The 144179-nt window shown below is 46.2% G+C and overlaps 1 protein-coding gene across 2 annotated transcripts; it reads right to left on the reverse strand.

The window, feature by feature from the left end:
• Nucleotides 1-22480: 22480 nt before the first annotated feature.
• Nucleotides 22481-87792, reverse strand: LOC144094950 (uncharacterized). Of its 2 annotated transcripts, XM_077628817.1 has the most exons (8): nucleotides 87651-87792; nucleotides 80555-80652; nucleotides 51164-51368; nucleotides 44234-44282; nucleotides 37244-37344; nucleotides 34483-34562; nucleotides 29780-29993; nucleotides 22481-22546 (listed from the first exon to the last, which is right to left on the reverse strand). In XM_077628817.1, the coding sequence occupies exons 1-8, from the start codon at nucleotides 87735-87737 to the stop codon at nucleotides 22523-22525; spliced, it is 858 nt and encodes a 285-aa protein (XP_077484943.1). In that variant the 5' UTR covers nucleotides 87738-87792; the 3' UTR covers nucleotides 22481-22522. The 2 variants fall into 2 exon arrangements, with proteins under 2 accessions (XP_077484943.1, XP_077484944.1); XM_077628818.1 differs by lacking the exon at nucleotides 29780-29993.
• Between the last annotated feature and the right edge of the window lie 56387 nt (nucleotides 87793-144179).

A 144179-nucleotide genomic window follows, 5' to 3' on the forward strand; every position in this document is an offset into this window, starting at 1 on the left:
TTTACAATTTTTTTTTACTTTGTAAAAAATGTTTTCTTGGAGGCATTGGTGAGCGCTATCAAAATACTAAAATGGACGAACACACAGGATGAACCGCTTTCTGTTTATTTTCTGAATAAACGCGACTATATACACATAATAACGTCATATCATACACAGAAGAGGGAAGAACGCCCGGTGCTGACAAGAAAGGTATGAAGAAAAAAATAATAAATAAAAATAAAAAACGATCAACACGATCCACTACAACTGCCGAAGATTACTATTCTTCAGGTAATTTAATTCAGTTCTGCCTAGCATCACCGAAGGGGAGTTAACGCATTGCTTATCTGGAGCAACATGCATAGCGTAAGCTTCGATAATTTCGCGTTCCCGCATAATCTTATCTTCGCATAATCTTTCATGCTCTCTAAGCCTCTTGTTCAGGCACCTACCCGTTTGCCCTATGTAGGTTCGTTTACAGCTAAGCGGAATGCTATAAATGACGTTTTCGTCACACTCTACATAGGCAAGAAGGTTAACGAAAATGATGACCACAAAAAGAAACCTCGATGCAACGTCAAACACGAAATCACCTATGTATAGTGTGACTAAAACGTCATTTATAGTATTCCGCTTAGGTGTCAATGAACCTTCGTAGGGCAAACGGGAAGGTGCCTGAACAAGAGGCTTAGAGAGCATGAAAGATTATGCGAACAAGTTGCAAATTCCGGCTATCTGGCACCACATTGCGCACACTGCAAATGCACCCCGATGCTAAAAAAACACCAAGGTAATAGGTCGGGCCAGAAGCAGGCGGGAAGGCGAAACTATCGAAGCTTACGCATGTTGCTTCAGATAAGCAATGCGTTGATGGTAGGGAGAACTGAATTAAACGACCTCAAGAATAGTAATCTTCGGCTTTTGTAGTGGCACGTGTTGATCTTTTTATTTTTATTTATTATTTTCCTTCCTTCATATCACTCTTGTCAGCGTCGGGTGTTCTTCCCTCTTCTGTCGATGATGTGACGGTATTACGTGTATAGTCATGTTTGTTCAGAAAATAAACAGTTGTTAGAAAGCGCTTCGTCCTGTGTGTTCGTCCCTTTCCGTATTTTGATAGCGCTCACCAATACCTTCAAGAATGCATTTCCAACTATCCGCAGTAGTTGCTTTTTCGAGAATAATGTTTTATTTTATGCTTATCTTTCTCGCGATCTTGTTCTCTTCATTATGTGGTTATCATTGCCACTTTGTGATTTTCACAGCCCATTGTTTTGTGTATCTGTCGGTTTTGTAGTGATAGCTATATTACGGTAGCATTTAGAGTCTTCAGCGGGGCGGCTCCACCCCCCTCCCTGTGACTGCGCCGCCACGCCGTGGCTGCGCCCGTACGCTGTCACGCGGTTGGTCACGTGGTGCGGAGCAGCTGCCGGCAGCGTGGCGCCGTGGCTGATCACGTGGTTGGTCATGTACTTGGTCCCGTGGCCAAGTTCCACTCGGCCGGCTGTAGCTATCGAGTCACTCCAGGCTGAACCAAAGCTAAACCACCGCCAATTTTGTAGCGACAGCTACATTACGGCAGCGTTTCGAGCCTTCAGTGTGGCGGCGCTGGCACCCTGTGGCGGCGCCGCCACCCGGTGGCATGCGCCGCCGCGCTGTCACGTAATTGATCAGGTGGTGCGGAGCAGCTGCCGGCGGCATGGCGCCGTGGCTGATCACATGGTTCGTCACTTGGTTGGTCACGTGACCAAGTTCCACTCGGCCAGCTGTAGCTATCGCGTCACTCCAGGTTTATGCAAAGCTAAACCACCGCCAATTTTTTCTTACCTTTATCGTTATCATAACTTTGTTCATTTTTTTATTCCATGTAGCAAATGTGTAGAACTTGTGATCCCCTCGGTATATCGAAAATAAATACCTCTCTAGATTCAAAAATAGGACACTTAGGTTCGCTTCAAGAATTGACGCGATAGGGCATATGGCCATTTTCTTGCTTTTTACGTTTTTATTCCTTTCCTTTTAATTTCTCACCGACTACCAATCCACAGTCACATTGCCAATCCCGATCATCGATTACAATCACAATTGCCGTTCACATTAACGATTACCGATCACCAATTAAAGTTATGAATTACCAATCACTGCCTAGGTTACACTATACGATATACTACGCCAGTACATACTCATACACATAACACAATTTGCTTCACTACACTCAAGCACCATAACACAGCCTTTTCATTCAACGCAATTTCTTATTCTTAATTAATGTATTTATATTTTGCTGTATTTTTAGTTACTGTGGCATTAGCACACATCCCAAACACACGTAACTAAGTCATAATCTCCACAACGCAGTCACTAGGTGTCCCTCCAACACAATTCAACCAACGACCCTCGCATGTGAGTTGCGTGCCCGCCTGGCGCGCTGGGTGACTGAGTTTGTATCCCAATGCTGGCAAATTTCTTTACTCATTTCAAACTTCTCAAAGTTTTTCTGACTGCTGCAGGACGACGACTGACACCAGGTTTTCAGAAGAAGGAGCTCCTTACGCTATCACTTGAAAAGCGCACGAATCTGCGCACTGCACACATTCCTCATGCTGCATTCATATTATTCAATGTACATTTGTGTATACTGCCACATGCTTGCATCGAATCCTGGTACCGATAAAGACAAAGTGGCCTATTCTCGCTCGAGCTTCTCTGTGCCTGCGCCACAGTTTGATTTCAGCTCCAAATTTAAAGACCAGGGGAAACGCCTTGACCCCAGCTAACATTGTCCCTGAGCCCACGATATCTCGTGGAGTGCTAAGTACACGCCCAAACTCCTTACGCCCTCTGGACGACGTGAGCGTAACCCTTCCCTTTCCGCCTCTACAGACATCAAGACGGTTCACGGCGTCACTTCCGGGCTACTAACCCTCAATGCTGAGTTCGGGCTTTTATCGGAAAACAGTTTAGACGAACCAGACGAGTTGCCGATATTGCAGCCTGTACCGTTTGATACTCCGGTGGTGCTTCAGAATATACGGCAGCCTCACTTAATTAATGACACAATAAGGCGTGCTTCCTCACAAGGGGCGTGAAGGAAGAACTCTTCACCAGCCTTGTGTGCGACACTCCGACCACTCTTGCCCAGTTCGCCCCCAAAGCTGCTAACATATACAAAGCTCTGATAACGCAATTTTGGTAGCGTGACTGTCCATGCCAGGTCTCCGCGATTTGCATCGGCGTAGCGTGCCTGACCAAGGCCTCACTTTGTGCAACTATACAGGCCGTACTCTGGGAAGAACTACGCTAGCTTTTTTCGTCACTGCTGCAGCCAAAACCTCCTACTTTCGCTGATGTCATTCGCGAAGAGTCCAGCAGGCACTAGAATCCCCCCTGCAGACGCAATCTCCTCCTACGACGGGCTACGACACCACCATTTGTCGCCAGGTGCGACGCTTGGGCCCCTTCGCGACGAATTCGTTACGCACCTGACCATCAACCTCCGCCTACTCGCCTCACACAAATGTAATCTCCTGTCCCACGGAAGTCCAAGAGGAGAGCACCAGATCGACGGCCCCAGTGCTATCACTGTGGCGAAGCTGGTCATATCCGTATCTATTGTATATTGCGACAGGTTGGTCTTTCGTGGTTCCGGTATCGACGCCCCCTGACCGCTGCCTGCCGACCTTCCTCATGATACCGACTACTACCTCGCCGGCACTGAACCCCGGAACAAATCCTTCCGGTCGCCGTCAGCTTTAAACCCCCATGCCACCCATATACCCTTGTCACTCGGGGTTGGTCCTCGAGTTCTAGTCGGTGAAACTAGAGCGTGCCACTTCTGAAGGTTAAGTTGCTAATCTGCGAGACATTCCAGATCCCCCAGCGACTGTTCGCCGACCGATGTAGCCAACTCGGTGTGGTAAGAGAACGAGCACACCTATAACGACGACAACCGTGGGATGCGCGTAGAGAATGGGCAGAGCGACGACAGCCGGCTGGTGCGACAGACAAGTACAGTACGACAGAACGCCGACCTCGCGCCTAAGACTAATGGGGCCCTGCAAGCCACCGAGGTCGTGATCACCTTCCATCTCGCCGCAGACCTATGCGCCCATCATTGCCGATTTGGAAATCGCTCTTGACGGCACTTCCGTCATTGCTCTCGTCGACTGCTGCACTGACTACCCCATGCTTGGTGGGCGATATCCTGCATTACTGAAGAAAGTAAGTACATCATGGGACGGTCCTCGTATTTGCACTTTCAGCAGGCACTTGGTCGCACGATATGGAATGTGCGCATCGAGAGTAAATTTAAAGTTCGACGCCGCACGTACCTCAATATTTTTGTCATCTCGCACAAGGTCCTTAGCGAGGTGATTCTAGAGATCGACGTATCAACTATAATGAAGCGATTATCGACCTGCGCTCGAGATCAATTATTTTGTCGACGGAAAACGCTATCCATATCTGCGGCTCAGAACGCCCGTCAGACTTAAGGTTCTTGAAGAACACGTATTTATTCCACCGAGATATCTTTTGATGCTACGGCTCTCAACGAGTTAGGCAGCATTTTCGAAAATAGCAATTTTGTTGTTTCAGTGAGGTACCGCGTCAGCAGAGCAGTTCATTTGCATTGTTTTATTAACTGCAGCAACGCATATCAGCACCTCCATCAAGAAACCGCCGTCGCTTAAACCCACGCTATTGACGATTTCCTTGAGGCATCTAGCCTTGTGTGTGCCTCGCTCATGAATTTTGAGGTTGGAGGCCCACCCTAACCATTGAACGTGAACCTCGCCCTTTCAGAATGGTTGTCAGAATGAGGTTAGCCACTTGATGCAGCGCTATAGCGGCACCTTTTCATCGTCCTCACGTGTCGTACAGACGCATCTTGCGAGGTACTGCATTATTGCCGACGAGGGAGCGCCATCTTTGAGGTAGTCCCAGTATTGTGTCTTTCTGAATTAATGGAATGTCATTCGCCGACAAGTAAAATACATGGTCGGGGACGACGTCATTCAAACATCCCCGCAGTCCACGGGCAACGCCTGTCGTGTTAGTGAACAAGAAAGACTGAACGTTACACTTCTGCGTGGGCTTCCGCCGGCTAAACACACTAACAAAGAAGGACGTTTTCGCGCTTCTGAAAATAGATGACGCACGTCCATTCCCAGCACTTTTCGTCGATCGACTTGAAACCTGGTTAGTGGAAGACTGAAACTGACGACAGGGGTCGAGCAAAAACGGTATTCATCACCCATGGTGGATTGAAAGCATTTAAATTTATGCCGTTAGGTCTCTGCTCTACTACAACAATCCAGATGCTTGTGAACATCGTACTCACAGACTTGTGGGAAACCTATCAAGTCTCTCTTGATAACGTCGTCATTATGGGCGACCTTCAACGAACACCTCCGACGCCATCAGCCGACGAAAGCAAACTCGGTTGTTCTCATTTGCGCTCTTTGCCTGCACAGCCGTCTGATTTCAGCTCCCGGTTTCAAGATCATAGCCAGCGTCCTGTCCCGAGCTCACGCTGTCCGCGAGAAATGAAAAAAAAATGAAATGAGGTTTTTTGCGGAAATAAACAGGCGCAATATCTATCTGTCTCACATTCCTCGGCGGACACCTGAACCGCATCGGAAGGGCAGGGATACAGGATGGACTAAGCGAAGAAAGGAAGAAATAGGTGCCGTAGGGAAGGACTCCGGAATAATTCCGACCACCTGCGGATCTTTAACGTGCACTGACATCGCACAGCTCACGGGCGCCATTGCGTTTCTTCTCCATCAAAACGCGGCCGCCGCGGTCGGGTTCTGTCCGTGAGACCGCGACAATACTTTCCTAATCACTCATATTTGTAATTTTAAATGTTTATATTATTCCAGATTTGTATACACGTCCTAGTTCTATCTTCCCAGAGAAATACTTCTTTTCGCGGGACACATAAACGGTACAACGTTCGCGCTAAAAGAAAGGAATTTCCATTGGAAGAAACATGAACCAACTAGCTCCCAAGAAAACGCTGCTGAGGTCCCATTTGTAGCAAACATTTACACGTACATATCAGACCTTGTGTTTTATACTTTTATGCACTTTTAGGTTTATGTTTTCAACGGCATGTATATTATCACCTGCCTGATGAACTCTTGAGCCATGGGTCTCGTCAAGATGAGAATAGCAGCTTTTAGCCGAGGGGATTCAGCAGATAATTTCTGGAAAATGTAAGAATTGAAATTGAGTTATTGCTTTTATGCCCTCCTGAGACCAAACTGTCACAACACTGAATTCAACGCTCTGCAGCCGGCTTATGCTTGTGCTCCCCGATAGCTAACATTCACCTATCAGCCATACATTTAGAATAAAGTGGTACTGCAGCTCTAGTGTATGTACGTATGAGCCGTGGTACCATTCGGGAATTGAATAAAAAATGGCGGGGTTTCAACTTAGTTAAACCGAGCATGTGTTTAGTCAAATTGGCGCGTAGTTTTGGTTTTCTGTATCATCGACACGTCTGTCAACGATACTAGACTCATGTTAAGCTCTTATCGAGGTTAAGCTGATACGATCCGTTGGCGCCGCAGATGGAAATTGCTGAAGACGACGGTAGTCCAGTGCTCTCGCGCAGCGACCAGTGAAACTGACCTGTTCGCGCCGCCGCTAGCTGGATTCCCAGCCGTGGATATTTATTTGATTCATTTTTATTTACGTTCATACATGCACATACGTACGTACCGCCGACAGCACGCTTAACACAAACGTTGGAGTGTGCGTCCTGCATTGACATTACAGCAGCTGAGCGCTGTGCACTGGTTCCGTGACCTTATTGCACGGAGTGTTTGTGGCGGCTGGTGACAGCTGGAACCATGCTTCCAATTTGACATTGCCTCAGGCCAAGCAGTCGACGACCGGCGGCTCTAATCTGAGTGTAAGATACGCGCTCGGTGGTACGTACGTAGGTGACACCATTCTTGGTCGGTGTTGGTGAGGGTACGAGTGCTTTGGCACTAGAAGGCACAGCAAGAAGATGATATATTTGATGTGAATTTATAAATCGCGTTAACCAGGAAAAAAGAGAAATTACTCTTTGTGCATGCCCACTAACCGGAAATATTATTTGTGTCGTTTTGGTATGAAGGCAGCTGCTTCTACGTATCCCCATTCTAGAGCCATCCTGTGGCCCGATGAGTGAGTCATCCCGGAAAAGTAGATACACAGAGGTTTTTACAAGGGCAACAGAAGAACTTTCAAATGCACGTTGTAGCTGTCAAAAGCACAGGATCTTGAGCACTCGAATGTGACGTTAAAATCAGCTCACCGTTAAACGGTGCTGAAGTTTCTAGCGCCCGCTTGCAAGTAAAGTGCAGGGTTCGTTGTTTTGAGATTCACAGTCATTAATATTGACATTCGATGCAATTCTTACTATTATCGTAATTATTAGTGATCGCTTGCATGCTCTAACTGAGCAAATTTACAGTTCCCCCCCATAGGGGCGTCTGCTTCATGCCGACGTTGGCGAGTTGCGACACCACGGGTTTCTGATGATCCGCAGGGACATCCGCGCAGGAGGATGATGGGTAACAGTGCGTCACCACGGACCCGAGCACCCGCGCCTTGCCGTGTGGGGCATCGCCGTGTTCGGGGAAAAAGGGTTCCTGGTGGTTGAGCCGATGCCGGGCGTCCGGACTTTTAAGGCCCCTCCGCAGAGGCAACACACCACTTTGTCCCCAGCTCCCTATAGACGACACCTCCGGCCTGACCCGACCGGGCGAAATCGGCAGTCGCCTTCTCCTATCCTCCCCTCTACCTTTTACTTTCCTGTCTCTTTCTTACAACTCTCCTTTCTACTCCCGTCTTCTCGGTTTCTTTTTCACTTTTCATTGGCGGCTAGGGCTAACCTTTTGTGTCCAACCACTCTGAGTTGCGTCCTATTTGGTTGTAGTTGTGGTGCACAGCTGGCGTGGGCAGGACTTGCTTACCAGTGGCTTTACTGTGAAGGAGATAGTGTTGGTAAGAGCAAAACGCCTCCTCGCTTCATGTACAAAAGTTGAGCAACTGAGGAAAAAATATATTAAACTATTCTACAATGAATGCATCCCATTACACCCGATGTTGCTTTTAGGTGATCGAGCACTGGTTGATTTTTCAGGTATTTTTAAGTTTCTCAGACAAGCCAATGCTTTAAACAAACTCTAAGTATAAAAATGCCCACTTTTAACAAAAGCTCTAACTTGTGTTTGGTGCATCATAGGCTTAGTGGCTTTTGCGCCATTAAAATCAGCGTAACCAACTAAACAAAAATGTATAATGCGTAGGCATCATACAGTGGAAGGACTCTTAAAATGTTTGCAAACAAGCTAACATAGTCTTCGAAGCCACGGGAGACATGAAGAAGTGTTACATTTGTATTCTTGTTTTCACTGCTTTTAACTGATAGGACGGAATGTAATTGGGAAAATTTCAAGCTGAATGTTTTCGTCGGATGTTTTATTTTAGTATTTCAAAGAAGTAATAACAACAACAAAAAGACAACATTTCCAGTGTCTGCTGTGACCTCAAATTCTTTTTGCTTGCTTGTAATATGATGTGTTACAACAGGCTTCGCCGAATTTAAGGTTCAGGACTGCTTCCTGGGTGGGCAATTTTGTCTTGATCCGTGTAAGCAATTCCTTGTGCTCAACATGTAGGCGGTCAGAACAGGAACGCCGCAGTTGATGCAAGAAAACATTGTCAACAAATTTTCTGCTCACTTCCGCGCATTTGAAAATCCTCAACAATTTTTACAGGTAAAGTTTAATGTCAATAAGGCTTCAAGTCATCGGCTGTGGGTAGTCAGTGCGTTGTGGTAGTCAGCTAAGTGTTTCTCAATGCGTGGCTTGGTGAAATGTTTCCTTCTTTACTATCACGTTTGTAGAACTCAGCGAATTTCACTTGAAAACAAGTTTCCATGCCGTTTTGGAGCATGCGAACAGATTGCCATCAATGAAACGACAAAAGTTATATTCACTGATTGTTAGGGAAGGCTTGTGCAGAGCACGTCTCGCTTACAATAAAAATGATGGTACTGATCTGCAGCTATTGGGCGAGGCACCCACTACTGTGCAATTCATTAGTTGTACTTTCGGCACTCTGAACAGAATATAAAAACAGTATTGTTCTCTCAAAAACAATACCGAAATCGTTCTCAACGGGAGCCACAGATCTATTGATATCTTACCCGCTTCGTACGCTCTGGACGTAAATGAAAAAGTGTGGCACGCGACATCTTGCCAGATGTCATTTACCACCCAGTGATGGTCAATGTGCTACACATAGCATGTGACTTCTATAAATGCCCCGACAAACTATATTCTGTTCATGATCCTTTTGAACTTACAAGGTTAACAGTTGGTGATCGTATATGAATGTGAAAATTGCGCTACATAAAAAGCCTAATTTGTGCCGGTAGCATGACACCCGAGCAGTGCAGATTGTACCGGGATCCCTGGAGTGAGGATTACGCCAACATACGCTTCAGTGTAACCCCGCTGCTGGTCGTTTGCTTAAGTGACATTGCTATCACATCCTTCATGCGGGTCAAGTCAGAAACTTTGCGTAGTCATCCGTGATATTTACACGGTTTGTCCGGAAGCGAAAAGGATGTTACTTAGTTAAAATACTCCGAACAATGCGCCAGTGTACAGACGATTACAACTGTTCAGGCTACATGCGATGAAAATTTTTTTAATACAGTCTCAAAAGCAAGTCATTTTCAGAATCTCAAAAGTGCTCAAGCTTTTTAAAGCTGGTAACTCCCTGTGTCTATATATTAGCCGCACTACAGGGTGGCCGCTTAAGAGCCTTCACAAGCTAAGCAACGGTTTTTTGTGGATATATGTGTGGTGTAATACAGACAAGAATAACGCTGCAAACACACAGGCAGGCAAAAACAAGGCAGAAAAGTGTTGCCCATCTGGCAAGGGACCTCCGGGATCGATGCACATATTTCCAATTTTTTGCAGTTTTCAAGCGGAATTTTCTTACCCTCTGGTTGTCTGCCGTATTAAAGGGCTGCGCCACTGAACGATGGCGCACAAACTTTGCAAAAATTGATTTATCTTTATTTTCACGCTTATTGTTCTGCTTATAATGTTATTCCTCTGTAAAAATTTTTCTCTAACATTCCTGTGCTCCCTTCTGCGAGAATGCATTCTATTGCGTCATTCTTTATATGCATACATTCGTTATAACTGCAGTTTTCTCCTGCTGTTGTTGGAGCTGCTCTTCCTTAGATGTTCCTGAAGTCTTCATTTTATGCGGGCCAAGAGCTGTGAAAAGCCTGTTTGCCTTCTGCACAATAAAAATAAATGCCTACGCTCAGATCCACTCTATGACCACGAATCCGCATTGCTTTGTTCTATGTCTACAAAGCAAACTGCAACAGAGTTAACAAAAATCTCCTGACAGCACTAAACTCACTGCCGTAGATCCCGGAATGCGCAGTTAAACTTAGTGCATAGTTAAGGTTCCAACACTGGTTTAATATAAGTTGTTCCTGCAGCCTTGCACATTTACTCTTGAAGCGCGATAAACAGCATAGTAGATCAGAAAGTAAAAAAAAAAAACAACTTTGCCTACTGTGCCTGAAAGCCAGCCGAAAATATTACTGTTCCAACTTTGCCAATTAGCCTCCATTTGTGCGATTTCTTTCTACTATATGATTAGTGCTGTGGAGAGAATACCGAGCGCTGACGCAGCCAAGTGACATCAGAGGTCATGTCACAGCGTTATTACAAAAACATGATTGTTACTTGCTAAGAGATGCGCACAATAAGACAATTAATATCAACTATTTCAACTTTTCTGTTTACCCTTTGCTGTTTCTTTTTCGGGAGATATACGGAATATAAAGACACATGTATTCACTTTCCGAGCTATGTGAAGGATGTTTTAATTAGTGTCTTTATCTGCCATTTTGGCGTCTTCCAGGACAAAATGTAGGGGCGGAATGCGCTTATGGGTTCATGTGCTCACGATACTTCTTAAGTGCTGCTCTGCCTTCACTTCTTTGCAAACCTGCTCGCCGTCGACAGAAAGGGAGAAGCACACATACGAGAATTTTCGGTGAAAAAAAATGCTAACCCTAAAAACGGAGTTCTGCCAGAAGACGTGTCATAATGCGCTGGAAGAAATAATATGTAGATGCAAGCAGAGACTTGCTGAAAAAGTAAGTGTTTAGACTAATTACAGTTTTAATTACTTGTTTAATTACGATGGGTGTGTTATTAGCGACACTAAGTCACAGAGCGTTTATTTTAAATAAACAGCCCAAACGATTAGGCTCCAAACCTTTTACTGCTTCTCTATTCGAAACCCAGCAAATCTGAAGGTTCGAAGGATGGAGATGAGATTACCTGTCAGCATCAACTGACTTAAAACTTACTTTGTAGATCGAGATAGAAGGCGTAGCCTAGTAGCGAATCTCATGGGATGCACTTTTTATATAAATGTAGGTTATCCATGAATTAATACTGTGACGAAGCTTAAGAAGCGTGTGTTCAATGGATCTATCGGACAACGATTTCGTGCTGATCAGCTAGATACAGGCGCACATACGTCGTTGCATTATTTTGAAAGGTTTGCGCATTACGTTTACTTCAGCTTGAGTTATTGTTCAGAGCGTTTAGTGTTCGCCACCACTCTAGAACAGTAACCATCACCAACATTCCACATTTAGTATCGCGTCGCAAATAATGGGTTCACGCAGAATAAACCCAGTGTGTGACAAGAAATTCTCAAACGTTTAGGACACACAGTTATTTCAACTTGAAGCTCGCCTATCTGCACTGGTGGGATGTCGCGGATCAACTGCCGCAGAAAACGTTGAGAAGAAGCTTAACAAGATGTCTGAATGTGCAAAGACAAGATTTCACGAAGTCAGGGCACAAACACAAATAACGACATCTTCACATTGAGGAGCGCCACTATTAACTGCCCTATTTGGATGTCGTGCACAGTTTTTCAGATAATTTACGAGATGCCTATCAGATATAAGGGTCCGCATTTCTATGGTGTCTCTGTTTAACTTAACCCCCCCCCTCTCCTCCTCCAGTAACGCGATGTGAGTCTTTCATATGGAAATGGATGATGTGCTCGTGCGGGTGTCGTGTCTCACGGTGATATCGAAAACCTCCTAGATATCCCTGGTTGTCTTGTTCTTAAAAAGGGCCAAAGTTTTGTTACGCTCAGACATGCTTAAATCAGTATGTTTTTCACATCGATATAGAACTTAAGTGTGCTTTCCTCATCATTTACAGTCGACAACAGAGTAATCGACAACGCTTGAGCATGCAAGCAGCAAACTTTTCAATATCCGCTGCACAAGGCGACAGATTAGTTCGAACGTCGCAGCTTAGTGCATATTATTTCACCAAAGAACGTACATGATGTCATATCGAAATTTTATATATTCCTGTCATCCAGTATGTGAGGTGCGTGTAGTTTTATAGATTCAACTTTAACATGTTATTTTTATGCGAGCATCGAAGAATATTCGTAGCAATTGCAAAATCGTTTCACTAGACGCGCTTATAAGCAACAAAACAGTGTATTCTTCTCTTGACCATGGGAAACTGCAGCAGAGATCGCCTACGATGTTCCGAGCTTATTATTTATTCCGAATTCTGAGACTACTCTGCAATTAGCGGCGAAACTAACTGAGTGTACTGGTGGACGCAAGTGTGCATTAGTATATATATTGTATCCAAAAAGAGATAATTGGCAAACTTGCTTTGTAGTTGAGGCGGGTGCGCTAATGTTTGCCATATAGTTGAACATTATCACGATTTCTATTAACTCCAAGTGTCGCGTAGAGTATTCGCAAGGAAACCTGCCTGACCTGCGGAAAATTGGATGTACGGTAATGTTATCAAGAAAAGCCACATGTGAGTCAAAGGAAAAGCAAGAAAGCTAACTTAACTGGCAGCCGCCTCTGAAGGTAGTTCAAGAGACCAGAAATGCGAGGAGATAGCATGCGGTACTCTACACCAGATCATGGACGCCGAGTTGAATGGCGACAGTCGGACCCATTTGCGGCAATCGGCTATATGATGCTTTGTCATCTCCGACAGTTCACCACGCACGTAGAGCTTGATTTCGCCTGGCAATGCGGTGATGCACGCTTTACTGCGACTAGAAAAAAATGGTACAGTTTCAGCGCAGTTCAAAAGAGTAGACGTGCAAAAGAATCTGTTTAGCCCATGATATTGCTCTACTGGGTCGTCCTCACGTCTTGTGATGATATTAAACTAAAGTTAAGCTCTGACAGAGGTTAAGTAGAAAAGTGAAATTTTTGAAGTTGTAGAACAAGTGTGGCTACGAAGGAGCGCACTGGAAGCCGCATGCAACGTGAGGAGAAGATGTCACCTCTTCCCAGGAAGCGATATGTATCCCATGTGAATCCTCATTACAGACCGTGCATGCAGGACTCCACGGTGCCAGAATTTAGAGACGAACATTAACACATGTTTCTGAGAAAAATGGGAGGGTGGATCCAAGCGCCCTGTTTTATAGATACAATTACTGGTACACACACCGCTTAGGTACAGAGCTTCGATCTCTGCACCTCCTGAACGCTTCCTGAGCTACACACTCCATGCGGCCTGTCTCGTGTTAGGGTGGGACACGTGATGGTAAGATCACCAAACGCTCCTAAACGCCCCTCGGACATTCCATGTAGGCGGCGGTCGAGAGCCAGCAAATGTGCAGCGCGGTTGCTCGCAGCGACCAGGCGCTATGCGCGCTCATCCGCAAAGCGCTGGGCGATTCGCTGGTCCGAATTCACACACTCCACTGACAGAAATGACGGAGGCCACTTAAGACTACTAACGTGCTACTAACGTACTACTATCGCACATCACCCCTGGCATACAAGCGACTGGTCACATTCAGCCCACAAAAAGAGGATCCATGGATAGGGTGTAGGCTATGTTGTCACTTATAGCCGTAGACGTAGGCGGTGTTAATCCACATTACTGCAGTCCACTGCAAATCGAAGTTGTTTGGCCGCTGAAAATCAATGCCTAGTCCTGCAGAAGCTTTGTCCGTGTTTTTGTCATTCTGCATTAGGAGCTACACTGTTAGCGGTTATTCGTGAATATTTCTTACATAACTTTATTCCAGGCCAAAACTTGTCTGTGCAATTCTGTCACCGAATACTACTCAACCCAACAAACTGATGCTCAGCAAATGCTGCATATTTCTCGGGATGAAGCATCTGAGGCCGCTAGCTTTTTCCTTCTGTGCATTGAAACATATTTATGAGTAGCCTATAGCATAAAAATAAGGTTTTACTCGGCCAGCATATTCGATCAGCATTTGGGCTCTCACTATACTTAGCCGCCCTTAGACACGGTGTACTAATCTTATTCTAGTCGTCGCTTGAATCCTCTACTTCATGCCAAGCTCACGTCTACACCATTTTGTGGATGGTGTAGAACGACAGAGCCTTAAAACGGCGCGCTTGCATTAAGGGTTGATTCACTGGTTAATATTGGACAAATCAGTTTTCCAAATGACAAAGAGTGGTTTATTGTCCTATAGTTTGCCAAAAAATTTATCGCCAAGGTTGTCAGCCAAAGTAAACATTTGTGCATTTGGAGCCCCCCCGTCCATTCTTTCTGCTAGAGCGGCTGGAAGAGAATGCGCAATATTGCATGTTACGGGAAAGTACATTTACAGAATATTGAAGATGACAGAAGTTACTATAAAAAATTTTGCTCATTATGATTTGATGTAACTATTCTGTGAATCAACAACTAGAGCATACACAAACACGTTCCTCAGCAAAACTTCCACACGCGTTCCATCTGAGACTCTTAGTATAACAGCTGTCTATATCGCTCATTTGCCGGGGAGGGAATTCAAAACAAACATATTACAGAACGGTCGCGCGGGAGACACGGTTATGCTGCGAAAGAATAAACGGCCTCGATGACTACTCGGCGGTTTTACTGGAATGAATGCATTAATTAGACTCGTGGGAACCGAGGCTTGACAAAGGTTGCACATTGTTGATCGAGGGTAGGGTGGGCGGAGGTCGGTTGAGGGTGAGCTTGGATGGGTGGACAACCCCGTAGCTATCAGTGTGGGTGAGGAGGTGGATGGCGCTTCCGGAGGGTGATGGGTTAAGGCTCCCTCTGTGCTGATATACACACAAATACGCTGGCTTGTAGTGCAGAAGCACTACTAAGCGCATTTTCTGATTTTGGGCATACGTACACCTTTTGTGACAAGTTTAGAGCCCAAAGGGCATTGTTTGTGAGCCACACCGTGTGACTTGTAACGTATCCTTAGTGATCAAAACCTGGTGAAAGTAACATTTTTCGTCCTGTTTCCTCCAGTGGGCAGGACTTGCTCGAATGCTACTGGAGCGCCACTACACAGCTTATAAGAGAACCCCTTAGGATCCGAACTTTTGACAAAAGCTCTACATACGCACTATCGGGGAAAAAAGTGGTTTACTCCACGCAGCGGTAGCAGGAGGAATGAAAAACTGCACCATAACGCCATCTACGGGCGGCATCTGAGATTGAGACAGTCATTGGGAGCCCTTCATTATCTGCAGGCATGTCGCTTGACAAGTTTCAATGTTTCGTGCTTCATCTCGCCAAAATGCTGAGCGGCGCGGCTGCAGCGCACGGGCTCTCGAGCCATATCTCGAACGCGCGTGGAGAAAAAAAAACACAAAATGAAAAGGGGGCCACCACATTGCTACTGCTGCGGCGCCGCTCGGCATTTTGGCGAGCTGAAACACGAAACATTGAAACGAGTCAAGCGACATGCCTGCAGATAATTAAGGGCTCCCATTAGATGTCTCGATCCCAGATGCCGCCTGTAGATGGCGTTACGAGGCAGTTTTCTGTTGTCCCGGCTCACGTTGCGTGGAGTATATCACTTTTGTCCCCGGTAGTACATCAAGCCTCCTTGTGGCAGGCGGCCCGCCGGCCCACTGTGTTCTGGGCAGCCTACACCTGGCAGCCAAGGCCTAGCTTTCTCAAGGCCTGCGTAATAGGGTACACCTGAGGAAAGGCCTTAAATGGAAATGTCGTCAGGTTAAAGGCGTTTGTAGCAAAGGCCTCTAGGTCAAATGCTTTAGATGAAAGGCATTTCGGTATGAAGGCATTCATGGTAAATGTCTTCCGGGTAAAGGCCTTTAGGTGTGAGGTCGTTAGAGCAGTGGCCCTCATTGTAAAGTCTTTTAGGTGCAATGCCTTTAACACGTAAGGACCTTAAGCCCATTTTAACTAGTGCCACTGCACGATATCCCACACTTAGCCATGGTGACACTGGTACTGGTTTCACAGTAAAATGCACTGGTCAAGGATGGAAAATGAGACTGCTGTGTTCTGGATTTCTTTTTTTCAAAAATGACAAGAAAAGCAAGTACCCTCTTTGGCAACTCGGCTCTAGCCGGCTGCTGAATTTTATTATATACACAACTCCCACAAAAGTTGCTGTTTGCTCAAAAATAGAATTCCTCAAACTATTTTCCACTGCATATGCACGGAGCCTAAATTTATCAAGAGCCAACTGCTTGCAATACAAAACTTGGCAGATTTAATTCAACCTCGTAATTACAACTAGTCTTATGGGAACTCCTAGTAATGTGAACTAACACTTCGCTCCCGTTGCACCCACGAGTAATTCACTGAGAGAAAGCCTCCGGTACATTGAACGCATGAGCGAATGCCACAGTTAAATTGGTTAGGTCCAGCAGCCGACCTGCCCACGCCAGAGATGGACGACTGCGAAGCGGCTAGCTTAACGCCCAGCAATTGAAATACTACTGTTAGCGATAATCTAAGATAACCATGGCGCTTATCACTCTTTGAATGCGTATTACGGTCGCTCGTAGCACTTCAGTTCCAGTTTCCAGGTCCCGTAGACGGGATACCTGAAACGCAAAAGCGCTGTTACCTATGCTGGTTAAGAGAAAAGCAGTGTGATGGAAATGGCTAAGTGGCTTGAGACAGAAAACGGCGAATACTGACCGACAGACACAAATTAAATGTGTGTTGCGAAGCCTTTGCAAGTCCTCAAAAACGTGCGCAGCCTAAGTATTCAGCGCTTCATGAAAATCGTTTTCGTTTTATCGTCGTACTCTATCCAGTCGGCTACTTTAAGGTCGCGAAAAGTTTCTGAACTCTTAAGAAAGAGGACGTCAAATACTTAAAAGCTAGCAGAGTGATGAGCTTACTGTGCGTTACCGATAACGTATTTAATAAAGTAATTGTTAATAGAATTAGAAAAACCTCAGAATCCAATTAACCATATAAGCAGGCTCCGTTCTGGAAAGGCTACTTAATGGCGCAGATCCAACCCTCTGCCATTTCACATGGAAATGTCCGAATCCTCCCACAATGAACACACTTTTCTACCCCACTCCGTCCCAGTGGGACGCCGTTCTGGCTAGCACAGCCCTAGTCGACCAGCGTCACTTGATCGCCTGGGCCACCCAGATAGTTAAACCAAATGGGCCCTGGATTAAGGGCTCCACCCTGTGGGGGCCTCCCTCCAGCCTTTCCACACAAGAAACGTTTTTTTCTCTCTTTCTCCTCACCTCAGTCAAACGATGTAGAAAAGCGCGCAGTATAACAAAGCACTATGTGAATATAGACTTCACGGATTACTACAAGGCATTTGATTTCGTTGCAACACCAGGAGTTATTCTAAACTTAAGGTGATAAAAAAGGTATATGAACGAATTATGCAAAAGTTCTGGAAACTGTCTATAGCATCTGCTGAGCGACCGTTGTCCTCCGCACGGGCAGCAATAAGTTTCTATCAGGAAGGGTGCCGGGGAGCAAGGCACTTTGTGCGCTAGCATTCCTTGAGAGAGAGAGAGAGAGACTCTTTAATGAAGAAACAGAGAATTTAGCCGGCTTTTCAATATCGCTGGCATGCTACTCTGTGTAGGGAGGGGAATTTGGGAGATAAAGACTGAAGGAGAGCAGCGTGGAAAAAAAACGAAGATAAAATGCAGCCATGAAATGGGTACTAAGGATGCAGTGGCGAGTATTGATGTAACCTATGAAATGATGGAGTGCATAGTCCGACGAATGGGCTGACGAAGTTCACTGCAAGAAGAATGCATGAAGGTAACCTGCAAGTGAATTTAGAGCTTATCGAGATGTCCAATGTCTTTTAAATATGTAAAAAGAAAGTTCATTGCAAGTCTCTGTTGCCTGAATCAGGCTAAGGGGCCTAAAACTTTGTCCATTGTTAGGGGCACTGGGCAGAGCTTCTGCATGCAATGTTCATAGTACGCACGCTCATTAGCATACGCAGGGCACTTAAGCAGGATATGTTCCACAGTTTCTATCGAAGCACAGTTGTCACAATGCGGACTGTTCATTTGTCCAAAACGGTATCGCAGGCCATTTGTATATACAGCATTCAGACGAAGTCGGTGATAAAGTGTTTCGAGTTGTCGAGGAATTCTGGGTGAGAGTCTTGATCTAAGATGTGGGTCGATTCAGTGAAAAAATTGGTACTGATGTGTCGGCAAACTCCAAAGCCGATACGTTTCTTCGTACGCAAAACTTTTAGCCATTTGAGACGCATCAGATTTCGTGAGAAAACATCGAATGTATCTCTGATGTTGATGGCCCTTACGGGCCGCTTCATCTTCTTTTTCATTAGCCATAATGCCACAGTGAGCAGGTACCCACTGAAATGTTATGCAGTGGCCTGCGGCAATAGCTAAATGATGGATATACCCAATGTCCAGGGAAACTGGCTGGTAATTCGTTTTCTTCAGCAGGTTAGCCAGGATCTGCAGAGATGCTTTTGAATCGGTGAAGATAACCCAACGGCCGGCGGTTCGGCGCAGGGTGTAAGAAACAGCTTCCTTAATGCCGTGAAGCTCAGCTGTTGTAGAGGAGGTCCTCCGCTGCAGCCGGTAAGAAAGGGCATGGCCTGTTGAGGGCACATAAAGGCCACAAGAAGAAGTTTCTTTAGTAGTTGAACCATCGGTGAAGATATGGGTGTGCTGCGTATATTCTTCGATTAAGTAGGCGAGAGTAGCTTGCAGAAGTGCTGCCTGTGGCATGCGGCTTTTTGCATTCACACCTGGAACCGATTTCTTCACCTTTAGAGGAGAGAGTGTCCATGGAGGAAAGGCCAGAGGTAGTAGTTTCTGAGGCTGATTAATAGTCGGAAGGGTCAGGAGCTGCACTGCCTGGCCAAAGCTAGAGTTGTTGTGAGTTAGGTGGACACGGTGTAGGAAGTGCTTCTTCCCTTGCAGGACATGGCGGAGATGGGTACGCATAGTTTCCTGGGCGGCAATTACCTCTAGTGGGAGACATCCTGCCTCCGCTACTGTTCCTGATGCAGAGGAACCCTTTGGGAGGCCAAGACATATTCGCAGGCAGTTGTTCCGTGCGGCATTGAGAGTCTTATTGCTTGATGTAGATAATCTTTGAAGCACTGGTAGACAGTAGCGCAAGGTTCCCTCAACGTAGGCTTTTTCAAGCAGAAGCATTGATCGGCAGTTGCTACCCCACCTCGTTCCCGCCATGAACCTGAACACTTGCGATGCTGCAGTAATCCTCGCACGGAGTTTTTTGATCTGAGGTGACCATGACAGATTATAGTCGATTACAACACCCAGGAATCGCTGAGATCGTACATAAGGCAGCGATCGTCCGCCTAGGAGCAGCGGATATCGGGTCATCGTTTTTCTTGTAAACGCCATTGCAACACTCTTTTCTGGCGAGAGACGAAGACCTCTGGAAGCCAGGTACATCGAAATGTGCAATAGTGCTCTCTGAAGACGTTGCTGGATAATATAGCGCGAACGTGACGCGGTCCAGATGCAGATATCATCAGCATAAATTGTTATGCGGACCCCTCACGGAAGGTGTCTTCTTATGTGAATAAGGACAATATTGAACAGGAGAGGGCTGAGCACCGCTCCCTGTGGTACGCCCCTCTCCACTGCGTGAAAGCGTGTTGGACCGTTTGAAGTGGTAATAAAAATTTGTCGTTCTTTTAAATAATGCCCAATCCACTTGTATAGCCTTCCTCCAAGGCCAAGACTGCCAAAGGCTGCGAGAATTGCATGGTGAAAGACGGAGTCAAAAGCGGCCTTGATGTCTAGGAAAACGGCTGTTGGGATGTACCCAGCATGAAGGTACTCCTCAATTGATGAGACGAGGGCGAAGATTTTGTCAGTCGCAGACCTGTTTTGACGGAACCCGTTCATTTCTTGGGGGAACTCATTTCGGCTTTCTAGGAACCAAGTTATGCGCTTGCAGATCATGCGCTCCATGAGCTTACCTACGCAGCTCAGTAGGGCAATGGGCCGGAATGATGCGTAGCTTGTTGGCTGCTTACAGGGTTTCAAAACGGGCACGATTTTCGCCAGCTTCCATTCCGTGGGGACCTCACCAGCCATCCAGGAAGAATTGTAATACTCCAGGAGTCGAAGACGGGAGGTGTGGGGTAGCTTTGCAATGGCGTCATAGGTCACCTCATCATGACCCGGAGACGTGTGCCTGTTTGTCTCCGCGATAGCTGTGGATAGTTCTTCCATTGTGAAAGGCAGGTCTAACGCTGGCACTGCCGCCTTTGGGATGCCTGTTTGACCATCTGCGGAGAGTGTCGAATGCCCTGACCCTGCCGACAGCAGCTTGCAGTATTCTTCTGAGACTTCTTTTATAGATTTTTGTTCGTGAAGGGAGAGTGCAGCGAAGGGGTGGAGTTGTTGAAGTGGCGTGCGCATACCGGTAACTATCCGCCAAATATTGGTTACTGGTTTGCGCACATCCAGCGCAGAACAAAAGTCACGCCACTTTTGCCGACTGAGTTTATCCATGTAGCGTCGAATGTGACGTTGTGCCCGTCGGCATGCATTCCTTGCGTCTTTACAGGACGAATTCATAGAAATGGATTGAGAAGGGCTGGGAAAAAAGGGTAACGAAAAATACGGTATTAATATGCGATTGTATGGTAACACGACATTCTCATGTTATACAGGGAGAAAACAGAGACCATGATATGAAACTGCCATTTCTCGTAACAAATATGAACGTAGCTAAAAGTAGTGCTCACCAGTATGGGTAGAGACAGCGAGTGTACTATAAACCGCTAAACAACGGAAGTATTGAGTCTTTACTTCTACTTATAGCCGGTAGTGGCTGCAGATCTGCAGCACAAAAGTGTAGCAGAAGAATAAAATTGTGTGCAATGCATTTAGCAGGGACTGTCGTGCCAGCCTAACAGCGTCCTTCAAGAAGAAACATGTCATATTTGAATTTGCCTAGTACTCAACTAATGTGTAGGAAAACGCTGAGGTTAACAAAAAGGTATGAAATTAAGCTGAGGGCAGCACAGCGATATACGAGAAGGAAGAGATCAGGGTAAGATATGTAAAGAAATGCAAGCGAATAACGTCTTAGCTAAAAAACGGCCGTGGCTTAGCTTGGTTAAGCCTGGTGATTGCGAAGCTTCTCGTTCTTCTTCCGTCTCCGTAGCTCGCTGATGCTTCCTCTTTGCATTCTGCCGAGCTACCTTGTTCGTAGGCACCATCGTAACATCTGGCTGTATGACTGCCTTGGCGAGAGGAGCGGAGCTGTTTTATACAGCTGGTGTGACGTCACTCTGACTGTAGTGCCCCTGGTGAGAGGAGCGGGAGTTAGGCCGCCGTTGGTGGCTACCGCCTCGCCTCGCGACGGCGGAGATGGGGCCCCGTTTTTACACAGCTGGTGTGACGTCACTCTAGGTCACGTGGTGTGACGTCACGCAGCGAGGTCACGCTAAAGGTCAATGGTGCCTACCACCGCCTCGCCACTGAACGGGCTGAAGTGCGACCTAAAGTAGTATTGCTTCGCAATAAAACAGAAAGGCGCATTTGGCATTGGTAGAACAGCTATTGTGCTGGGTCAATAGCATATGACCACTTAGGCCCACCGAGTGGATTCCAAGAAAAGGCAAATATAGCAGAGGGCGGGACAGCCCGGGGCGAGAACGAAATCAGGAAATTTTGCGGCGATAATCTTGGTGCAGTCGACTTAGGACAAGATAACTGATGGCCACTGCGAGCGGCCTTTGTCTAGCAGTCCACCTAGTTGCATCTGGATACAGCGGCGAACACTGAGCCAAGTGAGACATTTCCAGTGTTTCGATGCAGCGCTAGGCATTGTATGCTTATCTGTTTTTTTGTGCGTGTGTATTTTTTCTATCTCGTGCTATTTGCTGTTAATTAGGTTTATTGTTCTGACGTAACCCTTTTTGCCTCCTTTTTTCCCGTGAGCCTAATTTATATTTTGATTTATATGTATAATTACTGCTATACTTTTGTGTTCCACTTTCGTATGCAACCCCCCGCTCCCTTCTGTAATGCTCCCGGGTCCTGGGGGTAATGAAATAAATAAAAATAAAAGACGACGGCGTAATAAGTGCTAGGCATTTAACGAAACGACATTTACTGAAACATGTGCATTTGTAATTGTGTACTTACACTGATTACAATAGTCATGCCACGCAGATTGGAACATTTCATTTATATATCATTGGTCATGTCGCGCTGAAAAAAAAGTAAAAAAAATCAATTTTGTTGTCAAATAACAGCTAGAAATGTACGTTGTGTAACAGTGCTGTTCGTCACGGCGTCATGAAAAAATCGGAATGCTATGCTGTGGAGAGCTTTAACCTGTGGTCGGAGGCGCTTTCTACCGGTTTCATCTAGTCCGAAAAAGGCGAGCAATGCGTGTGCGCATTCTGGAGATTTCTGATCGATCTGCCTAGAGGCGGTCAGCCCACACGCTCGCGGTGACGACGACTCTGATTGCCACGCATAAATAGGTGGCCTGGAGGTAAACGATAAGCACTTTTGTTGGTGCGCAAGCGGCGCCACATATTAAGGAGCTACGCATCTGGAGAACCCAATCTGAAGTTCGGTGGCGCAATGGCAGCGCCACGCATTTCCCTGAGCGGTAGGACTCTGCAACGTCAAAAGTGCACGATGGCACAGCGGCGCTTCGACTGATCTTGTACGCGTGTTGCACGGTCCAGGTACGCAAAAGCCCGAAATCGAAAGTTCGCGCCGATAATGCTCCTGGCTGGGCATTTTTAGCAATGCCTGGAAGAACGATTGGGCAGGGAAGCGTATCACTTTTGCATGCTTTTGTCATGCGCTTGCCTCACATAACGCATGCGTTTACAAGCGAGGCATGTTTGTTGGTAACAGAAACGAAATACTTACAGAAATTACTTAAAGACGGCGAAGCATCACTGCAATAAGGTAGGACAATAAAGTAGCGATTTGGAAAGAATATGATTCATTCATCGAGCACGGTGACTGGCGAGAGCATGCCAGCTTGCCTTCTAAAATGAGCACTTTATCAGCCGACGCCGTAATAACTGGCAGCGCGCTCTTCTTTGGATGGGACGGTGGTGACCGCCATTCGCATACAAACTATTACTTTGTGGTCAGAGCGTCAGAGCAGCATGCGCTGGGTTTAGAGGTTTCACATCGAAGTGCAGCAAAGCTGTGGCTCTCGTTTGTCTTAACGTACCGCGGTGCGCATGGACGGCGGGTAGTTTCCTACCGAAGGACTCCGGATTAATAATGACCTCCTGGACTTCATTTAAACATTCTGACATCGCCATGTTTTTGCTTTCCGTCAAATCTAAAGGCTTAGGAGCTGACCTCGCGAGCCCCAAAGCCATTGAGTACGCGCGATGAAGCAAAGCTGAAATGTGACGAAACTGAGACAGCCACACACATTTGAAGCAAGGAGAGCGTGCCGATCGAGTACAACTCTAAGGCTCGAAAAAACGCAAAACTATAATTTGTGCCTCAGTTTGATTCGGGCGAGGTAGCCTGCTATTTAATTTTTCCTTTTCCACTCGCCACGATGGCTTTGTGGCATTTGGTGTTAGCCTCCCTATCCACAGGCAGCGGGTTCAATCTCGGTTACGACGGCCTTGCTTCGACGAAGGCGAAATAAAAGGACGCCCGTGTGCTATACAATATCAGCGCACGTTAAAAAACCTCTGGTGGTCGACCCTATTACGAAGCCCTCCGCTACGGCGTCCCTCACAGTCCGAGTGCGCCTTCGTGACTTTAAACCCTACAGTTCATAAATTTCACTTCGAAAACACGGTGATCATTCAGTCGACACAGAGAATTGGGCTTGACTTAAACAACGCACTGGCGCGTAGTTTGCTTAACGTCGTGTGGTTGGGGGCCACAATTAACTACCCTTTGTCTTCGTTTGCGTCGTGACAATAGGTGTTTAGGTCCACAAGCTTTTACATCCATACGGTAGAAAAATCATTCTCTCTTATAACAGCTAAAATCTAAATTACAGCGCAACATTGAGACAGGAACGAAAAAATACGCAAACCACAGGTGCTTTTTGAGGTGTTCTGAATTCTCAACTAGCACTATCAGCCACGCTTGCATTCTCTTTTAAGGCGCATTATGATCAGCGAAGGGGCAAGATATCCGCCTCTGTCCAATCAGAACTCCGGATCTGAATACAAATCGCCTATTTAAACACAATCTTTGGTTCCCTGGAACAAGAAAACTTGGGCCGGATCGCCGCTTGTAAAAGGCTGTTCGACCATCTGACTATTTCACAAGCGAAGGCGTCCAAACAGGCGCGAAAAAGCGCTCTCGTGCGCTCGTAACTGGCTTCCTCGGCGTGCAGACACGTGCCGTTTGTGGCAAAAGTAACCAGGTTGACCTTTGAGCTCATGATGAAATCAGGAGGCTTCTTATCGTTAAGAGGAGGATACTGATGGGGATAGCTTCAGGTTCCGATGTCCTTTCCTGTAGCCGACGAGGAAGGAATCTCAACACCAATGCTGCACCGCCAGCCCGCATTTATTTGCAATCACCACAGCCTGGTTACTAGTGGAAAAGGCTGCTACTGCACTTCAGATAAAATAATTGGCCTCCCCCTGCATGCCTGCACACGATTCGCTCACAGAGAGCTCTGTGCCCTATAGCCGAAAATGGTCGCTATATTCGCCGAGCTTCGAAAGGGTTCCTCATGAGCGCGAGCGGTGTTTCCCGTTTTACGCTCCCACCGCATTACCGTAAGACACTCTCGGAATGTGCGCCCCAGGACGCGTCACGAGCGGCAGAACACGCCGCATGCTACCGTCAATGGCTAGGTGGACGGGGGCCGCAGTCCTCCCATCGGAGAAATCGCGCCCGTACAGAAGCCGGCAGTAAAGAATATAATTTTACGTATCATTCCCTCGCCTAGCAGTCCTTGTTTGCAGTTTTGCAGCTGGTGGACACACTTTGAATTTTAGCGGTCGTAATAAGTTCCATGGATCTGTACACTCGACCAAATAATTAATCGGCGTGATTTTTAGCATCCCTATTTGCACCTTGGAAAATGGTTCTCTCGGCTAAACAAATTGCATATTCATGCTGTATTGAAGAAGCGTAGCTTGTTGGGCCAGTTGGTGCATGGTATGTGGAAAACCAGCGAAAGGACGCATTCACAAGGAGGAGAAGTACACAGGACAACGCTGGAATATGCTTGAGTGGAGTAATTTTCTTATTAAATCAAAATTATAAGCAATGTTTCCAGCGTTTTCCTGTGTACTTCTCCTCCTTGTGAATGCGTCCTTTCGCTGGTTTTCATGCTGTAGTTTGACGTGTGGAGTGGCATTAAGTGGTACATTTTTTTTATATTGTGCATGAGTAGAATACTTGCTTGAGTGGATCAAAATTATTAAAAACCCGCATCGTCTGCAGCTACGAAGATAAAACCAAGAGGCGCACGAAGCAATGGTTCAGGTTAATTCCGCTTCCTCCTTTTGGTAAACCACCTCACCTCTCATGCCAGGCAAGTTGTTTACCCAGAGTAAGCGCGATTGCGCCACGAGAACCATTGCTACGTATACCCCTTGTTTTGGCTCTTCATCACCGCAGACAATGAAGATTGCTTATAATTTTGATTTAATAAGGAAATTACTCCACTCAAGCATATTCGTCGAATAACAACATGAGTATGCCAGCGTGTTAGCCAGGAACAGCCTTTTACAGCGTGCAATTGTCTATGCAAAAATCACGCCATTTAAAGGTTTGGCCGGTTGTACGCGTTTTCTCGTCCCCGCCGTTTACTAGAGAAAAGGCTTGACCTCACTAAGCGACTGTTGGCGCCGCATCCGCAGATACTGTGCGTAAATCCTCATCTCAAACGCTGCAGTTCTTCGACTTGGCAACAGTCGTTAAATCCCCGGAACAAAGATGATCAGAGCGGCAGTATGTGTAGCTTGGTTTCTCACCCCTGAGGATTCTGTGCCACGCGACAATCAAGAAAAGGACAGGTGTGGCATCGTAGCGCAGCCGCCGCGACTCGTCCTAATATCTAACCATCCACGCAACTGCCCACACACGTTGAATTGGGCAGCGCTGAAGAGGTCAATTGTTTGGACGGAGGAGAGAGAAACACTCATTCCGACGCATGCTTGTATCACGCTGTACCCAACGGTACATTTCCGAGACGCCTACCTCCCTGACCTGCCTGAATAACAATACTTTTGATCATAGGAATAAAACAGTATTTTCGGCGGCTGCACTAATGGGAGTACTGCCGTACCTCTACTTCCGATTTCTTTCCCAAGGCGGCTAGGTGTTGACCTGTTAACGAGCCCTCTGCTCTTGCGTGTGCGTGCGTGCGTGCGGGTACTCAGGCTTGCTTCGTTTATCGCGAAGCAAAATCTGGTCCATGATAACTCACATGCAAATACAGTAGGCCACCAATTTCACCGAGCCGGCGCTGTGGCTCAGTAGTTATGGTGGTCGGCTGCTGACTCTAATGACGCGGGTACAATGCTGGCCGCGGCGATCGCATTTCGACGGAGGCAAAATTTTGGAGTCCTGTGTACTGTGCGTTGTCGGAGTACGTTAAAGAACCCCAACTGGCCGAATTTCCCGGAGCCCTTCACTGCGGCGTACCACATAGCCTAGGTCGCTTTGGGACGTTAAACCCCTATAAACCCATAGACCTACTTCACCTGAAATTGGGCATAAAAGACGCTGTTATGCAATCGTTTGTTCGACGGGAAATGTGGACAGATTGTAGTGGCAGAAATTAAGCCACTGAGTGTATAGAACTGACTGGACGGTGTAACGCTGGGGCACTATGGATAAGACTTTCTTGCTGTCTTCATTGAATGTGTCTGTCTACTTTGGTGCGTCCCAAATATGGATTCATACCAACTGGCCCAGAGAAATGCCAGATTGCTTGCAAAAAGCTCTTGTTTCCTGTCGAGCATCCGAAGAATCTCCGCACATCAACACGATATTTTGATGCTAAAGGCACTCAGGACTTGTTTCTGCCATTCCATTCGGCCTTCCAGATGAACGATTCTCGTTTTCTATCCGCGAGACAGTAATGCAAGCGCAGTCACGAACGGCGTTTACCTATTTTACTGCTCTAACACGGATGTATTGTGCAACTACTGCTCAACACTGGAATGCTCCATATAAATTCTCACCCTATAATCCATTTTCCGCATGTATCTTTCTACGCAAAATTGCGTGTATTAGCGCGTGCGGTTCGAAACTTGCCAATAAATGGTTTTTTTACACCATGCGTTTGGTAGGTTTAGACCAAATACAGATAACAGTTAAACTGACTCCGTCTCCCCTGCACCTGTTTGGCTGTGATGAGCACGCATTCTTGACAGCTGCACGCTGCAGCCATAAAATATACTATGTTCCTAAGGGCTCTGGAAATGACGTCACCTTCGTGGATTCCTGCGGGTCACTACAACGGATCCAGGACACCAACATGCGGAACAAAGCGGTGACTAAGACCACATACGGGCATAGCTACTGTAGAGCAGCGAACCGTTGAACAGTTGCCTGCACTCTCTTTCCTGGTCTGTATATTGTCAATATCTGTAAACATGACAAGTTTTTATGTCTGTCCAACATTTATTTGCTCAAAAATTGCGTCTAGCACCTACACTACCTTCTCGCGTCCCTGCAAGTCAATCATATCATCACGTGCTCATCACAGTTTGTTCAAAATGTAAAAAAAATTCTGTTATTTTAACTATATTTTTAAATCTTGCCACAGCTTATGTAACACCCCTTACTCTGGCCTTAAAGAAAACAAAATGAACTGAAATATAATTTCTTTGTCCTTGTGCACTCAAGTTAAACATTGCATGTTTGATTCCTATTTTGTGAAGCAAATAAATAGGCAATCTTCAAAATAAGAAAGTCACGATTACTGCTTCACTTTGCGACGATAATTGTATATTCTGCTTTCTTTTAATTCTGGCGGATTAATGGGATGATTTGCCGAGCCATCACCTCGTGGAGAGTATCATTTGGAAATTCCATAAATTCTATCGATGCGTCGCCATGGTGGAACAGTTTTGTGAGTGGGTCTATGAAGGCAGCAGTTGGCTATCCTCACTGCTACAAAGCACTCACAATTATTAGGTCTCGAAGGCTAGATTCATAGAAGCGGGGTACGGGCATATTTCAGAGACTTTTTGATCGCAGAATTTTGTAAGTGGAACTAAGAAAATCAAAAAAATGGTTGAAAATTCCTTCGGAATGCCTGGAGTTTTTGGGATCTCTTAAGTTTCTCTACCGCGCACCATAAATTCTTTCAGTACTGTTCTTTTGATGCCTAGCGTGAATCCTACAAGACATTATCGCAAACAATGCGAGTGCAGGAACATCATAGAACTTTATTTAATCATTTATTGTTTTATGTATTTATTTGCTTACAAACTTCTTATACAATTTAGAATTGTGGCAGGAGGGCATAGTTAAGTCAACAAGGAAGCGGTCTAGTAGTAGTGAGAACAATTACCAGGCCAACATGTTAAGAAAAAACAACTGACGCAAGTGCAACAAACCTATGGCAAAAAGTACGAAATAATATATGACATAACGTTATTGTCAGTAGCATTATAACAAGAATTACAAAACGAGGAAAGTTATCTTACTTTATAGACTATACTCATAAGTAAACAAGAAATATTATGAACGTATACTATAGAGGCATAGAAATGGTATATGTAGTTGTTTTTCTAACACTGCATAAATGAAATAAAAAGATTCAACAAGAGCAAGAAAACTACACATCCATGAGAATAATAACAGAACAGAAGCCATCAGGAGTGAATATCGCCACATGGTGTAATAATGAAAATGAATATTGGTTTTCATGAAAGGAAATGCCGCAGTAACTGTCACACATCACCGTGGACACCCGATGGTGTCAACCGCAATACTACATTTTGTCAGGGCAGTTACTAATGGATGGAGCAAGGCTGTTACATTCTTTAATTGCTAGTGGGAAAAACGAGTATTTGAAGCAGACACTATTAAAACGATACTTACTTAATACATGTGAATGTTTATAACGTGTTGATCGTGCTTCGGAAAGGGAAATAATATAACCCGGTATTTTTTAGTAGCGAGCCCCATTAATGGGCACGAGTATCTTCAGTAACAGCGAGTGTAGATCCATTCGCGAAGGAGCCCCATGTGTTCATTAGTTCCTAACTACAGCACATGAAATACTCTGGTACCGACTTATACTCCCGGTAATCTGGTTTCGGTCCACCGGCCGACGACACAGGTTTGCGCTTCTGTTGGCCATGACGCACTCTGGGGGCCTTTCTGCCGTTAGCACGTGTTACAGGTGTTTCGCCATCCCGTCTTGTTCAAGCCATAAATTTTTTGAATTCGGCAAGCCTATAGCGCAATCCAGATTTCCAGTACAAGCGCAACAGAGGATATATGATGAATTTTACTTACTATAACGACGTCTTTAATGGTGAAATTAGGTCCAAACAATGGCACGAAGGCACCGAAGTGTAACATGAGATAGTCGTTTTTCACCACCACATTTTTTGCGCAGTCCGAAGCAGAGAAAACGCATCCATGCGAATTCCTAGATACCTTTAACTTGAAATTGCCTTTGGGACACCCCGAAAGAATCGTCTCCTCAGTAGTGTGTAGCACACGAATCCTGCCAGGACAAACAATCGCATGCCAAAAGATTTAGTTTATGTGTGAATGATTGTTGTACAAAATTTAAACAAGCAACAAATATCCTTCAGCGTCGAAAGGTTAAGAGACCAAAATTAGAAACTAGCTCTTCTCCTCCGACACCGCCACATTAAGTAAAGGAATGTGACAAAAACGAGTAGAAATTTGCCTCTGTTCTAAGAAGTAACCATCCGTGGAAGGAAATTCACTACTATAGGTTCCCCGATGGTGGGGGCCCATTTTAAGCGCCGCATTCTGATATCTGGCAAGCAACGTTTTGTTTACCACCGAGCAAAAAGTTTCATGATGGCATGTGGAACACCAATTATCGTGATAAAGTATGACCTAGTGTTGCAAACAAGATTCATAATGTAAGCGGCTCTGTCTGAGAAGGCGCTTACGCAACCACATTTCCAGTGCGAGTTGGGGGCGCCACTGTAGCGTGTCGAATGTTCCTGCACGCCTCTGCACTCGTCGCTCAGGCAGCTCCACTAGTTCTGGCCACACGTGAGGCCGCGAAGAGCAACGTACATAACACTAGGAGATAGGCAGCATGCCAAAATTGGAGAAGACGCTTAACATCTACAATAAGGGTACGACGCGGGAGCGTTAATGGGTTAATCTTAGCCGATGCTCGCGGAATTGGTCAATCTCTGCTTTACTTTCATAGATTCCAAGGAGCCCAGATACCACTCCAGGCGCAGTGGTGCCACGTTTAAGCGATGCGCCACTGATCTCCCTTGGCAGCTGCTGCCAGCGGTGGGGGTCGTGCGACCCAGGTTGGTCTTCCCGAGCAACCTTTCGTTATCATTCATTAATTTAAATGCCACCAAAGTAGCCCACCTAAGTTGCTGCTTTGAGGATTTGTCGTGAATTTTTCGCTCATGGTGAACGACGCCGACGCTGAGAACTGACGCCGGCTTTTGTGCGACACCGGCTACGTAACGCTATCTCGTTGAGACAGTTTTTTGGAATAGCTCCAAAATGGGATATCCATCAATTGCCAGGATGGCAACCAGGCAGTGGCAGGCGCGAGAGTGAGAAGGGTGGCCTTAACAGCCATGGGTCCGTGTCCTCAGGGCGTGGTGACTACTGGCCCGTCTGGCGCCTCACTTCGCACTGTCCACGTGGTCCCGAACACAAGAGGGAGGTAGGAGGACTGCCGAAGAGACAGCGATGGCGTGCCTTGCTCTCTCTAGTTCCGCTGGCGCTCAGAACGTGTACTCCGGAAAGCACTCTCGGCGTTGCGCGGGATCGTGACGTAGACGGCGTTCGGCGCCTGGTTAGGGCGACGGTGGAGATCTGCCTTATCTCCACAACACCATAGTGATTATCTGAATAATTATCAGCCTAAATACACCATCACCAGCCTGATGATGCCCATAGCAGGGCGAAGGCCTCTCCCATACCCCTCAATTACCGTGGCCTTCGCTAGCAACAAACTTCATAATCTCATATACGACCACCTTGCTATGCCATTTGTTCTTGATGTCCACTAGAATTTCATTAACTCGCATTAATTCTTTTACACGATCTGCTCTCTGCCTGTCTCTTGACATATATGATTTTCCTTTCTGTAGAAAGCTGCGTCGTCTACGTTTAATTTGATTCCTCCCCGTTCAATCTTTTTCTGCCGAATAGGTGAGTACCGCTAAGATGCCGCTTTTATATACTTTTCTCTTGCGGGACACTAGTTTACTGCCATTCATGATATCAGAAAACCTTCGTAAAGGGTTCCGCTTGAATCTCCAAGACAATTGCCTTTTTCACTGAATTCCCAATAACCCTGGTTGCGCCCGCTCTGGCAGCAATATTTATGCAAACGTCCTTATCGCTGTCCCTCCTCAGTTTTTCGTTCCTTTGCATGGCCTCATTTACTGTGAGGAACCATTGGATATCTTCCCTGCGCATTAAAAATCCTTACCAAGCGTATTTGTTTTATATCATTTTTGTCCAGAGTGACATTAACTCGCGTTTGTTTCCAGATCTACTCTGTGGTCTTCGTGTCTCTTAACGTTGTACCGATCTTTCCCCTCTTCCATAGCTTGTTGTGTGGTCCTCAACTTAATTTCAACCTTTTTATTTAGCTCGAAAGTTTCTGCGCCCATAAGGAATGATTGAGAAGATATAATTATTGTATCGTTTCCTCCCAAATAATACTCTAGCTATTCTCTTCTCGTGTTCCGGATCGGCGCTCATTTCCTGCCCTAAGTAGACGCATTCGCTTACTAATTGAAGTGCTTAGCTGTAAATTTTAGGGTGCAGTTCTCTTCCTAGAGTTCACCGCAACCGCTTTTTAAGCATACCTCAGCCACTTTCTCATTCCTAAGAAGACTGCGGTCTTTACTTTGTTGGGAGCCTCGAAATCCTTGCCCAGCCAAGGATGGTCACAGAGGTTAACCGACCCTCTTTCAAACTGTTACTAACGGCCATGTTTAAAATGTTTTTCCTTTGCCATCACTAGGTACTAACATTCTAAGCCCTCTACACCACCGTCGCTTCTCACCTTTTTGTGAAATTCTTCATATATATATCTTTTGCAATACCTTGGGCTTTGCGCACGGTGGCCTAAGCTGCCTATGTGCCAATAAATCCAGCACAACACAACACTCTTCCCAGACTCTTCAACGTTACTTTTCCTTTTAATTCATTTTAATCTTTATGATCACCATTACCATTTCCCTCTTAGGTTCCGGTGATCAGCCTATGGTATTCTTCCTCTGAATTACTTAACGAAGCAGTGAAATCAGCAGATTGAATCTTACTAAGTTTTCTTTTATAACTATTGCCCGCAACTTTTCGCTGATGATTTCTATGAATGCATCCTGTTAAAACAGTTTCAACTGCATATATATGATCTTCCTGACTAACGCCCTTTGGGACGGGAATTTCACTTCTTTTATGAACGCACAAAAAATAACCACAAAGATAGATGTAAATGTGGACAACAATTACCTTTTATCAAAGTTACGCAGTCTAGCTTCTCTTGCTAACGAGCTGTGAGCATACAATCTATTGCAGGAAACGCCTAGTGCATTCTAGGATGGGTTATTGATGGTTGCAGTGTTGTCCAGTTTTTTCGGCTGATGAAGGTGACCCCCCCCCCCCCCCCCCCCCCCTGCGCCCGCTTATAACCTTTCAGCTAGGAAACGCAGATGGTCTCCGTGACTGATGTCGCGGCTCATGATGACAAGAACACGTTCGATTTGTATGTTAGCCTACCCGAACTAAAGTTTGATTTTATGATGCCATGTATGATTTCAGCAAAGACAACAGAGGGACGCTAGCTATTTTGAAGCACATTGGATCGTACCTGGTCCGCCCACACTGAAATCTTGGCTGACAGCTCACCAACAACGTATCTGGTATTATTTCTGTTTGTCTGCTAACACCGCGAAAAACATTAGTGAAACAAGTGAGTGGTGTCACGCGCAAGAACAATAAAAAGCAAGAGTGAGAATGATGTGAGATACAAATATTTTTGTTTTTCACCCTCCTGGACATTGGTTTAAGGAATCTGTCGTCTTTTTCAATCTTCCTGGTAGTTTCTTTCAAAGCGCATTGTTTTGCCGTTTGTTCTTACGTGAACAATCCTACCTCTTTAATGCGTAAGCCTTATTTGCCCCATTGTGCGAAAATTCGTGTGTGTGGGCGTTGACACTCGATGGTACCATAAATCATGGCGTCCTCATGGAACCTGGCTATTGGCGGTAAAATTATGAGTGGTCGTGCGAGGTCTCTCGGGAAGAGCAACCTTGATCGCACAAGTCTCTCTCGTGGTAGCATCTGCTACCGCAGGGCACTGGCAGCTGGCGTTTAATGATGAATCGCCCGTGCAACCTGGATCCCACAGATCCATCCGGATGGCAGCACTCGCCATACCAGAGCACTGGAGCATCACTTAACCGCTGCAGCAGTGCGCCGAAAGTTGTATGAAGAGTTCTAGAGATCTATGAGTGTTAAGTAGAGAAAGCAGAGAAACGAAATAGCTAGTAGGGGATTGGAAGCACTGGCCACTGTACGGCGGCGACTGCCTCCACGAAATCAGCGCGCAGATCAGAACGGGTGCGGTGGAGACTACGTAGAGCCGTGCAAATGTATAACTGCCAGCTCCATAGCATCGGGTTACATCACGCAGCGATTAAGCGTTGCTCCACTGCCCTACGATGGCAGATGCTGCCAACGGTGGGGCTTGTGCGTCCAAGGCTACTATTCTCGAGCAACCTCTCGCTAACAATCACTAAGTTAACTGCCACCTGTTACGGTGCACAGTTTGCTCACAATCTGGTGGGAAGGTATGACGACGCCACAAGGTTTCGTGACCAGCCTGCCCACCTACCTCTTAGGCAGTTTCTCTTAGAAGTTTTCGCTCATGGTCGAAGACGCCAATGCCGAGAACGACGCCGGATTTTCTGCAACACGGGCTTCTTAATGCTATCATGTTAATAATGACATTCCATGGCACGCACCTTTCATTGTCTTTGTGCTCTCCCAAAATGGACGCACTATCGCCGACGTCCAGCCGTACAAATGCATCCACAAATGGCGCCTGAAAGATAAAACATGATGTCACTTCGGTTGGCGGTGTACTGCTTCTGGTAATAAGGTGTAATATTATCCCTGAATGAGGAAAAGCATCGCACTTCTCGGATGAATAATCCAGAACGATGTGTAAGGTCACTAAAATTTCTTTTATATGAGCTTAAAATTACCCTTTTAAAAAATTTTCTCGTCAGTAGTAACAAATGAATCCGTGCTCGGGATGATGAATCAAGCTTTGTGAAATTTAAGCGTCGATAACTTAGCGAGAGTCAGAGTGTTCGCACCTGCGTAGCAATTTAGGTTTCCCGCTATAAAAGCTTACAGATTTTTGATACAAATACTCCACGCAATTATCGAGGAACAAATGAACTTCTCTCAGTTTCCGCTGTGTAGATAACTGCGCCATTTTGGCGCAGACTAGATTACTGCACATGATTTGGCTTACCGAGAAGCCCATACTCACGACGACCCGCGGGCTGGGCTGCAGCTAAGTGGCGCAGATTACCTGCCGGCACGGCCTGGCCTGGATTTCGGGCAAGCCCGGACTTGAGCCAGAGCACAGTATGAGCAGCCTAAATATTCTCCGGGTTGAATGTGGTCGCTTCAAAGTGGTTAGTGCGGGCTGCCATCTACCGGTAAATTCTACGGTGGGCACGGTTCCCTATCACACATCACGTGGGACTGCTCTATCCCTCCGGCTGTATCAGCAGTTGTAGACCAGCCTGTGGAGCTCGGCACTGGTCCTGCACTCTAGGCTCGTCCAAAGGGATGACTGGGTCGTCGGCCCGCAAATATCCCTGGCCACCCGGTGGAGTTCACCTGCTGCATTATGAGCGGCTACGCGCCTCCCACTTTGACGAAAAACAGCTCGATAATGCATCGAGCAGCGTTAGCGGTTTCTAATATGAGATCCTATTTTCTTTAACCGTATGGACACCTTGTGTATATGTAAATTGGCATTTCACTGTTTCCTTTTAAATGGGCGCTAATAAACATTTCTTTTTAACCTGCGGTTTACTACGTTTGGCCGCGACATTCATGACGGCCGCAACGCGCGACGCATTCAGTCGAAAAACTAGGGGCCTTCTTAACCGCATGGTTGAAGTTAGCTCACCCCCAGAATTCTAATGAACAACAAAATTTTGAAAGTGGGCCCTCCCAGGAAATGAAATAAGAGAATTGAATTAGGATTAGAGGGTTGGATTAGAGAGAATAAAGGGGGTTAGTTGGTGAATTCAAGTGTTCTAGGGTGTGTTAGTGAATTGAGGTTAACTGCTGGGGAATAATTCATGAATTAAGGTTGCTTAGTGGGAATTACTGGGCGGATTAAGGTGGATTAGTGTGCCGCATCAGTATAATCCCATATGATACTCTAATTGAAGGTACTCGGACATTCCAGTCCTCAGATCTTCAAATTATAAAGTACTGATGTAGTTACGACCCTCAGTCAGGAAATTTTGTTATGGCGAAACTCAATGATTTTTTGAAGACGACGACCTGAATTATATAGCACTGAAAAAAAAATGGTTGCAGTTAAGCTCAGCTAACCGTAGTTTACCGAAATCGTCCCGATGGCGTAGACGGCTCCGGCCTACTAGCTCCGCCCGTAGCCAGAACTGCAATGCCAATGGCGCGTGAGTGGCTCCGGCTCGTAGTGAGGGATGAACATTATGCCTCTTTATTATGCTCGCAGTACAATCAAGCACTCTAAATAACTTTAAACTGAAACGACCAAGAGCCACTTTTACGATTCCTTTGAGTCCGCAGTATGAAAGCTACAGGCCACTGTACTGGGTTCATCCACAAGCGCACTGCCATGACAGATAGTTGTTTAGGGGACCAGGGGGCCTTTATCACCTGGTCCAGCTGACTGTGTAACCGGGTTAGCACAGGCCCAGCTGCTCATAGCCTGCGCAGATCCTTCTTCTATAGGGCGGGGCTCGGGTCAGGTAAGACGAGAAGTCAGTGGGCACAGACAGGGCTTCAGAAGGCATGAGCGTACAGTGCCAGTGCGCACCCCCGGTGACCTTGTCATTGTCATCGTCATCAACCTTACTACGCCCACTGCAGAGCGATGGCTTCTTCCTTGTTTTTCTAATTAATTTTTTCCTTTGCCAGTGGCGCCCACCTTATGCCTGCGAACATCCTGACCTCATCCGCCCACCTAACCCCCTGCCGCCCCCTGCTACGCTTGCCCTCTCTTGGAATCCACTCCGTTACTCTTAAAGACCAGCGGTTATCTTGCATGCGCATTTTATGCCCTGCCCAAGCCCATTCCTTCGTCTTGATTTCGACTAAGTGTTAATTAACCGGCGTTTGTTCCCTCACCCACTCTGCCCGCTTCTGGTCTCTTAACGTTACACCTATCATACTTATTTCTATAGCTCGCTGCTTTGTCCTCAACTTACGCTGAACCCTCTTCGTTTCCCTCCACGTTTCTCCCCATCGGTGAGTTCCGGCAAGACACCGCTGTTATACAGTTTTCCTTAACTACGTTGAGTATAAAAATGTAGCCGCTTGATTAAGCGCATGAGTAAATTTGTTGCTTTCATACCGCAGTCATACTAACCACATAATAAGGAAAACAAAACCGTGAAGAAGGAATATGATTTTCATATACTAGCCCATATTTGAGAATCGGGGAAATTTGCTGCATTGAAAATATCGCCGGAAAAAAATGGAACCCACCAATTTTGTGAATTGAACGTAGGCAGGGTGCGGTATTCCAGCAGTGACGTACGTTTCAAGAACAATTACGCTTGCGTTTTGTTCCTCCCAGATTTGGAAATCTGAAAGGCATAATAATAAGAATGTTTCGTATAGCGTTGTATGACAACTCTACGGAAAAAATACAAAAAAAGCTGAGAAGTGTTCACCCTATGTAGCGTACGGCGAGAACCTCGGCATACATGGTGGCCTAGCTATTTTTATTCAAGATTTAAAAACATACTACAGCACAATATGTGGGCACAACGTCAACCATATGATTGAGAAGTGCGTGAAGTAAATCAGAGAATTTATATATTTTCTTCAACTCAGTGCATAAATAAACTGAAAATATTGGGTTTTCAGCTTTGCCGTTTTCAGAGAAAATTCGCAGTACATAATATTAGAGCGTCCCAAGATGCCACTACATCAGTTTTTTTTTTTCATAACCCTTTTGATTAGCTTTTCCGCGTTCAAAAAAAGGCCCATGAGAAAAGAAAAAATGGCGGCAGATTTAGCCTAGTTAGCCCAAATGCGAATAAAGTGTCGTAGCACTTTTCACTTGGATGTAGGTTCGAGCATCGATCAGTTTTTTTAAGGACAAGCAGGCCTGATTCGAAGTAAGGTGAAATCGAACTTGAGCTCCGTCTTAATGGTATGACGCGACAGTGTTAATGGGCTATTGCCCATATATGCAGAATTGCCCATTCACTACTTACATCCATAGATCGGTGGGAGTCCTGATACTATTCCTGGCGCAGTGGCGCAGCTAATAAGTGAAGCGTAACTGCGCTTCGATGGCAGGTTGTGTCAGTGGTAGAGCTTCTAAGACCCTGATTGCTGCTCCCGAGCAACCTCAGGGTGACGGAGAGAGGCTTCGGAGAGACATACATGGGCGAAATCTGATTCGGGGGGGTTTAGTGCTCGCGCAATTTAAAAAAAAGCACATGAAAATTCGCGAGAGCACTGCATGTAAACGCGGGCCTCCTGAAAGCAGCCGCGCTTGGTGAAGCTGCGATTGTGACAGAACTAAATGCATATGTGGGCGCTTCCGACAATATTTAATGCAACACCTACGACATGGCTGTGTTCAGTGTAGAAAACAGGGGTCGTGGTGCATCATGGCAGAGCCTACAGGCCGAACACTAAGCAACTTTCTGGGCGTGGCGCCACGCGTCTCGCCTCTAAGCGTTCTGACGCCATACTTTGCTCCTGAAGTAGGCTGCTTCCGCGCGGCCCGAAGGACGAAACGCCGGAGCGCAGCATGGGGCTTCTGCCTGCATTTACCTAGCGCGAACCACCACGTCTGCCGTTTTCCGCACTGAGCGCGGCGAGGCTTGGCGAGGTAGCCGGTGCTACATTAATACTGCCGGCAGTAATCGTGTTAAATCTTTACCTCACATTCGCAGGGCGGCCAAGTGCAGCTACGTTGTCAACTTTCACATTTCAGAGAACTTCTGTCCCGGCGCGTTAAAGGACTGTCACGTGGGTTTTTACTTTTAATGCTGTAGTACTTGTACCCAATTTCTCGCAAAAAAAAAACATGTTAGAAACCTGTTATGTGGCAGGCTGGTCGTGAGAGGTTGCGCCGGAATAGCAACGTTTGTCTTACAGGGCCCGCCGATGGCAGCAGCTGCCATTGCAGGGCAGCGGTGCATTGCTTAACCGCTGCACCACTGCGCTCGAATGGTATGGGGACTCCCGGCTATTGATGAATGTACAGCATAGAATGAAGAATACCTTATATATGGGCGTTTATCTATCAACGCTATCACGTCATACTCTTAAAGGGACACTGAGGATATATTCAAGTAGGCTTTTATTGATACAATACCAGCTCCTAAAGACAGATACACCACTATTTTTGAAAATAAAGCTCTTGTAAAGTAGACAAGAGCAAGACCTAAAATACAAATATCGCCGCCACAGGCCAATCTCGCAAGTACAAGCGTGATGATTAAATAGGAGGAAAGGCGCAACAGATCTCCGAGGCTGACAAAGGTGCATGAAGGTTACGCACGTGTTTGATCGATAGTGGTGTTTTGCTTTGAAACAACTAGTGCACTTTTATCACGCGAGGAAGACAGAAAAGAGGCAATCTGACTGTTGCAAGTAAAAGAAATCCTGCAATTATCGGCGCTGCAAGCGGCCAGCTGCGTTTCTGTATGTTTTGGGGTGCTTCGCGGCTCTGCGTCCTGCTTGTTGGCAGGGTTTCGTTATGTGTTTCGATTGACAAGAGCGGAGATGCAGAGGACCTTCAAGTGCCTTTCTATAGTGCTCTTTGGACGAAGTTTGTTCAGCGACACACAACTGCGACAAGGAAAAACATAGCAAATGTTCAACGCGTCTCCCCGTTAGCAAACGCACCACTCGGCGTGTTCGCTTCATCAACGTACCAAGACGCTGGGCTGCGTAACCAGCTCTATTACTACAGAATTTAAATATGCCTGCACGTACCAGTCGCTACACATCAGTATTGCCGGTAGCTCGACGGTGACGGCGATGCTGCGGACTCCTCGGCGCTAGCACTTTAAGCCACACCCGCCGCCTCAGCCCTCAAAGGCATCGCACGCTGTGTGGGGTTGAGGTCGCTGAATGCAGGCCGCCGTTTTTTGCGAGAACTTCTATGTCGGAATCGGAAACGGGTTCCATCGTAACGATAATGCAAACGTAAAGGAAGTGACGACGGCTGGTAAAGGCCTTCAACGTACGGTGGGCAGCAGCTTTAATTTCGGCTGCTGCTAGGTGGGAGCGCAGCGCTTGCCGCCAGCTATCACGGAGTCCTCGTTTCCGTTTCCGCCGCTTTACGACAGTCTTCTCCTATTACGTGATCAGAGTCCTGAGTTTAAAACGCAGTGGCGAGGAAAAGTTTATCAACTTCGAATTCAAATTTCTTAGCAATAAAGGGAACTTTCGCTGCGGGACAAGCGGCACAAAAACGACAAAATGCCGAACTATCCCATTTGGCTAAAAAAAAAATATAGCGTTGTCCTCAGTGTCACTATAAGGTGGGGCTTCTGATCTGGACATCTTTGTCTAAAGCCTGGCTGACCTTGAAAACCAAGCCCCTAATCGAAACCAAAGCCGCCGCGGTGGCTCGGCCGTTATGGCGCTCGGCTGCTGACCCGAAAGACGCGGGATCGATCCTCGACCCCGGACGCGGCGGTTGAATTTTGATGGAGGCAGTATTATGAAGGCCCGTGTACTGTGCGATGTCAACGCACATTAGAGAACCCCAGGTGGTCGAAATTTCCGGAGCCCTTCCCTCCCGCGTCCCTCATAGCCTTAGTCGCTTTGGGACGTTAAAGCCCTATAAACCAACTAATATAAAGCGAAGTGAAAATCAAAGTGGTAGTGCAGGAAATTTGCACTTGGGATAGCTACGTTAATGGTCTCTCAGTTCTTCTTTGTTCGCGCGCCCCGTTTTGAAAGCCGCAAAATTAGTATAAAATACATATCAAAATATAAAGAGGTTTTGTTGTTCGGTCTAGACGTTTGCACCGGAGTTTGTAATCGAAGCCCGGTCATCGGAAGGCAACTTTTGAAATTTATTTATTAGTCAGTATAGAGGAAGACGGAGACAGGCATCTTTTGACGTGTTTCATATAAGCTCAGTCCAAAATCGCCAGTCCATCCAGTTAATCACAGCTCAGTGCTAATAACTTTGTGCTTTGACATTAATTTTACAATTACCGACGCCAGCCGTGCCCTTATTACCTTTGCCGCATCTGTTTCTTTGTTTTTTCTCACTTAAACTTCTTTATAAATAGTTATTTTGCAGTGAGTTAGAGTAGTCTTCATCCAGTTTGGGCTCAGCACGAATAACCTAATCAGTGATCCCGAATTAATTCACGCTAACTCGGTTGACTTTATCCTTCGAAATTACAGCCACAGCGCTGGCGCAACGTTTTTTACAAACACACTGCAGTTAAGTTTCCTTGCTTCCGTCGAAAGTGCACCGTCTTTGTTTATTTCACAAGATAGTATACCATAATCACCGACTGTGTAGCGATCGTGTACCCCCTCCGACACATGTCTCATCACGAGTTGATAATTCCCACACGGTCTGTCTGTATTCTCTTCAGACAATTTCGAGGGAAAGAAGAGGAAGTGTGTACAAGCCCACAGACTATCGAGGGTATTTTGGAATGGGAAACCCTATTTATTTAGCTCTCAGGAGGTTCACATGCCGATGCCGAACGCGCGTGTAGCGCCTCGCGCGGCTGGCAGTGCGCCTGATACCGAAAAGGACGAAGTGTTCCCAGCACGCGCTATAGAGAATGCTTCTGACCTTGGACAGGGCCGGATGCGCCGCCGACACTCCGCTGCTGTCTCCTTTTCGACAGCCCTCAGTAAATGTGGCCGCGGTCGCCTTTCTGGGCGACCTCCGCATTGTGGTGACCTAGGACAGCCCGAACGCCCTGACAACCGTAGCACCGCAGCTGTACCTTAAAGTTCTGACTCGCCATGGACCTACCGCAAGATGAGCGGCGCCCAATCCCGCCCCAGTGCCCGTCCAGAGTACAGCTGTGGCCATTCCGCCCGCCTAGCCCCATTGCATGGCTCGCGCAAGTGGAGGCCCAGCTATACCTCAACGGCGTGTCGTCCCAGCTTTGGCGGTTCCTCATCGTCAAGTGGAAGCTGCCCACTAACGTCTTCGACCAGCTCGACCTTCCGCCTCCGGACGACCACCTGTTCGATGGATTGAAGGAAGCATTTTTTCACTTTTACGGCGCTCCACTTCTTCATCCTGCTTCCAGCACTGCACCACATAGTTTGACAACGGACGCAAGTACGGTTGCAAGCACCTGTCCGCCAGCAGCTCCAGCCCAGGCCTCCTCGCACATTCCCGTGAGTCCTCCTGTGCTACTACCGGCTGAGGTACCACACATCGAGCGCCCCATATCTCCGGCTGGTTCTTCGCCCTGTGGACTCCTCCGTTGTCGCCACCGCCTCCTGACAAGGAACGCTCTATGACGGTGTAATAATTATGGTTTTGGGGGAAAGCAAATGGCGCAGTATCTGTCATGTATATCGGCGGACACTTGAACCGCGCCGTAAGGGAAGGGATAAGGAAGGGAGCTAAAGAACAAAGGAAGAATTAGAGGTGCCGTAGTGGAGGGCTCCGGAATAATTTCGACCGCCTGGGGATCTTTAACGCGCTCTGACATCGCACACTACACGGGCGCCTTAGCGTTTTGCCTCCATTAAAACGCGGCCGCGCGGTCGGGTTCCAACCCTAGTACTCCGGATCAGTAGCCGAGTGCCCTAACCACTGAGCCACTACGGCGGGTGACCGTGTGCGTGTCCCGTTTTTCGGCATTTCCGTCTGCCCCGCCACGCCAGCCAACAGCTCAACAGTACTCTGCAGCGCTGTCACAGCCGCGGCCAGCGGTTCCTAACGCGCTCTCGGCAAAGCCAAAGACTGCCAGCTACACCCTCAGCCCCTCCAAAGGTCCGCAACTCACTACCAGTTTCACGACGCTGGTTAAGAAGGCCAAACCGGTGATAGCAGTGTCAAGCATTGCGATTGTCACTTGCTCTACTTTGCTTGCGGCAAACCCTACACCAGTGCCAACGCCTGTCCTCATTCCAAACCAGGCCACTGCTGTGGGTCCTTCTTGCCCCCAACCGGTGTTCGCATCTTCCAAGAAGCCTGACACCAGAGGCTCGGCCGCCGCCTACAGCAAGATTAACGGGAGTGCACCGCGCACATCCTCTCACCCACTCCATATTCTCGTGCCAACTACGCTGCCGCTTCATCAGCCAATCAGTCCACGGCTGGTTGTGCGCATGTATCAGCAGCCTCCTGCAGTCCACCATAGCCATTCCCCCGCCTCACACCTCGCTGCGCCTGTCGTAGCCGCCCGTCTGGTCACCGGGCAGCTCGGACCGGCGACAGCAGCAAGACTCTCGGGACCCCCAGGCATCTGGCTATCTCTGCAGCGCCGCACATCATGCGCCGGCCGGCCGCTCTGCACCAGAATCGCAAGCGCTGGGTCCCCTAGCAGGTCGTCTCACCTCCTTCACTTGCCCCTAAGCATCCCTCGCCGCCCCCCTAAAGCTCGGCCGCAACTCCCATAGACAGGGCAGTCCGCCTAATCCTCGTCTTCGGACTCCGGACGCCCAGCACGCATCTTCTGACATATACAGACTGATAGTCTAGAAGAAAGGGGGGGGGGGGGGGGGGGGGGCTCCGTAGCGCCCCGCGTGGCTGGCAGTGCGCCTAATACTGAAAAGGACGAAGTGTTTCCAGCACGCGCTAGGGAGAACGCTCTCGGGACCTTGGCTAGTGCCGGACGCTGCCGCCGTCGTTACGCTTCTGTCTCCTCTACGGCAGCCCTCAATAAATGTGGTCGTGGTAAAGATGCTAATTAAGTACACAATTCAGTGCGAATCTTAAATGCTGGAGACACTGGAGGGCATTTAGGAAACATCCATCTGATTCGACGCCTTTCTGCACTCTCCAGCGTCCTAGTCAAGGAGAACTACATATGCGTTGGCAGGAAGTAGCGTAGTCGGTAGCACTCTCGGCTGCGGAACGGAAGGATGATGGTTTGAATTCCATCGTGCAAAAAGATTTTTTTTGTTATCGATTTGGAGAGCGTAACAGAAGGATGGACGAACGCGAGCATGAGTCATTAAAGGCTTTCGCCCTAAAAGTGCTTATTTCTCAATAGTAGCCGGCCCCACAGAGCCGTGAGTAATTGGATATCTGGAGCTTAGCGCGACCCTAACTTCATTAGCAACACACACATTTGAAGGATCCTGCACTTCTAGTAAAGTATGCTCCAGGCGAAAAAGATTCTGATACCAGGGTATATATCTTATGTTGTCTACTTGAGACTACAGGTAAATAACACGAGCACAGTGGGTAATAAACACACCTTGATTATATTATCATATTTGTAACGCAGCGCATTTTAAATTCCTTAAATTATGACTAACTGCTTCATTTAGCAGTGTACTCACCGCTATATGGGAACTGCGCCCTGAAAATCTCTTTGTCATTGAAAATGACCTGAAAAAAAAGCAAATACAACACACATTGCTTTTAATGGGCATCAAATGGTAGTACTAAAATCTGAACTTCAACTCCTGTGTGATTACATATTTGCTAAGGCCGCATTGCTGAAATATTCACTGTCTCAACTGGCGTTCTGCGTCTCGACAGATGCTTAAATGATCCGCTAAATAAAACGTCAAAAAAGTAACAGGCTGCTAGTTACTACAAATAAGTAAGGCAGAAAACACTATTATCAACTAAGTGCGAACAGTTTGCAAGAAAACCAGTTTCTTCCTTGCTTGATTTTGATAAATCTCGTCTTACCTTGTGCCCGTCCGAACTCTGCGCTTAAGCTTTTATAGGGACGTCCCTTTATACCGTCTGTTTTATATGTGCCAACGAAGCAGGGTTTTAAATTATCAGCTACAATAGCGAAGTTGCTGAGTCAGACGCACACGGCATTATAAAGGTGATTGCAGTACCGGTCACAATAGGCAGCGGCAGCCATTATTTTTCAAGTCCTTGTCGCAGCGACCCACTCTCGGCCGAGGAGAAGCTCAAAAAACGGCCGTGTGGTGTGAAATGTCAGCGCACTTTAAAGGTCACCAGATGCTTGAAATTATTCCGGAGCCCTTCACTGCGCACGTGTTAATCTCTTCGCTTCATTCTTGCAGTTGGGTAAACTAGGCGTACTACGGATTGGACTGGTAAGTTTTTGAAAAGCCGAGTGCGAAATCATCATCATCATCAGCCTGACTACAACCACCGCAGGTCAAAGGCCTCTCCCATGTCTCTGCAATGCTTGCAAAGCTCGACAGCTTTGCAAGCATTGTGCGGTGTATGGCAGGAAAATGTTGGGGTCCCTCTGAGCGATCTTTACTACACGTGTACCAGGCGCTGGTAGTCGGCCTTCTCAGATACAGTGCACCCGTTCTCTCGGGGGTCAGACTATCAGGCCTGCGTGTGCTTGAAAGCGCGCAGGCTCGTGCTTTAAGAGTATGCTTGGGTGTGCCATGTAAAACTTCTACATGGGGCACATTTTATGAGGCCCGCGCCTGCCCAGCACGAATTTATTTTCAACAGGAGCCACTTCGTGTGCATTTGCGGCATCTGACCAGGCATCGTCATCACCCCCTGACTAACATTAGTGCGGTGCGTCCAGATGCAGCCTTTTCCAGAGCCCTTTGGATGCAGCGCAATGCGCTGCCTTCGAACTACGCGCCACACCAGATTGCGGAGGTGCCACTTTGGGCAGTACCAAAACCATCTATACGGACAACAATCCCAGGGATAACAAAGAAAATGCACATTCCAACAGTCGGACTGAAACAGCTGGCGCTGTCATACATTACATCTATGTATACTAACACCCAGCATGTTTTCGTGGACGGATCCGTTACGACCACTTCTTCAGCTGCAGCGGTGATAGTGCCAGGAAATGCGTCATGTCACCGTTTCAGGCTCATGCACAAAACGTCCTCTACGGCAACCGAATTGGCAGCCATACGAGAAGCCGTCCTTTATATTGGTCACCAGCCAGCGCAGCAATGGACTATATTCTGCGACTCGAGATCGGCATTACAGGTCGTACAAACATGCGAGCAGCTGGTTCAACAGATTGTGCTTTTGTTAGCCGAGGCTTTCCACCGCGGCCATATCATAAAGTTTCAATGGATACCGAGCCATTGCGGCATAGCGGGAAACGAGCGTGCTGACGCCGAGGCTCGGATGGCACATAGTGCTGGTGCTTTCATTGAGATAGCCTTTTCAAGATCAGACATTGGAGCCTTGTTGGCGCATTTAATGCAGGCGGCAATGCAGTCGCACTGGCATGATCCGAGTCATCAACAGGACCGCGTGTGTAAGCTTGACGCTGGCTCACGATTACATTTCCCATCTGTGGTGGTGCGACGTCATGGGACTTTACTCCACCGGCTACGGCTTGGCGTTGCCTACACCAAACACTATCTTCACAAGATCGGCATCGAAAGTAACCCAAATTGCGCACAGTGCAACACACCAGAGACTATTGGACACCTTCTTTGCGCGTGCCCGAAGTATACTTCTGAAAGAACAACATTGGAGGCGACCGTGAAAAACCTGGACTCTCGCCCTCTCTCTGAGGAAACTCTTCTGGGCGCAAGGACGAGACGTTCTGATTGGTGGCGTGTGACAAAAGCCCTGCTCAACTTTTTGTGTGAAACAGGCCTGGATACTCGTTTGTGACCGCCTGTGCACAACCTACATGGTTACTGACATGTGTCGGTGTTGTGTTGCAGACACCAGTTTTGAGTTTTATGTGTGTCCAGTAACCGCGATGCGAGCGCCAGCCAGTGTTGTGTGTGTGTGTGTGTGTGTGCGTGTGCATAGACATCACCCGTGAAACTCATTGTATTATGCCATCATCAGCCTTCATTCACACTTTCCTTTTCCTCCTCTTCCTTTTCCCCTGTGTGGAGTAGCAGGCCAGGGCCCTGTTACCACCGGCCGACCTCTCCGCCTTTCTTTCATTAAAATTCCCTTTCTTCTTCTTCTGCAATTAACCCTGTCCTTTGCCAGCTGCGCCCACCCTACGCCTGCAAACTTCCTTATCTCATTAGCCCACCTAACCTTCTCCCGCCCCCTACTACGCTTCCCTTTTCTTGGAATCCACTCCGTTACCCTTAAGGACCAGCGGTTGTCCTGCCTTCACATTACACGTCCTGCCCAAGCCCATTTCTTCCTCTTGATTTCTACTAGGATGTCATTAACACGCGTTTGTTCTCTCACCCACTCTGCCCGCTTCCGGTCTCTTAACGTTACGCCTATTAGTTTTCTTTCCATGGTTCGCTGTGTTGTCCTTAACTTAAGCTGAACTCTTTCCGTTAGCCTCCACGTTTCTGCCCCGTTGGTAAGTACCGGTAAGATACAGCTGTTGTACACTTTTCTCTTGGGGGATATTGGTAGCCTGCTATTCATGATACGAGAGAACCTGTCATATGAACTCCGCGCGATTTTTATTCTTCTAGTTGTTTCCCTCTGATGATCAGGATCCGCTGTCACTAACTGCCCTTAGTAGATGTATTCCTTTACAATTTCCAGCACCTCGCTGGCAATTGTGAACTGCTGTTCCCTTGCTAGTACAGGCGCCAATACCAGGACTGATTTTTCTACTCGGATTGGCGATCCCAGGCTACACCACCATTCACTTCGAATCATTGGTCATGAAGATGTTCTTTACTCTTTATGTTAGCTGTTCAAATGTGGCTAAAGCATAATGAAATGATGAATTTTTAAATAAATTTTTTAATGACTATTAGCGTTCTTTACCGCTGACAACCATGAGCGTAGCCACAAGGGGCCAAGAAATCGCGTTTAACTAAGCACAACCAAGGGTTTACTAAAACTGTCTGCTGGGATAGTTGGTCGCACATTCCGAATATTGAAATCTATGTGAAGTCAAAGGATGACATCAATGGAAAAGGAAACCTGTACTCATAACAATTTTTATTCAGAGCCTTTTCGATGAATAGTCCTCTAGCGCAGTGGCAGTCAGCATTGACTTACACGACAGAATCACCAAATTCACACCAAGAGAAACGAAACAACACCACTAAGCAAAAAAGAGCAGTCCGCGTGTGTCAATCGCTTGGTATGACAACAGAATGCGTATCAGAAGCGCAAAATCTTGCTTGCACATAAACAGTCGCCTTTTTGAAGCAGTGCCAGAGTGATTTCGTTCACGTACTTATCACTTCAGCAATAAATAAGAGACATTTCCAGTATTTCTCTTTCAAGATGTATTGAGGGGCCTCCTTCGATTGCGATCTTGTGCTGTTTAGGGATATTCCTCAAGTTTCCTGAACTGCACAAGATTATAATCGTCGGAATCCTTTCATTCATTGCTCTGGGGAAAAGTGCGTAAGCGGAATCCCTGATCTACTGCTTCAAAAGTAGCGACCGTTTATGTGCAAGGAATCTTTCGTAAAAAAACACCCTCTTGGGTGCCATAGCAAGCGATGCACACAAGAGGCCTCTTCCTCTCGACTGAATTTGAGTATTTTCCTTCTTGTGATTTGCCTTTCTGGAATCCATTGTGCGAGTCGATGATTACTGTGACTGACAAGATGGGCTGTTCACCGAAAAAAAGTTTTAAATAACCCTTTGACAAGGAATGCACATAACTTTGCGGCTGCGAACTGGCAGCTTTTCCTTTATTTCTATTATTTGTTGTTTTCATTTCATTTTTAAAAAATGAGGAAGCTTAGGCAAAAGCCGCAAAAAGGCACTTTGCAACACACATCCCGGTTCGACGGAGCAACAGCTTAGACGGGCGGCTTCTAGTCATGCACTTACCACTAGAAACGCAAAATTAAAGACACAGATAACATACATGTCTCGAACCATGCAAAATAAACATAATAAATCACATTGCATGAGAATTTCATCTCTTATACAAATATAGAGTGCACAAATAAAAATTAGAAATGGAATAAGAATATATGCAAATTTATATGTGCCCAGTGGTTAACATAACGCATTTATTATACTTTCCGCACATGACAGTGTAGAAAATTCTTTTTTCTGTGGATATGCTATTGTTGGCCACTGCGCTAAGGTAATGAGGAGACACACCTTAGTTCGGAGGGTTTGAGATTGGCTGTGTCAACGCCGTCATTGTGGAGGGTGTTAAACAAACTTGTCAGTGTATTTTTTAGCATTTGTGAGCGACAGCTAGTCCGGGATTAAGGTATCAGCGAAATTCTGATCTTCTGGTTCGGTACGAGGAAACGTTTTTATCTGCAATTTCTTAACTTTTTAAAGTAGCAATCTGTCCCTTAATGCTCATGCTGCATTTATGTAGAAGCCTGTGGGTGTATACGTGATGTACCGTAAGTATGTTATATTCCGCAAATAAGTCAGGAGTGAGCAAGTTAGCAGGAGCGACCGTTGTGCAGTCAAGCTTTCGCAGTACGGGCACGCACATTGGTGTCGCCAAAAGTGACGTACACACGTGGCCTCCTCCTTGATTGCATGTTAGTTTTTTTACTTTTATAAATAGCTTATTCACATCTTAATCTCTCACTGTGCCCTAAGCTAGATGGCAAACCAGATACCTGTTTAGATTTAGTATGCCTTTTATGTGGCTGATCTTATTCAGTTTAAAGTTTATATGGTCATCCTATTCTAATGTACATATAAAGTCGGTACCAAGAACTCTGAGAAAGTGCGAGAGCTCTTTATTTGCAGAATTGTGTTGCGAATTAACATTTCTAGATATACGTGTCCTTTGTATCATTAACTACAGCTTTTGTTTACGCAGTGTTTATTCATAAAACGTTATGTGCAGACCAGATGCTGGTGCATTCAAGACTTCATTACCTTTGTTAAAATGTTAAGGGGCAAAGTGGATGAGAGACTTATGCTCGTGTCGTCGGCATACATTAAAAATTTTGTATGTTTATCTGTAAGTGTAATGTCGGTTACGCAAAGCTTCAACAGAATGGGACCCAGTATGCTCCCTTGTGGCACACCGCATATTATTTCTCGATCATGTGATGAAAAGCCATCCATTGATTACGGCCAACTACCGGTGGTGCTGTAGAGAAGACTGCAGTAACTGAAGAGACAGGCCTAGAATGCAGCAATATTGATCAGGTTTGTAAGCAAGAAGAGTGTGATCAATGCTATCAATCGCCTGAGTGAGCTAGATGAAAATACGAAGGGACAAAAGTTCATGCTATAAATTTCGTAAGAGGTATTCTTTCTGATCAAAAAGTGCTAGCTCTGTGGAGTTATTTCTCTGAAAAAAAGTTGCCATATATTTATGAGCTGAAATCTAGAGCAAAAAGAAGAAATTTGGTTAAAGATAATCTTCTCAAGGCCATTCGAAAATATAGGTAGCAGAGAGATTGTCTACAGTTCTTTTAGTCAAGTTAATTTCTATTCCATAAACCGGCATTGGCTTCGCTATACTTATAATATCTGGAGAATGCCTGCGAAAAGGGTTAAGTAATAACTGAGTCATAACTAGAGCTATGCCCTGGATGACATATTTAGCTGACGCAATCTGCATTCCATCCGGACCACAATCCGTAAGTTTTTCATGCTTTGGAACATCGAACATACCTCAGTTGTATTCGTTCGACGGAAAAACATCGACTTTGAGTTTGTCGAAAGTGTGCCGAACCTAGAGTGTTTCGTAACTTGCAGTGAATTCTTTGTTAGAGATGAATTTTGCATCATTCATGCTGCAAATAAGGTGGGTATTCAAGCCATATAGTGAACACAATAAATAATATTTAGCGAAATACTGAGTCGGCCAGCGCGCCGTTCACTTTTTGGTGCATACATAATTAACACCATTAGTAACACAAGAATTTTTTTTTCAAAATACTCAAGCGTAACGTGCACATGGGAAATGTAAACTGTTTCCAGAATCCTTGAGGTCTTTACATGATCAGTCTCAGCATTTCGATTTTGCTATTTTCCATCATTTATGCATTTAGTGTAAAATTGTGTGCGCCCTTGGAAAACACTTATCGCTGGTATTTAGCGCTGGAAAACTCGCACATTGTCTACCTTAAGGCCAATTATACTAATTAGGCGGAAAATATTTATTTTAATGAAAACATAGAATGGCGTCTGAGTGGAACAAAACTATTGGCGGGGAGTGCTTGTTCGGTCCAATTCTGGCCTCCCTTTTCTTACCTGCACTTTCAAAGTTCGTAAGGCAAACATTAGATGCAGCGGTCCTTGAACAGTATGTTTTTCATTTGCCCGCTTTTCTTTAGCGAGAACAAATTTTAGTGAAACTGTTTGCAGCGATAGCCGTAAAAAAAGGGCTCCGTTTTGATTCCTCGACTTGATTACAGGTTGGAAAACATATTCTGTAAAATATACATGAGACGCCTTACCTCAATTTCGTTTAAGGCACCATCCACGTGTACTATAAAACTCCAAACATTCATTAGAACACTCTGGAAATCCAAAGGATGCTGCTTTAAATTCGAATCCTTGGTGGTTCCCATTACGATTTCGCCGATTGCAGTATAGATGTAACTTCCTTTCATTTCTATTTTGGCATACTCCTTCTCAGCATGGACCAGGGCCAGCCGGTACCTGCGGTGTTAGGCAAAGAATTGATATCTATTGCTCTCATTGGCTGGTTAAATACGCGTGAATATAATCTTTTGCTGCAGCCTAAACATTAATTTACTGCCTGTAATATTTCCGCTTAGATATCTGACAAAGCTCCCCGTCCTCCAAATCTATTGCTTGTAGCAAGGAATCTGTATTGTAGCTTTCCATTTAAACCATAAAGAGAAGGAAGAAGAGGACACGCCTAGCGGCGCTGGCCACTGGGGCACCTTGGCAGAAGTGTAAGAAAGAGAGTCGGGGTTTGATGCCTCAAAGGCCAGCGCCGACGATGGAGAAAAAGTAGAACGAAGACGAAGCTGACGAAGCTCAGGCTGTACTTATGAACGCTGGACTACTGAGCAGCGCCATGTTTGCTAAGATTGTGTCTTTTCACAATAATCGTGATTTTCCACTTTACTATAGAAATTTTGTTGCAACCAAGAAAAAATTTTTGCTTCACTTTCAACGAGTAAAGTTGGCAGTTTTGATTAAAATATGTCTTAAATAACGAATACTCACAACATGCCACCTTTTAAGACAAATAACTGCAAGCTGGGACTTTATCTAGCTATATTGCAAGAGAGGGCGTGTTTCGGATGGGTAGCTTCCGTGCCATGGCCTGGAAAATTTGTCGCGGAGTACCCTGGAGGAAGGAATGAATTAAGGAGAGGCCATTAGGTGACGTTTTCGTCACATTATGCCCCCCCCCCCCCTCGTTGGCCGCCGTCTTATGTGCAGGAGACAATGAAGCAGAAGACGCCGATGCTCCCAACATTAGCATTGGCTGACCCATCGGACAAGAACACTCCCTAGCGAAAACCTGTGGCTTCCGGCACATTTTGATGTCCGAGGTGCCAAACAATGAGGACGAGGGGGTCGCCAAAGCGATGAAAAGCGTAGAGGGCGCTGGCAGTAGGAGGAGCGCTGCCGCTTCGCTCGCGGCGTCTGCCTCTGTACATCGCTTCGTGCTATGTTTTCTGTCGAGTCACGTTGCTTTGCTGTAGTGCCACGGTGCAATGTAAACTGAAGGGAAAGGCGCACAGACGACGGGAGAAGAGAGACTGCGCGCGCTTGGTAGCGCACAACAGTGGTGGCCGCTCGCAGAATACATCATTCCCGCCCGTGCTCGCACGCAGTGGTCGCCATCCTCGCTGCTTCCCCTTCACAAGCGTACAACAGTTACCATGTCAGGAGGCTTGTAGTCACGCCCGGTTGGCCTGCTGATCCCTGGCGGTTTTTGGAACACGTCGCATGATTTTGGCAAGTTGGCCAACTGCCATTTTCTCTGCTTCTTAGGACCAGGCGCGGCGTTGTCTGTCGTGTTGTTTTGTGTTGTCGCGCGGCTGATTTTACGCGCTTGTAGGGTGGCGGGGTTTCGCGTCGCCGCTCCGAGCTGCACACGAGGACTGCGAAGGGGCGGTACATCGCGCTGGGCTGTCTACCACGCTTGGGGCCGCGATGGCCTCCACCAAGAGGCTGAAGCCCTTCACCTTATTCGGGCGGGTGTCGCAAGGCACTACGACGCTTGACCTAACCAAGATCCTGGTCAAGCGTTTCTCAAAGACAGAGTTAGGGGGAGTCAAAGATGTTACGCGCAGCAAGTATGAGGTGTTTCTGAAGACGACAGCCGCAGTGGAGCGCTTCCTTCAGGGCCCCGGTGTTGAGGCTGAGGGCACCGCTGTCGTTTTTGAGTACAAGGGCACGCGTGCCAAGCTTGTGGACATGTTTGGTTACTCCGCGGAGCATCAGAATGTGGAACTGGCTAGCGCGCCAGACTTTGGAAAGATTGTGAGCGTGACGTGAGAATCTATCACAGGCATTCCCAACGTCACTACGGGGATTAGGAGACTGAATGTGGAAATTAAGAGCGCTGTGCCGAATTTTCTTGAAGTGATAGACAGCACTGTGCAGTGCGAATATGAAGGGGTGGTCCGCGTGTGTCGCAAATGCGGCTATCAAGGGCACATGGGCGCGAACTGTGACACACCGCAATGCAATCGCTGGGGAGCCTACGGGCACGAAAACTGCACGGCCGCATGCCCCAAGTGTGGGGAGGATCACTCAGTTAATGTTTTCAAGAAGAAAACATTCGCGTCTGTCCTAGGAGGCGAAGAAGAGACCGATACGCCAGCCGAGTACTGGGAGAGCCCGCAGCCGTACAGATGCAAGCGTCCACCAGCTCGCAGGAAACTGCGTCAGAGAGCGAGAACGCGATGCAGGGCAGCGAGGCGACACGCACTACCGAGTAAGAAACCCATCTCACCCCGGCGCAGGCCCCCGCTGCACCATCTGAGAGTGCAGAAGGGAGCTCTGATAAAACAGGCAGTGAAGAGGCAACAGGTGACCACAGCACGAGCTGCCCGACCTGTGGGAGATGCGGACAAACCAGAAGAAAGCTGCAAAAGCCGCCACCACTGAGGCAGCAGCAGCAGATAGCGGCATGGACGCGACTTCCGTGCACCCTAAACGCAAACGCTGCCCGCGCATGAAAACAAAGACCCAAGAAAGCAGCACCAGCATCGAATTCCTCTAAGTCGTCCGATGGCGCCCAGCTCACCAAGCGCGCCTTTCTAAAGCACCCGCCGCTGTCATCGAGTGACAGCGAATCCGGTAGTCAGCCAGAAAACAACTCCCAGGAGTCATGCCTGTACTGCGGTGGAGTAGGCTGCGCCTGCTCATATATCTCCGACAAGACTTACGAGTCCACGACGGAGACGTAGCCCACCTCCCTACCGTCGCAGGCGATAAATCTTCTTGTCGATGTATCGGTTGCGCACACCCCTGCCTATCTCTCAACCACATACTGGCTTTCGCCCTAGTCTTCGCGACATTTAATTTCCGAGGTTTTACCAAGCCCGCTAAACAAGCAGAAGTTCTCCACATGGCCAGATAGCAACGCAAAGGTGTCCTCGCACTGCAAGAAACATACGTACACAAACAAGAGAAGACAGAAAACTTCGACAGCAGATTCGGCACTCGTTCCTACTAGAGCTTCGGGAGAAGGGGTTCAGGGGGTCGCGCTACTCTTCCTTCGCGACGCGGGCCTCGCGGTCTTGCGCCATAATCGGGACACCGAGGGCCGCGTTATCACGATTGACCTTAACAAAGACACGCGAATTATAAACGTTTATGCGCCCTGCCGCTATGGGCAACTCGAATTCTGAGAAGGATTGGAGAGCAGGATGGTCGGCCCTGCTAGGATTGTCCTAATGGGGGATTTCAACTGTGCACTCTATGCCGAGGACTGACGCTAGCTCCGCGGCACACCGCTTCGTTTGAGCCGCGACTACAGGGAAGCACAGGCACTGGGCGCCCTTGTCGAGGAGCTGTACCTCAGGAATTGCTGGCAGGCCTTGCATCCTCGGCGCGCAGGCATGACCTGGCTGGGGAGGGGTCTTGAGAGCTGACTTGACTGCGTATACATGTCAGTCACGCTCGGGGACGACCTACAGTCCATGTGCGTTTTCCCCTCCGCAGTTAGTGACAACAGGCTGGTCCTGGTGAAGCTGTGCGCAGTAGACCTGGCTCCGCGCGCGAAGGGCTGCTGGCGGCTCAACGCGCTCTGCTCGATGAGGAAACAGCCTTACAGGATGCGCTGGTTGTCTTCAGGCCGCACATATCGCTCACCATGGCTGGGAGTGCGTGTGACGAGATGAAGGGCGCAGTCAGGAAGGCCTTTCAGAACTGGGGAAAGCAACTGGCGTGGGAAGAGCGTTTGGACAACAGCATTGTTTCTGATGTGATCCTCGTGCGGTTTAGTCAACTGTCGCAGGTGCCAAGCATCACCTCAATGCTAGTGACGTTCCAAAAAGAGCTACACCGTCTGTTATACAAGCTCTGGGACAAGCAGCGGGAAACTGCGTGCTCCGAGAGGTAGGAATGCGACATTTGCTGCTCGAGCCACTTGCTGCGGCGCTGACTCACCACTAAGAGCCATAACTTAACAACAGTGCAGGATTCCACCTTCGGAGTGGTCACCACGGCCGCGCAGGAAGTCCTAGAGAAAGCATAAAGCTTTTATAACCATGTTTACATGGCAGAGCCCTGCAACCCGGGAGCCTCTCCACTCTACAGCCCACAGGAAAAACCTGACGTTGATGGCACTTGGGTCACTGAGGAAGAACTGCACGCTGGCCTCGAAATGATGAAGCCAAATATAAGTCCCGGCTCTGAAGGCATCCCACTTGCTTTCTACAAGACTTCTTGGCCGCCATTGAAAAAGCCCTGCGCGCGAATCTCCTCAACACACTCCTAGAGGAGGGCAGGCTTACTTTTACCATGAATGAAGGCCTGATTATCCTTCTATGCAAGGACCAAAGCAGGGAGATGGACCTAAGTACATGGCATCCTATCCCGCTGTTGAGCAGAAATTATAAGATCATCACCAAATGCTTATCACTGCGCCTAACACCAGCGCTCGCCTCCATCGTCGGAAAACATCAGGCCTGTTGCACGCCCGGCTGTTCAGTGGAGTTGCATGATCTCGCACTAAAGGACTTGATAACTTGGCTCAAGTCGCGCAATCTCGAGGGCACCTTGCTCTCCTCAGACCAGGGGAATGCCTTCGACCGACAGTGCCACTCATACCTGTTCAGGCAACTGGAAAATGAGAGACTGAACGCCGGCTTCATCGGTGTGTCGCACGCGCTATACGCGGCACAACGCCCGGCGGTGACAGTCTAAGGGCGCGTCCCCTACCACTTCTCGGTGACGCGTGGTGTCCGGCAGGCGTGCCCACTTTCCCGCTGCTCTATGCATTAGCAATCGAGTCGCTTTTGCAGCGCCTGGGTACCGAAACGAGCATCACGAGATCCGTTATCCCCGCTACGCCTCTTAAATTATTCATTGTCCCTGACAACTCGGCAGCAACAGTGCTGCAGCTCACGAGCGACTACTGCGCTGCAATTGGTGCACGCCTCAACCAGAGCAAAAACTCAGCTATGCCCCTCAACTGCGCCAACACCCTAGCAGTCGCAGGAGTCCCAACAGTCCGAGGACGAGATTGCGCGCATTTTTCCTCAACAGCGACGGGCCTTCAGCGTGAGACTGGGAAGTAGCCGAGGAGAAGGCGGCTCAGAAAGAATCTAAACCATAAGCAAGCTGCGCTGCCCACTGACAGCCCAAACACTATTGCTCGCACCTTGCTCATCACCCTTTTGAGCTCCGCCGCCTCCCTTTCGTATCATCGCTATCAGGACTGATCGAAGCGTGCCCTTTCTGTGGAGTGCGGGAGACGCCTGAGCACGGCTTCTTCCAGTGCATCCTGCCGGCATTGCTACTAGAAAAGCTACAGGTCCTTTACCAACTACCAGGTATCCCTTACCGCACTGTGCGATACCTGAGTCTCTTGCCAAGTGAAGGCTGGAAGCAGTTTATCCTGGCACTGGCTGAGATCAATTACCTGTTTGGATCGGTCGCTGCCACGAGGCTTACACTGCACGGACGCCTAGCCGCCTAGAGGTGAAGAACAAGATCCGCAAGGAACTATGATTTCACCTTGAGAGAAAGCGACGTCACCTTGGGAGGAAGAAGTTGTTTGAAGAATGGGGCCGCCCAATGATACGATTTGAAGAATGTGCCGGAAGAATAGAACTCAAGTATTAGAAAATCTGCTCGCGTCAGGCTTCGATCCACCGGGACGGTGCGAGCGTGGTGCAATTGCACTGCACACCCCACCCGGTGGAGACGAGCCCGATTGCATGAGCCCCTTGGCAGGGAAATGCCCACTCCCCAAAACAAAAACAAAAAAACCCTCACCCTAGTGGTGTGGTATGCCTTGCCCGGGGGTGTATTTGAATGATGACGGTTGGTTGAGATCTGTACTCTAACTGGGGGACAACGCTCTATCGCTGCCCTTCCTCCCATATGACAAGGCAAATAAGCGTGATCCGAGTATCGCGCTCCGCTATTACCCTGTCGGCATGAGGCCTAATCGCGGTGCGTCAAAAAAAAAGGAGAACGGCAATTTCGTACGGTATTGTGAAAGAGTTTACTGGCAGTAAAGATAAACCTACATGGCACTAGCTCCTCCTCTTGCTAAAGTTAAAAATTAACAAGTTCTTTTTTGTTTACTCGGTAATATCCTGCCTTGCACAAGGCGTGTAAGAAGGAAGACTAGCCGCTTTTATAAGGACAAATCATTGCTACTCTCTTACCATTCGCGCAAAGAATGAATTGGCAGAAAGGTTCGCCCTATTCCGTTTTTTTCGGATACGTAATGTGGTTGTTTTAAGGAAAGTACTTTATTAATTCTAGTCGTATTGCGGAATTAAGGGAACAAAAATTTCACACGGGACGTTTTCTTCTACGAGAGGACCACGCTTCCCGTTCCAGTTCATATTTTATTTTAGTACAGCTTTTTCGTCACCGACACCGTCGCATCGCAAAAATTAGTTTAAGTTATAACGTTAACGCTACGTTATTTGTTTTAAATGTGAAGCTGTTCAAATATCTATAATCATGATTACAAATATATTGAAAGCATTATGCGTCCGAGAATTCTTTTAGCCTCCACACATTATTAGCACTGTTTTGACCATTAATCATTCACCATCATCACATATGGGGCACCCTCGGACACGCAATCGTCTACGGTGCGTTTGGCGCATGATGGCTTTAGATGCTTATGTGCCATAAAGCCCAACACAACAAAACACAATGTTTTTGGCACGCGCGCTAAACAAAGCGAAGGAAGAGCTTTTTCTAGAATACAGTCGACGACAACCGGGGCCGCGCACCACCGCAAGGACCCCCCTTTCTTTGAGACCTTGGCGTTGCGGTGAGCGACCATAGAAGAACATAAACTAGAAAACCAGGGGAAATAGGGGCAGCTTTAAATGCGACGGATTAGAGTACGAGGCTGAGGTGCAGCTCCCTCTCTCCTAAAGACATAAGTGATGTAAAAAGAAAAAGTTTCCACGTATTCAAATGGTTTATTTCCTTTCTCCAAGTCTTTTTAGTGCGAAAGCACGTCTAGCCGCACTCCCCGGGTCTCAGCGGTGTGTTTCCGGGTTTCACCGGCAAAAAATAAACAGAGAATGGCAGCGAGTGAGACGCGCTCCATAAATCACGAAGAACGCCAGCAGTGGACACCTCAATCGCACGGTGAGTGGGCAGTGGAAACCACCTGCACATGGAGCCAGTCATAGAAAAAAAAATAGTTTTTGAGAAAACGAAATGTAGCAGTATCTGTCTCACAAATGGCGGTGGACACCGGAGCCGCGCCGTAGAAGATATATTAGAGGGAGTGAAAGAAGAACTGAAGAAAGAGGTGCCGTAGTGGAGGGTCCGCAATAATATCTACCACCTGGGGTCGTGCACTGGCATCGCACAGCACACGGGCGTCCTTCGCGTTTCTCATTGTAGCGATTATTGGTAACGCGTCCCCAACTTTCCGCAGGAGATCGCTATCACGTGCAGATTCGAACAAGAGGACAAGAGAACAAAGAAAACAAAAAGATCAAAGGCAACAAAACGAAGCCGTAAATATAATTTAGAGCTAAAGGGGCCAATCAGAATAGAACACGAAAACAAGAAAAACACACAATGATTGAAATGCACAGCGCAAATGAAGAGGACACAAGGAAGACACATGAAACACACGAGCGCTGACTTGCAACAGTTTATTTCGAAACTCGAACCAGCATTTATAGCTGAAGAAACCAGGCAATTATCACACATGCGCAGTAGGTGACCCATTCATATATTGGCTCAAATATAACAGCTCTTTACTATTACGAGCACTAGATGGCTTAACCACGCAGGACCCACCCAACAGGTCTATCATGTCCGCCTCTATTATCTCTCGAGTGAGTTGGCAAAGTTTTTTGACGATAACTGAGCATTCTTGGTAAGCAGGGGACACACAAACTCTCCATCTGAATTGCTATCATTTTCATCTTTAGCGTTTTTCTTACATTTCCTACAGTATGCGTCCAGAAACCCTCCTCGCCGTTCAGACACATTATTGCAATGCTTTCGGAGGCGGTCGTTCAAACATCTACCGCTTTGTCCTACATAGCTCTTCCCGTATTTCAAAGAGATGCTGTAGACAATCGAATGCGTACATTCCGTGAACTTTGTTCGGTGCTTCTTTTTGCAGTTCTGATTCTTTGAATCACTGGGCCTGGTCAGTCTGCTTAATTTTTGCAGCTTATCAGGGGTAGAGAAAAGAACTTTTACTTTCCCCCGTTCGCCGATCTTTTTTAGGCGATGAGACAGGCCATGAATGTACGGGATCACAGCAATCTGTTTTGTTAAAGGCGGTAGCAACGTACGAGTCTCTTTTGAGCACAGGCTCTTAAGTGTTTCCGCGACACTGATCAAAACATGAGTAGGATACCCCGCGGCTCTGAGACGAAGGATCTCTTCACTGAAGCTAGCAGCCATTTGCTCAGGACTAAATTTACTAAGCGCAATTTTGAAGCATAACTCTACAATTCTCCTCTTTACCAGTTTGGAATGCGCGGAGCGGAATGGAAGCAGTGATTTGTTAGCGCGTGCCTCGTACTTCCAGCAGATCTGTGCGTTACGAAAAGTCAGCGCTCGTGCGTCCCATGTGTCTTCTTTACGCGCGTACAACACTACAGAATAAAAGGAAAGAGTTCACCAGGTACTGAGCTTCCCAAGTGAAGCGGGGATGCCTTGCAGACCAGGCGGACACGGGACCTTGTAGTGCGACGCGTCCTTGGCGCCGCGTCGAAGGAAGTGACGGAAGGGAGCCGGGTGGTATTAGGAGCGGAGAGGAACACAGGGAGACGCCGGGGGTCTCCCGTCGAGAGCCTGAAGAACTTGGCAGCAGCAGCAAAAACGTAACCATGTCAGGTCGACGGCGTCACGAAACGCCAGAGGCTTAAAGCAGGCTATCCAAGAAAGCCTTTCGACAGCACGGACCCTCAGTCCATCCGCTGCAACCTCCACACTTGAAAATAATGCAGGAGGCTTGCGTCGGTGATCCAAAGGAGATCAAGGCAACACGGACCCCACGTCCGACAGCTGCCGCCTCCACGCTTGAATGACACGACCTCCGCTGCGCTGTCTCCCTTCACACCTTGGCTTTCAGCTCGGCACGTCAGCTCTCCGATCCTCGTGCTCGCCGAGCTCTCTGTCGCCGTCCCCTTGCACACACCATTCGCACGCGTACACGCGCAAGGCTGGTCTGGCACGCGCAGCACTCCGCTGTCCGACGCACTTATGGGGACGCACCGCGTTCGAAAATAACCCGACGACTGCGTGTGCACATCACATATGCCCCCCCTCCCTTTTTCAGAAAAGTTTTTTCACCTCGAAAAACTGCCGTTGGTGCACACAACACTTATGTTCATGTGGTAACCAGACAAGTTAGACACTGCCAAAGTCACCGAAGGCACTTTACACAGCGACACATGGAGGCACATGAAAATGCGCACAGAGAGAACATGGGGTCAAACCTTATACATCCGGCAAAGGGGAACATAAAAATCATACAAAACATCGGAAACAAACTTGAAAAACTTTTGTACTATAAGAGTGAGAATTTATGTACTGAAGAACCCATAACCGCAAAACGAAGAGAAATGACTTTTATATATTCCTAGGCTACATTTGCACAGGTAACCATTGCAAACACTCCGGATAGCAGCACTATAGATTGGGCATTACCCTCAGGCAACTTACAAACGACTCGCATATGATACCGTATGGAGGATTCTATCATGCTCCTGCAGGAGAACGGCACCAATGCTAACATCGGAACCATCTGTGCGAAGCACGAACTGCTTTGTGAGAATTGGAGCTCTTGATGCGGGCCTGGAAGTTAACGCGTCCTTTAGCTCGTCAAAAGCGGCTTGCCGCTGTGGTGTCCAAGAGACAAGGTTGCGTTCATTTCTGCGTGTAAACTCCAGCAGCGGTTGGACATGTCGGCATAGCCACGGATAAAGTCGCGATAGTATCCGACAAGCCCTAAGAAGTAACGCATTTCCTTCTTCGTCTTTGGAAGCGGCACGTTGGCAAGCTTTTCCACCAGCGTTTCCAACGGTCGGACGGTCACTTCTCCAAGTTGGTGTCCAGGAAAGGAGATGTTAGTGGCTCCGATTTCACTCTTCTGCGGCTTGATCGTGAAACAGGCCTCGCGCACCATGCTAAATGGCCTGTTTGAAGTCCAACAATATTCTTCTCAAGTAGAGGTCGCTACGAGATCATCGTCGATGTAGAGAACGACATTGTCTATGCCTTGTAACAGAATGCGCGTTAGGCGCGTAAAGATAGCCGATACTGTGTTAATGCCAAAGGGCATGTAGACCAACTGATATTGACTGGATTGGGTGGAAAACGCTGTTTTTGGTCTCGATGCTTCCTCTAATGGTACTTGCCAGTAGCCTTTAGCAAGGTCAAATTTCGAAAAGTACACCATGGTTCCAACCTCAGTAAGTATTACACCTGTTCCTGTTGTGGGCTCTTCATCCGACACAAGAACATCATTGATGCGTCGAAAGTCGATTCAAGTCCGATAGGTGTTTTTTGTAATCAGAATGAGAGGAGTGTTTATGGAGATTTGGAATGCTCAATGACCCCTAATTTGATCATCTCATCTATCTCCTTTTCGACCACGTCCTTAATGGCAAAAGGCAACGGGTACAGCGGGGTATTCACAACTTCAGAAGAAGAGAGCCTAGTTGACACTCCACTAGATTAGTCTTCCCGGGAATTTCGGAAAAGATGTCTGCATACGTGTTAAGTAAGCTTCGAATCTCCTGCTGTTTGCCGTCATCGAGCCTGGTGGAGATCTGCACGGCTTCAATTTCTTCACTGTGGCCCGTGCAAAGCGTAGGCAGTTGTTCTTCTGAGTCACCTTCTTCAATTACGACAAAAGAGGACGCCTGCACGGTCTCTTGGAACACACGTTCTTCGTACGGTTTGAGCATATTGATGTGGAATAGCTTCTTAGTGTGCCCAAGTCGATCCAATAATCCACGTCGTCCTTTTTGCCAACAACCATGAATGAACATTTCCACTGCATCAGGAGTTTATTCTGTATACTCGGCAAAAGTATGAGGGCACGATCTCCAACCCTTAACTGCTGCTTCGTGTTGTTCCTGTCAGAGTATCTCTTCTGATACTGTTGAGCACGCAACAGATTTTGATTTTCCGCTCTCACAGTTTGCTCGAGACATTCTCTTAGATCGAGAACGTAACCATATGTAGTATTCGGGTCTTCTACCAGCCCTTGCCTGGTCCACAGCTTTCTGAGGACTGCGAGCAGGCCTTGCACATGTCGTCCAAATATCAACTCAAATGGAGAAAACCCCAGACAAGCCTGCGGCACCTCTCTGTATGCAAACAGAAGCGGAGCGATATAATTATCCCGTGTTTTGGGCTGCCCCTGACTGAGCTTCCGCAGCATCTGCTTGAGTGTGCCGTAAAATTTCTCCGCCATCCCATTGCACATTGGATGGCAAGGGGTCTAGCTGAGAAGTTTCACCGCCAAGAGACCATTGAGCTTACTCGTCATTTCGGAAGTGAAACAGGAGCCCTGGTCACAACTGATCTCTCTCGGAAAGCCTATTCTTGAAAACATCTCCACCAGATCTTCTGCCACGGTCGCTGAATCTATCATTGGCAGAGCCACGGTGTCGGGATACCGCGTGGCAAGATCGAAGAGACTGAGAATATATCTATTCCCTTTTCCCGATGTAGGCGACAGCGGACCGACAATATCAAGAGCGACTCGATCGAATGGAGTGTCGATAAGGGGCATGCATCCCAATGGAGCTTTCCTTACTTTGCCTTTTGGGCACGTCCTTTGACAGGGGTCGCACGACCTGACATACCTCTTAATCTCCTCCTCCACTCCCGGCTAGTATAATTCTTCCAGAACTCAATGTGTAGTCTTCTTAATGCCCTGATGACTTGCCAACGGGCTATCGTGGGCAAGCCTTAACACCTGTGATCGGCAAGACTTGGGAAGTACAACCTGTGGAACCTCTCTGCCAGAGGCGAGATGATAGAGGCGATGCAGCAAACTCGTTTCAGCAGAATACGAACGCGAAGTGCCGTGCTTGCCATCGAACACCTTTCCTACTTTCACCCAACACGCCTTCAATGACTCATCATCTCTTCGCTCCGTTTCTTCTATTTCCTTCGTGAACCTTATGGGACCAACGCTTAGAGCAGTATTTTCCCTCCTTCTCCCGGCAACTTCCTTTCCAGCCAACACTAGTTTTGGGCCCTCGTCCTCACAATTTTCACTCGCAACATCGTCATTGGCTATGCCAGGACATAATTTAGCAGCGCCGTCCGATTTCTTCCAATTAATATCTGGACTTGACAGCTCACGGGCCTCTGGTATATTTCCAATTATGACAGCGTACACTGGGGTCTCCATGCACTTTACCAGGGCTGTGCGAGTGAAACAAGGGGAAGCGATATAAACTTCTGCCTCGGGAGCTTCAAGACTACTGCCATCAACAAGGAACACCGCAGACCTCAAGCCGATGAGGGCTGAGTCAGGAACTAGGGCTCTCCGCACAACCACTCTATTGCTCCCCGTGGCCCGTAAAACACGTACGGGTAGGTCTGGGATCTCTCTCTCTAGTACAGGCATGTGTTGGGCTTCCGCAGGCTTTTTTCCGGACAAGTCCGACCAGCACCTTATCCTCAGCTTTTTCAAGCCTATCTGCTGTTGTGGACGCAGTTCCAGGCGCAACACTCTTTGCCTGATTACAGCAGGACGATTGCTTCTGGTTTTCGTGCTTCTTTGAGCAGGAACTTATTTCATGCTCTGTTTTTCGGTAATAAATGCGATAAAGCTGTTTTCGCTTAGAGCGACACTCGGAAGCCTTATGTCCCAGTCGGTTACAAATCAGGCATCTTCCTGACTGTCTACTCGATGGTACATCCTTCTCTCTCGGAATGTTCACCTCGAACGATTCTTTGAACGAAGACAAGTTTCTTTGCCGCTGGGCCTCTAGAAAGTTGTCTGTTGCCTGAGCCATTTTGTCCAGCGTCTGGCACTCTCTTTCTCGAAAAAAAATCGCCAGATGACTACGACAATTCCTCAGGAACTGTTCGGCAGCCACCAAGTCGCGTAAATCATTCTACGTTGTGGCCGTTCTCGTCATCTCAACCCATCGATCGGGAAGACTGAGCAAGCGTGCTGCGTATTGCTTGCCTGTTCCTTTATCTAGCGGCTTAGGTTCACGAAGCCTTTCGCGATAACCTTCCGCTGTGAACCGAAAATGTTGGAGCAGGGCTAATTTTGCCTTATCAGAATCCATTGAATCTCTGGGAGACGATCGACCGAACATGAGAGCCCAATCAAAGACATACTGAGAGCGGTAGCCCATTTTTCCTTGGGCCAGCTGTGTCCTTCTGCGATACGCTCAAAACGTTTGAGGTATGCATTTAATTCATCCCTGTGATCGTCGAAAGGCGGGATCAATTTGTGTGGGCTCCGGTGCGGGTTCTCGATTACCCCCTCCAGCTTCTGCGAGCCTTAATTGGAGCTGCACTCTACGCTCTTCAGCCTCTGCTAGAAATTTGCATGCTGGCGTTCGGCTCCTGCAAGCGCCTTTTCATGCTCTCGTTGAGCCTCGCGTTCCGCTGAACGTGCTGCACATTCCTTCTCTTACTCGGCAGCCACCCACGTGCGCAGCTCGGCGTCTTTCAGCCCCAGGCGTTCACCCAACTCGACAAAATCCCTTGGAATTGCCATCGTTTGTTTTCACGGACCGACGAAAAGAAAAAAAAACGCGGCTTGGTCCTGTCGCGCAGACGCCAATTGTCGCGAATTGGTTACGCGTTCCAGAATTTCTGAAGGGAACGCTATCGCGTGTAGATTCGAACAAGAGGACAACAGAAGAAAGAGATCAAAGGAAACAAATCGAAGCCGTAATAATTTATAATTTACAGGAAAAAGGCCCAATAAGAAACGGACACGAAAACAAGAAAACCACACACTCAACGCGCGTACAACACTACAGAATAAAAGGAAAGAGTTCACCAGGTACTGAGAGTCCCAAGTGAAGCGGGGATGCCTTTCAGACAGGGCGGACGCGGATGGTTATAGTGCGACGCGTCTCTGGTGCTGCGTCGAAGGAAGCGACGGAAGGAAGACGGGTGGTATTAGGAGTGGAGTGGAACACAGGGAGACGCCGGTGGTCTCTCGTCAAGAGCCCGAAGAACTTGGCAGCAGCAGGAAAAACGTAGCCAGGTCCCGTTGACGGCGTCACGAAACGTCAGAAGCTTAAAGCAGGCTATCCAAGAGTGCCTTTCGACAGTACGAACCCTCCGTCCATCGGCTGCCAACTCCACACTTGCAAGGAACGCAGGAGATTGCGTCGGTGATCCAAGAGAGGTCACAGCAGCATGGACCTCACGTCCGACGGCTGCCACCTCCACGCTTGATTGACACCACCTCCGCTGCGCTGTCTCCCTTCACACCTCGGTTTCCTGACACGTCAGCATTCCGCTCCTCGTGCTCGCCAAGCTCTCTGTCACAGTCCCCTCGCACACACCATTCGCCCGCGCACACGCGCAACGCTGGACTGGCACGCAGAGCGGTCCGCTGTCCGACGCACCACTGTCGACGCCCCGCGTTCGAAAATAACCCGATTTTGTGTGCACATCACACTCCTCCATCGAAACTCGGGCGCTGCGGTGGGGTGCGAACCCGGAAACTCTGAATCAGTAGCTGATCGCCACAACCACTGAGCCACCGAGGCAGTGTTATGGACGTTTCCTTTTCTGAAAACCAGTGGAAGGTTTAGACATGGCTGATTTTGAGGAAGGGCGCATAACTGGCTCTTTGGGACACTTGACACCTCAGTCACGCTTTCAGATGCGTATCGGTGGTGTTGGCCTGCAAAAAACCGCGCCAGACCGCGCTTTCCAACAGTATTTTGCGTTTAATAATGCTCAACAGCCAGCCATTTTTTTTTGTACAGCATGGAAGGTGTAGGACTGGCAAACACATATTTCTGCGCAGGCCATAGCCACCCTGGCTGGAAAGTCTGGGTAAAACTGCACGTTGGATGGCCTAACTAGGCGATCATAATAACGACATAGACGACGTTTCAGAAACGCATGAGTAATCAAATTTCCTCAGTACGTCTAGAAAATTGGATGCTATTTCAAAGCAGCTTAAGCGCCTTAAATATTCCTACCCTTTTCGTAGCCATCTTCATGCCCACAATTTTTCTTTCACTACTAGCGACACACTTTCTAAAGAAGGGCGACCACTTGGTGCGAACAACCACAGTCTGATGTTTTATACCCTTGCCACACGCAGATTTAATGTCATTTCCATCTGATGTCATAAACTCAGCTTAATGCCATTTTTTCTGTGCGCTATCACACGAAAAAAAATAATGTCATTTGCAAGTGATTACAATGGCGATTGACAGCAACAACAACACAGAAAACATTATTTTATATATGTTTATACTTAATGTGTATTTTGTAAATGTTCTACACCTCAACAGCAAAACTCTTTTCAAGCATGTCTCGCTTTATTTTCGACAGGCCGAGACCAATGGCCAATGGATTGACCAAAGTAAACATTTAAAGCTAAGACAAGATACATCCAGTGTTGTGTACCTTTCTGTTTTTCTCTCATGGCGGTGGATCGGCTACGTGATCAGCGGCAGTGGCATCTATTAGTTGCTATCTTTTACCTACGGGTACAGCGCATCAGCGCAGATAGACAGTTAAGTATCAAAATTCAAACACAGGCCGCTGTTTCAAGAACGCTTGAAGACCTGCTGCTAGCGACCGCCTTCGCCATAGCCGCACTGACAATTGCCACTTTTCCGGCGATTCAGCGAGAGCGATGAGCATTTCAGCGCAACGAGAGGTGGTTCGAGGACACTCTGCCGAAATTAGGCGTGTTTCGTTTCAAACAGGCCTTACGGATCACTCCTGTGACGTTTCGGTATCTCGTCGACGGGTTGAAATCGGAGTTAGAACACCAGGGCACAAGCATGCGTCAGGCCATCCCCACCGAGAAGCGCAGAGCCATTGGCCTGTACAGGCTACGTTCAAGAGCAGAAGACGCTGCTATAGCACATTTGTTTGGCCTTGGGCGATCATCAGTCAACATTGTATACCGGGAGTTCTTCGCAGCTGTGATCAGGGTGTTGGAAGCCCGCTGGCTGCATATGGTCGGGCGCGAGAAAATTGCTGAGAAAATTCGGGAATCCCATGCGTTCAGCGGTTTCCCGAAGGCCATCGGTGCCATGGATGGCTACCACATATCAATATCACCGCCTGCACAGCATGCAGCTGATTACTACAAGTATAAAGGGCGGTGATGCATTTATTTTTGTTTTGCCGTCCGTTGAGCGCGATTTCCGCTTCATTGACCAAGTGTTGGTTTGAATTAAAACTAGCCAGACACATTATTCTTTTCGAACAAACTAAAGACACTCTTTAGTTAGGCTGCTGGTTATTGCAGTTATACAGATAAGTTAGCTCATATGCATGCCAATGTGAAACCGGTGGAGCTTCTTGGTGCAATTTCTACTTGATCGTCACACGATATTCTTGCTGTATGAGAATGCCTATGCAGTGCTTATGAAGGTTTATTTTGCATTTCCATGCAGGCACATTATTGTACTCCTAGCAGTGGTGGACAGCAGGTACTGCTTTCGGTACCTGAACATGGGAAGTCCGGGCAGGTGCCACGACGTCTACGTGTATGGACGCTCCAAGCTCAGCGGCTTGGTAAAGAGCGCTTTCTTTCAATTGCCAGTGTCGACGCTTGAGGGCACAGAAGTGTCATCGACAATACTGCGCGACCAGGCTTTCCTGTTAACCCGGAACCTCCTCAAGCCGTATGCAAATTCTCGAACTGGTACACGAGAAGCACTCCATCTGTCAGCTACCAAAACGAAGAAGAATAGTAGGGAATTGTTTTGGCAGACTCAAAGCTCGCTTCCGATATACAGCAAAAAGGATGGAGTGAAAACTTCTCACAGAAAAACAAGCCAACAAAGCAGCCTGCACATTGCACAACCTTTGCAAGGCATTGAAAGGCCCCTTAGAACTCCAATGGGAACCAGAACTGTACAAGGTTAATGCTCTGTACTCACAGCTAAGTCACGCCGCTGATGTTCTGACTGGAGAAGGTCCAGAAGTGAGGGACGCACTGACCAGCCATCGGCCGCAGTGCTGAACGAGTCAACAATTCAGCGTTGGGCCTTGTTTCTTGGCAATTACAGCTATACATTGCAGTACCGCAGGGGCGTGACAATTCCAATGCCGACGCCCTCAGTCGTTTGCCATTTCCGGTTATGGAGCCACGGGACGTGTCTCTGATAACGGACCACAATTTGTAGGTAAGGTTTTTTATGAGCTTCTGGCACGGAACAACTTTCAACAGCCCCTTATCACGCACAATTGAATGGGTTAGCTGAGCGAGCTGTCCGTACTCTCAAGCAAGAGCTGAAGAAAAAGGCAGTAACAGATTTCAAGGTGCGCATAGCTCTGTTTTTATGCCGATATCGCCGAACGCTCCGCAAGAATGGCAAGTCGCCGGCAGAACACTTATTGGGGTACCAAAAAACCACGAAGCCGGACTGCATCACGACCGATAAGAAGTCAGCAGAAGTCCAATCAAGAGTTGGTGGGTGTACGTTTGAGGAAAGCGACCCAGTCTGGATGCAAGATTTTCGAATTACAGGTGGATACAAGGTGTAGTGCGAGACCAGCTAGGGTCCTGGATGGTCACTGGTGATTCAGGAGAAGTTCAGCAGCGATACTTGTACTAGGTAAAACGTCGGGACTGAATCAGAGTTTTGCTCAACCCCCGGAGAGAGTACTCCGATCATGTCGCGAGATAGTCCGAAAGCGGCCGGGACGGATAGCTTGTCGCCGTTGCGAAGATCGACCAGACAGCGAGGGCCCCCTGAGGATGATGATGATGATGATGATGATGTTGATGATGATGATAGTGAATTTTTATAGTGCAAAGGCATCCGCAGCCAAAGAGCGCCATGTTTTTACGTGGTAAGACTAAGTATACAGTTTTTCATTCCAGAAAAAAGTAAATAAATACTGAGGAACTGCACATATAATTACGCGGCCAAAAAATAGAACAAGTTGGTTCGTACAAATATTTAGGTATTTTATTTGAATCAGACATGCACTGGAAATCACATATTAAACACCTTGGTTCGAAGCTCGCTTACGCTTGCTATGTTTTAATTAAAGCTCGTGAATGTTTTGCATACCCTATTATACGCATTCTTTACTTTTCCTTCTTTCATAGTCATCTCTCTTACTGCATTGAGTCTTGGGGTGCCACTTTCACAACTTATCTCGAACCTGTAATCCGTCGGCAAAAACGTGCATTACGCATTATTACATTTTCAGGTCGTGGTCAACCCAGTAGATCTTTGTATAAATTTGTCCATGTGCTGCCATTCAATGCATTGTACGAATTAAAAATTGCACAAACTATACATAGTATTTTAGGGACTAATGATCCTCTCCTCATAACTTGGTTTAAACTCCCATTACGAAATACAAGAGCTTCAACTAATCATAATATTAACCAGCCCCAATCTCATAATGTGCACAGGAAAAGGCTCATAGAATTTAACGGGGCCTTGATCTAGAATTCTTTGCCACTACACATCAAGCAAGCAAATAACTTCAGAACTGTTCTAAAGAAATACCTTTTTGAAACCTATTGTAATGTTTAAATCAAATTGTGACACAGTATTATTGCATTGCCTATGATGTGTGCGTGAAGAATAACTTCTTTATTTGTTAAATACATTCCTCCTCTGCTGTGTTAGTATTTGTATCGTATTTCATCACCGGACCCTTTACTAGCCAATGGCTATGGGTCCAGCTACTGTTTTGTATTTTGAAAGAAACAAATACTGAAAGGAACAATGTACTGTACGCCTGGACTTGTAAGAGGGGGAGAGGTGATATATCTACAACTCCGTCGTGCCTTCATCAGCGATGTCATCGTGCCACGTCAGTGGCTGGGTATAAAAATCCAGCCCGCAATAAAAGCATTCGTTCTTTTTGCGTCATGCCAGACTGATGTCAGTGTGTTTCAGCCATGGTGCGATATAGCAACAACAAAACGAAACCAACAAGCAGAAGCAGAGTGAGTAGTCGGTGATCCATTACACCAAACAGCACGAAAAAACAAACACGAAAAGAAATCACACGACGGGCGCTCGCCGTGTGACCTTCTTTTCGTGTTTATGTTTTTGTGCTGTTTGTTGTAATGAAAAAAAAAACAAGCGCCTTCAAACATTCATCTTTTTTTCAAAGCTCAGAAAGCACATCAATCAGCCTGTTTTCCATTTAACTGGCTTTTTCATACATAGCTATTAGCCGATCGTGAACGCTACTTTCTTTTTCTTTAGACTTTTCGAAAGCCGGTCTGAGTTGTTTTTGTTCGCTCATGAGTCCATCTATCGCAGTGTCCCGGCTGGATTTTCTTCCAGCCGTCTGCCTGTTGCCTGAAGCAGAACTTAGAAAGGCAGGCGCTAATGATGGGCCCGCATTGGGCGGATGAGAGGTATTCCAACATATAGATGGCGATGGTGATGGCTCGTTGCCCGTGTCGGCAGCTGTAATACGTTCCTTACTTCCATAAGCACTCCCATGTACCATGGCATAGACTATCTGTAACCGACATGTTGCACAATTATAAAAATGTTGCAATTTGATGCTGGTGCACAAATAATGTGCTTAGCAGCGTGTTCCATAAGACGCTTCTGTTCTCACATGCAAATCAGCAAACTGTTAAAGGATGTACTATATCATAGATCATCATATTGTTCACATCACTAACGGACACAGCGAAAATAACTCTGCAGCATATATTAGTGTTGGAACAGGCTAATTTTGGAGCGCTGAAGCAGAGACGCTGCCAGACAAGACATTGGAACGACAGTGCATTTTGGTCTTCTTTTAGTGAAATAACAACCGTTCATTAAACAACCGGAGGGGAGCAAGCAATGAGATGTGAAAATATTTTGTCAGTGCCGTCTGAGTTATACAAAGGGGTACAATAAAGGGCGAATCTTGCTCACTGTCCTCGTTGTCTGCTTGACGGAATGCATTTGTACCAACACTGTCAGGAATAGTAGGGAACTTACTCCTTCCACGGTGAGTGTGGCCTCACAACCAACTTCAACTGTCAGGCTTTTGGCGTTCCCTAGATCCGCCCTGTGCCTGTTTTGTTTTTCTTGCATAGGTCCCAGTATTGAAAGAAAAAGAAAGATATAAAAGAAGTGATCTGCCCTCACAGTGAATATGCAGGTTTTGAGTAAAACTGGCAAGTGCTGCTCGGCACTTGACCCGTACCTGTTTCGATACTTTGAAAGTTGTCGTGAAACACTGACCGGGCAATGACAAAGCAATGGCCGGACTCCGCCTATGCCGTGAAGCTAGTGTATAAAAAGGCCGGCGCATTTTAGCATTTAGAATTTTGTAGTAGTAGTAGCAGTAGTAGTAGTAGTATCTTTATTTGGCCATATAATACAATATGCCCTCGAGGTGAGGCAAAAGGAGGAAGACGAGGCAAACCTCCTGACGAGGCCTACACCCCGAATAATACATCGAACATTGGAAGCATGGCAAAAAAAAAGACACTTTCAAAACAAGCAACAAAAGGTATACGATAGAAACAGCAAACACTAAAAAAACAATGCAAAGACAATAAACAGCAATTGGTAGAAAACACGATATGCACACTCGGCAGTAAAGGAAACAACGCAAAAGGCAAAATATACAAAGTTAGCTGAATTTTTACAGGAAAAAGAATCTTCAGTTTTTTCTTAAAACCAGATGCACTATGACTTTCTACAGCCATTTTTATTAGAGGCTGATAAGCATTACACAATGTTACAATTTGGTTATCTATAGTTTGTTTTTCATAGTTTGTTCTAGGTTTTTCAGTGGATAAGACGACCGCACGTAAACCATACGTAACATTTCTTCAATTATAAGCATTTTGGAAGGACCTGAAAATATGCTTTACTTGATAAAAATGTGAACAGCCAAACTCAAATTGTAGGAATGAAAGAAATTGCAAACATGGAATGTTTCGAAAAGATTATTTTCGACAACTGGGCTTGAACATAATGAGCGTAGAGCTCTTTTCTGAAGAGAAAGCAATATATACGAATTGGTATTGTTGCAAGTTCCCCACACCAGGTTGCTGTATACAAGATGGTAATGAACAAGGGCAAAGTATTATTGTATTCTAACCTGTAGTGGAAGTAGACACCTAATACGATAGATAACACAAATAGACCTGGCCTTTTTTAGTCTAATGCAGTTTACATGATCTGTCCACCCCATATCACTGCGAAAATACACACCTAGAAAGCGGCAACTATAAACTTGCTCGATGTTCAAGTCATTGACGCGATGTTCAAGTTTGACGCGATGATCTAATGGTTTGTTTAGGATCAAAGAGCATAAACTCTGTTTTGATGAAGTTTAACTGAAGTTGAATAACAGAGAGCCAAACCGCTAACTCGTTAAGCCAGGCATTAGATTGCTGTTCAAGTACTTGAAGATTGGAGCCAGAAAGAAAGACATTAGTATCATCGGCATATATTATAATATTAGGAGTTAATGGAATGTTGACAATGTCATTAATCTATAACATGAATAAAAGTGGTCCTAAAATTGAACGCTGAGGGACACCGACATTTATCGTACCAAAAGTAGATTTTGCATCATGAATCTGAATGTACTGGATACGTGCAGTTACGTAACTCTCCAAAAGTGCATTTGCAACTCCATGGATCCCATTAGTCTCCAATTAATGAAGTAGTATTGAATGCTTCACAGAATCGAAGGTTTTGCACAAATCAAGAAAAATTCCAACAGAAAAACGCCCATTCTCAAAATTGCTTATTATAGAGTTTTTGATATCTAACAGAGCGTATTGGGTTTATTCGCCGGCCTGAAAACCATACTATTGGGGACAGATTAGATGCTTAGTTTGTAAGAAGTTATTTATTCGCCTGAAGAGAACACGCTCAGCTAATTTTGAAAAAAAGAGGCAATACCGAAGTGGCACGATAATTGTTCGGGTCATTTTTGTTGCCACCTTTGAATAGCACGGCAACACGTGCGACTTTTAATTTGCTAGGAAATACACCATAGAGCAGCATTCTATTACAAATATGCGTAAGGGGACCAGCGATAATAATAACTGCACATTTGATAGGACAAACAGCTACTTCGTCGTCTCCTGGTGAGCACGTGTTTCTAAAAGCATTAATTATAGAAACAACTTCATCCGCTGAAGTGGGGAACAGAAATATCGAATCAGTGCTGCAGGAGGGTAAATAAGTGTCTACAGTCCGAGTTAAATGGCAGCTAACTGAAGGCTGGTGTGCTCCGGCAGCTAAAAAATGTTCGTTGAGTTTATTTGCAAGTGACATACCGGCGTAATTCACCCCATTGATATTAGCTCAGATGGAAGATCATTTTTTGTTCCCTACGATGGCGTTAACACCTTGCCCAAGTACCTTAGTATTGTGCAAAATAGACGAGAACTTATTAATATAGAAAATAGATTTAGCCTTCTTTAAATCTGAATTTAATTTGTTAGGAAACTTTTTAAACTTAATTAAATCATCCGGGCATCGTGTTTCCAAAAAATGAGAGAACATTTTATTCTTTTGCTTTATTTGTTTCAAAAGCGCGCCTCTCAAACGCTCTTTTGTAGCCTTTCTGTGTTTTTTATAGTTTGGGTTGGGAACGCAGCGTCGTAACATTTAAGCAGTTTCTGAATAAATATATCATAGCCTCGGGACGATTCATCTTCACGATATACATCTACCCAATTAATTGTAGACATCAAGTGACAAAATCTGGAGATGTTTTTTTCATCAGAAATTCTTCGCGCACGTACCGGAGCATTCGATTTCGCCGTCTCAGGAAAAAGTGAGAAGAAAGGCAAGTGGTCACTAATACCAGAAGAAAAAACACCTGATATGTAGCTGTCGGGTGGGAAATTAGTAAAACACAAATAAATTAATGTCACAGTGTGTAATGATATACGAGTAGGCAATTTAATAACATTGTCTCCAACCATGAGACATTTTTTTTCATTTAAACTTATCTTCAAAGGGTTGTCCTCCAAAAAGTTAATATTGAAGTCACCTAACACAATGACACGCAGCTTGCTTATGTTTGCAAAATTTCAGAAATGAATCAATGAACTGAAAAAAGTGGACTGAATTGCAAGACGCAAAACCGTGAAAAGTCTCTGCAGCACGCGCAACACTGTGATGACACAGACTGCGAAATGCGCGACATATTTTCGCATCGTGCACGCTGAACATGTCCCTCGAAAAATGCAAAGAAGGAAAAAGACAACACAACACGTTTATTCCGCATCTGGGAAACCAATCGCTGAAGTCAATCGGCGTCTACAGCTAGGACACGGAATACGGACAATCTTGGCCCATGTCACGCTAACACTGCAAGCATGCGGTGCGCACGCTTAACAAGGCCACGGGTAGAAAAAAAAAGACTAGGCGCGTCAATAGCAACAAAATAACTTTTACTTACATGCCGATGCATCGGCTGCAAGAACTAGACTATGATTGCGCAAGTACATCTTCCTTAACGCCACCAAGACGGGGCCACCGCAATACAGCAACAGAGGCGTTTCAGAGACAACCGATTGCCAGCATCGCCCGAACAAATACTGCACGGTTACATCACACTTGAGAAAAATTGTGCTCACCTTTACTTGTTTCCCAAATTCTCTATTCTCCTCTTCACCGCCTTCAGCGGTTTGTCGATGCCTAAAGCGTGGAGCGTGTCGGCAATCGCGGCATAGACATTGGCATTTCTTTTCATCCGCGTTAAGTCGCCCAAGTGGTCTTCCCACACCTTTATCCCTTGGCGAACGAAGGCTGTGCTAAAAATTCATTTCGAACACATTTGCTAATTTCGAATTTAGTTTGAATTTTTTTGTCCCTATGCTTAAATGCAATACGAATGTTTTCTAATTGTACTAGGAGTACTATTCTGAACATTCATACCAATGCGTCAAAAATGCATTATATGTCCGCTTAGTATATTTATTATACATCAAAAATATACTTAAAACACACTTTAAACACATTAAAAATGCACTAAGGCTACACAATAACCACAACAAACATACACTAAAATATACAATTAATACATCAAAATATGCTAAAATGTACCTTAAATATATTAAAATATACATTAAATACGTCACACTAGATTTCAAACACTAAAAATATACAATTAATGCATTCAAAATACATTCACTTCGACTCGGATTGCGAAAGCTGTGCTAGTTGGTTTTACCGAATAATACTGATCAATGATGTGAACAGCAGAAGTAGGTACTGAACTGGTTATATGCTTCAGGAGACAGAAAATCCCAGGTAAAACGCGTTGTAATCAAGAAGTATATGCCAATGCAAGGTCACGTGACGGAACCTCAACGTGAAAAATTCGCCACGCAGGAAATGCCGATGGAAAGTAACGTCAGCAAACACGAACTCCTCCGACAAGCCTAATTCTTTGTTTGGCTTATATATACCCCTCCAGAGTGCACACGTTATCTTGCCCGGTGAGGCGTTTTTTGCGCAAAGACTGTGGGCCCCTAAAATTGTCGCACAAGCGTCGGAGTGGTCGCGTTCCAATTTGCGGTCAACCTAAAACCGAAGTGCTAGTCGTAATTTGAGTCAGGCGCTGGTCAGGAGTCGAACTGTCAACGAACAAATGCATGGGCGTCTATGGGAGCTGGTCGGCATTGCCATTCGGGGTCCTTTTCGCTCTCATGCTCGGACCCGGAGGCGCGCATGACGCCCTTGCCGCTACCACTTAACTTAAATAAGTGGTCATTGCCTTTCTGCTAGAATTTAACATAAACTAATGGACGAAAAGGGGCAGTTTTCACTGTTCCCAGAAACGTCATTTCGAGCACTAGGTTGTTACACGGCAGCTTGAAGTCTGCTGCACATATGCTGACGCGGACTACCCATTTGTTAGAGTTGGAGTATTCTACGCACGAATTAATTTTGTATTTACGAAAGTACACTTTAAATGCATTGCCAACATGTCATTTCCCCAAACGCGATTTCGAGCACTAACTGTTCAACGGCATCTTGAAGTGCGCTGCAAATACGCTTAGGCGGACAGCTCATTCGTTAGAATTAAAGTCTACTTTGGATGAATTAATATCGTATTTGCGAAAATACAATTTCAATACATTGCCAACATGCAAAAGCCATTCCTGAAACGCGATTTTGAGCATTAGATTGTTCTACAGCAGCTAAAAGTGTGCTTCAAATATGTTTAAAAGGAGTGCCCGTTTGTTGAAATTGAAGTATACTTGAGATTAATTCATTTCATATTTACGAAAGTGCTCTTTTAATACATTGCCAAGATGCTAAAACCGCATACATATTTTTTCATGGGTTTGAAACCTGCTCGAACCATGCTTTAAGTGCTGTATACCTATAATGCATTATTTTCATATTTACGGAAGTACACCTTTAATATAAGGACAAGATGCTAAAACCGCATACATATTTTTCACGCGTTTGAAACGTGCTCGAAATATGCTTTAAGTGACGTGTAATTCTAATGCATTAATTTCTTATTTATGAAAGTACTTTTAATATGTTGACAAGATGCTAAAACCGCATTCATGTTTTTTCTCTTATTTGAAACATGCTGGAAACACGCATTAAGTGACGTATACTTAGAATGCATTAATTTCATATTTACGGAAGTACACTTTCAATATATTTAAAAGATGCTACAAACGCATTCATATTTTTTCACGCGTTTGATACGTGCTCGTAACATGATTTAAGTGACGTATACTTTGATTGCGTTAATTTCAAATTTACGAAAGTACTTTTAATATGTTGACAAGATGCTAAAACCGTATTCATATTTTTTTCGCGTATTTGAAACATGCTCGAAACAGGCTTTAAGTGACGTATATTTCAAATACATTAATTTCATATTTACGAAAGCACTTTTAATGTGTTGACAAAATGCTAAAACCGCATCTTTTTCGCGTATTTGAAACATGCTCTAAATATGCTTTAAGTGACGTATACTTCGAATGCATTAATTTCATATTTACGGAGGTACACGTTTAATATATTGACAAGATGGTAAAACCGCATTCATATTTCTTCAAGCGTTTGAAACGTACTGGAAACACGCTTAATTTACGTATACTTCGAATGCATTAATCTCATATTTACCAAAGTACACTTTAATATATTGTCAAGATGCTAAAACCGCATTCATATTTTTTCACTTATTTGATATGTGCTCGAAGCATGCTTTAGGTGACGTATTTTTGGCATATTTTAAGAATATATTTCGAATGCCAAGCATATAATTTTCGGAACCTATTTCCGGCATATCTTTAGTGCATTCTTGAATAAAAATTATGTTTAAAATACATTATAAATATCACGAAGTAAATTCCAAACGTATTAGCTTTCGCTACGGGGTAAGAGCATACGTTTCTTCGTCCGTCCACTGCGCACGGTTTTTTGGTCCCATTTCAAACGTGGCTGCTGTCGCGTCGCTTTCCATCATTGGGCAGCCCGCCGGAGCGCAACTGCAGAACGTGCGAACTGCTCTTCACGTTCTACAAGACTACCACAACAAACATGGCCACGTGCCCACTGGGGCAGCCTGAAACGAGGGTAGTTCTGAGCGTTTACGTGTTGTTGGACTTTCGACGTTGTAAACAGAAAACGTACTTACGAAAAACAAAATAAATAAATTTTACACACTTATAATGGATTATATTTATTTATTCTGCCCATCTCTAGGTTACTGGTGCCGAGGCTGCGTTTTTGAAGGAGGAGCGAATGCCAATGAGTTCTCGAAGCTCATTAGATGGTGAATGCCGGTTTCATCGAATGCGGTTAATTTTACCCGTGTTACAACAAACTAATGACATTACTATCGAATATCATTCGATTGAAGTGACAATAAATTTGTCCTGTGACAAAAGTATTAGGTGAAGCTTATGGTGCCTAAGCAGTAAACTTTTCGAACGTACGTCTTGGTAACTTTGCCAAATAATAAAATAATGCGCCTTGATGACAAATTCCCCGAATTCCGTCAAAGGAGGTGGCTCGCCAAGCTGTCTTCACCGCGCGCATAGCGCTCTTCTTGCACGCGGCGCCCTCTCCCATACAAAAAAGTCCTATTGGCGTCTGTGGAAAAAGCTATGTCCGTCTAAGGCCTTTTATGAACGTCTATAAGCACCCATAGAGGTGCTTATTGCCAGCTATTGAAAAATCTATGCCACTAAAGCTATAACTTTGAAGCCATACAACTGTCTTAAGCTCTCTATATAAAAATCTATCGGCCTGTATATACAGCTATAGACAGAACTAGGAAAGGTCTATAGCTATTTGGGCCAAAATTCTATAGCCGGCCATAGGACATTTTTGTATAGGCTGGAGCTGCTCTGAGCTTTCATCGCTGAAAGAACCCTCTCTCTCTCTCCGTGCGGCTGACTGACTTTCCTGTTCTAGAATACGACAGCATTGATATCCATTAGCTGAAAATACGTCTGTCGACGGCGTTCTAGCGAACACTCGGTGGTACCACAAAAATGGCGTGCAGAGTACTCTACGAAGGATCGGCTCCCGTGAAAACCTGTATTTGTCGTCGCTGCCTGAATATTTCACCGGTATATTCAGGCGTTGTTGCCAGACTTTTCCTGATAAAATATTTCACGACTGTGCTTACGTGGATTTCTGAAAGCTAACGACATAAAAGAGCCGGTTTCATGGTGTTCTTTTTTTGTTGTTGCCAGAAAAGCAGATACAGCTTGCGTACAGGTTTGCTCGCAGCAGTCAAACGCTCGCCCGAAGCATGACGGCACAGTTATTGTCAGTCAACGAGACTCTCTTTCGAAACTACTGAGTTGCATGGACTACAAGGGCCTATATAAATACTTAGCGCTGTACCTTAAAGAACATCGCCGGCGGGCACCCTTGACTAACGTGCACATCTCATGCGCGAGGCGCTTTGTGCTCGACTCATTTTGTAACCGAAGGCCTTATTACAAGCTCTGGGGAGTTATTTCATTCGTTGTTTCGCTCTTACTCCTTTTCATCCTCGAAAAAAGTCACTGTTTGACTCATACGATGCTCCTTCCTTTGACATACAAGCGCGAGTGCGTTGTGTAATTTTAGAAAAGCGCGAGTCCATATGCGTTGAGTCTGGAAGCCGTACTCTGTAGCACTGCCATAATGGAGCAGCTGAGATGCCCCCCTCTTAACTCACTCTTAACTCACTCTTAACGAAACTTGCGAATACTCAAGCCTCTGGTATTACACTTGACCGCATGCACTGACGCACACATCTGAACGAACGGGGCGAAGGTACCGTTAACACAATCGTTTTTTCTTTCTTGGCGCAGACACCGCGTCAGGTGTCACGCTTACCACTCTCTAGCACATCTACCCCTCCTCCCCCCCCCCCCCCCCCCAAGCCTACCCCCGCTCAACCCCGGGTTAAGACGCATAATAGGTTTACATTTGCTTGTGCACCAGAAAGCCCGGCACCAAACTACTGAAGACCACAAGTTTTGAGGCGCCGATAGTTGTAGCTGTAAAACAGCTTAAAGACCATTAATGCACAGGAACGAACATCAGTGAATATATTTAAAAAGCTGCAACTTCTTATGCCTTCCACAATTGCAGGTAGGTTGTCCGAGACAATCTTACTTTGGGCATGAAGGAGGAAATATGCAAAGTGATGCTTTACTTAGTCACCTGCCCTTGAGCTAGTGTTCACTGAAGGAGCAGACCTGCAATGCTGGAGGAACTAGTAAACAATGAAAAGGAACGTGGTGAAACAGCAAAAGACAATGAGAACACGAAAAATATGGCATAGCAAAGCAACATTAAAGTGACAAAGTGCACTAGAAAAAACAGGGCTCGTACGAAAACGCTGGTGTAACTTCAAATCACGATGAAGCTGTCTAGAAAGAACAGTGGATTAAAATGGCAGAGCTTTGGATAAAACCGGAAGAGCCGTATGGCATTACGGCAGGACTATGTGGGTGTTATAACATCCACTGCGCAGATTCACTGGAAAGGTTGCTCTCAAAACATTGTTCATGGGCTACAGAAAGATAAAAATTCCTTTTATGTACTCACCATGGCTTTTTGCTGGTCACTCTACCTTTGGCGAGAAAGGAAAACAGTTTGTATGGTTCTAGGTTCTCAGAAAGAATCACGGGGCGTCTTTCACTTTTCTGGAAAGAACAGGACCCGGGAAATTCATTTTTAGAACTCCTTTTTTCTTGTTAGCCTTCAATTCGATTAGATATTCATGGATGCGATCTAAGATCAAAGTATGTGGGAATGTTTTCTTTGCAAACAGTAGACTACTGAAACCATAGAGGTGCAATAGACCTATGTTGATCAATCAGGTCTCAAGCATGCGCCTGATTTGATGACCTTATTTAGCATTTCAGTGTTGCTATGGTTTATCGATTCCCAGCAGAATCCACAAGGCTAACCCCATATGTAGCTTGTAGCAACCTCTACCTCAACACAAAAACACTTCTTTCCGATACCAATTTTTATACCTAGCCCTGGGAATTTCAGCACGGTGACTTTTAGTAAAGCTCAGAAGAATACATTTGACAGAGGACTGTCAGCCTGGGAAATAAATTTAGGAGAAAGTTGACTAACGCCAACAAAGTTAATTTTTCGAAAAAAAAAAAACACCACGTTCTGGAACTGGCTCGGTCCCTTCTTCATGGTGTGACTACGAGCGAGGCGCAGCTTGGCTTTTTAAGCCCTCATGTGGAAGACCTCCAGGTCAGTGGCCGCAAACAATGGATGTATGAAGAGAAAAGTGTCCCCAGAGAGTGACTAACATTCTCGTGTGTCGGTTGGATATGCCACGAATCGAGTAGAAGCCTCCTGCGCGGGTGAGCGTCGGTTTTCAGTACAATAGTACCGCCAAAGTCAATTCGGTGGTCGCATGCCTCTCAGTGTTCGGCCACAGCGCTGCGTTTACGGTTCATCTGTCGGACGTCCGCTTTGTGTTTCCTCATACTTTCAGCGAAGTTCTTCGTGTCCCCTACGTACCAGGCAGGGCAGACGGAGCAGAAGATTTTGTATACATTACATGGGGCCTTTTCTTTAGGGTGGCAATTCTTTGGGCGGGGAAGAGGGCGTCCGATGGTGTTAGCCGGTTTGTGCGTTCTTAGCACCCCTTCTTAACCGAGGATGCGAGCCAGCGTTTCGCTCACGCCTTTCACGTAAGGGATGCAAACGCGTTTTTGCTTCTGGCGCGTGCTTGGGGAAAGAAGCTGTAGTGAGCCCAGGTGGCCTGTAGGCCTTAGTAAAGGGGTTTTAACGAAACGAAACTGCTACTGTTCTTTATAGGCCAAATAGTGTGCCAGCTCTCATTTCCTTACATTTCACTGAAGCACGCTGGAGGTTGGGACCGTCTTTTTCGGTGTGGTATAGAAATTAGTGATGGTTAAAATACTTTTTTTTATCAAGATTGGGCCTTTAATTTCTATTCTCTCCTAATATTGTTTTCATTTGGTCACCTCATATAGTGAGCGGATTTTCATGGGACCTTCGGTTATATACTACACGTTCACTATTATTTTACCCCATCATGGTTGATTTAATTGCAGTGAGCACAGCACTTCCATATCGGTGCACAAGTTTGTTCCCTTTACGTTAGTCGAAGAAATATAGTCGTGAAAAGCAGCGGTAAAAAGTTTTTAACTTCTAAAATAATAAAAAAAACTCTTCAACCCATCCGCAGTCAAACGACTAAGAATGCGGAATTTCGGTCACAGTACATTTGCTTGGCTAATATATATATATATGCTTTGATTGTCACCCTATTGCAAGCTGCAGTGCTAATAAGTTTAGTCTTGATAACCTGTTTAGGACCTCCGACTCTTTCAAAATGCTTTTGGTTATATGAGCTTTGCTGGCGTGTCAAATGCTGGCCCAATGGTTGGGGGTGGGGACGCCAGCACTGGGAAGGTCGAACGAAGTATATCGAAATCCGATAATAATTGCGCCAATCTTTATATATATATATATATATATATATATATATATATATATATATATATATATATATATATATATATATATATATATATATATATATATATATATATTGCATTGTAGTAATATTTTGCGTTTGAAACACTTATCGCTCGAAGATTCACTCTGTTTGAAGAACGTGAAGCTTAACTGACTCGTTTGCGTGATGAACATCAAACCATTACCATAAGACCTGATGCGGGGGCACAGTCAGTTTTTTGTAACTTCTTTCGATTACCTTCTCGAAAGGATGTCGCTTTTTAAACAGGATTTTTCGCCCTGCACAAGCGAACTAGACATTCTTCTAACTAAACAATTTTCTTCAGCCGTCACTATTTCGTATTTTTATTTTGTAATCGAAGCAGCAGCCTTATTATCAAGGATCTTCAACACGTACCCTTCTCGGCTATTACAGTTTGTAATGTTTAAAGAAAAATGATCTTAGCTGCCGTTCTCAGCAAACTCAGAAAACGCTGCCAAAGACAAAAATGAACCCAAAACGCAAAGCGAAGCAGTCTTAACATTTCAGCTATTTATTTGTTATGACGCGTTTTTTCTTCACCCACTTTTTATTAACTTTGAAATTAGGTAAAACGAAGAACGAAAAAAACACAAACATCTAGACATATTTCTCTGAAATCGGTCAAAGCTGCTCCGGTCCTAAGGACGACAAAGGCGAGAGCTCTAGGTGTGCGTGCAACACCTGCCTGTTCACGGTTGAGACCAACTAACGGCAAAAAAGGTCTTGACATGGGGTTAAAGAACAGCGCTTAATGAGTTCAAGCAGATCAAGCGTCCGCTGGCCGAAGGAGCAGCAGAAGAGATAATATCGTTGCCACGAAGGCTTAAAGTTTGTCTTGGACCCGAACAAACTCCTAGCACTAATTTTTCACTACCACACTTCGGGCTCTCTCCTGCCGGCGACAAGGTAGACCAGGATAGCGTTACGAGGACATTCCATACTATGCTCTAGATTTTTCTTGAAAACATTTATTGAAGGACATAAAAATGGCCAAAACGTGCTTATAAACATACGAGAATAATCGATATTCAACACAGTTTGTACGCAGACGGTGCAGCGAGGTCGGCGCGTGGCGACACCTCCTTGTTCCAAATTTTACCTTGTTCTCGTAGTGATGGCGCGAGTCTTTTGGATAAAATCCTAGCAGAAGCTCCGCTCTCTGTGGTGTGATCCGCAGCGTCAAAATAGACCCCTTCTTCGCATCGACCATACTTGTGACTTCCGCATGCCGAGCAATATTGATAGACGCGATCGTAATTGCCTGCACTGAATTCGCTTGTACGTTGCCTACGCTAAATCATATTTGCATAACATTGGTGCATCAAGAAGCCCTCGGTGCCAGACATGTGGTGTGCCCGATGATCTTCCACATTTGGTCTCCCGCTACAAACTCTGAACAATCAACGCAAGGCACTTTTAAGTGCTTTAGGACTCCGAAAGGACGGCCCTGTGCACCTGGAGCATGCCCTTGGAGCCTGAAGGGACGCGGCTTCGGGGACGCGCGGGACAAAAGCATGATTAGTTTTCTTTAGAGACAGGGGTTTGGTGGACACCCTTTTATAATCATGTGTGTAAGTGTTGAGTATCCTTGATTTCACCTTTCACACTTTCTTGTTCCATTTTACTCTCTTTTTCCCCCCTACTCTTCTCTAGTCTTCTCTTCTTTCACCCTCGCGTGAAGTAGCATGCTAGGCCAACAACCAGGCCTCTATCCATCTCTCCTCTATCCATTAGTCTCTCTCTCTCTCTCTCTCTCTCTCTCTATATATATATATATATATATATGTCTGTATGTATGATAGGGGATATATTTATTATCATTATTATCATTTGTGGTGTACATAACTGCACTGGAGATTACTATTGAATATTTATTGCTGTAAGATATACGATAATGAAAGCAGAAGAAAAAACAACTACATGCCGCCGGTTGGAAACAACCCCACGACCTCCGAATATCGTGTCCGGTGCTCTACCATCGGAGCTACGGCGGCGGTTGTCAAATCTCCTGCTTTCGGGGGTATTTAAGTTTCACGGTTGACCTAACCTTGAGGGTGTTCACGAGCGCCACACCCCTCGTCCATAAGCGGCGGACATAGTACGTCCTTTATTACCGCTGTCGTGACGTGGAACGCCATCGAACGGAGGAACGGAGGTATATATATAGTACAGAAAGATAAACGTATTTGGTTGCTAGAGGCAAAAATTCAAAGTTGAAAACGCTTCATTTAGCCATAGATTTATTTTCAGTCGACGTTTCGGACAGAGCCTGTCCTATATATATATATATATATATATATATATATATATATATATATATATATATATATATATATATATATATATATATATATATATATATATATATATATATATATATAATCAGATTGAATTGACTTTTACTTTGTTTAAGATCTGCTGACAAAAAATTGGTTCAATGACTCTGTTCTTCGTTTTCTGAAATCTCAAAAGAGCTAGAAGAAAATGTTGAAGCATTTTGACATGTCAGCACCAAGGAATGTCAAAAGTCAAAACACGTCTATGATTGAAATCGCCTTGCTTACACACTGGCAATCTAGTACCTTTTTGCATTCTGATGGTCATAGCAGTTGTGCAGCAGTTTCGCATACAGAGAAAGACTCGGATATTATTAACATGAAATGTATTTAAAATTAATATAGGGTATGAAAAAAAAATCTTACACAGCAGACATGTTATAACGTTTCTTGATAGGAATATGGTAACTTTTTCATTTTTTCATAGTTCTACGGAAGAGAGCAGAATGGGTCAGGGAACTAGGGCGTTTTTTATATTCTGGCTAAAAATAAAGACGAGAGTGGGGCATGGAAAGAACGCGCACTGCTAGTGGTAGTTTAAACCAACGGCTTACAAATGAAGGCAAGGGTAGCAAGAAGCATATATTATCATTTTGGCTGAAGAGAGTATGAAGTTTATAGAAACATGATGGCCGGAGTTGGCAATGGACAGGGTTAATATCAGGGATATAGGCAAAGCCTTTCTCCAGTAGTGGGCGTAGTTACACTGATGATGATGCCAATGACGCCCACTGTTTTATTGAAAGAGATGAGACAACGACAAAACATCAATACAAGCCGAAATAATGCCTAACAAACTGTGGTGTCATTGGCTTCCTCTTTTAGAGCGACTACTAATCTTTGTTTTGCGCACAAGCGAGCTTGTAACAGAACAAAGATTTACAGCGACATTCTCTACTGAATAATAATAAATTAGTTTTTTTACAACAATTTCTTTAAAACGCCTGAATGCAAGCCTATCGATTGCTTTAGGATTTGAGGGATACGAGGACAAAACAGATTTGTAAAAGAACCGCAGTGCCGGGGCTCAAGTGCTTTGCCTTGAAGATATTCTTTTAACAGTTAAAGAAGAAAATTTGGTAAATTTATGTTGCTTTTTTCTTTGTACTTCTATGTATGTTATTCAAATATTTCTAGTAAACGAAAAATTATATTGCTACAAATCGAATTAACATTTAAATACGCAATCATTATTGAATTAAACATCAAACTCAGGGGATGCTCTGTCTGGGATGACTAAGCGCTGAATATTTAAATTGTGACTTCAGTCCTTTAGTGCGAAGGAATGGAAACACACTAGAACATTGCATGCCGCTTCATAATTAGACCGTTTGAGAGTCGAAGTCTTTGTTATTATAAAACAAAATGACAAGCGAGATTCGGAGTTTTCGAGTTTGCTCAGCGAATACAGCCTACAAATAAATGACAAACCGTATGTTTTTTCTTTAATCCTCGCAGAAAAACATTGCTGATGGGGACGTTTAAAAAGGTGTATGAACTTAGCAACATGAACGAATGGTGAAATTAAAAGGAACAATAAAGGGGAGTATTGTTTTATGCGTGGAAATCCTGCGTCATCAATGTTCACAGCACCCAGTCAAAAAAATAACAATTTTGACGATACACAATAGCAGCACTTAACAAGTTGAAGTAGACCGCGAGTCCACCGTCCGAAGGGGAAGAGGAAATGCTGAATATTGTCACGGAGTGCTGACAGAAATCAGGAGAGCAGACAGAGCGAAAATGGCGTCTAAACAGAGCTCTTGATTGGGGCTGACTTGCGCCCACAATAGACTGAACCACTGGACGGCAGCTTAGCGACAAGCATACTCGGCGTTCGTCAAACACAATGACTGCCGCTCTCCACCGTACTCAATTTAAAACTCATAGGGAACTTACGAGGTAAAGCGTGCGAAGTTACTACAGCATTCTGGAATAACGTAGAATTAGCTCCGTCTCGATGCGGTCAATTGAGATAAATCTAATCGCATCCAGCATCGCAAACACAGTTATAAAGCAGCGTGCCGGCAGCTTTGAAGGAAGAACAAATAAACACTGCAATGATTCGCGGCAATATGGTTGTCGTAGAGACTTCAAATTACTCTTCGAACTCAAGCTCCTAGTTGTACCTAATTATTCCGACACTTTTTGCTCTCTGCTGCTGGTGACAAGGTAGACCGGGATAGCCTTTACTAGGATAATCCATAGGCTGCTCTCGAGTTTTTTTCTTTCACATGTTTGTTGGAGGGCCCAATGAAACGAACAAAACGTACTTATCAGCTTTTACAAGTATAGTTGTCTAAATTGCAAAGAATTTGTGTTAACCTTCTATTCTTATTGAGGTTGTGAAGATTTAGAAACTTTAGTGAGGTTCAGATATTGTTTTAATAGATGTTTAAATTTTCGAGCCCTTGGCACGCCATTTTCGGCTCTATAACGCCGGCACATGAGAGAACTTCGTCTTGATTGTTCTGCAGAATTGGGGTTCAACAGTACGGGAAGGTAAATTGATTTAAGGAAAGACACTGAAGGCTCAGCTCACATGCATGTCCCATAGTGGGGAAAGAAATGTTCTGCGCTCTTAATAACCCGTACGCTACTTTTCACTAAAAAGAAACAAGGGAGGCGAATGTGCCAGACGATAGCATGAAGCATCGCAGTCACTGTTTTATTCACTGGGAAAAGCACAGCATTTGTGCCTTGTATTAGCGCACTCCAACACTCAAGATACCGACTCGTGAATTAAGACAATTTGCGTGCACGGCTCCTGTTAACATGTGCTTCAAATACGAAGAGGATTTCTGCTTACGGTAACAGAAATTTGAATGGCGCCTAGAGGGAGGTCTGCCAACTCGGCTCTTGGTGACAGCCTGTTGGTGCGGGGCACTCTTGCCATTTGTGAGGTGTGTTCTTGCTCTACTCTGTAGACAAAAATCTCGCTTTAGGAACCGAATTCACCGAAGCTTATGCTCGGATGGTATCGCTCTCTTCTACTTTTGGGAGCAGATGTATGCGCACTCAGGCCACATACTTCAACGGGCTCTTTTCTTCTGTCTTGGCTCAGGTGTGAGGAATACGGCTGCCCGAGCTCATCAGTGCGCGCCCATGAATGGAAACTGACAATGAACTATTACATAAATAACATCACTGACCTATCGTGAAGTGCTTTCTTCCTCATAGTATGTTTAATGGAAAAGTGGCAGGATCCCGCTGGTTTTATAAGCCGAATGCTTAACCTGCTGTCCGAGCTAGTTCAATCAGAGGCTCAATTCCGAAAGATAAAGAAACAGGCGGGTGTCACTGAATGCAGTACCATCTGACGGATTGTCGGCTGAGACCTCTTCTCTCCAAGATGTAGGGATCTTCTACAGGGATCATGAAGTGCGACTAAATTTGCCAGTGTCACAATATAAGGGCTACGTCGACAAGAAATATGTCCACGACTTTCTTTACAAATGAAAGGACTATCAGAAGACAGCGGGGATTGCGGACTGCGCTTTACTCTCGCGTATACTACCGTTCGCATTAACAGGATCTGCTGCTGCTCGGAGACGTGCACAACGGCTGTTCACAACCAGGAAAGATTTCTAGAGCGCTTTTGGAACGAGTTCTTGCCTCCAGGCTGTATTATACGCACAAAAGAGCTTTTCTACAGAAATCAGGGCGAAAATGAGGGCCTGCTTGAGTTTCTACGCAGTTTCCAAGAGCTTCATGAAATAGCGAACCGCGAGTACCTGTGCCGGATAAGGTAGCTCATGTCTTGCACTCGCATCATCCAAGATTCTGGTCATATCTCTGGCGCCGCCCGTTCCAAGGCTTGGAGACATGATGAGAGAATCGTCCCACATAAGGGCGTCATTTCTGACGGAGGTCCAATACAAGCCACCTCCTCCAGTTGAGGCCTCCTTGAATTTGTTTTGGAATTTGGACTCGGATCCTCAGCCGCACGCCACTAGGTGTCCCACCGCTACGCAGATTCGCCGCCAGGGCACGCGCTGTCAGGACCGGGTTGCCCTTGTCCACTTCGAGCCGTCTCCACGGACAAAGTGCCTGTCATGGCACACGACTCGGGCGAAGTGCGCAGCTCTCGCATTTACTCAGGTAAGGGCCACCACTGCAGGCAAGTGCTCCCACATCAGCCGCCAATTTTCACACGGTGGAAGGCGTGCAAACATATGATGCTGACCGGAGTCACGGGGCACTAAGTGCAACGAGTCGGCCTCCTCCGGTAGCGTACTGAACTCTTAAGCTGGTAAACCCAACTTGTCAGCCTTCTCCGGCAGCGTACCCAGAACGCGGGTACTAGGCGCAACGAGTCGACCTTCTAAGGCAGCGGACCGAAGACAGGGGAAGGTAGGCACAATGAGTCGGCCTCTTCTGGCAGAGTACCATAGACGTGGCTTGCTAGGCCCAACAAGTCGGTTTCCTCCGGCAGAGTACCGAAGACATGGGGTAGCAGATCCAATTAGGACGGCAGGAAGCACGGTGTTTGGTCGTCCCATCATCTTGCTCCCATGGAGGTGGTCCTGCCCGGAGCACTAGTGGCATTAAAGGTGGCGTCCTGCCTTTAGCAAGGCGTTCCCACCCTCAAGTTTACTGTCCCAGTACTTTTGCAAACAAGCGATAGGCGGAGGCTGTCAAATGTCCATCTCAATGATTCCCGTCTTGATAATGCCCCGTTGGTTGCAGTCAGAATGGCCGTAGTGGACGTAAGTGCCAGCTCTTTTAGACACGGGAGCTGCCGTTTCTGTTCTCGGCATTCTCGTCAAAAACGCCTGCAAGCCGAAGTGTCTACGGTTGCGAAGGGGAAACGCAAACCTGTTCATGGTAATTGCTCACGTAGCTGCCTCTTTAACGGCTATCATCAATGCGCGGAACCAAAGGCTGCGCTTCTTACACCTCGGCAGACTTTCCTGCCCAGTGGTCCCGGGTCGTAACTTCATTGTTAAGGCAGGAACCACTCGATCTCCATTCGGGCACCTATTGGTACGGCATGAAGGCAGAACCATTCAAGTTCATGTGCAAGTCGCGTTCTGGCACTCGGAATTCTCGCACTTTTTTCACGACAGCCGCAGTAAATCTGGTTACCACAAACCGCTCTTCGGTCACTGGACAGGAAGTGGTATTCTCAGTGTTTTCAAGTCTTTCACAGTGTCACCGGTTTAAAAATTCAAAACCTACTCGGCACTTATGTCCTTCGCTTCACTGCGCAGGGTGGCCGCTGGAAAAGGGCAAGTGCTGACAATAGGATCGTCGGCGGCTATGCCTCCCAATCGATTTCAATCCGAGGCCCCTGAGCGTCTACGAGAGTACATTTCTGGATAGCGCTGTCCAAGAATGGTGGCCACGCATGCAATAAGACCTTCCAAAAGCCCACGGTGGTTTGCCATTGTTCTCTCAGCAAAGAAAAATAGCAGCGCAAAGTTATGCGCTGGCTATCGGATGCTGAATTGTGCAACAGTCAGACTTTTCACCTTTACCGTCGATGGACACTGTTATGTACTGACTTGCGACTGCAACCTTTTTCACTGCTCTTCACTGTAGCTAGGGTTTGCTGCGATCCATTATAGCCCTGATTGACATCGAGAAGACTACATTCAGTTGTCTGTTGGCACTGCTCAAATATGCGCGCTTGTCTTCTACGCGACAGCGTCTACAGCTCGTTTGGTCGAAAAGCCGTTGGCGTAGTAGTAGTTGTGCGCACCGCACGTCGGAAACATTCGGGGGCTGCGCAAAATCCACGCGTACTCAATGAATAACAATACCGGTATCTGGGCCGGGGATCGAACCAGTGAAATCGGCGTTCGAGACGGGGACGTTTCCAGTATGCGACGACAGCTCGACATATCAACATGAATTTTTTATTAATTTATTTATTGATACTGCGATCTTTTACAAGACCTTCGCAGGGGTGGGCACACAATACATAAATTCTGGAAACAACAAAAACGACCTCAGGAACAAGCAAACAATCAAGAACAATTGATCAATAATTTAAGATCAAGAAACAATGAAACAAAGAAATGTAGCGGTACGACATTATAAAAAAGTTAAAGGTGGCTTTCAAACCTTTTTAGTGAAGTTTGGGTTACTGCATCATTAGTTAGATTATTCCAGTCTGTAATCGTTCTGGGGAAAAAAGAGTACTTAAAGGTGTTATTTCGTGCGTTTAATGGTGTTACTGTAAAATCATGGCGTTGTCTTGTGTTGTACCCTGAGGAGAACGATATAATATTGGATGTGTCAATATTGTACTGACCTTTGATTAACTGAAATAAAAATTTTAGACGACAGATGCGATTTCTATGAGAGACTGGAAGCAAACCACTTTGATTAAGAAGTGCAGTGATAGATGTGCGGTTATATGAATTGTAAATAAACCGTGCTGCTTTCTTTCGGACTCTGTCTAATTTAGCAATGTTAGATTTAGTGAAAGGATCCCAGATTATGACGGCATATTCTAACATAGGGCGAATAATAGTGTTATACGAAAGTGAACGTACACTGGGGGGGCCGAGCTTCAGAGCACGTCGGAGGAAAAATAGTTTGCGTAGGGCATTAGCTGTAACGTTGTCAATGTGCTCTGTCCAGGAGAGGTTATTGCAGATCCGCAGACCTAGGTATTTGTAAGTATTCACTTGAGAGAGAACTTTGTTTTTAGCAGTATAGTTAAACAAAAGAGGCTTCTTTTTCTGGGTTATACGCATGAACACTGTTTTATCATAATTAACGCACATTTGCCATTGGTCACACCATGTTATTATCTTAGTGAAATCGTTATTTAGCCGTACTTGGTCCTCAGTAGTAGTAATCTTTTCATATAACACACAATCGTCAGCATATAATCTAACAGAAACTGAGATGTTATCGACAATGTCATTAATAAAAATCAAGAAGAGGAGTGGCCCAAGAACAGATCCTTGGGGAACGCCGGAATCAACAGGAACTGGAGGGGAAGGGGAATTATTTACTACTACAAACTGACGACGGTTTCTTAAGTAGGCTGTAATCCATGCAAGTAATTTGTCATTTTTTAGTACATTACCTAATTTGTGAAGAAGTTTGTTATGCGAAACTTTATCAAATGCTTTTTTAAAGTCCATAAATATAGCGTCAGTCTGCTTTCCTTCATTTATTGCCTGCGCAAAATCATGTATAGTTTGTACTAGCTGAGTGGCAGTGGAAAATCCTCGTCTGAAGCCATGCTGTGCATTAGTTAGAAAATTGTTTTGTTCAAGAAAAATCTGCTATATGTTTATGAATGATGTGTTCCAAGACCTTGCATGCTGTAGATGTTAACGATATCGGACGGTAATTCTGAATAGATGCTTTGTCTCCAGTTTTGTGAATTGGTTTGATTCTTGCCGTTCTCCAGTCATCCGGTAATGATCCTTCATTTAGTGATTTGTTAAATAAGATGCATAAGTACTTGGCACACCATTCTGCATAACGCTTCAGGAATGCGTTGGGAATGTCATCTGGTCCGGGAGATTTTTTTACATCAAGCTTCAATAATAAATTGAGAACACCTGCCTCGGAAATCACAACATCAGGAATTGAAGGCAAATTCACGGAATAGCAGGGAAGAGAGCTGTCATCCTGCGTAAACACCGATTTGAAGTAGTCATTGAAAGCCGTGGACACCAAAGCATCATCACGCTCACATATTCCATTTACTTTGAAAGTATCATGAGATCGTGAAGCTGGAGTTATCTGCCTCCAGAATTTCTCAGGGCATGTTTTAATGAAGGTAGGTAGCTGAGTAGAAAAGTACTTTTCCTTGTCATGGGCAATCAGCTGTTTGAGTTTTTCTGTTTGTTCATCAATGATCGTTTGGGAATAGTTTCCTGCTTTTAACCTTTTTTTCATTCTTTTTAGCTTTCGTTGTGAGCGTAATATCTCTCGTGTTATCCAAGGGTTACATTTTGGGGACTTTTTTGCAATTTTTGGAACGAAGCGTTCAATACACTGAAAGACAACACTTTTGAAAAATAGCCATAAGTCATTCACATTTCCATTAAAATTCATAAAGCGGTCATAATGAAAGTCGAGCATATCAAGAATATATTCATCATGTGCACGAGAAAAATTAGGAAAGAAACCGACAGTATTTCGGCGATCAAAGTTTGCATTTATCAATGTCAGTACAACAGCTTTGTGATCAGAAATACCGGTCGTTACATAGCATTCGACATTTTTTTTGACAGTACCATTTACAAAAAATAGATCAAGAATTGAATATGAACCATTGTGGACTCTAGTAGGATCTTTAACTACCTGAAGCAGGTCAAAGGCAATAGAAATATCAAGCATAGTTTGCTCAATGATGTTATTAGAATGCGAAAAGGCAGTCCAGTCTATGTTTGGTAAATTAAAATCGCCAGTCAACATTAGCCTATCATTCTGTTTTATATGGCGCTCAATATATTTTTTTAGATTCACTAGGAGTGCTACAGAGGAATTGGGTGGCCTGTACACGGCTCCTAAAACGTAACGAACATTGTTTTTGTAAAATTTACAAAAGATGCCTTCTACATCGTCAATATCTGGCATTCTAAAGACTTGCAGTGAAGATTTGAACAGTATGGCCACTCCACCGCCCCTTCCATCTCGGTCTTTGCGAAAAACTTTGTAGTTTTGTGGTACGAATTCGCTGTCAAAAATATTTTTTCCCAACCAGGTTTCAGTGAGTGCAGCGATTTCTACATCATACGTCAACAGCAGGCCCTCAAGTTGCGTAGCTTTGCAGACAATACTTCGACAGTTGACGTTTATCAGTGTGAACCTTTTGTTCATAATATGCGTCTGTCATTCCCTCTTTTTAGATATACGATAGGGCTCATTCTTCACTTCGTCCCATCCGAACATAGCACCGTCGATAACCAGCTTATCAAATATCAGTTTGGCTTTAGCGCCGTTAGCCTTCTCCACTGCACAGCTTTGCCACAGCTTTTTTCTAATTTCACGAACTCGGCTGGAAAAGTCTTCAGCCACAGAGAATTTGGTTCCTTTCAGCCCCGAACAAGCCTGTAACACCGAAAGTTTTTCTCTGTAGTCCTGAAACTTCATAATTACGGGGCGGCTTTGATCTTTCTTCTTTTTTCCCAGCCTGTGACACCTCTCTATGCTATTGATTTCAACTTTCAATTTTTCTTCAAAGAGTTCTTTCCGGATCGCATTCTGAAGACTGGTAGGAGTTTCTTCGTCACCCTCCTCCAAACCATAAACAATCAAGTTATTTCTCCTACTCCTGTTTTCTAAATCATCAATTTTTTTTTAGCATGTATGAATTATCTTGCTCAAGTTGAGCTACCGTTTCTTTTAGATCACTGACCACTTTGCTTATAGATGCCAGACAGGATAGTTTGTCTTCCAGGTTGGTAATGCGAACAGATAAACCTCCGATTTTATCCTCCAGCGTAGTCTGTTTTTCCAGCAACTGGTTAATAGAGGCAGTCATATAGGTTTGGCCTGAAACAAGCTGAAGCAACAAATCCTCCTGTGTTGGACCGGGGTTAGATTCAATGTCACCGCATGACAATAGATCTTCTGTGAATGACCGGACATCAGATAAAAAGTACGCAATGCATAGTGGGCAAGGCAGCAGTCATAGGCAGCGGTTATCGCTGCGGAAGCATTTAGTAGGCATATAAGAACAAACCTGAAGAATGAAGCAAAAATGGCTCCTGAACATCGTTTCCGATGCGCTGCTGCCGAGCCCACTGAAGATGAACGCAGATGCAGGGCTCCTTTTAAAGGCTTGGTGAACCACGTGCTCTGCCGTCCCAGACGTCGGGGCATGCGCAGAAATCCTGGCTGCCGGTTCGATGATTATGTTGACGCTTGTCACATCAGCACGTGCCAGTAGGTCGTTGTTGATATCGGCGATGACGGCAGACAGTCCAGGCAAGCAGAAGACAGGTGGCTGCACTTGAAACAGGCCCACCAGCACCTGAAGAATGAAGCAAAAATGGCTCCTGAACATCGTTTCCGATGCGCTGCTGCCGAGCCCACTGAAGATGAACGCAGATGCAGGGCTCCTTTTAAAGGCTTGGTGAACCACGTGCTCTGCCGTCCCAGACGTCGGGGCATGCGCAGAAATCCTGGCTGCCGGTTCGATGATTCTGTTGACGCTTGTCACATCAGCACGTGCCAGTAGGTCGTTGTTGATATCGGCGATGACGGCAGACAGTCCAGGCAAGCAGAAGACAGGTGGCTGCACTTGGTGCACCTAATAAAGGTGTGCCTAATGCATCCATGGGTTTGTCAGAAACGTATCTTCGAGATATGTACTGAGCCGTACGTGAGTAATTACGAGCATGCAAATTACAGATCTCGGAATTATGCGAGTGCCATGCGTTTCCGGTAAATTTCCTCCGTGCGTGAAGTCGTAGCGCCATCGTGTGGCGAAAAATGCAACCCCCCTTTGCCAAGCACAGCGCTTTCCCGGCAGAAGGCGTTCGCGTAGGTGACCTTTCTTCGTCGGAGTAGTGTCGTTCGTTTCTGAACAGGTGTAATGGAACCGCAGCCGTCTACGAGTGCTACTGCGGAGCAGCGTCTGTATTCTTTTCAGAGGCCTCCAAGAGATTCCGAGCGATTTGTCGAACTGGCAAGGCAATGGCGTTACGTGGACTCCCTAGCGTCGCTGCAACACGCTTCAGTGTTCCACTCTTAAAGGGACACTGAGGAGAACTCTATCAGCTTTCTTTCGTTAGCAAAATCTGATAGTTCGGCATTTTATGGCTTTGTTGCCGCTTGTGCGGGAGCGAAAGATGCATTTATTTCAAAGAAATTTGGATTCGAAGTGGAAAAAGTTTTTCCCGCCGCTCCGATTCAAACCTGAGAACTCTTATGACGTCGTAGGACGTAGTAACGTGAAACGTGACGTAAACGCTGACTCCGTGATTTCTGCCACCTAGCGGTGCGGTTTAGCAGCTCCAGAAATGAAAGCTACCGCCACCGCACGTTGAATGCATCTATCAGGGGTCGCTGCCGTCGCTTCGTTTACGTTTGCGCCGGCGTCTTGCTAGCGTTACGTTGGATCCCGTTCCCGAACACGACGAGGTAGTTTTCGCAAAAACTGCGGGCGGCCTGCATTTCAGCGACCTCAACCCCACAGAACGTGCGATGCTTTTGAGGGAGCACGGTTAGGTTAGGCGCCGGCGGGTCGTTTCCCCTTCCTCAGTAAGCAGCCGTTGCAAACTAAATATCATAATCCCAGTTCGGGGAGTCACGAGGGGCCAGGACAAGGTCGACGCGTTGCCCCCATCGGAGGCTGGCCGGGGCTTTGGGGCCAACGCATTGTGATTCCTTGAACGGCGCGGAAGGGCCAAGTTATTTATTTATTTTTCTGTCACAAACAACGGCTGGGTGCTCAAGGGCGGTCGCGTTTAAAGTTGGCGGCTTGAAACTAAAGCCGGCGCACGACGCTTCAACGGCTTCCGCCAGATCGGCCTGGATCGGGCTCTCTGGATCGGGCTCTCGAGATCGGGCTCACTGGATCGGGCTCTCTCGCCCACTTGCATGTGCCTTCAGATGTGTACTGTGAATAGATTAAATTAGCCGAGAGCTCGAAAAGAACAGCTCCGCGCAATTGCCGAAGCTATTAAATTACGTCACAACGCGCACCTCGCCGCGGAGCCGAATCAGTCTCGCCGGGCCGGCGGCGGCTGGCGCACTCGGCACGAAATACAGACACGCTCCAAGTCCCCGCCAGTGCGGTCCGAGTGCGCCGAAGCCGCCGAACGCGTCGGCGGTCAAGCGCAGCCGACGCGACGTCGCCGTGCAGCGCACGCGCGCGCGTTACGCTGGAGCATAAACGCGCCTTAACCGAGCCTGCGCTTAACCGCTAACCAACGTGTTCGGTGGCGGCATTTATGGGAGCCACTGAAACCCCCCGCCCACTCACTGAATAAAAAAAAATCCTTTGCAGACGCTCGGAATAGAACCACGGCCTTTCGCTGTTTAAGGCGAAGACACTGCCACTCCGCCACGACGTCTCAGGGCAAATTCATCAATAAAGGCGCATCTAGTGAATGCACTCTTCCGATGCAGAAATCTCCGCGCTTTCGCAACGTATATCCTGGCCTAACAGAGCTAGGTCATCAGCAATTTTTCTTAACTGCCTTGTACCTTGGCTCCCGTCCCTAATAAACAATTTCCGTTAAGTAGTTGAAGTTGACTGGCACAACCGGGAATGTTTCGCCGGGCGAACGTGCGAAGACACAAGCGCTCTTTATACTGCGAACTGCCTTGTACGATCACCGAACATCGTGCCATCATAGTTTTTCATCGACCGTGGCGATCATCTGACCAGCCTTAACAGGCTCCTTCAAAGGTTAACCAGCACTTGAAGTGGCACTTGGAGTTCCTCTGCTGTTCGACGCTTGTAAATCGAGGCGCGTCAAAAACAAAACCACGGACTACGCAAAGCTCATAGACGCGAAGCGCCATAATAAATCGAAACTCTCCTGGCCGCCTGTTGCGCCGCCATGCATTGGTTTTCTTTACTTCTAATAATGATAATAATAATAATAATAATAATAATAATAATAATAATAATAATAATAATAATAATAATAATAATAATAATTGGTTTTGGGGGAAAGGAAATGACGCAGTATCTCTCTCATATATCGTTGGACACCTGAACCGCGCCGTAAGGGAAGGGTAAAGGAGGGAGTGAAAGAAGAAAGGAAGAGAGAGGTGCCGTAGTGGGGGGCTCCGGAATAATTTCGACCACCTGGCGATCTTTAACGCGCACTGATATCGTACAGCACACGGGCGCCTTAGCGTTTTTCCTCCATAAAAACGCAGCCGCCGCGGTCGGGTTCGAACCCGGGAACTCCGGATCAGTAGTCTATCCTTCAGGTTGTCTTTTGTCTGCCTTCCTTTTGCGATAAATGTGCACTATCGGTTTTAAAACAAAACTTACTTCAATATTGAACCCCGCAACCTTGGTTTGTCAGCCTCAGAGATTCACGATGAGACATGTAGGAAGTAAAATTCCTCCAAGGTGGCCTCTCTTGTCCTATGACATCGCCACGCTTGTATTTGCGAGATTGGCCTGTGGTGGCGATACCTGTATTTCGGTTATTGCTATTTTCTACCTTACAAGAGCTTTGTATTCAGTAAGAGCGGCGTTTTTGTGATCAGGAGCTGGTTTTCTATCGATACAAGCCAACTTCAATTTCTCCTCAGTGTCGCTTTAAAGGCGAAGCTTAAGCGTCGTTCAATTTTTTTATTGTTTTCTGCAATTCCCCTGCAACATATCAGCGTAGAACAAATATTGTGCTTGGGAAGATTATATTGAACTATGCACTGCCTTAGATGGATGTCGTGGTAGTGCTCTCGGAAAGCTTATGGGATCATCACAACCAGCTAACCGCTGTTTTGAAACATGTGCAGTACGCGGGCATCATAATTAACTCCTCAAGCTGCAACATTCTCATCATCAGCCTGGCTACACCCACTGCAGGGCAAAGGCCTCTCCCGTGTCTCTCTATTTAACCCTGTAACTTGCCAGCTGCTGCCACCGCATTCCCGCAAGTTTCTTAATCTCATCCGCCTGCCGAACTGTCTGCCGCCTCCTGCTACGCTTGTCTTCTCTTGGAATCCACTCCGTTACCTTTAAGGACCAAAAGTTATCTTCCCGTCGCATTACATGTGCTGCCGAAGACTCTCTCTTGATTTCGACTAGGATATAAGTAACACGCGTTTGTTCCCTCACCCACTCTGGCCGCTTCTGCTTCAATCGAGATCAATATACTTGGCGTCCTTTGTGAGCAGGGCCAATAAGGCCAGCGAAGGAGGAACGTCAGGTCATACTCGAGATTCTACCACCAACAAACGTCATAAGTCTCCAGTGGTTTTTGCGCATCGCGCGCTTACAGCGTCACTAGATCCCAAAGAGGCGCCTCCCTCAGCTCCACCGGAAAGGCGCCCGTTGGTCCTGGACACACAGAGAGGAGGAACCGTATAGCGCGCCGTCAAGTACGGCTGTCGCTAATACCGCACGTCCGCTGCTCGGCGACCTCATCCTGCCCTTCACAGTGCAAATTGATAGGAGTGCGACATCGGCGCGGTTTTTCTTCGGGAGTATCAAGAGAGCTGTGCTCTCTGCCGTTTGCAAGCCACACTCTAAAGTTACCAGAAGGGAACTGCACTGTAGCAAGGAGTGAGTGCCTGGCAATTTTACTCCCACTAAAGAAGCTTAAAATGTATCTGGATGGGGCTGAGTTTACTATTCAGACCGACCGTCACGCACTGGCGCGATTGTCACAACCGCAAAACGCAGCCGGCCGTGAAGGCCGCTTGGCGCATGCTCTCCAGAAGTATGATACAGGCTGGAAGCAAAGGATGTCTTGCTCTTGCGGTGATACCTGCTGCCTAGATGGACACTGCTGAGTACCCTTTCCGTGTTGTTCCTGAGAACCCTCGCAAGCTCTTTCTGGAGTGTTTTTACGGCTCACGTCTAGCGCGTGATAGCCACAATGATAAAACTTATGACACGTTGTGTCGTACCGCGACATTGTAGCACTTCAGAAAGGACGCCCTGAAGTATGTTAGAATTTGTCCTACTTACTAGACCACCAAGATGAAGGAAGGGAAACCACTGGGACTCATGCAACACGTATATATAGAGAGTGCCTTCAGTCTGTGGACCTCAGAAGAAAGTAATCGTGTTAACAAGTAACGTAGTTAATCTAGTTCCAAAACTTCAGTTTTCTGTGACATGAATCAGAGAGTTGTTGGTGCTTCTAGTAATAGTCACCTTAGTTTTAAGTTTTCACTGCAGCCAAGAAAACAGCGATGCAGTTTTTGCTACACCTAGACTACCCCGCGGCAGGAATGCATGTGTACATATAGGTTCTAAGGTTACAACCACGCGGTTTGAGCGTGTACTTTTCAGAGGTGTGGGGAAATGGTCCTTCCGTCCAGAGCGCGAGGTGAAGTCCTGGATATTGCGGTCGGTGGGAGTATAGACAAGGAGTGCTTGTTCTCAAAGAGTGTATCCCGTGCAACGAGCCTGCTGGGTAGGTGCAAAGCGTGTGCCGAGATAGTGTCAGAAACGCGCAAAAGAGGAGTGAGGTGAGGGGGGTGGTCATGAAACAGTGCCTGGAGGCAAGGAATGAAGCGCGCATTGAAATAAACAATGATGCTAGCTTTGACACAAGCATGTTAGAGACGTTCAGCGTAGCGTGCACCGCTGCCGTATAGCGCGCCGTCAGTCGGCAGGCGCTGAGTGGTCAAGTTGCGTCAGGGTGTTGCACCCAGCTCGCCGGATCATGTTGCATCTGGAGCTCTCACGACGGACTTTGAAGGTCAGTCGCTGCCCCTTTTTTGCAGTACAATCCCCTTTTTTCTACCGTGCATTCTGCATTCCATTCGCAACATTGTTATTAAAGGTGATAATTTAAAGCCCAACTGTAGATGGCACAGCACTGATTGACGGCATTATTTATTAACACAAGAAACAGGGAACCAGAATTGTATAACCTCGTTCTAGGAGAACCTTGCGCACTTATGCAGGCCTATAGAGTACGGGCGTGAATAGCTAGCCAGATAACAAGCCGGCAACTTTCGCGGACAAAGGGATGTGAATATTTAGTCGTTAAATGCATTACTCTACAAAACGAAAACCGCGGCGATTAGAAATAAACACCGCCACACCAATCCGCAACTGGCAGTCTGCCGTGTAGGAGCTTTTGCACCAGCGTTAGAAAGGCGGTCACCCGTTGAGGAGTGCTCCATGTGAAAAGTGAAGAGGGATCGTGATTAAAATTGAAATCAGACGGAGACGCTGAGCAAAGTTAACGCTTACTTAAAGTTCAGAGAAAGTCAAGATTACCCCACATGCTCCATTTTTGCACATTTATGTTCTTGAATCCACGTCCCGCTAAAGAAAAGGAATGCTTAATACGATCGCTTAGCATAAATTCAGCTTTCCGACCATAGGGATATTTCTTCGTGCGAAAGTAATTTCCAAGCACATTGTTAACCTAATATTTGGTCATCTAGACACGTGTAACAGCAATTATTCCTCGACGTGCTTGATTCTGCAGCTAGAAAAGAAATATAATTAGAACGAAGCTACTGAAAAGAGCACGCATATATAACATCTGTATAAGCTATTGCTCTGGAGCCGACATTTACGTAGTCTTCGGTGCTCGTTGCGCCAGACGACTTCCGAGCGCTCCAGATACAGCTGAGATTGCACTGCATTTGTGTTCTTCTGGCTCTGGTTGTAACATCGCAGTGAGCAAAATCTTTCATCATAGTTTTTAATATGGAGAGGTTTAAGCAATACAAGACTGATTGGCGATTCTGCTGCACGAGTAGCAATTTTATCTTCGCCCGTTAGTTCCATGCATTGCATGTAGCCTACATTTATTGATAGAATTCACACTGCGCGAGGTACGCGTGCGTTACGGGTGACAGAGAAAACGCAAATTATGTGCATTTGTTAGGACTAGAGCAGTGGCAAGTATCGTGGCCTGGACATACAACAGTCTTCTACTACCAGATTTCTAGGTGTGACATTCCACGAAAATCTCTTATGGAATGCTCACATCCACACACTTAGAACTGATCTCTCTCGTGCCTTAGGCATCTTAAACAGACTGAGGTGTTACCTGCCAGCTTCTATCAAACGACTAGTGTACTACTCCCTTATACATTCACGTTTTAGCTATTGTTCTCTTGTGTGGCAAACCACAACGAAAACAAATTTAGATTCCTTACTATCAATACAAAAAAGAGCAATACGCGCTATCAGTAACTTAGAGCTGTCCTCTAGTTGTGCGCCCTACTATAGATCGCATAGAATACTCCAAATGCCTCAGTTCTACAAATACAGACTAAGCCTGGAAGTTTACCGCCAATACCGGTTGGATAAATCTACCTTTGAAACAAAATACCAAGAAAAAAGGAGTGTGTACGATTTAAGAAAAAGCATCATAGTCAAGCCCCGAGCTCGAACAAACTATGGACATCAAAGATTAAGCTGTCAGATAGCAGATTTATTAAACAACTATCCCGTCATTCACGACCTATTAACTGAAAATCTTTCATTAAGCAGGTTTAAGAAAACACTCAAGGGATTATTCTTAACGGAAGACTAGTGTGTTATGTTTTCATGTTTTTCTTCTTGTTTTCAATTTTATGTTCCATGTGCTTCAAGTTCGATAGTTTACATGTATTTTATGTTTGGAAGTGTTTTGTTAACATGTATTGCTAGCAGAAGTTGCTGCACTTATTCTTGTACTCTGTTTCCTGTACATATTCTTGCACTGTAAAAAATATATATATATATATATATATATATATATATAATAAGGGGGTTGGGGGATACAGTTTCATCTAAGACATTTCTCTGCATGTAAACTCTGTTGAAACTCTGCATGAGTGTCAAACCGCTGCTTGCCACAGGGTGGCGTGACCTCGTCAGGCACTTTTCCGCCTTTTGTCACGTCCCCCAAGACAATAGTCTTGTATTATTGTCTTGAATAAAAAATGATTGATTGATTGATTGATTGATTGATTGATTGATTGATTGATTGATTGATTGATTGATGTGCTCCAAAGTAATTGGTGTAGGTAGTAGACATGTAATGAAAATGAAAGAATCTGGTTGGAGTGCGCAGCAAAAAAAAACATCTGGTCATGTAGGCTGCAGAGCGTGATGACTTCTAGCTCAGAAACGCACTATATATGCATGATTCGCTACAAAACATCTTGCTGCAGGTTCATCTCATATGTTACCCGGACGTGATACACCTGTATTTTTTAAAGTTTGAGGCGAATATCATTAACAATATTATAGACTTCACATACCTTATACCAAGTGATGATCTTTAGAAATGCACTTATTCCTTAAGGTTGCTTTGGAGACTTGTTTTTTGTGTTCTTGATTGCCGGTGCCCGAGGGCAATTATTTGCTCTGGGAAGAAACACGATATTCACGAGAGTTCTGTTTAAGAACTACGTGTTCTTGTGAAGAAAATAGCAAAAGCGAAACGTTCGAGATATCACGCAAAAACACGTTCAGGCTCTCGCACTTCCTATAGCCAACTCTTTCTCGACATCGTTGTGCGCATGCTACTTGCCAAGATGTAATCGCCGGTTTCGATGTACCAGAAAGCCTCCATTGTGGCGTAGGAATTGTACGTTCTTTGGATTATCCTTAACAGCTTATATGTAGGACTGAATATATCTTAAACAGACCAAATCCTAGAGAAATCGACAAAAATGGGAAACAATAGACAATATAGTCTATGAAGGTCATAGTTTTAAGGCATTTACTAGAAAGGAAGTTTTGAATTCAGGCCCCTACTAAGCAAGCACTACTTTCCTTTGAGAAGCGTTCGCAACATGTTCAACTCAATGCAACCTCCATTCAGTGTGGAGCATGAGAAAGATTTCAAAAAAATTCTTTCATTTTCAGGTCGATGCCACCCAGAGTTGGACAATTCGAGCGGGCGTCGTGTCCTAAACTGTAAGTTTTAATGCCTCTTACCAGGCTGCGCAGGACAACGCAGCGAGCCATGGAAAGAAAAATCATAGGTGTAACGTTAAGAGACCGGAAGCGGGCAGAGTGGGTGAGGGAACAAACACGGGTTAGTGACATCCTAGTCGAAATCAAGAGAAAGAAATGGGCTTGGGCAGGGCATGTAATGCGAAGGCAAGATAACCGCTGGTCCTTTAGGGGTAACGGAGTGGATTCCAAGAGAAAGTAAGCGTAGCAGGGGGCGGCAGAACGTTAGGTGGGCGGATGAGATTAAGAAGTTTGCAGGCAAAGGGTGGATGCAGCTGGCAAAGAATAGGGTTAATTGGAGAGACATGGGAGAGGCCTTTGCCCTGCAGTGGGTGTAGTAAGGCTGATGATGATGATGATGATGATGATGACCAGGCTGCGAATTCCTTAACGTAGCCTAAAAAATTATAAGGATGATGGCGATTCTCCCTAATAGGACATTTGTACGCAGCTTTGTCTGTGTCTCATGCTCTGTAGGCTCATTGTTCTCCTTTGCTGGGTCGTCGGCACGTCTGCGATATCTGTTAGATAGTACCATCAGATGAAAACGACGATGCAGAATGCACAACGCGCGGGGATGCGTATATTAGTTCGATAGCAGCATTAGTAGATGTTTACGGTGTGCAATTCACACCACGAATGTGTGTTGCCTTTTAAAAGGCAGCGTGGTCGGCTGCAACGTTATCGTATATCTCTCAGTCGCTGTAGGCTCATTTTTTTGCATTTCAGGGTAGTCGGCACGTGTTTGGAGGATATTACTTGACGAAGACAACAGTGTGGAATGCACAACGTACGATAATGGGCATATTACTCTAATAACATTATTAGTTGACTACGATGTACAATGTTCTTCGCGAGGTGGTGTTACAGTTTCGCATAAGGCGTGACCGACAGCGGCCACAGTACAGTGCTCTCATGCAGTGGCCAGCAGAGCTGATATTTGTGCGGTGCCGGGGACTCGAACCCAAGTTGCAGCAAAATGTTTTTTTTTCTCAATGGTTTGGCTCTGTTACAGCGACTCTGGCGACACGTCTCAGCGCACTAATGGGAGCCTGAGAGGTGCAGTCTATAAATCCCAAAAGAAACAAGCTTATCTTGAAAAGCCAAGCTTTCAAACATGCAACCAGAACAGATGCAATTTTCGTCAATGAAATATTGAGAAACAATCAGGGACTGCAGCTGAAAATGTTTTTACCTGCCTTCTGCACAGGAGTGGGATAACGCACAATCATGGCACATTAGTGATCCTCTAAAGTAGTATGCCAATACTGGTGTAAATAAATATATACATTTAATATATACCGCTCACATACTGCGAGCGCCGCCATGCGGCCGCACGGCATGTCTGGGCTCGAGTGGAAGAGAAGAAGACGACGTTCCCGCTCGGACGCGCGCTGCTGGTCTTTTTGGCCTTCGGATTAAAAGCCCCCTTTTGTGTCGTCCTACGTTTGTCAGCGACATTTTGGTGGAGCCGCTGGGTATCGTCTCATGAACGCTGACCAAGAGGACAATTCTGACGATCATCAGCGCCGCTTGGACACAGCACTCGTCCACCAACCGAGCCGCTGCCTGCGAGGCCTGCAACCCGAGTGTCAGCCACTGACGAGATAGGTGCGTACCATGACGTCTACCACTGGCAGTCAGACAGGTCAGCCTTCCGGCACTGTCCCACCGGTTGTAGTCCTCACACCTCGCTCGCCGCCAACCTTCCACGGCGATCGGTGCGAGGATGTCGAGGACTGGTTTTCCGGCTTTGACCATGTGGCCACTTTTAACCAGTGGGACGACGACCGAAAACTATGAAACATGTATTTCGCGTTCCAAGACTCGGCAAAAACATGGTTCGAGAACCATGAGGCATCCTTTACCAGCGGGGAAGCGTTCCGTCGTGAGTTGCTCGCTACCTTCAGCACCAACGCACGCAAGGAAAACGCCGAAATCGCCCTTCGCTCTCTGTCACAGCTGTCGAACGAAAGCGTGACCGTGTTTGTCGAAGATATGGCGCGTCTCTTCAGTCGGGCTGACCCTGCCATGCCCGAGGCTACGAAGGTGCGCCACCTCATGCGTGGTGTGAAGGAGCCGCTCTTCGCTGGCCTCATACGCGACCCTTCAGGAACCGTCGCTGACTTCGCCAAAGAAGCCACGGCCAGGAAACGTTCCTTGCGGGAACGCAGTGCGCAGTACGGTCGTCTGGTCAGTGTTGCGGCCACCAACTATTGTGCGTCACTGCAAGTCGCCGGAGACGAGGCGCTTCGAGAGCTTCTGCGGAGTGTGGTTCGAGAAGAACTGCGCAACCTCCGCTTAGATGCTCCACCTGCCAGTGTTGCAGCTGTAGCCGATGCCGTCCGTGACGGAATTCGGCGAGTGGTCCAGCCAACACTGGCACCACAGCCGGAGCTGTACATCATGAGCTACAGCGAAGCCCTGCGGAGACCTGCGCCAGTGCGACAGGCATTCCGCCCTGCTGCCGAACCAACGCAGGTATACCTTCCCCCCGTCGAGCTGCGTGACCCGCGCCCTGTTAGAAAAGCGGACGTGTGGCGCACACCCAACAACCGGCCACTATGCTACCACTGCGGGGAGCCTGGTCATGTCCTCCGCAACTGCCCATACCAGCGGATGGGATTAAGAGCATTTCCACCGAGCGCACCTCGACCACGCTATGGTGAGAGAACGCGAGACATTGAGCAGTAGCTGGCCGATCATGTGCTGCCCTCACCGCCTCCACGACGCCAGTCTAGGTCGCCGTCTCTAAGACGGGTTCCCAGTCACGCATCACCCGCTGGCCAATTCAGACCCACGTCCCCCCGCCGGGAAAACTGAAGACGGCGGCCTCCGGGGGTAGGACCGCCGCTGCCGCAGAGAGTGAACAGCCTCCATCCGACGGTTGTATCCGACGACCCGAACGCCGGTGACCCCAGCCGCCAACCTCAAAGACGATCTCACCGCCGACCGCAACGACGATGCCAGCGCCGACCCCACTGACGACCGCGTCGACGACCACACCGATGACCTCACCGACGCCCCATCGACGACGGCACCAAACACCTCACCGACGAGTTGTCAAAGAATTGTCTGCGCACCCGAAATTCTTGTTGCCGCCGATAGTGGTCACGTGTCAGCACTCGTGGCTACCGGAGCCGACTTTTCGGTCATGAGCAGCCACCTAACCCCGACCCTCAGAAAGGTTCTAACACCTTGGAATGGGCCGCTGATACGCACAGCTGGTTGCCATGTGGTGACGCCGCTTGGCCGTATAAAGATCCGAGGTGCAACTTTCATTGGCTCCTTCGCCGTGCTACGAGAGTGTTACAAAGAGCTGATTCTCGGCATGGACTTCCTTAAAGAGTATGGCGCGGTCGCCAACCTGCATGAGCAATTGGTATCATTTTCGACACAGCGAGCCGTTGCTACAGACCCCGAGCCGCACGGAGCAGCACTACGCATGTCTGACGACCACACAATGATACCGCCGAGAGCAAGCAAGTTTGTGACAGTCCAGTGTGATACCAGCTTCGGTACTCGGGGCATTGCCAGAGCGAACATGTCGCTGCTACTGTCTCGGCAAGTTTGTGTTGCTCGCGCCCTTGTCGGCCTTGTTCACGCGCATACCGAGCTCTTAGCAACCAACTTTAGTAGCGAACCCCAACATTTGACGAAAAACACAGTGATTGCCCATTTCGAAGAACTTGGCGAGCATGCCGTCCAATGTGCCTTATCCACAACAGACCCTGGAACAGCGGAACAGGACACGGCACCAGCCATTACGATCGACGTGAACCCTGGCCTTCTGACCAATCAGAAACGCCGCGTGGAAAGCCTTATTGACTCTTTCCGCGACTGTTTTGCGTTGACCTCTAAGGTTCTTCAGACGCCACTAAATAAGCACTGCATTATCGTCGATAGTGACCAGAGACCACTATGCCAGCGTCCTTATCGTGTTTCGTCGAAGGAACGTGATGCCATCCGCCGCCAAGTTGCCGAAATCCTCCGCGACGACGTCATACAACCATCGACGAGTCCCTGGGCATCTCCTGTTGTTCTCGTCGCAAAGAAAGATGGCAGCCTACGGTTCTGCGTGGATTATCGACGTCTCAACAACGTTACCAAAAAGGATGTATATCCACTGCCGCGCACTGATGACTCATTAGATCGCCTCCGCCATGCTACCTTCTTATCGTCACTTGACATGCGTAGCGGTTATTGGCAAAACGAGGTCGATGAACATGACCGAGAAAAGACCGCCTTCGTTACTCCTGACGGATTGTACGAATTTAAGGTGCTTCCTTTCGGCTTTTCTTCAGCCCCTGCAACGTTCCAACGTGTGATGGACACCGTACTAACTGACCTGAAGTGGCAGTCCTGCCTCGTGTATCTCGACGACGTCGTGATTTTCTCCGACACGTTCAAGGAGGACCTGAAACGTTTGCGTGCTGTTTTCGAGGCCATTCGTTCGACAGGTCTGTCTCTGATGCCTGAAAAGTGCCACTTCGCATTTAGGGGGCTCAAGTTTCTTGGCCATATTGTGAGCGCTCAGGGCGTTAGCCCTGACCGAGAAAAAAAGGCCGCCGTTGCTGCATTTCCCCAGCCAACAGATAAACGAAGCTTGCGGCGTTTTCTGGGGCTTTGCGCCTATTATCGGAGGTTCGTTGAAAACTTCTCCAAACTCACAGAGCCGCTGAGTCGCCTGACAAAAGACTACGAACCCTTCTTCTGGGGCCAGGATCAGGAAACAGCTTTCACAGAACTTAAGGCCCGCCTCCAATCTACACCTGTCCTTGGCCACTTTGACGAGAAAGCCGCCACGGAACTGCGCACAGATGCCAGCAATGTTGGCCTCGGTGCGGTGCTTGTGCAGTGGCAAGACGGTGTGGAACGCGTGCTCGCATACCCAAGTCGCACTTTGTCCCGTGCCGAAATGAATTATTCCACCACGGAAAAGGAGTATCTCGCTGTTGTGTGGGCAATCACCAAATTTCGTCCCTACCTGTACGGCCGCCCGTCACTCCATCATCACTCCTTGTGTTGGCTTGCAAACCTGAAAGATCCATCGGAGTGCCTTGCATGGTGGAGCCTTCGGTTGCAAGAGTTCGACCTCACTATCGTGTATAAGTCGGGTCAGCAACATAGCGATGCAGATTGTCTCTCCCGAGCTCCTCTTCCGTGCCCATCAGATGAGCCCGACGACGATTCTGCTTTCCTCGGCGCTGTCACCACATCCGACCTTGCCCGCCACCAGAGGGCCGACTGCGAACTGCCGCCTCTAATCGAGTACCTCGAAGGAACCGCTGCCTCTCCGCCCAGACTCTTCTCTCGCGGACTTTCGTCGTTTAGCTTAATAGATGGAGTCATCTACAAGAAAAACTTCGGCCCGACCGAAACTGCGTATCTCCTCGTTGTCCCAACTACGCTTCGTCAGGAAGTTCTCGCTGCATGCCACGACGACCTTTCTTCTGGCCACCTTGGTTTTTCCAGAACATTGGGACGCCTCCGCCACAGGTACTACTGGCCTCGGCTTGCTGCGGTCGGCCAACGCTACGTTAGAACCTGCCGTGAGTGTCAACGCCGGAAGATACCGCCAACAAAACCGGCCGGCCTTCTAAAGCCAATTAATCCACCGCAAATCCCAATTCAGCAAGTCGGCATGGACTTCCTGGGCCCATTCCCAGTGTCCTCCATGGGTAACCGGTATATTGTTTTTTCCACGGACTACCTCAGCCGCTACTGTGAAACCAAGGCTCTTCCCCGTGGCACCGTGGCTGAAATTGCACAGTTCTTTGTTCGCCACATTGTGCTTCGCCACGGCGCTCCAACGGCTGTATTAACTGACCGGGGAACCGCGTTTACCTCGGCTCTTACACATGAGGTCCTGCGTCTCGGTGGCACCAGTCATAGAAAAACGATTGCTTACCATCCTCAAACGAATGGTCTGACTGAGAGGCTGAACAAGACCATTGCAGATATGTCTATGTATGTCGACGCTGACCATCGCAACTGGGACTAAATACTCCCTTACGTCACGTTTGCGTACAACACCGCCCTCCAAGAAACGACGCGCTTCACTCCCTTCCGTTTGGTGTATGGCCGGGACGCCCTGACCATGCTGGACACCAGCTGCTCTCAGATTGTGCCCCTTCGTCTGTCACCGGCGCTGACCAATTCATTCGTGATGCAGAAGCCGCTCGCCATCTTGCTAGACAACGGATTCGACACCAGCAGAAAACTGACGCCCGGCGTTACAACCTCCGCCACGGGGAAGTGATTTACCAACCCGGCAAGCACGTCTGGGTATGGAGCCCTATACGTTTGCGCGGGCGCCCTGAAAAGCTTCTGCGCCGCTACTTCGGCCCCTACGAAGTGCTACGTCAACTCAGCGAGGTGAACTATGAAGTGTTCTCTCAAGGAGTCGTTCGCTTTTCTCGACCGCCCAAGTCTGAAGTCGTCCACGTGTCCCGCATGAAACCGTATTACGCCCGTTACCCATTGTCGGAGTTCACATTCAGTGCCGCCGCCACACGCACCTTCGCACTTTCGGTGCCTCAATTCTGTTTTCCCCTTGCCGGAGGCATCGATGCGATGCCTCTTGAAAGGAGGGGGGCAATGCCACACTGCTCACATTCCGCGAGCGCCGCCATGCGGCCGCACGGCATGGCTGGGCTCGTGTGGAAGCGAAGAAGACGACGATCCCGCTCGGACGCGCGCTGCTGGTCGTCTTGGCCTTCGGATTAAAAGCCCCATTTTGTGTCGTCCTACGTTTGTCGGCGACTATATATATATATATATATATATATATATATATATATATATATATATATATATATATATATATATATATATATATATATATATATATATATATATATATATATATATATATATATATATATGTGTGTGTGTGTGTGTGTGTGTGTGTGTGTGTGTGTGTGTGTGTGTGTGTGTGTGTGTGTGTGTGTGTGCTGTTGTAATGGGACCAACCGGAAGAACTTCAAACAGCGCAACGAAGAGGTAGACGAAGTGCAGCCGCAAATGTCACTTCTGTGGTGCTCATGCACGGCTCTATAGAGAGCATATCAAGGAGCAGGCGATTGAAATTTCCTTGACGTGAAAGTAGGGTCATATATGGTTGTACCATTTCTCTTTTGTAGAAAAAATGTTTCCACGTTTACTGTAAGAATATACAAAAGCCCGCTAAAACTCATTTCGATTTGAATCGCTGTATTTTTCTATCATTACGTTTTTTTTTCCACCGCCATCAAGTCCGCCGCATAATTAATCGAATCCTTCGCGCCATGCCCGATGAAATTTCACTCACTGTGCTGAAAGCAACTATTTTCCCCGAAAGCACTGAACAATTAGATAGGTAATATACGTCAAATCTATGCCATGCTTGACAAAGATATTTCGAATGCGTCTCATAAGCAATTTTAGTTTTGTATCCAAGCGGACCTTTTCCCGTATTACTCATTCTTTGATCTCAAATTCGACAAACTTAACAGGAACCCTGAAATGCCTTCTCAGACTATGGTGTTTTTGCAGTACAGTTTCTCCTGACCGCTCCACTTCCATACGGGAGGTACGCAGACAGGCATGCGGAAGACGCATAACTGTTACCCAATAAACCGTACTGAGCAGGGTGTTTTTAGCCGATATCATCGTTGACGTTCTCTCTTCCGAGTTTCAGTTCGGCATTTTCGCTCCGGATTACTCACTGATGCTATATTACGAGTTTGGTAATTGAATATATCCTCTTGGACAGGTTTGATTTAGCGTTTTATTTTTAATTACGTTTTAAGTGCGCCGTCACTATATGAGAACCGAAAATAAACCGAATTCTAGTCTGGATTTCAGGATACTGCAAGCGCAGAAACCTTGTTGTAATAATATTGAAAATTCTGTGCCGGTAAAAACAGACCTGCAGAAATTTCATGTTTCGAGACTGAGGTAATAATGCGAGAAATGAATGAAATTTTGATGACACATGAAAGTGAATGCTCCGTGTCCGCTGCTTGTTAGGACTATACAGGGTGTTTCACCTAAGACTTTGCGCAATTTTTACATATAGGCTTATTGAGCTTGAAGAGCGCTTTTTTCAACATGACACTGTCAGTGATGTAGTACATCAGAATACGGGTAAGACGTGGTAACTAGTAGGTTGGTTAACGTGTGAATAGTTTACTTTTTAACTATAACTGTTAGGCTCCTTAATTATTGAGAGCCCTGTACCCACCTGTAATATTCATATCAGTTTTTATAATGTGGAAAACGTGGTCACCTTGGGCGCTGTGGGCCAACAAATTTTGGCTGCATCGTTCCAAAATACGTGCGCTTTCGAGAAGAATACTGGCAAAGCAACCTCTGCAGTGCACGTACCTCACCGAAATCTCCAAAATTTATGGGGCCACAGCGCCAAGGGTAAGCGCGTTTTCGAAACTCTAAAACCTGACATGAATATCACTGTCGGTGGGCTACACGTCTTTCAATAATTAAAGAGTACTCTTGTGATGTTTAAAAAGTTAACTATTCTATATTATTTAATCGTGGTGAATTTTGAAAGTGCGATCAGCCTGCTAGCTAGCACGTCTTAGCCGTATTCTGATGTACTTCACCGCTGACAGTGCTATGCCGAAGAAAGCTCTTCTCTAACTCGACAAGTGTAGTTTTAAAAACTGTGTAGAGTATTAGATGAAACACCCTGTATAGCCCATGGTTTTATATTCTTCTATGAAAACAGTATGTACAGCACACTTCTTCAAAACCACTATCAATTTTACTCATGTTGGAATGGCGTAAGTGCGCTTTTCATCACAAGGCGCCGAATAAAAAGTTTGATGCGACAGATAACACCGCATTAAAAATGAAAACAATGAAACAAAATTTACATGCCGCAGTTTCAAACTAGAAACGGCTAATATTCTTGCAATCTTGTTGTTGCTTGATCTTGTTATTATATTTACCACGCAGACTTACTAGTGTTAGTGTTACATGAAATCAAACATGTTATCTGGCAGAAATGTTTCTTCACTAATTATATGAAATGAAAGGCTACCACTCGAAGGAACTACTTAAAAACATCGAAAATATGTATGGATCTAATCGGATATTTTACTTCTTCCTCAGCAGACACAAAGAAAGGAGCGGTGCACTCTCTAGTATTTTCTTCTCTATACATCTATGTTATAACGCCTGCCTTCACCTTCTGTTTAGTGTCGCTATGGGCAAAGACCAAGAGATCGATGAACTCCAGGGTGCACATGCTACATACCCTTGTTGATCGGTCCTCATTATCCGCTGCCGTGCGCTCCCTTCCCCCTTGGATAGCAAGTCAGTGACGCTCATAGATACCTTCAAGGATGGAACAAAGATGAATAAAACTTTGTAATTCAAGCAGCCCTGTCATTATGCTCTAAGGAAAAAAAGCACAGACTTAAACATTTGGTGTCACAAAAAGAAAAACATTCAAAGAGATACTAAACAAAGTTTGCATCGCTTTCAGATAGCCACGTTAAGGTCAGGACTGTGCGTTACGTCATCTGTCTGTGGCCTTCTCAAGGAAGCTTGAAAATATTGTAATTAAGGTTGCAGGTGCGATGTTCCGGTTGACCCGCTCAAACCTGGAAACACAGCGCGTCAGCAATTTTCACAGGTTTTGCATATCAGTTCCTCTTAAGAATGAAATAATGCACAGTCTGCCAAAAGTAAGCAATCAACGAGATTTGCTTTTTTGCCATTTAGCAGGTCACATATGATAACTCTTTATCTATTGATCAATAGAACTTATGCTCACCTCAAAAGGTACTCACCCTTGTGCTAACCACTCGGGCCATTTTGGTTCGTACAAGTCCGGTGAGGGCTGCACGATACGGCTGAGAAGCAAACAGCGTTTCTCGGTAGCTCCTTGCATAGTAGGTACATAGTGTTTGCATGTAACCAATACTGGAGGGAGTAATTTTCGTTCACATTTCGTTTGCCAAAGGCCGTTACTGTATAGTGAATGAACTGAGATAATCTGAGGCATTTCCTGCTAATGCTGTCTTGTTCATTATTATTTTCCTGAACTTGCACAAGGCACAGGACAAGAGAGGACATGCGTTTCGGTGGTGGGCTCAGAGCCAGGTAAGAAAATGATATGTGAAGTTTCAACTCATAACGTGCCATCAGCAGGCGCAGGATTCGATTAACTGCAGGACAGTGGAAAAGGCCTTTGTCATTTAGTGGCGTAAGCGATACGTTTCATTCACCATCAAAAAGAGATAAATATTGATTACCGCTCAAAAGTATAATAAAAGAATCTGGGAGAACAGCTTGGATTGGTGCTATGCAGGGTAAAAAAATGTAATTATTATTACAGTACTCCCTAATCTGAAATTTGAGCGCAGACAAAGAGGCAATGCGTCGCATTGTACTCTTAAGGGTTGCTTAAGCGTCGTCCAAGTTTTCCGCCTCAATCTATTAAAATAATAATAATTGTTTTTTGGGGGAAAAGGAAATGGCGCAGTGTGTGTCTCATATATCTTTGGACACCTGAACCGCGCCGTAAGGGAAGGGATAAAGGAGGAAGTGAAATAATAATAATAATTGGTTTTTGGTGGAAAGGAAATGGCGCAGTATCTGTCTCATATATCGTTGGACACCTGAACCGCGCCGTAAGGGAAGGGATAAAGGAGGGAGTGAAAGAAGAGAGGAACAAATAGGTCCGTAGTGGAGGGCTCCGGAATAATTTCGACCACCTGGGGATCTTTAACGTGCACTGACATCGCACAGCACACAAGAAGAAAGGAAGAATAGGTGCCGTAGTGGAGGGCTCCGGAATAATTTTGACCACCTGGGGATCTTTAACGATGTCAGTGCACGTTAAAGATCCCCAGGTGGTCAAAATTTTTCCGGAGCCCTCCACTACGGCACCTATTCTTCCTTTCTTCTTTCACTCCCTCCTTTATCTCTTCCCTTACGGCGCGGTTCAGGTGTCGAACGATATATGAGACAGATACTGCGCCGTTTCCTTTCCCCCAAAACCAATTATTATTATTATTATTATTATTATTATTATTATTATTATTATTATTATTATTATTATTACTTTATTTTAATATATTAGGCGAAAAACTTCGACGACGCTTAACCAACCCTTAAGAGTACAATGCGACGCATTGCCTCTTTCTCGCACAAGGCCGCTAAACTGTGGCACTGAACGAACGCACCTCAGTGGTGTAGAGCGGAGCGGGGTAATCGTCACTCTGTGCTAAGTTTTGTGGTCGATCCTACGCTGGTTTTAACGCAGTCAGTTACGCACCTTTGTGACAAGCATGGGGTCCACAATCTTTGCACAAGGCATCATCTCACTCAATAATCTCAAGGAATCGTATGTGCCGCCCGAAACGGAGAGGTTGCTTGGGTATCAGCCTGCTATCGCATCCACCTCACTAGCTTTTTTGCAGGCGGTTACTGTGAACGCTCTGCATAATGGCTATGTGTAAAAGCGTTTAAAAATTCCTTACGCAACAGCCTATGCAAACTAGCGCGACACCTCTTGCCAGCCCCAGCTATACTGTCCTCCTCTTTACACCTTACGTTTTCACTTTTGTCTCTTCCATAGCTACCCCCTCCTCCTCCTTTCATTCTCGTCCTTCCCTCGTTATCGCCTTACTGTCTGTTATCTGTTTCTTCGCTGTCTGCTGTCTTGTTCTCTTTGGTACAGATCTGCCAGTGACGCCGACGACGACGAGGAGACGAGGAGCAAGCCAGGAACGGGCGCCTATAGGAGGTGCCATTTTGTGAGGCAAAAAACCACAACAATAACCACAGCGCTCTGAAAGATTATCACAGACCCCAAAAAACTATCACAAACGATTGAGCGTGGCTTGGGTGTAAGGGTGGACCCAACAATCGAAAACCATTGAGCTCATGTGATCATTGTGTGGTTAACATGATCAGCAGGGCACAGAAACGCAATAACCAAGTTGTTGAAACCGGTAGAGATGATCCCGTGGTGATAACAGCAGCATCTTTTTCTGCTACACGGAGCACTCTCCCTGCCGTTTTTCACTTTAACACAATAGCTCTACGGCACCCGTTCTAAACAAAACCCAGCGTCGTAGGCAGTGTGAGCGACAAAACCCCTGAGAAGCAACCAGGGTGGTCGCCTAGGTCTTGTGAACGTTTAGCGTGAGCTCAACCTACCTACCGAATTGTAAGGAAACTGACCACAGTGCAGGTGACTCTTAAATTAATGATTGTCGGCTCGGGAAAAGCAATCTGGGTTCCACATGCCCCACCGGTGGCAGCACCTGCCATCGCTGGGCAATGCCGCATCGATTTGCCACTGCACCACTTCTGGAGTAGCATGCCAGGTCGACAACTAGGCAGACCTCTCCTGTTCCATGAAGATACCTCCTCCTCCACTGCACCACTGCGCCAGCAGGGGTATAATAATTCCTATGGATCTATGAGCGTAAAGTCGAGATTAAGGAATTCTCCATATGCGGGCATTAATTAGCGCACTACGCTATCGCGTCATTCCTTTAAAGTGCAGCTTGAGCGTCCACTCCAATTTGTTTTTCATCCCTACACGTTCTGTATGCAAAGAATACAATCTTCTGGAATCAGAGAATTCTATGGTGGGAGCCGTTCTACCGAGCTCACCCTGGTCTTTATGCAACCATGGTCCATAGATTTTGGAAGCCCCGGACGTGCCCTCAATTTCATGCACACAGACACACAAACAACGTCCACGGATTCCTCGCCGAAGATGGCGTACCTTGAACTGCCATCTAGGCCGAGTTTCGTGCAAGGAAGACCATTCAGATGTGAGGGTTTAAAAGCGTCAGCGCAAAGCAGCGTCGCCTTGGCTCAGGATTCGCCACCAATGACGGCTCTTGGCGAGTTCTTAAAAGGTTAGAGAAAGGGGTGTTTGAGCTTGGCTTTAAAATTCTTGCACTATGTAGAGTACAGGCCACCGAACGTCCATGCCGCGTACGAGACCTCAAAGGCGAGCGGTAAATTTACAATACATTTTTAAAAATACCCGCTATCGCACCTCGCGGCGACGCGGGGTGCCGGGCTTTCGCACGAAAACCTGCAGACGACGTCACGTCTTGCAAATGACGTCAGCAGCCGGTGGTTATCATTGGTTCACAGCGCCAAATTCTTGCAGACGTCACGCGCTACCGCAGCCGAGGCCACCCCGCGCGGGCTGCAGCCGGCGGAGGTAGGGGAGGGGCCGACTAAGTAGGGCCGGCGGAGGAGCGCCGCCGTTTTTGTGTGCGAGAGGAGAGGGAAAGACGCGAAGACGCGGAAGTTCAAATTTTGTTTGCATATAACACCGCTTCCACAAAACGCATTGAAATAATTCTTGCTGGGGAATAATTATGAACTGTCGTCTTTTAACACCCCAGACATATCGCACCTTTATTGAGACCCCCTTTCTGGGTCCCTTTAAACCAAGCCGTAGCCTAGATTTTCTAATGGTTTTTTTTTAAACATTCATACACCGTTTCCTTCCTAGTCAAATGGAAATTTACACATATTTTGTAAAGGCGGTACTACTATAGTATATGTTCTTGCAATGATTTTTTTTTCTCTTGAGGAACTAAAAAAACATTAGGTGCTGATATTGTTACGTGGCGGCCGGCCTAAGTATGACGCGCGCTGAACGACTGACAAGAGTTAATGGCTGCTGGCCTAACGCGAGGGCTCCTTCGTGACACTGCTCGGGGCCACCGAGCAATCATTCCGATTGTAAAGAGAAGAAGACACCGACGAAACGAAGCTCGAAATGGTGATGGGCTTCAGCAACGGCACAGCAGAACCTGCAAGGTGGTGAAATGCTGGCCGACACGATGAGAGAGATGTGCGAATGAGTCCCGGACCACGAAGCTTCCGGGCCGCAGGTTTCCACGAGCCGACCGCTGATGTTGCAGGATGCGCCGAGCGCCATGAGCAGGGTAACGCTGTCTTGACATGCAAGCGGGTCTCGGGTCGGTGGGGTGGGGGCGAAGCAAGTGCGAGGTCGTTTGGGGCGCTGCTGGTAGGCTTGGGCACTGCCGGCCGACGCAGCCCAAGAACTCACGGCCAACGACCAGGGCTGACGCAGAACGCCGAAGCTCCACAACCGTGATGCCGATAAACGCCCAGCACCTCAACCAAATGTTACGTGGCAGCCAGCCAAAGAAAAATCGAGGCGCGATGAACAATGGACAACAGATGGTTTAATGGCTGCTGGCCTGGCGCGAGCGCTTCATACCGCGCCACTGCCATTTTCTTATTCGTGACAATATAAATACGGAGTCTGCATTTTCTATACAGAGTAAAATGTTTTCTATTTTTTCCGAAATGTGGTTCCTTGAAGTTAGTTTCTAAGAAGAAAATTGGCTTTGCTGTTTGATGGTTAAATTCTTTCGATTTCTATAAACAGGTCATATAACACTCATTACAACGCCAATACGAGAAGAAACCGATTAAAGGGCATTTAAATAACGAATCACGCCTCCGCAGCAAAGTAGCCAGTCATCGAACTCTAGGTGATAATGCAGCGCCAGTTTTCAGAAGGATGAGAAGTACCAAGGACATGATAAGACAATGTCAACTCAAAATTAGTCATTGTAGTTTCAGTGATAATTCAAAGGTCAATTTTCAGCACATTTCAAGACAGCCTCATTACTGTCTCAATGCCAGTAAAGAAAGGTGAACATCTAATATTTTAAAACCTTTTGAAGGAAAATGTTTATAATGGCGAGAGTGGTTCACGTCATTGTTGCCTTGGAAACCTTAAGTTGCGACGTATTCCTCTCAGAACAGCGCTCCCATTCTGATACAAGCAGTCATCAGCACCGAAGAATTCACGCTTTGTTGGATTCACATGTGCGGTAGCCTGCCCTTCATAACTGTGCTAGCAGCTGTGGCCTGGAAGTAGATGGCTTAGGTGAACTTTTGGCTCATCTGCTGTATTAACGCGATAACGTTAAAGGCTTCGTTACCCAGAAAATTCGGCGTCGGCGCTGTCGGCGTTGTCAGTGCCGGCGTTGTGAGCGAAAAACAAGAGCATGAGTCTAGCAGGTGGTGCCCAGAGAGCAACCTAGTAGGCAGCTGAACTACCTAGGTTACGTGACCTTGTGGCGTCATCACAACATCCCCACTGAATAATGAGCAAACTGCGCACCTTGGCAGGTGGCAGTGAAATTAATGACTCGTGGTTCGGGAAGGCGAACTTGGGCAGCAAGAGGCCCATCGTTGGAGCAGGTGCCACCGCAGGACAGTGGCGCGTCCCTTAACCACTGCAACACTGCACCAGGACAGGTATGAGGACTCACAGGAACTAAACTATTGAATTAAATTCTGGAGCCGCCGCGGTGGCTGAGTCATTATGGCGCTTGGCTGCTGGCCCGAAAGACGCGGGTTCGATCCCGGCCGCGGCGGTCGAATTTCGATAGAGGCAAAATTCCAGAGGCCCGTGTACTGTGCGATGTCAGTGCACGTTAAAGAACCCCATGTGGTCGAAATTTCTGGAGCCCTTAACTACGGCGTCTCTCATAGCCTGAGTCGCTTTGGGACGTTAAACCCCCTAAAACAATAAACCAAACCAAATTCTGTACAGACGTGGACCAAAGTCTCAGGACCACGCGTTCCTCAAACGAAGCCGACAGCTCTACTATTAGCCGGTGGCTGGAGAATACACTTGTTAAGAGGAAAGAACAAAATTCTCACTTTCACCTCCACGAGTGTGGTCTCCAGCCGCCGGCTAATAGCAGAGCTACCGGCTTCGATTTAGGAACATGTGGTCCAGAGACTTTTGTTCCCGACTGTACATATAAAAATTATCGCATTACGCTCAATGGGTTATTTCTCCGTTATCCCTAAAGCAGAGCTTAAGAGACCTCCCCCCCCACCCCCCCCCCCCCCCCCACCCCTATTTTTTCTTAACCTTTTTCCTAAAGGAATGTGCACCCCATAACGCTGACAGTGTCAGTGCATTCACACCTGCTATTTCCGTTGCGAAGCAGATTGGCAAAAACTTCGCTCTGGAACTCTGACGGGGGCATTGAGCATATTGTCTTCTGTGAACCGAGTTTCTCCTGCTCCCTTTTTCCTGCATTCCTTTGCGGAAATCTGGAGACAATCAGTAATAAGGTGCGCTTAATTTTTGTTTTGAGATTTCAAGATTTTTTATATACGTCTGACGTGGTCTCAAGATAGTTGCACGAAGGTGCAAAAGCCTTGAACTCTCCTTGCCACTTGCTCCTCTTCCTCCTTTTTTCTATGGGTGTCTTGAACCGGCGTTTCTTTCGATAATACCGTATTTATCTGTAATAAATACAAAGTTCTCAGTGTCTACTCTAGCCTATTTATAGTGTTTGACTACAATTTATGTAAAGCTATTGTTGCTGCTCACAAATTCAGCAGACGAAGTAAGAGTTATTTCAGATGATTGCATCGACATGCAATCATTACATTGTATTCGGTTCATTTACATTTCGACTGCCTATCTTCTTAGCCCCATTATGATCAAGGAACCCGCGGGAATTTCGAACCGTCATTTTTTACTTTTGATTTGCTCAGTGACTGTTACAAAATTCTTCAATAGTTATTTCTGGGTTCCAATACGTCATTTTTTTTTACTTTGACTTGCTCAATGATCGTTAAATATGTTGTTGTTTGCCTTTCAATTGATGACACATTTCTTCCAAGAGTTGCTTCTCATTCTTTTCTCTATTCTTGCAGAGGTCTTGAGAACAGGGCTGTCAACGTCACTTTGTGACGTCTTATTTTGCACTGATTTTGATACGTTCAAATCAGTTTCGTTCGTTGTGGTCAATGGGTGGAAATTCTGGCTTCTGTAAATTTCGGTCATTTTCCGCGATTAAACAACTGAAATATGCACACTCTACATGTCGTATGAGCAACTGGTTCATGCCCAAAATTTCCGCGTGAGAGCGCATAATGTAGAATAAAGCAGCCGGGTGAGAAAAAAAGATGCTGGAAGCAAACATTGCCTACACTGAATGCTTGCTTGTGCTCTAACACGAATCAAAACTTCGGAATCAATCCCCACAATATTATCGCTTGCGCCGTCTGCCGAGCAATATTCCTAATATAGCACTCAGTCAAAGCAAATGCCACTATTGGTTCAAAGCAGTTAGTGCTTCGAGGAACCGTTATGGGTGAATAAGCCGTTATGGCTCAGTGATAGGTGAACGTTGTTATGGGAGAAAATTGCCGTGCTGAGTGACTCAGGAGGTGAATTGCAAAGCATGATCAATAAGTTAGACAGTCAGAGGATAATGGTTGGCCTAAATATTAATACGCAGAAAGCCAAACTATTGTTCAATAGTCTAGAGAGGGAACAGCAGTTCACAATTGGTAGCAAGGTGCTAGAAGCGGTAAAGGAATATGTCTACTTAAGGCAGGTAGTGACCGCTGATCCGGATCATGCGAGCAAATAACTAGAAAAATAAGAAAGGGGTGTAGTGCATATGGCAGGTTCTCTCAGATCACGAATGGCAGTTTACCAATATCCCTCAAGAGAAACGTATAAAACAGCTGTATCATACCAGTACTGACCTGCGGGGCAGAAACTTGGAGGCTAACGAAAAAGGTTCAGCTGAAGCTAAGGATAACGCAGCGAGGCCTAGAAAAAGAAATGACAGGTGTAACGTTAAGAGACCGAAGCGGGCAGAGAGGAGAGGGAACAAACGTGGGTTGATGACATCGTAGTCGAAATCAACAGGAAGAAATAGGCTAGGGCAGGGCACGTAATGCAAAGGCAAGATAACAGTTAGTCTTCAAGGGTAATGAAGTGACAAAGGAGAGGGTGACATATAGCCGCCATGAATTAATAGGCCACCGACCACGGTGATGGTTTGTTGGAACCACGATGCTGCAGCTTAGGTCATTTTATTTATTCTTTCCGTGCCCAGCAACAATGATAATGGTGCTAACGGGACGCCATTTATATCCTTACTTTCACGTCACTTCCGCACTGTATCCTTCCGCGCATTGATAAAACGGTAAACCTCTCATTTAGGTTTTTTTTTTTTTCATTGCCCCAACTCAGTTGAAACTTTAGAGCACGTTTTCCTTAAATGATTGTACGAAATTCGTATCCTCTGCCTTAGTAATCCTGTTGATATTTTTTGCTTTTTCATGGCTTCTGTACTGAAGGTGTTCAAAATATACACCAACAAGTAAAGTGTAAATAATATTTTTATTTTCATTCCTCAATTGATTGCAACAACTCGATCATTTTTCTGAAATGAAAGTGCGGTGGATTTTTCGCAAATTTCATTTTCAGGTGTTTGGTAACAGCTTCCGCTGAAGGATTAGGTGAATTTAATGCGTTGGTCTATACAAATGAAATTATCTTTTTTTTGCATGTAAAGCGAGTCTGTGGTTCTCTGTGAAATGCTGTGCATATGTATAAGGCGTTCCTCTCGCACTGTTGCTTTTCCGCCTTGCATCAACGGCTGCCTTCTCCACATGCAAGCGCAATGATGTTTAAGTGGTGCAGAATATACAAAGGATGATGTGCTAAAAAGAACACATCAAAAAGACGCGGTGAACCTCAGAGCCTGGACGTTCCTATATGAACATTAAACGTTTGGAAACCTCACAGAGATACTTATTAGCAGTGCTAGCAGATTGAGCACTAGGCAATGCTAATCTTCTGATAAAGGTGCTAGTTCAGCAAAAAAGGTAAACCGGCAAAGTGTATACTATGTTTCTATATACTTTTTATTTATTTCTTAGTATTGGGCCTAAGGAAAAGCACACGAATGCTGAAAGCACAAGGAGCTTCAGAGCCTTCAAAACTGCTGACTATCAATTATTCTTGGCACTCATAGTATTTATACTTTCGCAGCGAATATTCGACGTGCACGATCTCTTTAGATGTTGCGGGGTCGCTAGGTCAGAATCTACCTTCCAACAACGTGTTTCGCGACAGCACAGTTAAAAGAAAAATAATTTAAATGAAACACGACTTCATAAGGAATGAATTTATTATGTAGAAATATGAGGATGCTGCCAGCGCGGAGCAGGGTTTTAGGATTGTTACCACAGCATTTTTTCCAACCATTTTAAGACCATTTTGATGAAATCAGGATTAGGCTGCTTGTGCGTTCTTTTGGTATTGGTTGTAGCACCAGAGTAAGCAGAATATTTTGTCAAGTAAGATTACGGACAGGCAATACAACAGTGCATTCGGGTGTGGCTGCTGAGAACTCGTAAAGTATAAAACTTATCCGAAAGAACTGCATGTTGGGCGAGACCACCTTCTCAGACTTTTCTAAACTTGGCTCACATTTACGGCATTGTTGACAGCGCAGAAACGAATCTGCCCCGACATATGGAATGATGGGCATAGGTGTACTGCAGCGTCATTCCGTCTACAATAAGGTATGCCATGCAAATGAATAAAAAATCTCGCATTAACCAGACTAAACAGTGTTTAGTCTGGTCATGCTGTGAATGAAAGCTTTCACCAGCAAGTTCGCCGTCTTAGTGATGCGGGCTATCCGGCTGACCTGCTGACTTCAGTTGGTGAGACAATGCTGCAGAAAATTAAGAACCAGGACACACGTGATCCGGAAATGTTAGACTGGAGGGGAAGAAAGTTGAAGCGGTGCCCTATCTTCACGGTGTATCACACAACCTGAAGAAAGTGGCACAATGGCACAGCGTGACGGCGGTCTTATCTGAACCTTGTAAGCTGTATGGTTCATGTTCACGAATCGCGAAGGCCAAAGAGGGGAGTAAGTCCAAGAGCTGCACTGTGAAGCATGCCAACAAGTTCGTTGCTTGTTCGGCTCGTGTCTTTTACAAGTTACCCCTGTCACGTGGTAGGGTGTACACGGGTCAAACTGGCAGATGTGTTAATGACCGCGCACGCCAACATGGAAATTCCCTGCGAAACTTGTCTGATCAAAATAAACTGTCACGTCACTGCAGCAGTTGTAAAGACTGAGTTCCGGGATTTAACAACATGTCAGTCATCGGGAAAGGAAAAAAAAACAGACAGGAGAGGGAGATCCTGCAGGCCTACCATATTAGGTTGGAAGGCAGTGACACATGCGTCAGTGCACCGTCTTTATATCTCACCAACAAAGAATTTAATTTCCTAAGCAAAAGTGCGCGTGCGCAAGTTTTGCAGGCAAAGTATGTGCCTTTTGTTGTTTGCCAGATATGGAGCGTGTATACGCTCCTTGGTGAATTGCGACTTCTGTATTTGTTTTTAGTTGTTTCTTGTGTGTGTCTGATCCGCATGCGTATTCTGGTGTCCTAGGTTGGCCGTTTCTCGATTAAATTTCAGTTGTCAGTCCAGCGTTGTCCTCTGTTCTTCTCCTGGCGTCTCGTGCTTTCGCTGGAGAAGATATGTCTGAAATACACCAACTAGCCCACATGGTTATCCTTGAAACAGTGTTTAACTGCGAAAGCTCAGGAAGGAGGACCACAAAAACAATCTGAGGTTCAGAACAGCCCGAGCTCATTGGCAGTTTTGTCACTCTTTTACTGCTGCAATATTCCCCGCCGCAAAGTTCATGTAACATGATAACCAAACGTAATGTGCTTCTGTGCAGTCTTGTATGAACAATATGAATGGAACTCACTTGTCTTATTACCAAGAGACATATTTATAAATTTATTTTCTAATGCTGGAGCTATTTGGTAGTATTAACTGTTTTTACGGTTACGCGGCACAAGGCATGGTTAATTTGACTCAAGAATAGAAAACGTAAGCAAATACTTTATTTGGCGGCTGCATGGCGTTAAAAATAAAAAAAAAATTTTTACTTTTTGGTGCACCTCATTTATTTTTTCTTGCAATCCAACTAGTAGGTGCCGCCGCGGTAACTCAGTGGTTTGGTTCTCAGCTACAGACTACGATGGCGCGAGTTCGATACCCGCCGGGGAGGTTACATGTCGATGGGGGCGAATTGCTAGAGCCCCGTATACTGTGGGATGCCTGTGCACGTTAAAGAACCCCATGTTGTCGAAATTATCCGGAGCCCACCGCTACAGCGTCCCTCATAGCCTTGGTCGCTTTGGGACGTTAAACCTCATAAACCAAACCACTAACTAGTAGAAACTAGATCAGGGAGCGTCCTATCACAAACTTTCCAGCGCTTAAGAAGAGTAGGTTCAGTATCAATGCGTTCTCGCACTATTTCACCACCTTCTGTTGTTTTCTGTGAAATAAAAATGAACACACTCCCATTAAGCTAAAGTTGTTCGCTACAGACGACAATGAGAAGGCACTATTTGCTGATTTTCGGGAAACTTGGATGTGTATTCATATATTACAATGCCTTAAATGCTCCAGGGGGTGCTACGAAAAGGAGAGGAGGCGCAGTCACTTTTTCTGGGGCCCTAGGATTAAGAGATGAAAAAGGTAATGTGAATGAATCTGCAGTAGACGTTAGCAAAAACATATTGGAAGATTGGTGGCTAAAATATGGGGGTGACGTAAGGATACAAGTTTAAGAGAAAATTGATCGAATGAATAAGTCAGTAGAATTCATATGCAACGAAAAATGGCGAATTTATAGATAACACCGCTTGGTTTCACAGGTTGATTATAGATATATAAATAGAAAGAAATGGGATGGCTCCTAACATACGTACCCTCTTTGCCGTAAGTAATCTAACAGCAGGTTTTTGCTCCTCAATTATATAATCGAGTCTTTACGGCACATCTCAAACACGAAAGGGGTTAGAATGTGAGGGCAAGGGATCAATTCACATTACTTTATACAAATTCAGAGCGTAAAGGCTGCCATAAGTTCTTCGCTACGTAGCTAAGAAACAACCACCGTGGCTCGGTTATTTTTGGCAAACAAGGTACGTACGTACGTACATACATACATACATACATACATACATACATACATACATACATACATACATACATACATACATACATACATACATACATACATACATACATACATACATACATACATACATACATACATACATGCCTGCCTGCATACATACATACATACATACATACATAATACATACATACATACATACATACATACATACATACATACATACATACATACATACATACATACATACATACATACATACATACATACATACATACATACATACATACATACATACATACATACATACATACATACATACATACATACATACATACATACATACATACATACATACATACATACATACATACATACATACAGTACTCACGGATTGAAATAGGACATTCGGAGCGCAAGCCAAGAAGTGCCACACAGGCATGTGGTAAACCACAGGGCGGCTCGTTGGCGACCGGAAGGAGCAATTCTGCTTTGTAGATGTTCTCCCCCTCGCGCCATACCACAATGCACCACCTTGGTTCCATGAGCATCTACGGGCGGCGCTCCATGAAGCGACGGCCACGCGCTCCGAATGTCCTATTTCAATCCGTGAGTACTGTACATACATACATACATACATACATACATACATACATACATACATACATACATACATACATACATACGTACATACATACATACATACATACATACATACATACATACATACATACATACATACATACATACATACATACATACATACATACATACATACATACATACATACATACATACATACATACATACATACATACATACATACATACATACATACATACATACATACATACATACATACATACATACATACATACATACATACATACATACATACATACATACATGTTGCAACCCTGCTAGGGGCTATAAAGCTTCACAGTTTTTCGGTTCCTTTAATTTATCGGACACACGCCGAGCCACCGTTTTTCCCCGCAGACCCGACATCGCAGCTTGCTGCGGTGACTCGGGCTGCCGACGTCATGTCCCGGCATGACCTACTTGATGCAGTGCGGGACCGCGCAGTGGCCCAGGGACCCAGCTGGGTCTAAAACCCACTTGCTCAATAAAGTTTTTCTGTCTGTCTGTCACAAGGCTTCTAATCCTATCGCCTCTTAAACAGCGCGCCGCTTAACCACGATAGCCCGCACAAAACGAATCATCTGTTATCAAATTACCTTTAATTCGGTTACCACGACAATCCGACTATCAAGAAGAATCGCTACTCCATTCCTTATTCCAAAAATATGCTTCCGTCTTCGAGGAAATCGGGCGGAGAGAGGATGAAGAAGTAGAGAAGACATTAAAAAAAATTTCATAGTTTTTTAATGAATTCCCGGAGGTTGGGCCCTCTCTGATGATTCGAGGATTGCTTGTAATATACAGTTCTTTGTCTGTGTTTTTATGCCCTTCATACCTAGAAAAGCTGGACCAGCAAATTTTTTCAACTGGAATTTGCTTAAGAACGCAATTATTTTCGCAAATTTGAAGTCTTCACCACAACAATCATTATATAAACAGATCCCCCCTCGGCACGCTTGAAGTTTTCTGCTATTGGTTCTCAAAAAGTGAGAACATTCGTTTTTCTATGGCCGTCTTACCTTTTGGAGCGAACGCAAGGCAAATTTAATAGCAAGACACTGCTACTGTTCGAAATATCAGACCGTTCCTAACGATATGTTTATAGAAGTAGTTAAGAACATGCCACATTTTGCACACAATTATAATTAAACACTCACGTCATTGATTTTCTAATAATGTCCTAACTACTCGCTGCGAGGGGCACGCCCAACTTTAAGAAGGAAGGTTTTGCTACGCATCGTAATTTAGGAGCATTCCCATCAATATGTCAATAACAGTAGCCTACAATAGTCCTCAGTTGCCTCAAATAAAAATTAGTGCTCAATAAAACTCAACTTATACCCTCCAGCATATTTTACCGTTTGTGCTTTTTGCGGCAATGGACCGGTTTTCTTTACAACGTTTTGGTTGTTCTTTTTCCTCTACAGGCGATAGACTAGTGGTGCTGAACACGATTGCTTCTATCATTCTCAATCTAGACACGGTAGGACCGTGCACAGTTTAGATTTAATGTGCACCTGACACACAGGCACACCGCTGAGAGACGGCCACAACCTTACCTTACCTTGATTAAACTTCGATGTGCGCGTTTATCTCCTAAATGTATTGGCCCTTTTATCGTCAAATATAAAAACAAAATGCAGCCCATAGCAATCGAATTTTCAATCTCGCGAAAAATTGCATATTTGTCTGTTCTTATTACTCTACTCCGGCGGACTTTAGTGTCCCGGGACCGCAACGTAAATCAATACGTGCCTGACAACTCTATGCATGCATACGGTCAGTTCCAATTGCAGTGACCGCCGTAGCCAACAAATGTTTCCTTCGAAGTAATAGATACAACACACACCAATCATTTTTTCAATCCGGAAGAAGGATTGGAACAAGGTGTGTTTTTATTGCTCTGCTCTGAATATCTTTTTTTCTTGCAAACTCTGTTCTTAATCTATAGGGCGCTCAATATTTTAGCGCATGCACGCTAAAAAGGACTTCCGGGACAATACTGGAACTTTTTTCATTTCTTTCGAAATCAAGGCCACACAAGGAGGTAGAAAATAAACGGCGAAGTTTTTATCTGCATCCTTCAAGTTTGAGCAGTCCGCTGGCTGGCCGCATTTAACACTGCTCGCTAGAACTAAGTTCACTACTACGCCGACCGCGCGTAAAAGCATCATAGCTAAGGTTTCTTAGTTCTTCATACTGTTTGGCCCAAGATTGGCTGTTATAATATGACACCCGCGTTGTGACCCGAAAACCACCGCTCTGATGTGCACCCTGAATAATACTTTTCTTAAAGTTGTGGCTTGAAACAAGTGCGCGCCGATTACGGCGGAAATTCAGTACATTTAGCTTTGAAGGTTTAGAGGTGCAAAGCGGATAACGATGCAGATACAAAGTCACGGAAATCAGGCACCGAGTCCCGAGTAAAATTTTCGAATAGCATTATGTATGGTGAGCAGTCTGTATTTCGAAATTTCGTGCTGTTTTGGCATCTTATGGTCGCCTTGCTTCCTTCCCTAGAATTAGCCGGGTTAGGTCCAAAAATGCTAAGTGTTCTAGAAGCATCGAAGGCGTCTCCTGCGCGAACTGTCCTCGTCTACTCTCCAGAACACTTGGAAGAAATCGGCCGACACCTCAACAACCTGCCAATTCCTTTGAAATTCCTAAAGGCTTCGTACCAAGAGGTAGTGTGCGAATTCGTGCCTTTGGTGTCAAAGTACGCGCACTCCGAAAGATGCGACATGAAGCCGAATAATGCACTATCGTTCATTCTTGAGAGAAAGCTTGTATTTGCTCCTTGGTACTTTAGCCATAGCCTTAAAGTTCAGAACCTTTCCCTACATTTAATTGCAGGGATCGACTTTGTGCGCTGGTTTATTGGGACCGAAACGCACGAACAAGCTATCATGCAAGTTCCTGTGGGACTTTGCCAGGTCACGAGCGTCACTGCTATGGATATTAGTGCCCCAGCAGACTTGTACAAGAGATGTCAAGTTCGGAAGATTGTCGAAGCCACTGAACTTTTCGAACGTCGAGACGAGCCGGATAATTCCTTTCCCAAGGGAACCGAACTCTCCGTAGGGACGGACTTCTTAGGTACACCTGTAGAGGACGCCTTGAAAATGCCAGAAGCCGCCGCCCTTGTTGACGCGTACAGGACCCTGAACAACAGCCTGCACTTGAGAAGAACGTCGAGTTTCAGAGATATCACCACTGGAAATGTGGACTACACACTCCTCCCTATTCACAGTAGCAACCTTGAAGTTCCGAATGTGTTTAAAGATGCCCAGTATCCTCCCAGAGAGATGTGCTTTTTCAGCCGGCGTGGTATTATTCTTCAAACAGCATTCATTGACTCGTGGATTTCGTTCATCTGGCTATTTTCCGCATTAACGTCTCTAGGAGCCCTGGTTTCGTTGAGCTTGCGGATAGGCAAGAAGCTGTTTGCCAGGCGATGCTCATGTTCCCAATCCGACATTTGTCTCTACCTGATTTCTCAATTGTTGGGTCAGAGCCTCCCAGACATGTCGGCCGTGCGCAGTCTTGCACTTGTCGCCTGGTCCTTGGGCGCGTTCTTTTTGGGCAACTATATTCAGACCACCGTCACTGCGATCCAGAGTATTCCGAGCATTTCAAGAGGCATTGGAAATGTAGCTGAGTTGAAACTTCGAATCGAAAAGGGTTCGGTGCTTCCCTGTGCAACGAACGATTGGAAAGATGCCTGGAGTCTCTACAATATTTGGGGTGAGATGTCACCGGACGTAAAAGCCATCACGAAAGCATTACAAGAGTGCGGGACAGATTGCAAGCAAAGAAATCGTACGATAGACTACTGCTTCCGTTTCGGCGAAAAAGGCTCTCACGTTGTTTTTTCCACGTGCACCGAGGAGAATGTCGCCGAAGCTTCGTGGTGGAATCTAGTGCCTGGAGAGCGCATTTTTATGGTGCACCAAGCCCTTGGCATGTACGAAACAAATCCTCTCAGGTAAGGGAGCGTAATATGCTCTATGTAACAGCATATTACGCGGTTGCTTCCTAAAGAGGCAAATTGGCATTTGCGCAGCGCTACCCATTTCAATCCTTTAACAACACTTTACCAACATGTCCACCAGCAAAAACTATGGCTCAGTAAATTCTCATTTTGCGCCCTAATAAAGTAGTTCTATTTCGTAAAGCCGCTGGCGAAACGTGGTCGATGGCCGCTCAGCAAGTACATTATTTTTTTTCTGTGAACGTTCTCTCATGAGATGACTTACCACGAACGTATGGCGTGGTTAGGAACCTAGAGGTACCCATTAACATTTCTGCACATTTCTGGAGATGTCTTTACCCTGAGGTGTTCTCTTCGAGCCTGTGCCAAACACTGGAGTCATTCACATGCCCTGACCACCACTCTCCAAGCCGGTATTATGTGGAATCATCATTATCCTCACTACGTCCACTGCAGGGCAAAGGCCTCTCGCGTACTTATATAGTTAACCCTGTTCTTTGCCAGCTGCGGTGACCTTAACCCCCCCCCCCCCAAACTTCTTTATCTCATCCACCCATCTAACCTACTTCCGCCTCCTGCTACGCTTGCCTTCTCTTGTTATCCGGTCCGTTACCCTTCAGGACCATCGATCATCACCTTCGCATTAGATGCCCTGCCCAAGCCCCCTTCTGCTTCGTGATTTCGACTGGGATCATATTTACCCGCGTTTACTGCCCGGCCTATTCTTTCCTCTTCCGGTCTCTTAACGTTACACCCATCATCCTCCTCTCCATATCTCGCTACCTTACCCTGAATTTATCCTGAAACTTTTTCGTTAGCCTCCCCGAGTTACATAGTTCAGTACCGGTTAGATACGGTTGGTATGTATATACTGGTTCTATGTGATAAATAGAGGACTATTCTGAAGCCGCCTTCTAAACAGTTGCGTTTGGGATCAAAGATCACACTACGGCTCCTACAGCTGCTATGAGTGTACAATCGCGGACGAAATTATATGGAGAACGCTTCGGCGCACATGCTGCTCTTACGCGTTTCCTTGCGAAAATGAAGGGTTGCCTGATATTTATGCAAGCAATGTCCCTTGTGTATTATCATGCTTAGGCTTCCTCCTTTATATTTCTGTTAAGCGAGGCAAGGGAGAAGTTAAAACACTGAAAAGTGGTCCATATGTTTTTTTCCCGCCACGTTGTCTTTTGCGGTTATGATTTTCAAGCAAATACAGAGAGTGGTCATTGCTCATAGTCATAATGCCTGTGGTCGGTGTGAGTGGACCGAGGTAACCGCACCATATGTTTTCCACTTAGGGAAAATTCCTCCAAGAATACTTGCCAAACCTGCCACCGGTCATCCTTCTCTCTACGACATTCTGCACCCAATATACCACTCCTCACGACAAGCGGAGCAATCTTTGGAAAAATGCATAAGCAAAAATGCGTGGGGAGCATGCATTGTGGACGTAATGAGAAGCTGACCGCGCAGCAAATCCTATCGTTCTCCAGGGCCTTGCGGATGTAGGTTGTAGGTTACGTTGCAAGTCTAGAATTCCTCTCTCATGAAATTAGCAACCCACACTGCTCTGAACTGTCGCTGAGAGGTCGCGGACACAAAAATGTTAGAGCCAGCACAATGGCACAGTTGCCGAAGGCCCCGTTTCAGTAAATAACTAACGAACGCCAGAAACGCCAAACAGGTACACCCGACGGTCTTCCCCTCTGCGAGTTGTCATTGCATCTGAGTGTGCCATCGGTTTACATGCTTCCAATGTTTGTCGCAGGTACCAGCACCGTCGCACGCTGAGGGCCGTTGCTGAAGCCGGACTTGCTGCCCGCCATCGCAAGCCGGCTGCTCCAAAAAACAGGGATCACATTCGCGCACCACAGCCCTTCCATGTGTACCTCCTCGTTTACGCACTGGGTTGTGCGACCTCATGCGCGGCATTAAGCTGTGAGCTCCTAAGGGCAAAGCTTTGTCGCAAACATGCGAAGCCCGCAAGGCTTTTTGCGCGGCGAGATCACAGGGAGTTAGCATAGATTTCTTGGGCTCCCTCCTTCTGGTACGATCTGTCTGTGGCTTCTGCGCTCTAGGCCACCGCACATTTCCGTTCTTTTTAACGCGATGGCGTTAAGGTTTCCGTCCAGGGTAAAAACCGCTGAGGTTGACACTGACGTCTCGAGCAAGTCAGGATTCATCTAGAGGGTCTTGACATCACAAGGTGACATCACGAGGGTAACTCCAATGCTCCACAACAATCACAAACTGCAACAGTGACGACGTCACTACACAATTCGTCATTGATCTAAAGGGTCGTGCGGTCTTTCTACCACTATTACGCAGTGCCTCTCAAGAACCAAACGCAATTGCGTTGAAAATAGAAACTGTCGAGGAGAGATTTGAACCGCGGTCCCATGGGTCGAGAGCCAGGCGCGCTACAGTTGAACCACTGAGGAATGTTCGTTCGATATGGTTAAAGAGATGTCTTCTACGTCTGGTGGAAAATTAATGAAAACAAATGAAATGCAATAAAATAAAATGAGAAAGACTAAAAATGAGATGAAATAAAGGCCAGTTTCCATGTCTTCGAAGTGACAGGCAAAGAGGACCCCAAGCCGCTCCGAATATACTGCCCCCATTGACGGAGTGTATACAGAAAAACCGGATACACTTCTAAATAACCACACTGACCTCTACATAACTGACTTTCTTTCTGCCTTCTTATGTTTGACACGTGAAAACAACAGGCCATCTTGACATGCCTGTGTTTTCTGACCACAGCGCAAAGAAATGAAGAGGCACGGACAGAAAGGAAACAAATGTAGTGCCTTTTCTGTCCGTCCCTGTACATTTCAGTGTGCAGCATATTCATTGCCTCTGTGGATGTTCCACAAAAACAAATCAACAACAAAGGCACGATTTTCTTGCTTAGCGGAGGAACAAGGGGAATTATTTCCTTGATGGTAGAAGAGCAGTGCCGTTGCATTTGTAATGTGTATGTAAAAAATTTTGGACGAGACATTTAAGCTCCGCCTTAAGGGTATGACGCGATAGCATAATGGCATAATTCCAATACATGCAGGTAACTTTCTATTTAACATTCATAGATCCCTGTTAGCCCTCATAGCCCTCCTGGAACAGAGCTGCAGCGGTTAAGCGATACACCACTGCCCTGCGATGGGGGGTGCTCCCAGCGATGGGCAATGTGCGGCTCAGGTTGCTCTTTCCGAGCGACCAATCATTAATTTAACTACCGCTTGCCACGGTGGGCAGTTTGCTCACTATCTGGTGGGCAGGTTTTGAAGGCACCGCAAGGTCACGCGACCTGGGTGGACCAGCTGCCTCCTAGGTCGCTCTCCTGCACATCATGACAGAATCATGCTCGTGATTTTTCGCTCACAAAACGGACGACGCCGACGGCACCGACAACGCCGACGCCGTATTTTCTGCGTAAGCGGGCTTTTAACGCTGTCCCGTTAATATATGTTGCTGTGCAAGGTATCACCGTCGCACCCATTGGTTTGAAAGGTTTTTTCAACTCGACCGAGCATTTTTTGGCGAGACCAATTCATGGCAGAACGATGGAAGCAAGTTTTGGTAAAAAAAAACGAAACAATATATGGTTTTTGTGCAGTGCCTGCTTCCAGTTGAAAATTAAGAAAAATTATTGAATTTTCGGGTAACTAACAAATCCGGTTGAGTGATATTGTAAGCACTTTACATACTTTGAAATTGTTGCTGCTGTGATGTCTTGCATTGAAGAAGTTGGCAAAGTCTCGTTTGGGAGTTTAGCATTTCCTTTGGTAAATCACTTTGTAAGGTCAAAGGCTTATTTATCAGCATCGTATATGAATGAAAGGTCGTTTGAATGAAAAGTCTTTTCAACTCGGCAGAGCAAATTCTCGTGCACATGCTTGGCTGCGCGCTCTCCCAGACTGGGATGTGAACCAGCACCCCGAATAACTTAACCATATATGATGCTGCAGTGTCACAATGAATGGTTCAACTATCTTTTGCCTATGCGGTCATGAATGCGATGCATGCTGTGTGTTACGTTGAACATGTGTGGTCTAATAAAGAAACACTATGCAAAGTTTATTGCCTGCTGGCTTGTTGTTCTGCCGCCTTCGTGCACTCTTCACGTGCACTTCCAGACACCCTTAGAGCGTGTGGCGGTAGCGGTCTCAGTCTAAGAGGAGGTGCTCTCAACTCAGCGTGGCTAGCTCAGCCAGAAACAAGCTACCAAGTGAGAAGGGGGACGGCCGTTTGGTGCCCATTTTTCGCCGGTCGCAAAACAGAGAATGGGCTGGAGCCAAAGCTACACAAACAAAACAAACTTTATACAACAAATAGCCGCCAAAAAGCAATTTCCACTAACACGTAATAACACGTACAAAGTGATGTACAACACAATGTCACTCATTCAAAGTTACACCCGAGAGAGACTACAATACAAAAAAATCCTTGCACCTGTAGTGCACTGATACATGGGAGAGACAAACAAACAAAAGAACACTACTTGTTCACCGGGCACTCGACACTCGACCACCGGAGGACCCCGACGAGGCCATCCCGAAGGCTGGTGCACGCACGCTGCCTCGCTGTTCCGTGGCTGGGCGAGTGGTGTTCACCCGGGAATCACGCGGGAACGCTCCTCCAAAGCTTAAACGGCGGCTCGGGCTGGCTGACAGCACTCAACGTCCTTCATATACAGGCACCCGCCGCGTCTGTTCGCTCTTCGCGCTCAGGCATGCACATACACGCAGTATCAACCGTACCTTTGCACCCTCATCCTCGCGACGGGCGTGCGTCCCAAGTGATCAAGCTTGTAGATAGTTTCCATATAGTTCTTTCCGATCCGCAGCCGCCGGCGCGCGAGCGAAGTGGAGAGGGCATCGCTTAGCACGCTCAAGGCGACGCGCTATCTGTCAGCAAAGAGTAATACTTTGTCCAAACTTCTCGAGTGATCGAAGGCGCGTGCGGAAATTATTCCTTTCGCGTCGCGATGGCGAGCCAAAGTGGGGTGGGCTGGTTACGCAAGGTTACGCGCTCTCCGCGGTGAGTTCATCCAATGTTCGAGAATCGTCTACGGCGTGCGCTTGCGAGATTGCTTCCACGCCGCGCCGACTTTCCGAATGTGCGCCGCATTTTGTGGCACCCTCCTTCTTTTGTCTTTTTTTCTAGTGCTCTTGTGCACAGTGCACGTCTATAAAAGCTTCAGTCCGCTTTATTTTAGGCAAACTTGCGCTCATGGTTGTTGTTGCGCTCGGAGAAGAGGCTCTGTACGGGACTGACGTCGAAAAGCGCGAATGGAGACCTTATGTGCATTCCCGCATGAGGTTCACTTCCCATTGCTTTAGAACACTCGGCCATAGCCGCAGCCACCCGCGCTATAGTATACGCTCTCGATATCGTCACCTCCGTCACCGTTCATCCATACCTTCTGCGCCGCATATATTTCAGCATGCCACTGAACATAAAACTCGTTTTACAGTGGTACTTTTTATCTGCCGGCTCCTGGGCTTCGCGGCAGTGTATCAGTACTAGTATTAGTAGTGTTAGTAGTAGTAGTTTAGTAATAGTAGTATAAGGGCTAGTAGTAGAAGTAGTAATTGCAGTCGTAGCAGTAGTGTCAGTAGTAGCAGTAATGTAAGTAGCAGTAGTAGAATTAGTATTAGTAGTAGTGTTAGCAGTAGTAGTAGTAGTAGGGTTAGTAGTAGTAGCAGAAGCAAACCTCGTAGTCGTAGCTGTTGGGTGGTTGTCATGGGAACCACCGTAAGGATGATTACTGTGGAAGGAGAAGGGCGCGAGGAAAGTGTAACCGGAGGGTGATCACCATAAGAGATGAGGATTACCTCGGAAGGAGATTATGTCGAGAGGGGAGTGCGTAACATGTTGGTGGTTGCGGCGGGAACCACCCGGACGGTCGTTAGCGTGGAGAACTAGCAGCAGGAAATACGTGAGATTTTTGCGGCGCCATTTCCTTTCCTCAAAACCAAATTAAAGTTGGCTTTCCAGTTAAGGAAACGCCGTAGTATATGTCTCACATCTTGGCGAACAACCGAACCGTACCGTAAGGGAAGGGATAAAGGGTGGAGTGGTGGTGGTAAAAACGTTTATTTCCTCTGAAAAGAGGGAGTTACATGGAGGGTGCTCTGGAGTCAGGCTTAGTGCTCTTCCCCTCACAATCACTAGGTGGAGTCCCTAGTACGGGACCCGAGTGGCTTCCGCTGCCGCCATAGCTCGTTCGACCATCGCCTTTTGGGCTTTCAGGTCGCAACAGGCGAGTAGGGTCGCCTCCCAGTCCTCCCGGGTGGGGTTTGGGTTTGGAGTAAAAGCAGGGTTGGAGGGGCACGCCCACACCATGTGGTAGAGGTCCGAGGACGTCTCCCCACAGTGCGGGCACTCCCCGGAGAAGGCAGGGTCAAAGTGCTTTAGCGAGGCCGGGCACATCATGGTGTTCGTGACAAGGCGGAGGAACAGGCGTTCCTCCGCTCTCGTTAATCTTTTACACGGGTGGGGGTACAGTTTATGTCTATCTTTGCATAATTGCGTTATTTCCTTGTAAGAGTAGGTCGGCGTGGCTTCCGCTACTTCTTCAGAGGAGGCGGGGGACGAGGTTGCCCGGTTAGAGAGCGCGCGGGCGGCTGCATCTGCTGCCTCGTTTCCTCCTAGCCCCGAGTGGGCCGGAGCCCAGACTATGAAGCGGTGGGATGGACCTCCTACGTACGAGCTGTTTTGCAGCAGCCGGTAGGCCAGGTACGGGACCCAGCCCTGTTGGACGTTCCGACACGCCCCTCGCGAGTCGGTTATGATTGTCTTGGAATCGGAGTGTGTTGCCGCTAATGCGATGGCGACTTCCTCTGCTTGAGTGACGCTTCGGGCTTTGAAGGCGAGCCCGTTCACCGTTTTGGACTCGTGGATCACTGCCGCCGTGTACCACCCGCCTTGGTGCGGGCCGGATGCGTCCACGTAGTATACCCCGGGTTTCCTTCCGTAGTGGTGAGCTAAGGCTTCTGCCCTGGCCCTGCGTCTACCCTCGTGGTCGTCCCTGGACATCTTAATTGGGAGTGGTCTTACGTGCAGGGCGTAACGCCACTCCTGAGAGAGTCTTACTCTCTCCTCAGTTAGAGTCGTGTGTTCTATGTGCAGACGGGCTAAAAGGCGGCGTCCTGACGGCGTCTGCGATAATCGCGTGTATTGACCTGTAAGGTGGGCTTCTCTAAGTTCATCGAAGGAGTTCGTCATACCCAGACCTTGGAGTCTCAGGTTAGACGTGGTTATCGGGAGGTCGAGGGCCTTCTTCGCCATTTTGCGTATTATCACCTCGATGATGTTCTGGTCGTGTTTGTTGAGGCGGAGATAGGGGGTCGAGTACAGGATTCTGCTTGTTACAAAGGCATTGGCCAGCCGCAAGGCGTCTTTGCTTCGCAATCCCCCTTTCTTGTTCGAGACTCTGCGGACCATTCGGCCCACCTGAGAGAAAAAAGGAAGATAGAGGTGCCGTAGTAGAGGGCTCCGGAATAACTTCGACCACCAGGGGATCTTTAACATGCACTCACATCACACAGCACACGGGAGCCTTTTCCGTTTCACTTGCATCGAAACGCGGCCGCCGCGGCCGTGTTCAAACATCGGAACTCCAAATCAGTAGTCGAGCGCTCTGGTAACCGCTGAGCTACCACGGCAAACCGATTTTTTTTTTCCTGTGTGCTGTCCGATGTGACTGCACTTAAAGATCCAAAGGTGGTCGAAATTATTCCAGAGTCCTCCACTACGGTACCTCTTCTTCCTTTCTTCTTTCACTCCCTCCTTTATTCCTTCCCTTACGGCGTGGTTCAGGCTTCTGTCCAGATGTGAAACATATACTGCGCCATATCTTTTTCTCAAAACAAATTTTCATTTTCATAAAAGTGCGCAAGTTAATAACAATAATTTGTTTTTGGGGAAAGGAATCGGCGCAGTGTCTGTCTTATATAACGTTGGGCACCTGAACCGCGCCGTAAGGGAAGGGATAAAAGAGGGAGTGAAAGAAGAAAGGAAAAAAGTGTGCCGTAGCGGAGGGCTCCGTAGTAATTTCGACCACCTGGGGTTCTTTAACGTCCACTGATATCGAACCGCACACGGCCGCCATAGCGTTTCGCCTCCATCTAAACGCGGTCGCCGCGGTCGGGTTTATTTTTTCAAAACTGTGTTTAGTACAACAAAGGTCAGTTCGTTCAAATGCACGCCATGGTTTGCTGCCCATTGAGTACGCGTTAGAAACGATCACATGAGAATTAACAACGTTCGGAAGCCAGAAGCGCAGTGAGACAACGCTATCAATTAATTTAGAAGAGTAGTTAGAGGTTCTAGGTACTCCTTCACTAATTTGACCAAAGTGGGTGCAGAACAAGTCACTACACTAACTAGTTTATTTATTTTATTTATTTACAAATACTGCTGTCTCGGAGGGGAGACATAGCAGGAGCGGGTACATACATTAGTAAAAGAAATAACATGGGTAGCATAGAAATGGATAACACAGAAGTATTAAAAACAGATCAACCGGCCAAATTATAGGCAACTGAACAACGAACTCTCCAATTATCAATGAGCGAAGTGAGCCGTCCAATCGATTCCCAATTTCAACGGTTCAAGGGAAAAAAGAAAATTTAAAGCAGTCTATATGTGGTTTGAAATAACAATGTTTAATGGGTGGTTCCGCCGGGTTGCACGTGCGCTTGAGGACACAGATGAGAAGGGTGCCTGAATGCCAGATTACGTGTGAACGATCTTGTGCAGCATGATGATGCGATCACGTGTGCCCCTATATTCTAACGTCTGCAAAGTTTAAGTGTGCACATAAGAAGAAGAAGGTGAAAAGTTGCGATCGTGCCGGCTGAAGATGAATCGTATTGGTATATTTTTAACTTATTCTCAATGGTCAATGTCGCGCGCGTGATGATGGGACCAAACAGTTGAGGCGTACTCCTGGAGCGGTCGAACTAGCGATTTGTAAGGAGGAAATTTACATTCCTTCGGGGCGTTTTTTGAGGTTCATTTTTGATAGCCAAGATTGCGAAGTGCTTCCCCAGAAATGTCATTAATTTGAGCATTCCATTTTAAGTTATATGAAAAGCTTCGTCTACTAGCGCAGCGTCTTTTATGTCGTGACTCATCGGCTATCATGTCCTTATCAGAAGGTTTACTCGGATAAGAAGTTTAGGCGCGGGAGTGAAAAGAAAACTGACAGCGTTGTAACCATAAGAAGCCACCAGAACCTCTACATGCACAAGCGTCCCGAAAATTGTTGCATGTTTTGGCTTTTCCGATCGTTCAGCGGTAATTTCATTCCTGCGGTCATCATGTGGAATAAGAGATCGGAGGTCCTCTATTTTCGCCGGATTTTAGCCGCTGTCACTTTTTCTCTCTTATCAATTCGTAACTTTGTTCTTATTAAGCGCTCGCAAAGTTCGCAGTTTGTTCTGTGACTTCTCGCTGCCCGCGCATGTGTCGCCACTCACCATGTTATTTTTGAATTTTTTTCATCTCGCGGGCGATGCGAAGTCAGCAGACCAGCGATATAAAAAACGCTGCAGTTTGCTGTCCTAGCTTGTCGGCTGCTCACGGAAGTGCGTATGTATTAATTTCTTCCTTTGATCGTTCAGTAACGTCGGTTTTAATTCTTTTTTTTTGGCCTCTGGTTCGCACACTACACAGCAAGCTACAGGACAGGCTGAAGGAGTGAACAGTGGGCCGCAAGCAACAAGTCGACTTGCATTTATTATAGACAGGAACAGTTTTTCTTCGTAGAGATTACTTTACAGATAGGCTTGGCTCCGCTTGACTAAACGAGACAGTGCGCGTGGCTCCTCTGTGCCTAACGCTTGTATTTTTTCCCTTTATTTTTGTATTTGGGCTACCCACTATTTATAATGAACTTGTGTTTAAGTTTTCGGCTTACAGCACAGTTACTTTAGTTTCATGCTATAGTTTTTGCTTGCAGTGACAGTAGTTCATATGAAAGGCACTACTGTAAATATGACAATTTGTGCGTTAATTTCGTGCACAGAAACAGCAAATATAAACTTATATATATATATATGTATATATATATATATAACTTACTTCAAAGCGCCATATACGATCGAGGAAAAAACGGTAATTGGCAAATAATACTTTACGGCAAAAAACCGAACACTGAGTTGAGAACTATGCACCGAAAAATTGCACTGAATTTGGAGAAAAGAAAAACAACGTGTCCAAACCTTACTTATATACGACCCTCTCACATGATTGTCACCCCGTTCGTGGTCGAATTATGAAGAAATAAGCCAATGCGTCCACGAGTGCAGAGCGCGTTGCATCGTAACCACGTAGTTTAGCCTAGCACGCCACCAATTTAAAGGTCATCAATTAGACTGTTTGCGGGAGCCATGTTTTTTCTTCTCATAACTTTCTCTGACAAGAGGATCTGGAACATTCACGTGCTGAACAAATGAGTGGTGAACAACAGGTAAATGATACCCCTGTACTATGAAAGATTTGATGTCATTCGAATTGAATGGCATTCAGCGTCATGGCTCTGTTTAGGTGTATCACAGTAATTGAGTTTCCCCCTTCATGTGGTGATGAGAGGAAACACCTTGTTGATGAAATCGGGGTTTCTTGATGACTCGGTGGTTCTAACTCGCAAAAATTGACGTTACTCGAAGAAAGGGAAAGGTTAACTATTTATTTACAACATAAATAAAACAAGAAACAAATCAAGTAGAAAACTAATCACATGACTAAACCGTTGATCAGACGAATTCAGCCCCCGTTCACCCCACAGCGCTTGTTTTTAAACCCTCTGTCTCCGCCCTGAGCGCCGACAGCCACCAATAAGATTACAAGCGACACACCCCACCAATTAGTGGTTACGGAAAAGAGAATAAGGTTCCCGCCAACTATTCACAGATTGGGGAAAGAGTATGGATTAAACATTTGGGAAAGGAGAGGTTGCAATCAAATACACAAAAAGCACAAACGCGACCACCCTCTCCCACGGCACAGCGGTTACCACTTTCCTAACTTATGTTTTCTCTTTCGCACACGCGACAAACATATGCCGACGAGAGGATTACTAAAGTTGTTTACAGAGCACACCGAAAGAAAAGAAGACAGTTACGGGGATAGTTGGTTTCCGGTAACTCGGCTAATACTCAGCCGTCTCTCGTGCATTCCCGAAGCCTCAGCAACCGCTTGTCAACGCACACATGTCGACACCTGTACATGGTTAGGCTTCTTAAGACGGGCTATGCCCGTGACCGCGCGGAGGAGATAAGGACGTCCGCCGCAAGCAGGGGAGGCCGGGACGGGACGGGTCCCTTTGTTGGCGACTTCCGACCCCACTGGAGCGGCCTTCCTTGCAAACACCAGACCAAGGAGTTCACGGAAAGGCGAGCGAACTCCAAAACAGTGATGAAAAATACCAATCCGAAATGATAGGAGTGACGGTCAGTAAAAAATAATAATGAAATTGAGGGTGATCACTACACATAAAAGGTGCTTGAGATTTTTAATAGTATTTTTCAACAGGGTGAAAACATTTCCGCGCGATGATAATGCAGGCTTCAAATATTTTTTCCGGCCATGCTGAAGTACTTTATCCATCAAAAGCCAAGACAAGTCCACAAATCCAATAAATGAAAACAAGCAATATGGCTGAAACGGTGGATCGTGGAACTGACATCCAATAGTTGAAGCGCTCACTTACAGCTTTAGGTATTTCCGCGATAAAAACAGGTTGAACGCAAACAGACGAGAAAAATAATCCAAAATAATTGACAGCGACGGGAAGGGTCGTAAACTGATGAAGGGTGGTAATTTGTACCTGTTGGTTCATCACAGGAAAGGAAAATATGCCGGGCAAAAAAACGCATGGACTACTGAAGAAAGACGAGCAGAAGCGGTGACACTATCAGATGAAAATGGTTTAATTTGCGCGTGCAATAAATACCGTACAAGGAATGCCATGATAAAGCATCAAGTGATTTAGCAGGATGCAAAGCAAAAAAGGAAACCAAAAAAAAAGAGAAAGGTCGGACACTAATCTCGGAAAAGAATTCAAGATTTCAGATATGACTACTCCTTCTGGAGAGGAGCGATTGATGGTCTCGTGCTTTTGTCGATGACGAATGGCTCGAAGATTTCACTTTTGCTTTGATTTCTCTTGCTTCTTTCTCTTTGTACCAGCGTAGAACGCGCGTTTCGTGCACCTTTGGTTTAAAGCTTTTGCATTTCATGCAGTTCAATGGCAAATTGCTACCTGTTCTCATCCTTATTGAATTTGTGGGCTCTTTCCTCTGTGCCTTCTTGAACCCTCCTTCCTGTGAAAGTTTGCTCATCGTCGCTACTTGCAACGCAAGGCTACTGTCTTTCTCTATCCAGCAATCGTACACGCAACCTGCAAACGCCTTCCTGGTGGGCCCTGTCCCTTCATAGCACGCTTCTGGAAAGAAGTTTTGCCGCGTCCTTTGCGCGTAAGCCTGGAGAGAAGTTCATCTCTTAAAGGATCACTTGCTCCTTGCCTGTGCGCATGTGGCTCCTCCCGGTCAACACAAACGTCTTTTTCGACAAGAACTCCGGTCTGCTTCTCACGTCACAAAATTCTTATGGCGCGGCATCATCTCGAACCTTCCGAAGAAAAAACGGGTGTCGCCTTCAAGCGTTCCTGTGACTTTGCTGGCGGATCTGGTACTTCCGAGCGCCGTCAAAGAGGTCCTGAAGCTCGGCCCTAAGTTCCGCGTGCATCCCAGGATGGGCAAGACGGACCTCTTGGCCCTCGTTACGAAGGCAGCCACAAAAGCAGGGGAACCGGAGTCGGACAGGTGCATTCTACAAGCCGTCGAAATCCTGCTCTGTAAGACGAAAAGCTGGCCAAGCAAGCACGGAAGAAAAAATTGTTGCATGTCTTCGGGACGCTGACGTGAAGTTAATCTTATCTGACAAAGGCGGTGGTTTTTTTGTGGTCCCGACAGAAATCTACGATGAGAAGGCTACATCTGCCATCAGTGAGAGCTTCCAGAAGTCACCCTCTTAAACCAGCCAAGGTCAAGTAAGAAGCTTTCAGGCTATTGGAAGAAGCCTCGCTTCCTGGGCTAGCCACGTCCATAACAAAAGCAAGTGGATCTTGCCTGCAAGTTTTCTTCAGAGCGAAGACTCACAAGGACGGAATTCCTTTCTGTGGCATCATTTCAGAACGTGGAACTTGTCCTTGGGGCTTTTTATGCAAAGATTATTGGCCCTACTGAAGGTCGACGACCTTTACCTGGTGCGAAAGACCCCCGATGTTTCGGATTTCCTCCGGGAACGATATCCGTCATCAGTGAGTGGTTTCTCAGTAATTTTCAGTTTTATACTATTCCCTGCCACATGGTGACATTCTAAAAGTAGTTAACGAGGGCATCGATGAGTACGGCACCGTTCGTTTCCAGAATGCATGTGGCACTAACGTGGAAACACTCCTGGACCTCTTAAAATGTTACCTGCGGTCGTCCTTGGTCGTCTTTGAAAGTGACATTTTCATTCAGAAAGAAGGATTGTGATTAGATCCTGCTTAGCCCCCGTGCTCAGCGACCTTGTTTTCGCACACCACGACAGGAACCTAGAAAGACAGCTTAGCGATTTACGAACCACCCGGGTCCTCCGGTATGTTGACGATTACCTCATCCTATTCGACTGTCAGCCAAGGGATCATACCACTGACCATGTGAGCCTCATCTCAGACTGCTTTGAAGCAACCATCTCTGGCTTGACCTTGACAAGGAAACTGCCCACAGACAACCAGTTGAGATTCCTAAATTTAGTTTTGACTTTTGACCCAAACCATCTATGCTGGAAGAACGCACCCCGCTCTAAAAACGTGGCCTCTACTTTTCGAGTCCGCGCACTCAACGGTAATTAAACGCAGTATCGCCATAGCAGCAATGAGGAATGCACACAAAAGATGATGCCCTCATCAAGTTAGCGCCAGCTTTGCATCCCAAATCAAGAGGCTTGAATCGGCAGGTTTTCCCATGACCTTCGTCATGAATCTGGCAGAGGCGCTCCTTGCAGAACTCCGGAAAAAAAATTGAAGCGCGACCATTCAAAGAATGACAAACAGAAGTCTGTCGGAATTCCATACGTGCATTCTGTTTCGCATCGGCTGAAGAAGGCTGGAAACCGCGCTGGAATCCGAGTAGTGTTTTCAGCACCAAACAAGCTGGGCAGCCTTTTCCGGAAAGTGAACGAGAAAGAAAAGAAAACGATGTCATTCGTCAAAAAACATGAAACCCGCTTTGTTGACGGAAAGATCGGAGTTGTTTATGAGATTCCGCTAACCTGTGGCCG

Source organism: Amblyomma americanum, chromosome 6, assembly GCF_052857255.1.
Source record: "Amblyomma americanum isolate KBUSLIRL-KWMA chromosome 6, ASM5285725v1, whole genome shotgun sequence".
Classification (NCBI taxonomy): domain Eukaryota; kingdom Metazoa; phylum Arthropoda; class Arachnida; order Ixodida; family Ixodidae; genus Amblyomma; species Amblyomma americanum.

Excerpts from the sequence above, each read along its gene's own strand:
- LOC144094950 (XM_077628817.1), bottom strand. The coding sequence starts at position 87,737 with ATGGCAAGAGTGCCCCGCACCAACAGGCTGTCACCAAGAGCCGAGTTG. Across the intron at positions 34,563-37,243 it reads ACGTTCAATTCACAAAATTG|GCGCCATTTGTGGATGCATT; the intron begins GTGGGTTCCATT and ends TTTATCTTTCAG. Across the intron at positions 22,547-29,779 it reads CCATTAAAGACGTCGTTATA|CGCGACATGACCAATGATAT; the intron begins GTAAGTAAAATT and ends CTTTTTTTTCAG.